Genomic DNA, 144,179 nt, shown 5'->3' on the forward strand with positions numbered 1-144,179 from the left:
GACACTCAGGCCCCACGTGGAGCGGCGAAACTGCCACAGGTGCATCTGTGTCCAGACCTTGAGCTGTGTTAGGGGCCCCACAATTCCTGCTTATGGGGACACCAGGGAACTGTCCCCAACATGCGGAGCACGAATACAGCATAAGACACGCTCATGCTATGTTTAGAGCACTAGGTCCCTTCAGGGAGCACTAAAAGAGTGCTTCCTTCATGGTCTGCCCTCAGTGGGTCGGTCTGAGTAATGGATGGATGCAATCACGCCATGCTGACCTGCTATTAAGTCAGGTGGATCTTCCCCCTTTCACGCTGGTTCACCACTTTGGGGGTCGAGCTAGTGACATGGTTGAGACTCTGGCCCACTGCCTTTACTACCCTCCCCCCTCCCCCCCAGAGAATGACCCTGTAATCATCACTAATTATATTGGCAACTTCTACAAACTGGGATGTAGATGGCTCACCAAATTCAATATTCACTAAGAATCTCTTTGAGGAACTGGGTCAGACTAGGGTTGACAGACAATTTCTCCAAGAAAAAGAGCAAACATGGTTCTCAGAGTTAAAATGTTCTCTATGATTTAAATATATTTTCTGAAGATACTTATAGATACATAGTACATAAAGATTTTCAGATTCAGCAAAGCTTTATGTAAGGTTATTGCATTCTAAGAATGTGAAGATTTAAAAATATCGATCTTGAAAAAGGCACAGATGGGGCAAAACATTAATTACGTTATATATATTGTCGGGACTTTCTGCTTCAAAGGCAGTATCTACAAAAATCATTTTCTGGCTTTCAAAGAGAGACATAAATCAATGACAGAGCAAGAAAATTTCTAAAAATCTGTATCTGTTGTATATCATGTCTTGATTAAGTTCTTGAGTTTGTACATTGTAAAATAGATAAGTTTGTTTTTTGGTATTTGTGTTACTGAGCACATCTATATTACATTGAAGCTTGAATTAAACCAGCTTTGAGGAAAACCACGTTTAGCAATTATTTGTATAACTAATGAGTGCTTAGTTACAATGCACCTGGAAGATTGGTTCCACATTGGAAAACATATTGACAAAACACTACTTTACACATGACGATTGCATCAACTCACTTTACAACAAGAAATTAATGCACTATAATGCTTGTGATGCCACTCAGAGATTGCACATTCTCTGTGTGTATGACAAGCTAGAGTTGTGTTATGTAGCCAGTAGGCAATGCCTACAAAAAGGATCAAGAAACCAGGAAGTTGAGCTCCAGAAGCAGGTAAGTGACCTCACCTCAGCCCAAACAACTCTCGCCCACCAACTTGTTGCCCTAGAGGACAAGCGGCGGTGGAAGCATATGAAAATTAGGAGTGACACAGCTGAACTGCCTGTCATGTATTCATCTGCACATAAAAATGTGGTTAATGGCATTTACCGTCCTGACAGGAAAAGTTGTGCCGAGCAGCAGTCATGCACATGGAAACCTGGTAATTGCTTTTGAGGTCAAAGGCCGGTTATGGCCAAGCAGATCCACAGGAGGGTTTGTGCTGAGCAGCAATCATGCACATGGAAACCTGGTAAAAAGGCCGGTTACAGCAAATCTGAGCCACAGGAGGGGTATTTAATCCCAATTCTCTTTTTGCTCATTGCCCTGTTGTGGTTTCCTCCTGATGGAAATCCTAGAGTGCGTTCCTGATCTTGATATTCTGGTATTTGACTTTGGCTTCATTTTGACTTCCCTGAATTCTGGTATCCTTGACTTTTGGCTTTCCCTCATCGTTGTGTCTGATTCTGTGTTCCTGACCTCGGCAAGTATTTTGACTATTCTTAGATATGTTAAGTCCGGCCATTCTAAGGTCCTGTTATACGTTATCCTTAGTCCTAGGTGTGACATAGTACTGTGTGCTGGATCAACTTGTAATCCTGACACTGCCTCACTTTTTCCGCCAGCTATTTGCAGTACTACTGCCACCAAAACAAGCTAAAGGGATACAACTTTATAGCATTTTTCGATTGCCCAAGTAATTACTCAACAACCACCAGCAAGCTTCTGGTCAAGTTCCAAAATGGGCGAGTCAAAACAGACTTCCTGAATGCCAATAAGGGGAAGACACCTTACCAGTTCGAGGACATGGACCTGTTCTTTTTCTCGAATCTCTCCTGTACTTCTCTCTTTCCGACACCTGACATCGTCCCTGACTGCTGAAGGGATGAAGAACCATAGGGGGGCACTGCAAGTACTCCTGATTCAGCACCAGGACACAGGGTGTCAGATTCTCCCGGACACCATAGCATCCTATCCTATAATCTCAACCCTTGCTTTTCATGTAAGGAACTGTAAATATTTACATGACGATCTACATCATTGCAGTCTATTCTATTTACCAATATAGCCTTTTACAGTCACAGCTGTGTTTAGCTCCAAAATTACATGCCGACCTATGGATTCTAACGCAGCCACATTCCTCTATACAAAAACAAACAAAAACCGAATAGTCACTTGGACAGTTTTATTTTTCTACTTTTTACATGTTATATACCACTCATATCTCGATTGATGCATAACTTGTCTTTCTATTAGAATGCGTTCTCCATGTCTATGGTATAAATAAATAATGTAAAAAAGAAACCAGGAATTTGTGTATAAATAAGACAAAGGGAGAAATTCAATAAAAAAAAAAATTCATTTTTTTCCCCCCCAATATTCGGGTTTTAAAATACATAATGCTTGCTGAGTACGTAGGGATAGTGAATGGGGCCAAGAAAATTCATAATTTTAGGACTCCGTCTTGCACCTGGCCCAAAGTGATGTACATTTTATTTTCAATGACTATCTACAATCTCTAATAAGACATCCTCACGTCTACATATATACTAATGTTGAGCAAGTTTGTTTTTAATTCTTACATGTCAATATCTACTTGTCAACTTGTGACTCCAGAATGCTCAGACACCAAACATCTGCTGTGGGAACATCTGTCTGACATCTTCTCAATCCTTTCCATTCCTTCAACATTTTTAGATTAAGCTTTTAAGTGAACAGTTCATCTGTAGGTCAGTGATGACCAAAAATAAGATCTGAATGTATCCTCTACCTCTCCTTATTCTTACATTTGCTGAGCTCATATCTATTATTAAAAACATGCTTAACAAGTCACATGCTCATCTCCAGGAAAAAGCGCATGTTGTGCAAATTTGGGATAAATATGAACAGCAGTGTTTCAGTAAATCCACTATTTGTTCCACAATTTGCTCATGTATTTGGTCATATATTTCCAGATCTATGAAATAAGCACTGTGTAAATATGTAAATAAATATGTAAGCCCTGCTGATACTTGATGTCAGTCAATGAACCATCTCCCATCTTACTCACAAGTCGGTTAAAGGGGCCCCCTAGAGAACTATACCAATACAGCTCACGCTGTCACCATCCCACAGGTTAAAGTTATATTCAGTTATGTAGGACACTTTCTGGCTCCCGTGGACAGCTGCCTCCCTGACTGCATCGATAATGCAGAACCACTATCTCAATATTATCAATGTTAATGCCCAACAAGGATAGTAATTAGAAGTCAATGCTCTCCATGATAATTGAAAATTGCAGTGATAATGCAGACATTTTTTAATGCAAACAATATGGGGGAAAGTGATCCCGTAATGACCCATAAAATGTATTATGTATGACTTAGATAATCCAGTAAAGAAAAATGAAACAGGATACTTGGCTATACAGTTTTGTGCTGATGCACTTTTTAGTGATTGTACCTGCAGTAAGATAGACCATTTTCTAACCACGAAGATACCTACAGCTACAAACTTCTCATTAATGACATCTATTCTTATGCCAAAACCCTCCTTTCCAGCACTGATTCTAGGGTTAAGTGGTTTGTTGATGAGTAAAAGTACTCTGTAAACCGGTAGCAGTCATACTGCAACTGTTATCATATTACACAGCCCAGGTCATTATTTATATATACAGTATATATAATCCAAATAGAGATACTTTATTATACATCATACGTTTGTCCTAATCAATGTTTCGACCCACACAAGGGTCTTTTTCAAGATCAACATAATAGTGTCAAAAACGTGAATATATAAGAAGTGTAAGGTAATTACTTACCAATAGTTTGTGAGAGACTATCCCACACCCGTCCCAATCCGGAAGTGCACAGGCGGGACACGTGACCAAACGTGATGACGCTCGCTAGGTGTCTACATTGCTAAACAACGCGTGTATACAAAAACTGGAAGTGATTCCTCCATGATGTATCTAGAGTGAAGTGCTGGAAATAGGTAGGAAAACACAAATAATAGAGCAAATTGTAACACAAATGGAGGATATCCAAAAAATATTGTTTGAAACCAATATTTTGGTTTATATAATGGAATATCATTAAAGTATGCGTTTGTTACTAATCAAAGAAGTACAGGATTTACCAAATGTGCAAAGAAAAACAAAACAAAATTGAAGTGATGAAAATGTGAAAAAGATGTGCAACACACACAATATTTACATAAACTATGGCAAACTCGTAACTAAATGAAAGAGTTCTATGCACATACCAAAATGAGTTATATACATTAGACTTACTCAGCATATATAAATATGCAACATTTTGTTATTAATCTTGATACGTACATACACATTATTAATAGTGATATCCCGAACGGTTCGCTGGTGAATAGTTCCTGGCGAACATAGCTTGTTCGCGTTCGCCAGGTATGGTGAACATATGCGATGTTCGGTCCGCCCCCTATTCGTCATCATTGAGTAAACTTTGGCCCTGTACCTCACAGACATATTCCAGCCAATCAGCAGCAGACCCTCCCTCCCAGACCTTCCCTCCCAGACCCTCCCACCTCCTAGACAGCATACAATTTAGATTAATTCTGAAGCTGCATTCTTTTTTCTTTTTTTTTTGTATTTTTTTTAGACAGAAGTGTGTTATGTTTGAGCATGCTAGGCTGAACGTGCGTATATCATGGCTAGTTGCACTGAGGGTATGAGTATATAGCAGCACATTGTTGTGAAAGATGGCTGTCAGGTTTAGGGTGTAGCTTGCACGTTATCAACTGTGTATTTATATCAGCAGCTCCACCACTAGTTATAAATCAAGTGTGAGTCGCCCCATGAGATGAGACTAGTGAATAACATAATACATGAACGGTAAGGGAAAGGCATGTAAGGAACTATGACAATAAACTCTTTAGGAGGTGAAATAATGACATGTTTAAACGCTTGCTACTTTACGATTAGTTAATGTGCAGAGAGCAGTTCATGTGATCAAAGGCATGGTGTGGAGGATCGGCTTTAGTGGGACATGCTTGGCAGGCTGCTGTTTACTGCTTGTGCTCATCCGATTCCTTCTGGGCGCCAGGTGCAGACCCTGGGAGTCCCTGATACCTGGAACAACAAAGGCAAGTCTCTGGCTGAGTGCCGGGTTCGCGGCTTGAGGTGGTGGAAGCTTGTTTTGTCGGGTGGTCGGATCTGTCCTGGTGGTGCTTCACGTCCGGTGCGGGATTGTGGTGGCTTAAGGTTGAGGCGAGTGCTTGACGTGGGGCAGGCTCTGCATTTCTGTTTGTGCCTCCGATCCCGTATTCGACGCCTTTTGCGTTGGTGGATTTTAATGGGGACTGCTTCGCGTAGCTGTGGTGGAGCTTGTTGGGGCTGTGGTGGAGCTTGTTGGGGCTTCCTGCTTATTATTTGCTTCCAAAATTGATTAAAGACACGCGGCTGCCGCCATATTGGGAGAGTCGCAGATGAGTATGTCAGCCTGGGCGGCTGTGCTCTGTGCGTCCATTAGCTCCAGACAGCCTCTCAGGGGTGGACCGGGATAACCCCCACCGGTCCGAGGGGGGGGTAACAGAGCTCCTGCCGGGAAGTAGCTGCTCCTGGGCATCCCAGGATCGGGAGACCGACCGCCTCTCCCGCCGGGTGAGCACCAGGCCACACTTGCCACGCGGAGGTAAGTAAGACTCTGTCGAGTTGCTGACCGCTATTAAGCATGTCGGGTCGGTCAGGTAGGAGCAACATTGCTGGGTCATCCCCTTCTGGGGTGAAATTCGCTTGTTGATAGCTGCTTAAAGTAAGATATTGAGGGAGCTCACACGAAGTGCATCTTTCCTCCATGACAGCTAGGCCCCGCCCCCCGGAAGCTGCATTCTTAGTGAGAGGAGGGACAGTGTAGCTGCTGCTGATCTAATAGGGAAATCGATAGCTAGGCTAGTGTATTCAGTGTCCACTACAGTCCTGAAGGACTCATCTGATCTCTGCTGTAAGGACAGCACCCCAAAAAGCCCTTTTTAGGGCTAGAACATCAGTCTGCTTTTTTTTTTCTGTGTAATCTAATTGCAGTTGCCTGCCTGCCAGCGTGTGTGTCAGGCTCACAGCGTATACTGTGCCCACTTGCCCAGTGCCACCACTCACATCTGGTGTCACAATAGCTTGCATTTAAAAAAACAACTTTTTTGACTGTAATATAATAGCAGTCAGTTTCCTTCACACGTCTGCGTTTCAGGGCCTGCCAGGGCACAGTGTCACACGACTAGCAACTCATATCTGGTGTAACAGTAGTGTACATTTAAAAAAAAAATACAGGGGGCTTGTTGTCACCTTTCGGGGACCCTTGGTGTTGTACGTGGCTGGGTGGAGGAAGAGACCTTCAATGAGATCAGTGAGGACAAGGAACGGGACATGGCTAGCTTGGTATCCAACCTTGTGCAAATGGGGAGTTTGCAGTTGTGCAAATGGACTGTTTGTGGTTGTTTGCAGTGCGTTAAGCGGGGAGTTTGGTCTGTCACTGTGAAGCGAGCGTAACCCTTACACTACCTGATCGATACAACATCATACCTGATGTTTTAAAGCACGTTATTCCAAACAATTTAGGAATGTTAGGTGATTTATGCCCTTTATGGATTAAAACCAGACTCTGCATCAACTGTGTAATTTTCCATGCGAGTTTTGCCATGGATCCCCCTCCGGCATGCCACAGTCCAGGTGTTAGTCCCCTTGAAACAACTTTTCCATCACTATTGTGGCCAGAAAGAGTCCCTGTGGGTTTTAAAATTCGCCTACCTATTGAAGTCTATGGCAGTTCGCCCGGTTCGCCTGTTCGCGAACATTTGCGGAAGTTCGCGTTCGCCATTCGCGAACGGAAAATTTTATGTTTGCGACATCACTAATTATTAATAAACAAAAAAAGTAGGGTGTCAAAAAGATACTACAAATTACATATTTAGTAGAGGGATCAGGTGGAAAAGACAAATTACAATGTCACTATATGGGACTATATAAACACACACCATGCGTCTAAAATATTACATGGTGTATTACATAAACTTGTAATTATACTTACTGGGAATCAAGACTATGGGCTATATTGAATATATTTCACAAAATATTCACATTAAACATGGAATATACAATTTGTTCATTGAGGCCTCTGGGTACCACTGTGTGTACACTCCCTCACATTTTTCTAAATATTTTATTATATCTTTTCATGTGTTAACACTGAAGAAAGGACACTTCGCTACTATATAAAGTAGTAAGTGTACAGCATGTATAACAGTGTAAATTTGCTGTCCCCTCAAAATAACTCAACACACAGCCATTAATGTCTAAACCAGGGATAGGCAACCTTTGGCATTCCAGATGTTGTGGACTACATACCCCATAATGCTCTTACAACCATAATGCTGGCAAAGCATCATGGGAGGTTTAGTCCATCTGGAGTGCCAAAGGTTGCCTATGCCTGGTCTAACCCGTTGGCAACAAAAGTGAGTACATCCCTAAATGGAAATGTCCAAATTGGCCTAAAGTGTCAATATTTTGTGTGACCACCATTATTTTCCAGCACTGCCTTAACCCTCATGGGCATAGAGTTCACCAGAGATTCACAGGTTGCCACTGGAGTCTTCTCCCACTCCTTCTTGAAGACATCACGGAGCTGGTGGATGTTAGAGACCTTGCGCTCCCCCACCTTCTGTTTGAGGATGCCCCACAGATGCTCAATAGGGTTTAGGTATGGAGACATGCTTGACCAGTCCACCACCTTTACCTTCAGCTTCTTTAGCAAGGCAGTTTAGCAACGTTTTGTGCTTGTGTCAGTCATGCAGTAGACCATTGATTTCTTGCTGCCAATATCAGCTCTGTCCTACATGTGCGAGCTTTGTTGATATTGACAGTCAGTATTCGGTATTCTGTCTGAATCGTGGGCAGCTCTGGAGAGCTAATAGTAATAATGCTGTTTCTTGAGTAAAACATGGGAGTTATATGCATTTATGGTTTCCATACTCTACCCACATGCGGAAAAATACATTTTTTATGATTGCTTTATTTTTCATGAATTATACAAAGTAGAGACATCATGATCCCATTTAATGTCTGTATATTATGTTTACATTATGTTATATATATATATATATATATATATTATGTTATATGTATTGCTATATTATGTTAAATTTATGGCAGTAGGAACCCTTTGATGCAGTTCCCTTGCATTTTATAGATACTGATTATTTATTATAAGTGTGCCTGCTCAATGTAAATGTAAGACATAACAGATTTCTAGCACAGATTAGAAATGCCTTTGAATTTATGTAAAATAAAATCTTAATTTCAATTTTAAAATATAACATTCCCAGGACTCAGCGATGATGCAATGCTCTGGGTTTGACCCCTTTCATAGCAATCATAAATCTGCAGATTTGTTTCAGCAATGTTTATTTGGAAATAGTTATGTCCTGAACAGTTCGCTGGCGAATAGTTCCAGGCGAACTTAGCTTGTTCGCGTTCGCCAGGGATGGCGAACATATGCGATGTTCGGTCCGCCCCCTATTCGTCATCATTGAGTAAACTTTGACCCTGTACCTCACAGTCAGCAGACACATTCCAGCCAATCAACAGCAGACCCTCCCTCCCAGATCCTCCCACCTCCTAGACAGCATACAATTTAGATTAATTCTGAAGCTGCATTCTTTTTTTTTTATTCTTTTTTTTTTTCACGGTGTGGGATTGTGGTGGCTTAAGGTGGCTTAAGGTGGAGGCGAGTGCTTGACGTGGGGTAGGCTCTGCATTTCTGTTTGTGCCTCCGGTCCCGTCTTCGACGCCTTTTGCGTTGGTGGATTTTAATGGATACTGCTTCGCTTAGCTGTGGTGGAGCTTGTTGGGGCTTCCTGCTTGTTATTTGCTTCCAAAATTGATTAAAGAGTCAGTCCAGCTCAGACTCAATATCCTGCCATGCTTTGCTGGTACCAGGAGGACACGGGGCTGCCGCCATATTGGGAGAGTCGCAGATGAGTATGTCAGCCTGGGCGGCTGTGCTCTGTGCGTCCATTAGCTCCAGACAGCCTCTCAGGGGTGGACCGGGATAACCCCCACTGGTCCGAGGGGGGGGGGTAACAGAGCTCCTGCCGGGAAGTAGCTGCTCCTGGGCATCCCAGGATCGGTAGATCGGCCGCCTCTCCCGCCGGGGGAGCACCAGGCCACACTTACCACGCGGAGGTAAGTAAGACTCTGTCGAGTTGCTGACCGCTATTAAGCATGTCGGGTCGGTCAGGTAGGAGCAACATTGCTGGGTCATCCCCTTCTGGGGTGAAATTCGCTTGTTGATAGCTGCTTAAAGTAAGATATTGAGGGAGCTCACACGAAGTGCATCTTTCCTCCATGACAGCTAGGCCCTGTCCCCCGGAAGCTGCATTCTTAGTGAGAGGAGGGACAGTGTAGCTGCTGCTGATTTAATAGGGAAATCGATAGCTAGGCTAGTGTATTCAGTGTCCACTACAGTCCTGAAGGACTCATCTGATCTCTGCTGTAAGGACAGCACCCCAAAAAGCCCTTTTTAGGGCTAGAACATCAGTCTGCTTTTTTTTTTCTGCCAGCGTGTGTGTCAGGCTCAAAGCGCATACTGTGCCCACTTGCCCAGTGCCACCACTCATATCTGGTGTCACAATAGCTTGCATTTAAAAAAACAAAAAACGTTTTTGACTGTAATATAATAGCAGTCAGTTTCCTTCACACGTGTGAGTTTCAGGGACTGCCAGGGCACAGTGTCACACCAGTGCAACTCATATCTGGTTAACAGTAGTGTACATAAAAAAAAAAAAAAACTAGAAATTTGACTGTGAAATAATAGCAGTCAGTTTCCTTCACACGTGTGCGTTTCAGGGCCTGCCAGGGCACAGTGTCACACCAGTGCAACTCATATCTGGTGTAACAGTAGTGTACATTTAAAAAAAAATACAGGGTGCTTGTTGTCACCTTTCGGGGACCCTTGGTGTTGTACGTGGCTGGGTGGAGGAAGAGACCTTCAATGACATCAGTGAGGGCAAGGAACGGGACATGGCTAGCTTGGTATCCAACCTTGTGCAAATGGGGAGTTTGCGGCTGTGCAAATGGACTGTTTGCGGTTGTTTGCGGTGCGTTAAACGGGGAGTTTGGTCTGTCACTGTGAAGCGGGCGTAACCCTTACACTACCTGATTGATACAACATCATACCTGATGTTTTAAAGCACGTTATTCCAAACAATTTAGGAATGTTAAGTGATTTATGCCCTTTATGGATTAAAACCAGACTCTGCATCAACTATGTAATTTTCCATGGGAGTATTGCCATGGATCCCCCTCCAGCATGCCACAGTCCAGGTGTTAGTCCCCTTGAAACAACTTTTCCATCACTATTGTGGCCAGAAAGAGTCCCTGTGGGTTTTAAAATTCGCCTGCCTATTGAAGTCTATGGCGGTTGCGCGGTTCGCCCGTTCGCGAACATTTGCGGAAGTTCGCCATTCGCGAACGGAAAATTTTATGTTCGCGACATCACTCCCCGTCATATTCAATACAATACAAGCAAAAAAGTGGGAAGCACAATAATCGACACCCAAACACTGTATAATACTTTCCTGTATCTTGTACGTAGTGTGAAAGTGTGAGTTTGTACTCGTACTTTGATAAATGCTGGAAGTTTTACAGCTGCACTGAGTTCTGAGTTCTGTACTTATACCTTTCCAGATAAACCGATATTTGTTCACACTACTTAAAAAGATAAGTACACAAACATTTTAAAACATGCAAACCGCATTGAGATTTGTGAGTTCCTTGTTACAAAATTCTTAGTTTTATTTGAATTACACAGTCTTTACTGCTGGTTCTCTTAGAGTTTATATATATATTAGTTTATACAGGATACATTATGATGGCTTCAAGATGGATTGCTGCTTTACGTCTATGAGAGAGCACTGCTAGTATTGTAGCAAATGTCTAATCTGGGATTATGTGACACAAACCTCTTTTTATCCCCAAGATTTATTGGAGCAAGATGTTTTCCTTCTCATTATATTTTCTTTACTTTGTTATAACTGCCTGTGTAATGCAAGTACTGACTTCAATGCACTGTAGTATATGTTAGCAGTATATAAATAATCCTAACATATAATACAAATTTATTTAGTAATCAAAGTATTACAAAATCCATAGACAAACAAGTATTGTTTAAATTTCAAGGTGCGTGTCATATTTAACTAAATATGACACTTGAATTGAATGATTCGAGTGTTTTAATGCATATTTTTTATATTTTATATTTTTATCCAAATTTGGTATTTTTGTTCTGTCTTCTGAAAGGAAACAGGGCAGAACCCATTTGTGTATTATTGAACTTTGTATAAATTTATTTTTCATGTCGCTATGTAGAGATATGAAGTGTCATATTTAGTTAAATATGACACGCACTTTGAAATTTAAACAATACTTGGTTGTCTATGGATTTTGTAATACTTTGATTACTAAATAAATTTGTGACAAGTGCCATTTTATACCTCAAATGAGCACTGTAAGCACTATAAAGCCCATCTCCGTAGTTTGGGTGAAACTGTTTTTCAGAAGTTTACCAAGAATTTAGGCTTCTCTCCTCACCTAAAATGTGGCCCATATGTGGTGACTATGATAGTGTGGAAGTGAACTTCTGACGTTTCTAGTACAACTTTGTGTGCCAATGGCACAGATTTAGTAGATGAATAGCCATAGTACATGGTATCATTGTAGCTTGCAAACAGCATTATTTGTTCCACCGTACCTGAGATATGGAGATATGAATGTCGGATATATTATTGTATCATAGACAGGCCTGGATTGGCCACAATAGTCCAGGACTGAGGGACAGCTGTAGAGATCACCGGCATGTTTGACCACATTGTTCTGTCCCCCGCAATGTGTGTGAATGTGGGCGAGGTATAGAGGCCCATGCTGCTGTATTCTGTATTGGCCTTAGTTCATTCAATGTGCAATGAAACTGATGTATAGGAAGCAGTTCACCAACTTTCTTCTTTGTTGCTTATTCAGTAAAGTGAGATTCGTTGGGAATTCAACATAAATTTCAAATTTAAGGCAAAAATAGCCAAACTGGAACAATTCCCCAAATCAGCTTTGCTTCCAGTTCAGCTACTCTGGCCTTACATCTGAAATGTATTATGAATTCCCTATAATTTTCTCTTTAGTGATTGGCTCTGTGAGCGTCTTAAAATCCTCTTTTTATAGTGTCTGCGTTTGGAGGGAATACCTCATTCTCTGATTGACTGAATCGTCCACCAATCAGGGGAAAGATCAGAAAAACAAAGCTGGATTAGTTTCACGTGTTCACACCTGTCGTGACCACATGGAGAACATCATTTTCCCAGCTGTATAAATCTAGACTTTTTGGCAGCGGCTCCTGGTTTGCAATCTTCATTGGACGATTCTGTCTGGAATCCAGTGTTATCGGAACTAGTCTGATAACTAGTCCAGGATTCCACATACATTTACCTTTCAGAACTCTATGGAATATGTGAGCACACAGTTAATTTATGCTGCTCATATTAACCATTTAAATACTGTGTAATGTTGCTACCATTTCCTATTTTCTGCACCTGTTCTTAAACATGTTTTAATCACTAGAAATAACAAAGTAGGTTGCATGCATGCTGGGAAAATGTGTATATAGCCAGGCTCAGCAGAAGTAATAAGGAATTATCTTTAATCAAATCTCCATGAAGTGGTCTGGGTATGGTGGTCCAATAATTTAAACCGTTCGTGGTAAAACAGGGTTAAACGCACCTCCATGGTTTGAAGGGTTACACACACCTTCTTCCGATGTCACATGACATTGGAGAACCCATATTAAATCCTCTAGAATGTAAGCCTGTTTGAGCAGGTTCCTCAACACCCTCTGTTCCTGTGCATCCAGCTCGTCTTATTGCAAATGGGTGTCTATTGTACAGCGCTACCAAATTTTTGGCACTTTATAAATAATAATAATTAATGCTTGATTGCACACATGGCGTTGTGTATTGTATTGGACCAACAATGGAGGAGGCCGCAGGAAAAGATAAAAACATTTATTGTATTGGGTTTTTTTGTGCACATTGGGAGGACCTATATAACTTGGATCAAGGCCTAACGCTTTAGTGTTGCTTTAACTATTGAAAAAAACAAACTATTAAATATATTAAAACACGTAGACAATTTGTTTAGAGCTGTCTAGCTGTCGGGGCTACGGCTAGGTTTTATTTTCCTTTTATAAGTAAGTAGTTCTAAGAATGCGGAGACTTGGCCAAGTCTACGGCAGGAAAATCCCTTTGTGAAGGAAAACTTTGATTAAGCATTACTGACCTTATACCCTTCCTCAGGACTTAAAAGGAAATCGAGTAAATGTGGAAAATGTGATTTGCTTCCTGAAATATCCCAGTGAGAATTCATTATTTCAAGCTCCTGTTTTCTAAAAACATGAATTGGTACGGAGAAATGCGGACAATGTGATGTTTATTGACAATCTTCAGAATTGTTTATTTTAAAGCAGGAATGTGTTTTGAGCCTGTTGGATTAGAAGCAAATAGATGGGACAGGACTTATGTAGAGCAAGGAGCATTGAGAAATTAGGCTGAAAACCACTTAAAATACAACAACTGATTGCTAACTGTGGCCTCCATGTAATATTTTTGAAAATGCTTTTTTTCAATGATTTTATATTTTTGGATAAACTTTTAAAACTTTTTAATCAAAATATTAAAATATCAAAGAAATAAATAAATACTTTTAAAATATCTAAATTTAAACTTTTTTTTTTTTAAAGAAAATGTTCAATCGTTTTAAAGAGTATCCGGAAATATCTTCGACCTGGTCTTCAACACACTCATAAACCTATAAAATCATCTGAATAATTGAGTAAAATGTTAATTAAATCCTTTCCCAGGCAACTGATTTACAGAATTCAGATGAGATAACCTACCACATTATTTCCTTAAATTTAAAATAAATGTTCAAAAAATTCCATACATAGATAATAAATTAGATAATTTACAAATGTAAAATTTTGAAAATATATATTTAAATAATCCCAACCGAAAAAAATATAATTTCAATTAGCTATTATTACCTATACTCACTTCCAAAAAACAAAACAAAAATAGAATATATGTTAGCCTGGGAGAAAGAGATACAATTGGATTTGATTTTTTGGAGTGGTATAGGATTGGGAATTTTCTGCAGGAAATGATCAAATGCTCAAATTATATTGAAAACCACCTTAAAGTTTTATGCTGATGGTATTGAGTACCTACAAAATTAAGGAAGGTATTCACAGATGCATCAGATTTATGTTGGAGAAGCTGTGGAGAAGTAAGAGATATGTATCACATCTCGTGGCAATGTGGTAAATTAAAACCAATTTGGGATTTTTTTTATCCCTTATTCAAATCATTGCCCCTACCATAACAGATCTTAATCCTAAATTGAGACTGTTCAAGTCGAGCCTCGGATTTCTAAATAAATTAGATAAAATAGTTATCTCTTATATATTAATAGTGGCAATAACTCTTATCCCGCGGTATTGGAAACATTTACATATACCCTATATTAGAGAAATGTCAGCTTTTATAAGAGAAGCTCAGGTTAACGGTTATGAAATGTCCATAAGACAACCATCTCAATTATTAACACAACTCGACATAACACGAGATTTGTGGGTGATACAGTTAAAAAGAGACGGATAAGATGATAAATCTTGGTTAAACGTTTGGTGAAGCTATAAATGCTAGTTTAGTTTATTGTGTACATATTGCATATGTTAGAGTTTCCTAATGTTTGCTGTTTAGTGATGTAATGACTAATCACGCTATGTATGTTTTGGTACGAGTGAGGGAAGTCAAACTCCTGGCTCTCATAACCAGACGACTTGGAGGCATGGCTTGAAGTTGGGCTTCAAAGCCTCCTGTTAAATGAAATAGAGGGTTTTAAGGGGCTATGACAGGGGGGCACTGCAGGAACTTTAACAACATTAATAAGATAAAGTTGTTAAAGTACCTACAGTATTACTTTAAGGATATCCAGAATACAGGATGGAACAGTGCTTAGTGAAAAATATATATATATATTTTTACTTTGAAGGGTAGTACTCCACTGGTGCAAGGGGCAGGGAGTGGTTAAAGTGGTTAAAGAAAGTAGAATGGTAAATCAGATATTTGTTACATATCAGATTCTTGATGATCTTCCATAATAGTAATAACAAGAGAATAACATTGAAAAACCGCATGTACAGAAAATTGCAATGATAAAGTACGTATAAAAGTAATCAACTAGATTAAAATAATTATAGAGCAACATAAAAGGTAAACAAAGAGCAGGAAAGATATAACGTAGTCAATTCCTGAATAAAAATGATTGTTTTCTGTAAGATGGATTGGTGGTTGGTAGGCCTCCTAAACATGAAAGAAAGTTCTATATACAGACATATTCTATGTACAGACTGAGATTCTGAAGTTATGCTACAGCATTAACTGTATTATTTTGTACTTGCATTAACCTGTAGTTATTAATCTGGCTGATAGTATTTTGTTTGGCAATTATTTTAATTGTACAAGACAAATGGCTAGTCTGCTCAATAATGCACCTATAACCCCTGCTAGGGTCAGGGACTCCAGCAGCAATACGCGTGGGCGCAAATTATTACCGCTAGTGGGGAAAAAAGTGGACAACTCAGCTCAGACTCAGACTCCCATCATGCTACTATTGCAGCCCTGTCAGGGGCCATGGAGATTAATCAGTGCCAGGCATGTCAACCCGGAGAGCAGAGTACCAGGGTGATTGGCCCTCAGCAGGAGGCCCTCATGGGCCACCAACAGGCAATAAATTCACATTTACCAGCTGGCGAGCAGAACGGCCACCCTGGACAAACATCCGATGACAGCATGTCACAGGGTGAGCAGGGACAAGGCAGAGGTGCAGGGTCCCCGGTAGTGTATCACAGCAAGGGCAGGCAAGTAGGCAATAGAAATAGCGGTGATAGGCGACTGGTCACTTCAGATAGGTGTAGCCGGTGTCGCTACAGTGTTTCCAGGTCAGCTAGTAGGAGCCCCAGTAAACAATCGCATACTAATGGCGTCCATTTAAATCATGGCAGCTTGCGCAGGGCAGAAAGCGGAGGAAGGACAAAGCCAACTAGGATTAAACGTGTAGGGGCCTCTGTGGACAGACTACCCACGCGTGCTTCTTCTTTCAGGGATCCTGATCCATTGAAGGCGGCGCTTGAAAGGTGCCAGGAAACGGAACAAGGAACATCACGGGATGCTCCAGACTCTCTGGGAGTTGACGGAAGGGCGGCTTCCCTGAGGTCTGATACGACCGGGGGTCACGGTGGTGAGTCACCATTTACACCAAACGCGGGAGGTTTATTGCATAGTTTAAACTTGGGATGAAGGGGAAATTCAGGGAACACCGTTTAGGAGAGTATGTGATCCTGAGGAGGGCGGGAGCAAGAGAGAGGCAGAGGAAGGAATCAAAAAAGAGTTAAGGGTTGCAGGGCACCCGGGTTTGAAATGCAAAAATGCAGGCACGCTCTGTGACTTTTTGGGGGAGGGGAAGAACGGAACGACTTGTTGGGGTGTTTACTGGATGCTGCACGGCAGAATGTACACGTGTTGTTCACCGAGCATTTAGGGTGCCCCCTTAAGCAGCAAATCAAAGACTAGGTTTGGCGGGGGAATATGCAGAAATTTCTTCATTGCTCCCGCTGGAGGAGTATATTGATTTAAAAGAAGAGGACCTTGAGGATAGTAAGAAGAAGGAAGAGAAGAGGTGCAGGTATTGTTCGTAAGATACCTAAATCTTTCGGAAACTGGTTACAGAACCAGGAGTTTGACTTCCCTCACTCGTACCAAAACATACATAGCGTGATTAGTCATTACATCACTAAACAGCAAACATTAGGAAACTATAACATATGCAATATGTACACAATAAACTAAACTAGCATTTATAGCTTCACCAAACGTTTAACCAAGATTTATCATCTTATCCGTCTCTTTTTAACTGTATCACCCACAAATCTCGTGTTAAGTCGAGTTGTGTTAATAACTGAGATGGTTGTCTTATGGACATTTCATAACCTTTAACCTGAGCTTCTCTCATAAAAGCAAACATTTCTCTAATATAGGGTATATGTAAATGTTTCCAATAAGAGTTATTGCCACTATTAATATATAAGAGATAACTATTTTATCTAATTTATTTAGAAATCCGAGGATCAACTTGAACAGTCTCAATTTAGGATTAAGATCTGATATGGTAGGGGCAATGATTTGAATAAGGGATAAAATAAAATCCCAAATTGGTTTTAATTTACCACATTGCCACGAGATGTGATACATATCTCTTACTTCTCCACAGCTTCTCCAACATAAATCTGATGCATCTGTGAATACCTTCCTTAATTTTGTAGGTACTCAATACCATCAGCATAAAACTTTAAGTTGGGACCAGATGGGCCTGTCGCTCTGGCTAAGATTGATGAGGGCGCAAAAGTCTACGCCCTTTACAGGGGAGGGAAGGGCGGCACAGGAGCTGCATCTTCCCCGTCGGCATCCAGAAGAAAGGATTCTGTTGGCTTTACAACGAGGGACATTGCAAGTGGGGGCCACGTGCAAGTTCAAACACGAGTGCTCTGGATGTGGGGCCACGGCTATCTCAAGTGCTTCAAATGAGGTAAGTCTACACAGGGAGGACAGACAGACACACACATACAGACAGACACACAAACACATACATACAGGCAGACACACACTTACATACATACAAACAGACAGGAACACATATAGACAGACACATACACAGACACACCACATACACACATACATACAGACACGAAGACACATACATACAGACAGACACACACACACACAAGACGCACATACATACAAATACACACATACATACAAAGACATACATACATACAAACAGACAGGCACACATTCACTACTTAGACGATTTTCTGCATTGGGCCTGCGGGATCGGGAACATGCAGTTACATACTGCGTTCCTTGGAGTGGGTGACGCAATTATTTGGGGTGCCTTTGGAAGCTGAAAAGACGGTTGGCCCAACGACTTGCCTCAGTTTCTTAGGTCTAGAAATTGATTCGGTGGCTGCCGAGTGTCGCTTACCGGTGGACAAGCTAGCCGCCCTTCGTCAAAAGTAGGGTCGGTTCGGAGCTCGTGCAAAGTAACGCTGCAGGAATTGCAGTCACTGTTAGGAAGCCTTAATTTTGCATGTCGCGTGATCCCAATGTGGAGGGTTTTAAATTGATTTTTGGCAGTTGTGCGCAGCACGGTGGCCCTTAGAATGGCTATGGAAAGTGGTGATGGGTAACATAGCTTTTCTCGAGTTGTTCCCGTTAGTGGTTGCCTTGTCATTATGGGGTGATGAAGTGAAAAATAAAAGGGTAGTATTTTTCATGGATAATATGGCCGTAGTTCATGCCGTTAACAATTTGTCGGGCTGCTCTGTTCCCGTGGTGCGATTGCTCAGGCATTTGGTGATGTTGTGCATGCCATGGAACATTGTTTTTAGGGCACTCAAGGGTTTTCGGAAGGGTAAGATTTCAGTAGATAAAAGATGTTCGGTAACTTTTGAGGTCCTGCATCGATTGGTGGGGGTGTTACTTACAGTTTGTTTTTCGCTTTTCAAAGTGGTGCTGTTCAGAGTTGCCTTCATGTGGGCCTTTTTCAGGGCATTTAGGGTTGGAGAGCTAGTTAGTAGGAGTCGTAAAATTGCAGGGGGGATTCAGCTAGTGGATGTATAGATGTCTCAGGATAGAGTCACGCTCGTCACGCTGTTTTCTCTGAAAGGGTCGTCTTTATGCCCGGTATCTTCTGCCACTGCAATTATGAGGGATCGCTCTGATGGGGCAGGTTAGTTTTTGGTTCACGAGAACGGATCTTCTCTATCGCATTTTCAGTTTATTCAAGTATTTAGATTGGGTTTACGGAGTTTTTGTTTGAATCCCTTAGAGTATGGGACCCAATCCTTCCGGACTGGGACTGCAACAAAAGCATCTCGCCTAGGGCTTGGGGACAAGTTAGTAATATGTGTGGGACGATGGGAATCAGATTTTGTTCGTACGTGCATTCTCAGCTGATTTGTTAAAGGGGGGGGGTTTGTATCATAATGGTCACATTTCTTGTTCTCTTTACAGATCGGATAGCATGGTTGATCAGCCACTCTGTCATCTATTGGGCAAGCAGGAGAACAGCTGTTCAGAAACAGAAGAGGGACATGGACCGGATTAGGGAAATGGTTCCTAAAGTGGTTGTGGTGTGGTCCGAGATGGTCCCTCGGCTACATTGAAGTCATACTTGAGACCTTGCTGTGGTGGCGTGTTGTAGGGGAAAGGTCAACAAGACAATGTCAGCTTTCATCTTGCGGATGGGAGGGATACTGGTGAAACATAGGTGTCACGATTCGCACCGTGCCATCCAGATGGCCAGGCGTGGCCATTTCACAAGTGCCAGACAGGGCCTTTGAACTGTGGTCCTTCTGTGCCGTAGTCCTGCTGTCTTGCCTTGGAGCCACACTCAGTTTTTGTTTCAGCCTAATGTTTATCCTCACCTTGTCTCCAGCACTGGGGGCTGGACTTTACCTGTGGCTGCTGCTGTCTATCTAAGCCCACAGATGTTTAAGTAACAGGTTGGTGGGGGCAATGACCTTATGTTTATAATATGTGTTTTTAATAAAGCTGTGGAAAAATATTTTCCAACTTTAAATTGTAGTCTGCGTTTTAATGGGTATGGGTAAGGTTAAGCTGGATATGCCGAAAAGGCAACAATGCACAAGTCATGTTTTTTAATAAGAAACCAGAACCCCCATACAGCAATTGTTTAATCTCCTCTTAACTATATTTATTTTCTGACTCTTTCTCATGATTCATGTAGATCACGTAGTGTCTTCTTCTATTCGTTTGTGATATTTCAGTAATTCTTTTTTTAAAACAAAATACGGCAAAAGCATGTCTGGGGCACAGTCCCAAAATAAACAAATCTAACAATTTCTAATCAAATGCACAAGATCTCATTACAAACACTAAATTAAATTTGACTACATTTTTCTTTCTAGCCGTAGAAGAACTGGAACCAGTCCTTACTGTTTAGTTTTAGTCAGTGTTTCTTAGGATCTTAACAAGAATCGTCTGTCTAGTAATGCTGAATCTGTTGCATGTCTCATGTGATGTATTATTTTCTATTAGGTACATGAAGAGCACTGCTACTTGTGCTATGCTAATCGTTTGTGTTGCCCTTCTTGTCCAAGAGAATGTTTTTCATAGACTTTACCAAATTCCTGCTGGTATCGTCCCCCTTTCCAAATAGAAGGCTTCCATGTCAGGTCTCCCAATTCTCTTACCTGGTGCTCCCTTGCTGCAACTCCCTCCTAGTCTGTGGCGGCATTGTCACGGTCTATTATCCCAACAAGCAGAGTTTAGGTTAGCAAGGGACAAGACTAGGATAAAACGTATTACCGGGCCTTAGAATGGCCAGACTAAACGTCAGACAGTGATAAAGTGTAATCAGAGACGTGCAAAAATAGGCACTAGCCAGAAACAGGTAACGTTATCAGTCAGACAGGCAAACAAGACAGGAAAGGGTTAAAGATAAATTCAGATACAGATACAAATTCAAGGTCAATACCAGAATAAACACAACAGATCTAGGAATGCACTAAAAGTGGATAGGGCTAGGGAAGTTTAAATATCCTTAACTAACATTTGATTGGCCCACGTCATGCCTATACCCCCAAAACATGCGTATGTGGGGGTGCCGGAATGATGTGGGCCAATGGGAGCCTGAATCTACTTTTGGCTCCCACTCCTAATGCCAGGCAGGTCTACTACTATCCTATGAGTATTTGCACAGGCATCACGTGAGCACTCGCTGGAATCCCTGGCGTGGCGAGCCAACTTATTGCTGTGGATAGATGGATGGTGTCTCATTCACAGTGGAAGTTTCGCCGTGGCTCTCTCCTCCTCACCGTGACCCTTGACCCACTCAGAAGGCAGAGACCCCACACACCAGGGGCAGGAGTTCAATAGGGGTGTGGCTATGGGTACCAATGATGTGGGAGAGGTGTGTCTCCTTTATATAAGTGCAACCTATTGTGTCTCCTGTCCTGAACTGTGCTCTCAATGTATACACATCTACCCAGCTTACTATTGTCTGACTTTTTTGCCTGTTTATCGTCTTTAAACCTGTCCTGCCTGACCTGAACTTTTGCTACTCCTGACTATGTCTACCTTATCCCTATTGTTATCTCGCTTTAGTTTTTGTTCAGTTTGTTTCTGTATTTGGGGCTCCTCCTGTCAAACTTGACATTCTAAAACTTCAGTTACTCCTCTTTGACAAGCAGATATTTAATTTTCATGGGTTTTTATCGAACATGAGTATTTCAGAGACCTCTAAACTACATTAATAACTGGCAAAATGAGTTAAAGCCTTTGAGATAGTTGAGTTGATTGTCGAGGCTGTAGTAACCAAACATCACAGTTGCAGTGTTTATTCCTGTTAGTATCAACTGTGCTATTATGGATTCTGAAGTTAAATAATAACACCCAGAATATTTGTAAAAGAAAGGAGATATTCTCAGTGTATCCATCCTGGTAATTGGTCACCAATGTTGACTATTGTATTTTCAATTAGTAAAGAAAAATAGGGAATTGGAGGCACACCAGAAACATGCATCTTATAGGAATGGTGCTGCCGTAGAGACCAAAATGTCTACAAATGTACGACATTAATTTTGTATTATATATATTCGCAATGCTCTTATATCAGATTGTTTTAATACTCTTTGGCTTATTCGGTACTAGCACTATTTAATTTGTATCCCATGTTGGAATTAGTGTAGGACCCACCAATATCGGAGTACTGTGAAGTAGTGGTGGACTTAACACAATATGGCCAAATGGTGGAACTGAATCCCCATATTTGTTTGCTGAGATAGGCGATTGTAAGTAGCCTTGTAAAATGTAAAGCTGTATTTGTATGTGTGTACTGTTACTTAGTCCATATATTGTATTGCATTTTTACTATTCATGTGCACCAGTGAAATTTTCGTTTTGTACGAATGAATTTGTACTAAATAAAAAATGTAATTCGTCCATTCCGAATTTCGGCCGTAAAACATTTGTTTTTCAGATGAAATTCTGTAAAAAATAATTTGTTTTTGCCCATTAGGACGAAAAGAACACTGAGCATGTGAAAAAAAGGAAGGAGGGAGCCAGCAGCGATACCAGCTCCCTACTTGTAATAAATATGAACAATTCCTACCCCCTCTGCATTAAAACCTATGGGGGTCACTGTGACCCCAATATTAATAAAAGGGAGGTTAAATTCTACCGCATGCTGTGAGTAGGGGCATGTCGCCTAAACAGGTTATTTGCACGGCTCAAGAATTACCTATCAGAGCACTCTTATTGGTTGGCTTAAACCAACCAATCAGAGCGCTCTGAGTTAAATTGCAGGGCGTGGGAATGCTTTATAGCCTTTCCCCGCCTCACGGAGCTCAGTCTGCGTCGTGCCCTCACTGGGTGAAGTTGGATTATTTTTTTTAAGCGTCTGGATTATTTTTTTGTGTCTTTTTTTTTGCGCTGTTTTTTTTAAAATTTATTTTACATGTTCAACGGGAATTATGTATTTTTATTTGGCCTTTTAGGGGGCTGAAAAAAAGGTTTTAGAAGAAAGAAGACATCTAATGGTAAGTATGACTTTTTTATATTCACAGGTTTTTAGCTTTTTATTCCCCCCCCTTGGGGACCCCTAATCATCTTGGGGGGGTTACTTTTACATTTAGCCCCCACCCGCTGCCCATGGGTGGGTGTCTGGGGGATGACAATAGGTCCCCCCCTATTGTTATTTAGGGCCCCCACCCACTGGTCATGGGTGGGGGTAGTGGGAGGACAATAGGGGGGGTTACTTTAACATTTAGCCCCCACCCGCTGCCCATGGGTGGGTGCCTGGGGGATGACAATAGGTCCCCCCCTATTGTCACTAGGGCCCTCACCCACTGCTCATGGGTGGGGGCTGGGGGGTGGGGGATGCAGTAGGTCCTCCATATGTCATTTTGGGCTCCCACCCACTGCTCAAGAGAGGGGGCCCAGGGGGAATAGGTTCTTCCCCCTCCTATTTTCACTAGGTCCCCCACCCACCGCTCATAGGTGGAGGCCGGGGGGCAATATCTCTCCCCCCCTATTGTCACTAGGGCCCCCACTGGCTGCTCACTGTTTTGTAGACATGCCCCTACAGTGCTGTGGGGGTTAATTCTCCTGCAGCACGGAGTCCATTAAACAAAAGAACTGAAACGAAAAGATAATGCATTCGGCATTTGCCCTTAAGTTTCGTATATAATTTGTATCTAGAACTTACGTTTATGTTATAGTAAACAAATACGAAAAAGTCAGAGAATTCGGCTGAAATCATATTCGTCCGATAACGACTGCACAAGACTAATTTTTACTAACTGCCAACCCATCAGAGCCACCTGGTCCATAATGCTATTTATGCCAGTGCTGTTTATTGTATTCCAGAGAGTCCTTGAACTGGTCCCACACTGTGTAAGCTCCTATGATTTCATCTCTGCAACAAGAAGCTGCTGCTTGACGTTTAGGTTTTCTGCATTGCTCTGCGCACGTCCCTCATGCAACCTAATGGTTTTTTGGATGATATTTTGGCATAGTTATGGGCTGTTACAGCTGACACGTTCCTCTGCTATTTGTCACAAACACTTCCCTCACTCCAGTCTATCAAACTTATTTTTTATCAGTCAGTTATTGAATTACTCTGGTTCCACTGGTGCCTTGCTAGTCAGTTGCTCATTAGTTGTTAAAGTTCCTTACCTTTACCCGTTGCTTTCAAGTGGCGGAGGAACATTTTTATCCATTTCATAGTTCTCCATCAGTTTTCCACTATCCAGGCTGCTAAAATGCAGCCCTTTACATTTTGAATCTCTTGAGCTCCTGTACAGGAAGGGGAAATTACAGTTCCTCTTCATCTTCAAAGGACTGAGGGGAGCCCAGGCCCCCTGGAGTGACGGGATCGGTCGCTGCTGCGACCCCCTGTATGTACGCACACACACAGACAGACACACAGACAGAGAAACATTCATACAGACACACAAACATACATACAACATAATTTAGTCTACTACCTTTTAGATAAAAGAGGGTGACTTCCCTGGGGTCCAGTGGTGGCTCAGCCTGATGGGAGTCAGATTTCCCACTGACTCCCTCCTCTCTTCCTTCCGCGTGGCTCTGTCTGGTAGCTGGGAGGAGTGACCGGGGCAGTCACATCCTCCCAGAGTCTGATGTCATCTCAGGGGGCCCGGTTGCGCTGTTAAAACGCCATAGCGCTGACCGGGCCCCCTGGAAATCCATAGTCATCAGGTGGCCCTAACAGCATGGGCCCCTTCACGTGTTGCCGGAGCCGCAACACATGGCAGCGGCACCCGGCCGCAGGGGTCCGCAGGGCGGCCGCCCCCCCCTGGAGTGACTGGCCCAGTCGTAGCTGCGGTCCCTGCATTTACGCCACTGCTTGTGCCTATAATTAACTACTTGTTCCATGTTTTCCCCACAATAATACTGGAAGAAAAAAAACCACACACTGGAAGCAGTGAACTGCACTATGATGTTAACCCATGAACCATGCTAACATAAGGAACAAAGGACGTTTTCTTATAATGCAGAACATTATTGACTTATTTTGACCCCCTCCTGTAGAACCAGTAACAAATAGGAGTCAAACAGGACTTTCTCTTTCTTTTGTACCAGTATGTCTAACTAGAGACTGCATTGCCAGTAACCGCTAATCTAAGATTAATAACTACATTTTGTGACAGGGATAAAAAAATGTGATATGTAGAATCTGTGAATGCATGATTTACTACTTAAAAGCTTGTTTGTTGCCTATTTAAAGCGCTCTAGGGTGCAGGAAGCAGATTTCATAAACATAGGAAAATAATACTTCCAAAAGGGAAACGCAAACATTTTTCGAAGGACAGAAACATTTTTGTTTTAGAGGTGATTGAATTATGTTAGTCTAAAAAAAACACTCCTAGCATTAAAACCACTACAGTCCTCCTCACTGGTTAAATCCATTGGCACTTCATTGTTTAAAAAAAAAAATAGTCCGAATCGCAGCATCGCACACCTAAGGGTATACATTTGTTGGCCTGCTGTGCATAGCTTGGATTTTTCTGCTTGTTCTCTCGTTGTACATTTCTTCAGTTTCTTTGTTTGCACGCCCATTTTACTTTGCTTAATTTTTTTGGGTTTGATCCCTTTGGTATTCTGTATTACATGACATCAACTCTGTACAGGAAATAATCTAAGAGGGAGGGACTAGGGAGGATTGAAACTTCATGGCCACCATTATGTTTTCAAACAGCACAAGTGAGATCATGGCGTACGTGATATGTGGCAACAAGAATGAGGGTTGATGGAATTAGTGGTATCAATAGTTGGGGATTGTGGGGGTATGTGGCATAAAGCTTGGATGTCTGTGGGGGCTGTGTGAAATGGGATATGGATAGCTGAGTTGGATGGGTGGCCTAATGGTTGTTTGGGTATGTGAAATTAATGAGTGGTTTGGGGGAATATAATATGGGGAATGAGGTGATAAATGACCATTTGTGGCACAGGGAATGAGGGCTCTGAGGAAAAATCTAGCATGGGGAATTGGTGGGCTGTGTGGTGGGAGGTGGCATAGAGATTGGTTAACTATTAGGTATATAGATTATGTAGCAACAAAAATTGGGGGACATTAGTGATATGTAGCATGCGTAATGAGGGGTGTGGGGATTTCTGGCATATTAAGTATTTGGCATGGATAATGGGCTGATGTTTGGCAATGAGGATAGAGGGTCACTTGGAATATATAGCATGGGGGATAGGGTGGCTGAGGAGGGATGTGTGGAATAAATATTTACAGAGTTGTAAGAAGATATCTTGCAAGGGGAATGTAAGCCTGTAGGGGATATGTGAGAAAATATATGTGGGCTATGGGGTAATATGTGGCATGAGGAATGGGTGTCTGTGTATTGTGTGTGGCATAGAGAATTGAAGAATGTCAAGGATGTGTGGTATCGGGGATGGAAGGCAACCACCAACCTCTCACACACCATATCCACTCTGAACGCTTCCAGCAAGCTCTGAGAGACCTCACACACCATATCCACTTCAAACACTTCCAGCAAGCTCTGAGACCTCACGTACCATATCCACTTCGAACACTTCCAGCAAGCTCTGAGACCTCACACACCATATCCACTGGGAACACTTCCAGCAAACTCTGAGAGACCTCACACACCATATCCACTGTGAACACTTCCAGCAAGCTCCGAGACCTCACACACCATATCCGCTGGGAACACTTCCAGCAAGCTCTGAGACCTCACACACCATATCCACTGGGAACACTTCCAGCAAGCTCTGAGAGACCTCACACACCATATCCACTTCAAACACTTTCAGCAAGCTCCGAGACCTCACACACCATATCCACTAGGAACACTTCCAGCAAGCTCTGAGACTTCACACACCATATCCACTTCAAACACTTCCAGCAAGCTCTGAGACTTCACACACCATATCCACTGGGAACACTTCCAGCAAGCTCTGAGACCTCACACACCATATCCACTGGGAACACTTCCAGCAAGCTCTGAGACTTCACACACCATATCCACTTCGAACACTTCCAGCAAGCTCTGAGACCTCACACACCATATCCACTGGGAACTCTTCCAGCAAACTCTGAGAGACCTCACACACCATATCCACTGTGAACACTTCCAGCAAGCTCCGAGACCTCACACACCATATCCACTGGGAACTCTTCCAGCAAGCTCCGAGACCTCACACACCATATCCACTTCGAACACTTCCAGCAAGCTCCGAGACCTCACACACCATATCCACTGGGAGCACTTCCAGCAAACTCTTAGGCCTCACACACCATATCCACTCCGGACACTTCCAGCAAGCTCCGAGACCTCACACACCATATCCACTGGGAACACTTCCAGCAAACTCTCAGGCCTCACACACCATATCCACTCCGGACACTTCCAACTAGCTCAGAGGAACTGAGGGCATCTCTGAAAACACTAAATTATTGCATCTTGATTAATCCATCTGTAGCTATATATTATTTCTCTTCTTCCAATGTTTCTTAAATTACTATTACTTTTTTAATGCAATTTTCTGTACATACAGTTTTATAACGCATTCTATATATGCAGGTTATTGATGTTTACTGTACATGTAATTCATTTTGAGACATCGAAACTGTTTGGCAAATATTTTAATTTTAGACAAGACTTCTGCTTTTTCCTCCCCTTTACTTTCACCTGTTATCTCTTCACTCTATCTCATCAAGATATAATAAATATGCAGTCAAACAATAAACTCCATTTTCAATAAACACAAACCCACCCGGCTCCCCACCTTTTTTATAGCACGCCTTTCTAGGTGATTTAATTTTTTTTCCAGTAACCTTCTCAATCACGTTAGCAGTTTTTGCAAATGCTTTGAAAAGCATCCTGGCTATGACCTTCAAATGTTCCCTGCTCCTCTTCAAGTCCCCATCATAATCTTTAGAGTGTAAGCTCATGAGTCAACTAGCTTAGCACTTTGCATAAAGAGGGCTGTAAATGCTAGACCTCATATGTTAGTGTATTATAAATGCAATAATAATAAGCTTGGGGCTGCAGAGAAGCAGTTATTGTCCCGACATAGCCTGGGTAAGTTGTGAAACCGATCTTAAATTGTTTGACTCCTTACCTTGGGCTATAGTGATTATTGGACTACACAGAAACATAGAAACATAGAATGTGACGGCAGATAAGAACCATTCGGCCCATCTAGTCTGCCCAATTTTCTAAATACTTTCATTAGTCCCTGCCTTTATCTTATAGTTAGGATAGCCATATGCTCCTTTAAGGATAGCCATCTTTCTTACACCAAGTGAAGGGTTAATTCCTTAACGTGCCTATCTAAATTTAGGTGAACTAGTCACAGACATATTTAAGCAGTTTTTGTTAGTCATTAATACTACCCCCATATTTTCCATTTAAACTTCCTCTTGTACTGAGAATAATTTACTTTGTAGCGCATGACTTTGTCAGACAGACAAGAACATCGCCAACTTTATATTTGCTTACAATATCCTTCGTTCTTTCTAAAATTAATACCACAAGCGTATCCAGTGTATTCGTAAACAAATGGAAGCACAGACGGGTGTTTCCTAAAATATCTCTGCTGTTCATGGGCATTGAGCAAAGGATTTAATTCAATAACATTTTAATAATGGGTAAGAAAAAACTCATGGGAAAACTGCAATATTTTCCTATGGTATTTCGTGTCCCACGTAACAAATTATTTTCATACAGTATCTCAGGGGTATTATATCCTATGTGCACTCGTAACAAAGTCCTCCACCTACCCACCTTGACTTCACTTTAATTTATTTAACATATACAATAGGTGTCAATTCAAAATAATAACCCTTACCTATAAAGCTCTAAAAAACTCTAGCCCCTGTTACATTTCTTCACTAATTCACAGATATGCCCCTTCTCAGTCTCTCCGCTCTGCTGGTGACCTTCTCCTGTCCGCTGCTCGCACCCTTACTGCTAAACCGTGCTTGCAGGACTTTTCACAGGTGGCTTTTTTTCCTTTGGAACAGCCAGCTTACCCCATCAAACTCTGCCCCAGTCTTCAATCGTTTAAGAAATCCCTCAAACCCCATCTGTTCTCTTAGAGGCCTTACACACCATATCCACTGTGACCACTTCCAGCAAGCTCTGAGAGGCCTCACACACCATCTCCACTGTGACCACTTCCAGCAAGCTCTGAGAGGCCTCACACACCATATGCACTGTGACCACTTCCAGCAAGCTCTGAGAGGCCTTACACACCATATCCACTGTGACCACTTCCAGCAAGCTCTGAGAGGCCTCACACACCATATCCACTGTGACCACTTCCAGCAAGCTCTGAGAGGCCTCACACACCATATCCACTGTGACCACTTCCAGCAAGCTCTGAGAGGCCTCACACACCATATCCACTGTGACCACTTCCAGCAAGCTCCGAGAGGCCTCACACACCATATCCACTGTGACCACTTCCAGCAAGCTCTGAGAGGCCTCACACACCATATCCACTGTGACCACTTCCAGCAAGCTCTGAAAGGCCTCACACACCATATCCACTGTGACCACTTCCAGCAAGCTCTGAGAGGCCTCACACACCATATCCACTGTGACCACTTCCAGCAAGCTCCGAGAGGCCTCACACACCATATCCACTGTGACCACTTCCAGCAAGCTCCGAGACGCCTCACACACCATATCCACTGTGACCACTTCCAGCAAGCTCTGAGAGGCCTCACACACCATATCCACTGTGACCACTTCCAGCAAGCTCTGAGAGGCCTCACACTGTCAGAGCTTGCTGGAGTTTGCTTATGGCCTCCCAGAGTAACATCTATGTCACAAATCTGTCTCTGGCTAAAGGGTTCTACTCACCTGCAGTTCTGCTACTTGACCATCTTGTTTGTTTGCTGTCCCCTTTGATACCCTTCCTACTGTGTCTTTACACTCCACTCCTCTAGACTGCAGGGTGCTCACCTATCTATTGTTCCTGTATCATTTTGTAATTGTCTCATTGATTGTTAAATTTACCCCTTTCATAATATTGTAAAGCATTGCGGAATAAGTTTAGCGCTATATAACTACCAATAATAATAATAACATGTTTTTTAGTCTGTGTGAAGTCACCAGTCACAATTCACTAAAACCAGTGATAGCGTTATGTATATTATGTCTTGTACATTTCCTTTTGTCGCTGTTACCTTTTGCCAAGATGATGTCATGGGTGATTTGCATTTCACTTTGTAAATAAGTGCAAAAAATGTTAACGTGAATGCACGTTAGATTGTCTAAATATAAATCCTTCTATCGGCCCAATAACTTAGGGTCACTTGTTCGAATGCTGTGGAACACTAGATTGCTGTATTAAAACTGTTAAATAAACGAATGAAATTATATAGGGATTCTGGCACAGCTTTTACTGGTCAGACAGGTATCTAATGTGAAAGCGGCCTCATTTGGTGATCTTGTTGGTGTGGCTGGTAGTATAGTATGAGTGCTGATATAACGGCTTACTCTGGATGCCACGAACTCTAAGATATAAGATGTCTATGTTATTTAACAGACATTGCATTGTAAGTAATAAACCGCTCCTAGCACGCCGTAAAAGAAAATAACTCAAAGAGCTGTCAAGAAAAGCACTAAGGATTACGGGTCAAGGGATAGTCGTATAGGTTTCATTTGGTTCCTGTACCGTTGGAGTGATGGGAGGGGCTATACCAATAAATTATACTGTGGCCGGGAAAGTGAGTTATTTCATTAGGGTAATAAGGTCTTGTTATATTGGTCGTTTTGGAGGAGAATGTGCATTTATCTTTCAAAACAGATGAAGTTTTAATCTTAGATGTCGCTCTTTGTGGGTTTAGGTATCAGACCAGACCAGTGACTTAAAGTGGTCATGGTGCTTTTAGCCTGTTTGTGCAGCATTTCAGCACAAGGAGATGCACATATGGAGTTTAACCCCTCTGATCAGGAGCTGTAACTCCACGTTGGACAGCGTGATCGGTGATTGGAAGTGATCGTCTGTAGTGACTGGAAGTCATTGGCCAGACTAATAATGCATAATTGGTGTCTGATCCCAGAACGCACAGCATGCTGACACCAGACAGTCAATAGCGGCATGGCCCAAACTCCATGCCGCCCCTGTCCTCCCTCTCTGACTTCCCTCCCCTTCCAGAAAAGGGGGAATTACATTGGGCAAGGAGGATCAGGAGAGAACTTGGCCTCAAAACTAGTACGTATAAGCTTTTTCAAATTATTTTTTTAGTTTTGGGGATAGGCCACGACCGAAAGGGTTACTCAAACTAAAACCAGTGTTTTATTAATCTACAGTTTTTTGGTTGAAGTAAACTTATCATCCCGTAAGTGTTCCATCCCGTAATTAGTTCCTCTCTCTGGAAGGTCATAAAATACTAAATTATGCTCAGATTAAACACCAGATAGTGATGGAATGAGGATAAGACTGGAAAAATAAATCAAAGGGAAATTAACTCAGAAATACTTGGGGAAGTTATGAGGGAAAATAAACAGGAATCCACAGGAAAATAAACTCGGGGAAAACAATGTATTAATAATAACAGGAGAACCCATGGAATGCAATTAGAGCATAAACTCAAGAGAACTCTGCTGATTACAGAAGAAAATAAACGCTAAAGCAGAATAAATCAGAGGAATAAATTCATGCAATACAACAGGGTAACAAATCAGACAAAGGGTAATAGAGAAAGCTCTGCTCCTGCTCTGTCCTAAGCTAATCTCTTTGGAATTTGAAGACCACTCCAGATGTACCCAGTTGTCTTTAAGGTTTAGAATTCTAACTCTGTACCCTAATCTCAGGTTTTAGTGAATAAACAAAAAAATATAAACACTGTAGGGTTTATTTACTATAATGAGAATTCAAAGGTGAAAATAGCCAATCTGGAAGAATTCTCTAAGCTGGCTATGTTTTGTGTTCAGCTACTTAAATTTAAACTTTACTTTGAATTCTCAATTTAGTAATTAACTCTGTTTGATTAACAATCACACTTAAGTGATTGGCAAGAAATATGCTTTGGAAACGTCATTTTTATACGAAACCTTCTAAAAATATACATAAAGTTGTGTGGCTGTTTGTTTTTCATCTCTTGCTCTATTTCTTATTCAATCAATACAGGGATTAAGTCATGTAAGTCTTGTAAAACATTTGTGATGGTCTACTGAAAGATGTAACCAATGGTAAATTTATTGAGTTATGTTAAATCTAAATAAATATCTACCGGTAAGTAATTTACCCATTGGCAGCATCATCACATTTATGAAAGGACCACAGTTTTCAGAATACATTCTTTTCCCAGAATTCATTCTTTTTTTCCAATTAGGACTTTTTAGATCTCTGAAGAATGAAGTCTTTTTGCCTTGATTTTGAAACAAATCTACGAGGTACCATCTGGAAAACATTTCTTTACCATACCATGAAGACGCCTTAAAAATAGGCTGATACAAGAGAAACCACTTTTCCCTTATAAAATGAGGACATGCCTTTACCTTCCCTTTACTTTTCCACTCTTCCACTAACCACTCCAACCATCTTATTTTGACACAGGCATCTTATCTTCTTGCTGGTATTCCTCTTGTGTGTCTATACCCCTTCCCCATAGATTGGAAGCTTGTATGAGCACAGCTTTGTTCACCTTGTCTCTGTTACTATTTCGTATGTCATTTACCTGTTGTCAATATCAATGATCCCCATTCTGCTACGGAATTTGTTGGCACTATAAATAAATTAATAGAATAATAATAATAATAAGACATTTAAAACATTTTTAAATTCATTCATTATTTGCAGAAAATCTTTGCTGATTAACTAAAAGCGATAGTAAGTAAAAACCACTTACATCAGTTTTTAACAATTTGCGCAGCAAGTTAAAAATAACATTTTCTGTAATAGTTCTTTAAAATAAACATTTATTTTCTAACATTCGATGCTCTTTGATTATGAGATATATTTTGTTCCCATTAGAATGCCAAAGTTATTTGAATGATTTCAGTGACATTTGAAAGTAAACATAAAAATCAGTGTTTATGTCAACCAATTAATTGACATCTAGTTAGTCTGCGTCTTTTATTCCTTTAAGACCCTAGGGTTTAAATACATGTCAGGATCAACGTAATTAGAATGTATTTGCTTAACCACTAGTCTTGAAGGCGTTAATAGACTTAGTTTGAGAATTTTGGTGTCTATAGAATTAAAACAAAATTAACCAAAGATATAGAATTTACAGAGTGCGTTGCAATATGTTGGTTCCTTATGTATGGATAATAAAAATTACATTGGTGGAACTACCATCGGTGCAACAGGCCTACATGCTGAGTTGGCCCATCAGGAACTCCATGGACTTAGGGCCTCTCGATGGGTATGTGTCATTAGCGGCCGGGTCATTCACTGCTGCCCCTTTATTATTGCATCGCTGGGAGAAAGTGAGTGATGTCCCTTCCTCCCAGCTAGCAGACTCAGCCGCAAGGGAGGAGAAGTCAGAAAGGAGAGGGACATGCAGTGGGAGTCCCTAACTCTCTGCAGCTTCAGACAGTAGACTGGACCCTAGAGAAGTCACCATCCTTTACCCAAAAGGTAGGAAACTGGATGGTGGCTACAATTTTGTACATTATGACTAATATATGTGTCTGTGTATGTGTGTCAGTGTATGTATCTGTGTGTCTGTATATCTGCATGTGTGTCAGTGTGTGTATCTGTGTGTCTGTATATATATGTAAATCTGTGTTTCTGTATATCTGTATGTGTGTCAGTGTGTATCTGTGCATCTGTATGTATATGTAAATCTATGTGTGTCAGTGTGTGTGTCAGTGTGTTTGTATATCTGTATGTGTGTCAGTGTGTATCTGTGCATCTGTATGTATATGTAAATCTATGTGTGTCAGTGTGTCTGTATATCTGCATGTGTGTCAGTGTATGTATCTGTGTGTCTGTATATCTGCATGTGTGTCAGTGTGTGTGTCAGTGTGTCTGTATATCTGTATGTGTGTCAGTGTTTCTATCTGTATGCCTGTGTATCTGCATTTGTGTTAGTGACTGTATCTTTGTGTCTGTTATGTCTGATGATAGTACAGAATACAGTCTCTTAATCAGCAAGTATTTATTGTTCACGACTGATAATGTTCAATTCCTTTTGCTTATGTACATATCCCTCCGGTAGCCTCCATCTAACAAGCAGCTATTACCCCACTAATTAGAAATTGTATCCCTGTATGTTATGGTTTTGCAAGTATTTATCCAATTGCAGTTTAAACATCTGTATGGACTCTGATAAAACCACCTCTTCAGACAGAGAATTCCATATCCTTATTGCTCTTACTGTACAAAAAAAATTTTCTTTGCCTTAGATGAAATCTCCTTTCTTCCAGCCTAAATGCGTGACCTCGTGTCCTATGTATAGCCCTGTTTATGAATAGATTTCCAGATAAAGGTTTGTACTGGCCCCGAATATATTTGTATAATGTTATCATATCTCCTCTGACGAGCTGTTTTTCCAAACTAAAGAGATTTAAATTTTTTAACCTTTCTTCATAACTAAAATGCTCCATTCCTTTTATCAATTTTGTAGCTCATCTCTGCACTTTTTCTAGTGCCATGATATCTTTCTTTAGAACAGGTGCCCAAAATTGCACAGCATATTCAAGGTGTTGTCTTGCCAGCGATTTATAAAGAGGTGAAATTATATTTTTTTCCTGAGAATTTATGCCCCTATTTATACATGAAAAAAACCTTACTGGCCTTAGCAACTGCAGATTGACATTGCATAGTGCTGCCTAATTTGTTGTCTATAACAATTCCCAAATCCTTCTCATGTGTTGTTATCCCTAATTCACTACCATTTAGGGTGTAATAGATAGTGTATCAGTGTGTGCGTGTGTGTGGCAATGTGTGTGTGTACTGGGCATACACCTTAGCATTCAAATTCCAGCACTACACACAGATACACTCTCACATTCAAATGCTAACACTACATACAAACACCCATGCATTCAAAACTCATCACTACATGCAAATACACCTCTGTATGAAAACTTCAACATTGTACATAAACACAACCCTGCATTCGAAAACCAACACTATACACAAAGGCACGCCTGCATTCAGACACCAACACTACATACAACACACAAATTCAAAGCAAACACTACACAGAAGTAGACTACTGCTTACAAATGGCAACAGTACACACAAACTCACAACTGCATTCAAATTATTGTTGTTATTAATATTACTATTGGTATTTATATATTTATATAACTTATTCCACAGGGCTATACAATATTACATGAGACACTTGCAAAAATAATACAGGGACAATAGATAGATGAGGGTCCTTATCAAACGAGCTTACAGTCTATGCCAAGACACACCCCTACATTTACACACACATACTTCATTCAAAAACATGCTTACATTCAAGCACACAAACACTGCTCAATGCTAAATACAACCCTGCAAGGATTGGAAAATGGTAGATCCCCAGCTGCCAACGCATTGTGGGAGTGGCCACCTTTGCGATGGGTGGGGGGGGAGAGAATTCTTGCACCAGGAGGCTGTCTACGTTAGTTCTACCAAATTACCAAATTCTCCCTACTGCATGAAAATACACAGGATTAACATAAAATTATATTCTGCTTTATGCATAACCTCTTCATACAACATTAAAAAACTGCACCGAAAGACGAACACTTAAAAAAAAAAAGTAACAAAAAGCATTTCAATAATAAAAATTAAACATTTATTTAAAATTTATGTTACAAAGTTACAAAGGATAACAAAGTTTAAAATAACTTAGTGTTGACACATTCCAGCCAAGCTATCGGTAATTTCCCTTACTAGGAAATTAAATAATACTGCTTTACCGTATTCACAGAATAAGTATGTTTACATTGTTACAATACATTGCATGTAACCGCTGTCGTGTGATTTAGCAACATAGACAAACATATTTTACTGCTGTTTCTCTTCTTAATCCCTTGTGGTTTATTTGCTACATTGCCCCAAAGGATTCTAATGTGTGTATTCCATTCATTTAAAGGGAGCTCTGACCATTGAAAACAGTTTTATAAACCCACTTCCCACCGACAAACTAGTACGGATGGGTTAAGGTTCATTAAAATATTTATACATTAAATTCCTGCCAAATTTGGATTTACACCATATTTGGATTAACACCATACACCAAGCAGAGCCTTTGGGAACAGTTGTGCCTATTTGCCAGCAAAACCAGACTTTTTAACTAAAGGGTTACAACACTGCAGCCTGTGGGATTACTAAGGGGTTAAACACTGCAGCCTGTGGGGTTACTAAGGGGTTAAACACTGCAGCCTGTGGGGTTACTAAGGGGTTAAACACTGCAGCCTGTGGGGTTACTAAGGGGTTAAACCCTGCAGCCTGTCCTGATCATCTCATCCTGAAGCGCTCACTGACACTTCTAAGATACTTTAATATATAATGAAGACAGATAATGTAAAGTATATGTTATGACCTTATGAGGCGATACTTTCCACATACAGTTAATACAGCTACCTTGCCAAAAACAAATGGAATTGCTTAATGCAAAGAACAATGCCCGCTGTACATGGAACTGGAAATTCGTTTCTCCTACGGGTGAGGGACAACACAGGAGCAGAGGAAATAGTAAGGGTAGTTTTATGTCAAACATACTTGTTTTCCTGGCACTATAGTGCCCTGAGGGTGCCCCCACCCTCAGGGTCCCATTCCCATGGCGCTGAAGGTGGAGGAAGGGGTTAATCACTTACCCTTTTTTCCAGCGCCGGGCTCCCTCGGCGCTGGGACTCTCCTCCCTCTTCTCTTCTATACCTTCCCTGCCAATATCAGTTGGCAGGGGAGACCTAATGCGCATGCGCGGCCATGCCCGTGCTCGCATTAGGATTAACCCATAGGAAAGCATTATACAATGCTTTCCTACGGGGAAAAATCTGCCGCTAGAAGTCATCATGCAGAGCGTGAGAACGTCAAGCGGCAGATATCAGACCAAAGATTTGTTTCAAACCAGTAAGTCCCTCTAGTGGCTGTCTGGTAGACAGCCCCTAGAGGTGGAGTTAACCTTGGATAGTAGTAATTATTGCAGTTTCTCAATAACTGCAATAACTTCTATAGTAGGGTAATCGGACATTGGACATTGCACCCAGACCACTTCAATGAGCTGTAGTGGCCTGGGTGCCTACAGTGTCCCTTTAAGGAGGTAATATATCCTAACAACAAACAGCACAGAAAGTGTCAGTCTCCAGCAACTGATCTGAGCTTTCTTTATGATGTGTTTTTGAGCAGTGTTTATCCAATTATCACAAATGAGATGTAGTGTAAATTAGCTGTTATTAATCAAGTGTGTCTGGCTGCAATGCCAGCGATGGGCTTCATATAAAAATAGTCGCTATAAGAAAAAACATTGATGTATAAAAGATAATATGGCAACACAAATATATGTGTAAACATTTCCATTTGTTGACAGAACGTGGAATATTGAAACTCACAAGGCAGGAAGTAGTGTAGTGCAACATGAAATTCCTTCACCAAAAAAATAGCACATCAAACATTTTAAGTTTGTTCACTAAATGTAAACATTAACACACGCAGTGGTGAATACAACAGAATGAAAATAATGTATTAAACAGTTAACGCTGAGTACTGACAAAAAAAAAAATGCTCATTTTATGCCAAACAGCCAAACTAAACAAATTCTTCACCATTTTTTCCAGTTTGGCTATAATGGGCTCCAAGTTATAATTTCCCTTGTCAGATCTCCACAATTTCTTATTTAATGAACAAACCCAAATCTTATTTTATTTAGTGAAAAACAGGTTAATCATAATGTCATTTTAACCCGAATATCCCCGATTTTGAAAGTATGTGAGGTGCGTAAGAACTAACATTTGCATTTTTGAACAGACATTGACCAGTCAACTGGTGTTAAAGACTTCCTATTTCGATTTTTGTAAAGGATCATTGGAGTAAATCACGATTTGCTTAACTGCACAACTTCGTACCTTCCAGGGATGGAAGGTTTAAAAGTGGGGTATATGGGTAATGATTGATAAAAGGCGAGTTCAGGAGCTTACAAGAAACAGGCCAGGTTTGTGCTTAGCAAAGGGGATCTAGCAGCCTGGTGCATGTGTGCAGTTCTCTCTCATTAGAGAAGTAATCTAGGACCCAGACAGAGACTTTGGTTCCATGACAATAGAAGATGAAAAATGTAAGTTATTGGCCAATATAATACTAACCTTTATATTGTGAATTAATATATTCAATTTATGAGAAAACCCGATCCTATGGAAGTACGGTAGGTTTGTTTGCATACAGTCTTCAACAGAATGAGTGTATAAACACCTGGTACATTTCTACAGCTTGGAAACCATACATCACACAATCCATGCAAACCTAACAGACAGGCTAACGAGATGACATCAGAGAAAGAAGAGGAGCCTATGTATGCTTAGTTAAATGATTTCAGCTTTTGTTTCAAAGCCATAAAAACATGGCCCACCTAAAGGCAGGAACAGAGTGAGCAGTGTCTGTGACAGTTACTATGCTTTAAATTGCTGTTTCCTCCTCCGTCTGCAAAAACGACAGACTATACCACAACCAATTGCAATAACTAGTACAATCGCTATTACTGATAATATAATCACTATTAGGTTAATTTTAGTCAGTTCCTCTTTTTCACAGATTTCAGGAATCAGTTGTTCTATAAGTATTTCTTCCTTGTTGCTATTAGAACTGTAGCAAGTTGTAGAATTTAGGGAGAGAACTGTTAATGTAGTCCTCCTCACCATGTGGGCAATCCAAGAATTCGCACAACAGCTCAATGGATTTCCATATAAACACAGGGTTTTTAACGTGTTTTCAAGTCCTTGGATATTGCTGTGTTGCAAATCGCTAAAACTATTGTTGCTTAGATCAAGAGTTTCCAATTTGCAATATTTATTCCAACTTGGCAACCATGTCAATTGGTTCCCAGACAAGTTTAAATCTTTAAGGTACATAAAAAGTGGGAGATCAACATTAAGCAGTTGCAGACCATTGCCCTCAACGTATAACACTTCCAGGGATCTTTCTAAACCTTCTAGTGCGTTTGGTGTTATTGTAAGTCCAAAGTTCAGTGATAGATCTAGATAAGTCAATGGGGTTCCATTGAAGGCAGACTGAGGTATCTTTTGCATCATGTTCTCTCTAAGGTTTAAATGCTGTAATGTAGGAATGTTGAAAAATGCTACACATCGATATTCCTCTGTCCTTCGTGTCATTACTCCCGAATTTGTAGGGCACAAATTGATATTATTATTTTGTAGGTTAAGCAGGACAATACTTGGCAGACCTTGAAATATTTTGGATTCAATTACATGAAGTCGATTATTTTGTAGATAAAGTTCTTGCAACCCTCGGAGAGACTTTTTAGCTAGAGATATATTCTGCAAACTATTTCCACTTAAATCGAGAACAACTAATGAGTTTTGTGGCACAAAGTATCCAAAGGAGACATCTTCCAGGCAATTTTTGCTTAGGTTTAAAAACCTAAGTAAGGGCATACTTACAAAAAAGTCATTGGGGATAGATTCTATATTATTGTAACTTAGATCTAAGTAAGTGAGCTTCGGTAAAAAAATGGTGGTTGTATTTCTAAGTTCACTTTCATCTTCGCTCCGAAGTTGGACTGTATCATCCATCCAACTTGTTTCATCGTCAGACATTTCACCTGAAAGACTTATTAGATTCATAGACAAGTTTAGAGTAGCTATATTGTTAATCCTTGGAAGAATAGGAACATGTAATAATTTATTGTCACTCAAGTCAACATGTTCAAGCATGTATTCTTCATCCGAATCGGAGGTATGAAACATTTCAATGCTGTTTTTACTCAGGTTTAGACTTTTAAGTTGTTGAAGTTTAAAATCAGAAATGCATGAGATGGAATTCATAGCAAGATTAATTTTGGTAAGGTGCTTTAGATGGTCAAAAGTACCTTCTTCAATGTGCATGATAATATTGTTCTGAAGATCCACCTCTTTTAGCTTAGGGGCACCTTCAAATGTCTTTGAAGAGAGCATAGTAATACTATTTCCTGACAATAAAAGATGTTGAAGATGTGGAGAGTTTTGTAGAAAAGGTCTCGTCATATCATTATACAAGCTATTTATTGATAGGTCCAACGTTTGAACATGGGGTAATATTCCAATTCCTTGTCCATTGTAATGGGCAAATCCATCTAAATAGTTTCCAGACATATTAATTTCCTTCAAATTAACCATGTTCTTGAAAGAATCGTGCTGAATAAAGCTAATTTTGTTGGCGCTCAAATCCAGATATTCTATTAACGAATAAAGAAACAGAGGACTCTCTGTGATGTTCTGCAGTTCATTCTTCGACATGTCAAGGATTTTGATGTTTGGGTGGAGACCCATGGGAATTTGATGGAAGGATTTGTTCTGACAAAGTGCTGCCATGTTTTCCTGCAGGCCAAGAAGAATAATGTTAATAATTGAGCAAAATATCACATAATTATATACAAAAGAAAATAAAAACAAAGCAAAACAAACAATTTGTATTAAAAAAATAACTAAATGGAGATCACTTTAGCTGATATTTAGCTGAACATTTCTATCTAAAAAAATGAAACAATGAATAAGAAAATCAATCTATCAATGGAACCTAATGTGTCAGATCCATTTCTCCTCCAGATTTTAGAATGGTAGCTGTTGTCTCACAATATACATATTTGTTTATTACATGAATACTGCGGAGCAGAGCATTTTCCTTTACAAAACAAAACATCTGAGCACCCAGTTTAATGCTTCACAGATTGGTCTTCAATGTAATTTAAAATTGGCAACACCTCAAAAGGATGAAAATCCCTGTGACCATAGATTAGTATGTCTATGATAATCACTCTATGTGAAAGACATCTGTATGACAAGAAGAGTCTGGAAAAACAATAACAACAGATGTTATTGCCCAACCCCAAGGATGCCCTCTCACGTGCTGTTTAGCTGATTTCTTATTTAACACCGTTTATGGAAACAAAAAATCCCTGTTTTTTATGGTCCGTATGTTGCTATGTACCATGTTTTTTTTTCCTGTGGAGGAAATAGTAAAAGGTTACTGGGGAGTAATGCAGCCATATTGTATGCATATATTATTATTATTATTATTATTATTATTATTATTATTATTATTACCATTTATATAGCGCCAACAGATTCCGTGGCACTTTACAATATTATAAGAGGGGGGATTTAACTATAAATAGGACAATTACAAGAAAACTTACAGGAACGATAGGTTGAAGAGGACCCTGCTCAAAGTAGCCTACAGTCTATAGGAGGTGGGGTATAAAACACATTAGGACAGGAAATAGCAATCAAAATAGGTGGGTGTGAAGCAGATCTGGAGGAGAGAGTAGAGTGCTGCCCTTTAGGAGAGAGCAAGAGACAGGTATGTAAGGCAGAGGTTACTCTGGGAGGCCATACGCTTTTCTAAAGAGATGGGTTTTAAGGCACTTCTTAAACGATTGAAGATTAGAGGAGAGTATGATGGTGGTAGGCAGGCTATTCCATAGGAATGGAGCCACCTGCGAGAAGTCTTGCAAGCGTGAGTTGGCCGTACGGGTGCGAGAAGTGGACAGGAGAAGTTCACGGGCAGAGCGGAGAGACCGAGAAGGGGCATACCTATGGATCTGACGGGCTAGAATTTGTCAATGCTTTATAGGTATGCTTAGCACTTTGAATTGACTTCTATAGGATACAGGAAGCCAATGTAAGGACTGACAGAGGGGTAAGGTGTGAGACGACCGACTAAAGAGTAAAATCAGTCTGGCGGCAGCATTCATTACAGACTGTGGCGGGGCATTACGGCTTTTGGGAAGACCAATTAGGAGAGGGTTACAATAATCCATGCGGGAAATTGCTAGAGCATGAACAAGCTCCTTGGTAGCAGCTTGCATAAGAAAGGGGCGGGTGCGGGCTATGTTTTTAAGATGGAATCTACAGTATTTGGTAACATTCTGGATGTGAGGCTCAAAGGTGAGGTCAGAATCAAGTATGATGCCAAAACAGCACGTTTGCAAGGGTGGACTTATGTGGATACCACTAACTTGTAGGGAGAGCGAAAGAGGAGGATCAGTATTAGGAGAAGGAAAGACAAGGAGCTCAGTTTTAGAGAGATTTAGTTTTAGAAAGCGAGAGGACATCCAGTCAGAGATGGAAGAAAGGCAAGCAGTGACATATTTCAGGGCGGCAGGGTAGAGGTCCGGGGAGGAGAGATGTATATGGGTGTCATCAGCGTACAGGTGGTAGTGGAATCCAAAAGAGGTAATACGTTTGCCAAGAGAGGCAGTATAAAGAGAAAATAGAAGGGGACCAAGGACAGAGCCTTGGGGGACTCCAGCCGAGACAGGACGAGACGAGGAGGTATCATTAGAAAAGGAGACACTGAATGAGCATTGGGAGAAATAAGAGAAAAACCACGAGAGGACAGAGTCACAGAGACCGACTGATTGAAGAGTTTGGAGAAGGAGAGCATGATCAACTGTGTCAAAGGCAGCAGAGATGTCAAGAAGAATTAGTATGGAGTAGTGTCCTTTGGATTTAGCTGTGATTAGGTAGTTAGTAACTTTGATAAGAGCAGTCTCAGTAGAGTGGAGAGGGTGGAAGCCAGATTGAAGAGGGTCAAGGAGAGAGTTGGAATTGAGGAAGTGAGACATACGGGTAAAGACAAGTCTTTCCAGAAGCTTTGAGGAAAAAAGGAGCGGGGATATGGGACGATAGTTAGAGGGGGAGGATGGGTCAAGAGATGTTTTTTTCAGGATAGGTATTACAGTGGCATGTTTAAGGCCAGCAGGGACAATGCCAGAAGAGAGAGAGAAGTTGAAGATGTGTGTTAAGGAAGGCACAAGACAAGGGGAGAGAAATCTGATATGGTGAGATGGGACAGGATTGAGCGGGCAAGTGGTGGGGCGAGAGGAAAGGAGAAGCGCAGCCACCTCTTGTTCAGTAGCTGAAGAGAAAGTCTGAAGGGTAGGAAAGGCATGATGTACGTGTGGTTGAGAAAGAGAACGACAAGGTGGGGAGAGTTCTTTCCTTAGCTGTTCAATCTTGTTGGTAAAGTAGCATGCAAAGCTGTAAGGTTAGTTTGGGGGGTGGGCACAGCAGAGTGAAGAAGAGGGTTAAAGGTGTCAAAGAGACCCCTGGGATTGCTGAAGCATGAACTAATGAAAGAGGAAAAGTATGACTGTTTGGCGAGGGCAAGGGCTGCGCTGTATGAACACAATATGAATCTATAATGGAGAAAGTCTGACTGGGTGCGAGACTTCCTCCAGGAGCCTTCAGCACAATGGGAGCATTTTTGCAGGTAGCTTGTTGATTTAGTATGCCATGGTTGAGGGCGTGTCCTCCTTGAGGTGCTTGTTTGGAGCGGGCTGCAGGGGTGAGGGTAGTGTTATATGTGAAGATGGCTAGTAAGGGACAGGAGAGAGATAGCAGTTGTGAATTAATATCAGTTGACGGCTGCTGGAGGTCAATAGAATTAAGGTTCCTCCTGAGTTGAGAGGGGTTAGGCTGAGTTTGTTGGGTGAGGGGGTACTCAAGAGATCAGAAAGAGGTAATTGAGTCTTGCAGATATTAGATACTGTACATGCATAAGAGAAAATTAGGTCCCAGCCAGCTACATGGCTGGGAGAATTAGCCCACTGTGATAGCCCAAGGGAGGAAGTGATTGAAAGTAGTTTAGAGGCTACTGAGGTTAAAGGTGGGTTAATGGGGATATTGAAGTCTCCGAGAATTAAGGAGAGAAAAAGAAGGGTAGCCAGGAAGCAAGGTGGTCAAGGAAGAGGAGAGGAGAACCAGGGGGGCGATAAATAACAGCAATGTTAGCAGAGAAGGGTTTGAAAAGATGAATCGAATGAATTTCAAATGATGGGAAAGAGAGGGAAGGGGGGGTGGGTAAAGGTTTGAAGGAGCAGTGAGGTGAGAGGAGAAACCCTACACCACCACCTTTACATTCAGAGTGTCTTGGGTTGTGGGTATAGACATGTTTCTGTTAAGGCTAGTAAATCTAGGGAACGAGAGATGGAGGTCGTGAACAGCAATGGATTTTGTAATATTGCAAACAGAGCGTGCATTCCAGAGGGCAGTATTGAAGGAGGATTTAGAGGAAGAGTAACATGAGATGGGAATGAGATTGGTGTGGTTCCTTGAGTTAATACGTGGTGGGTTTGCCGAGATGACACCGGGGTTTGGAGAGACATCACCAGCAGCTAGGAGCAGAAGGGTAGAAAGGAAGTGAAGGTGGGAGTAGGATTTGAACGTTTTGTAGGAGGGTATGTATTTATAGAGTATTGGGAGGAGTTGGTGGAGATAGGCTGGAAAGGTATGTGTAGAGTGCATGGGATGAATAGAGAGGGAAGCGGAGTAAAGAGGAAGTAATAAAGGTGGTGTTTCCAGGGGCTGGAGAGCAGAAGAATAGGGATATTTTTGTAATGAGAGAAGTTAGTGTGAAAGTGAAAAATAGAAGGGAGAACATTATTTAGAAAAATGTGTTTTGTTATATAGATATGAAGATTATACATATGCACATATAATCATAGACATATATATATATACACACACATATACCAATGAGTGTTTAAACCATGGTTTATGGATGCAGTTTGTTAACAGAAGGATTTCAGGTGAGGAGAGGTTTAGTGACTTGATTGGTGTGTTTTGAAAACCAGCTGATCTGCACTATCTATAAGTATGGTAATGACCATGGGGTGGCATGGGGTGGGGAAGGGATGGTGGGCAGCCTTCCAGAGATTATACCTCTGCTTAGGCGATTCTGTAGAGCTTGGTTGGTTGTGAGTACTGGGTGTTGCTATTCAATGCTGTTATATTGGGGCCCAGTTTGAAATATGTGTGCACGTGTCCCTATTTTTGGTGGGCCCACATCCCACTGCCTATCTATTTTATCCTGCAGTGCTTGAAATAATCCCTAAAAACACACTTCTTTAGGGTAGCCTATCAGCCCTCCCCTTAGCTCCTCACCCCCTACAACCTGTCTCTGCCGTCTCCTCGCATCTTCTCTGCACCTAGGAAGAGCAGAGCCAATTTATGTTTTTCATTATCAGGGAGCTAGACAGGTAAATTACCTGAGAGAAATGAAATATTTTTTTAAAAGAAAAGCTGTAGGGACGGGGTCTTTGCAGTATAACCACTTCAGTAAGAGGAAGTGGTTAAAGAGCTTAGTGTGATCCTTGACGTTTATTTAATGTAGTAGAACCAACTCTATATTTGATACATATTTTGTGTATATATATATATATATATATTTAATATTATATATGTTTAGACTTAAAGGGACACTATAGTCACCAGAACTACTACAGCTTAATGTATAGCATACATCTTAATGTATAGCATACAGCTTAATGTAGTGGTTCGGGTGTCTATAGCCTGTCCCTGCAGTCCTAGCATTGTATACTGTGTTTACATTGCTGGCTAGTAGCACCTCTAGTGGCAGTTACTATCACTTCCGCTAGAGGTGCTTCCTAGTCCAGTGCTGCACAGTGTGCAGCTACGCTCTGCATGGAGACACTGCAAACTCTCCGTAGAGATGTATTGATTTATTGTATCTTTATAAGGAGATGTTGATTGATGCTGTGTGTCACTTTGCAGCTCATTTGCAACAGCCTCCCAATGCTTTCCTATGGGACCAGCAGCAGTGTGGCTGGTGCAATGTCAGATAATAGGTTTGTAAAATCACATGTAATCTCCGGAGAGAGGGGGCCCGGGGATCTAACGGTGTATTCCAGCATTACAGTGTACAGAATACACTATAGTGTTCCTTTAAGAAGTAAAAACAATGTACTTTTAATATCTGAGAGATAAAGGATTGTGATATTTTTTTACATTTTTCACACACTAAGAGCTGATCAAATCACTTTTTTTTTCCTTTCACATACTTATTAAGAAGTTATTGGAGATTTTAGCACATTAAACACATTCTTGCGATCTCTGCTGTCTCAATGTCTTTGATCTTCTTGGACAAGTTTGGTAGTTTAGAAACAGATGCTGCGAGGGAAACAGCAGTGGCCGTGGAATGGTAAACATTGCCATCTATTAAGAAATTTACATCCCAAGAACAACAAATCCCAAAATACTCTCGGGGGGAAGAGATGACTGGGTATTTTTCACAGGAAATCAGGGCTCATGGGCTATGTCACATCATAGAATATCATTGGATTTATGGCTCTGTTACAGACAGACTTACATCCCAGGGGACCCCGGACCATGGGTGTCGGAATGTAAACCACATATCTGCTGATACAGTACAGCGCCTGCTGGAGAATTGTAGGGGGTTATAGTCAAGTAACATCTGGCATACCTCCCACGAGTTTCAGATATTGGGATTTGTGATAATTGTCAGGCAGTCCCAGATTTGGGATTTTATATTATATTTTATATTTATGTAAATATACACTGCGAAGCACTGTGTTTGCCCTATTTATGCGCTTTTTAAATAGATAGACATACACATAAAAAGTCCTGGATCCAGGGACCATCCTGATTTCAGGCTCCTGTCCAGCCATTCCAGGTTAGTTTCCTGGTGTCCCCAGCTTACTGATCTAACTTAGATCCATTTGACATTTTAAAAATGGCATCTATCATACATCTGCCTGGACGTTCTTTTAACATGAGCAGTGCTTGTGGGAAAAAGTCTGAAACATCGTTTAATTATGCATTTTTATGTTGAGGGCATATGTAAAAACACTTTGCAAAAGCTGTAGAGCTCTTGTCTGCAGCTTTTGCAAGCCCTCCTCTTCCAACCCCGCCCAGACTTTCTGTGGCTGTCCAATCACAAAGCTCAATGAGAAGTCTTTGCAAGGCAGGTGCTCTGAGCAATTGCTGCATCTTAAGTTAAACAAACCAGGAAGTAACATGTATAAATGCACGGTTTGTAAACTGGAAATAAATTTAAAAAAAATATACTGTGCTATAGGGTGTTTGGAGTGTCCCTTTAACATGCAAACACTATAGTTACCCTAACACTAAAGAGGTACCCACACAAAACACCCCTATTTTTTAAAAGCATTCATTTAAAATGCCATCATTTTTTTCTGAACAAGGTCAATATTTACAACTGTCAGTCAGGACGTATCTAGTGGTTGCCAAACTGACAAATGAATCAATCAGAAAGCCACTAGAGGCATTTCTTTTTGAAGACTTTCAATAGCCCGAATGCTGAATGTTTGGAATGCTTCTTATACAAAATCATTGTATTGATGTCTATGGGACACATCCAATTGGATGAGCACAGTGACTGCCGTGCATGCACAGTAGAACCCCACTGCTTCTCTGTAAGAAATATTGCATTGGTCAAGAGATCACATGGACAGATGTTCTCAGAAGTGGAGGAGAAGCTACCATAGGGTAAATGGTACGCGTGAGGGCCCATCATGTAAAGTTGAAGTTTATAAATAACATTAAATAACTTTAACATTAACAACAAGGTCAAGGTTCTGAACAAGGTCAATATTTACAACTGTCAGTCAGGACGTATCTAGTGGTTGCCAAACTGACAAATGAATCAATCAGAAAGCCACTAGAGGCATTTCTTTTTGAAGACTTTCAATAGCCCGAATGCTGAATGTTTGGAATGCTTCTTATACAAAATCATTGTATTGATGTCTATGGGACACATCCAATTGGATGAGCACAGTGACTGCCGTGCATGCGCAGTAGAACCCCACTGCTTCTCTGTAAGAAATATTGCATTGGTCAAGAGATCACATGGACAGATGTTCTCAGAAGTGGAGGAGAAGCTACCATAGGGTAAATGGTACGCATAGGGCCCATCATGTAAAGTTGAAGTTTATAAATAACATTAAATAACTTTAACATTAAAATAAAAAAAATATATTGCTAATGTTTGAGTGTCCCTTTCTTTATAAATCTATCAATAGCAAGTACATTCTGTAAACCAGAGAGATTTTTTAATTTTACAAGTAGACCTCTTTCCTGGAACCCTGCCAAGGTTAGACTGACAATATACAGTCTGGGCTGTTCTCGTCAGTCTCTGGCAAAATTAATGAATTCATTGAATTATATTTAAACAATATGTAACCCTCAGACCCAATACCAAATGTGCCAAAACAAATGGGTAAAACCCTAATTCAGATTGACTGCTATTTAACACAAGCACTTTATTTATATTTGATTTATCACTTTAAATAACAAAGCAAAACAGTGGTAATATTTATACATTTTAATTAAATATAAGGAGATGGATGATGCATTCTCTGTTTTGATAATCCTTCAACATTCACCTTGAGGTTAGCTCAAAGCTCATATGTAGCCGAGCATGTTACAACTACAATATATAACTGTCACATTTTCAACTATCGCAAATTCCTTCTTCTCCCCTATAAAATACAATGCTTGTTTCTGAACCTCAATGATTTATTAGCTCAATCTCTGGGGATAACATTGCAAGTAAAAAAAAGAACTCCACGTTTAAAAAAAACGAAAACAGTTTAGTTATTAAATAGGGTTGCTGGATACAATGGCATTGTCCATTTTGGCATTGAGACAGGGCCAGATTATCCACAAGCTGGTGACTGGAACTGCTGGAGGTGCAACTAAATTTAAGCTTCAACCTTTTTCCCACCCGTTATGTCTACATTTTGTCCATGTCCCATTTGCGGCCAAACTTGGCTTTGGATGTAAATCTAAACTAGTGATTGGTTGGAGATTAACACAGTTGGATTCCAGGCAGAAGTTGCAGAATTTATACTTCTTAATGGCAATAATCTAATAAATAATTCAATAAATATTTTTTAACTACTTTATATCTTGGGGAAAAAAACAGTAGAACCATCATGGACATGTTTCTATAGCAATGCCTTACAAACTGGCATCCAAAATATGAATTTTATTGTTATATTATTCTAAAATTCTTGCCAGAACGACTAGCCTGCACCGAATGTCTACTGCACGATTTAAGTTAATGTGATAAGCATAGAATAAAGTGGTCATAGGTTGCCATGCCAAATGCTATGAAGCTAAGTTATCTTCACCCTGACATAGTTTTCCTTTACATTATATGGTTTGCATTAAAAGTAAATGCCATGTGCAGGGTTATTCACAAAATCGGAAATTGCCGAGAGAACCGATGGGAGAATTGCAGCAGTCAAACATGACTATTTTATCGCCCTAGCTTGGCTATTTTAGACCAAAAGTTTCTGTCCCATGGAGAGCTCCCAACAATTTGCAGTTTAGTGTGAATATCCCTGCCAGAACTTCTTGGATGTTTACAGGAAACTCCGCATGAAGTATGAATAAGACAAATTGTTCGTACCATAACACAGGGTGACTCCAACGATGGCCGATACGTAGAAATCCCTTCTTTAACCATTGCCAAGAGAAGTAGGGAGTACAGGAGCATGGCTCTGTGTACAAAGAATAAATGAACGTCATAAATAAATCAGAACCGTGACTTTCCAATAAATACCCGACCTCCCAACAAAAAGATTAACAACATTGCCAACATGGCCAAAACACAAATTGTCTATGCAAAATGTTGTGTACGGGACAGAAGATGTATGAAGGAAACATGATCCTTTTTTTTTTTACTCTAGAGCCTGTTAGCAACAGATTTATTCTCAAGGCGACTAAAACAGCTGACATTTCTCAACCTGGCTCATTTTCCAACTCAATTTTCAGCTAGATTTTGCAACTCTTTATCTTCTCAAATGTTTTATTAGATTATGACTTGGCTAGTTAAATATAAATCGAATTGAACCATGCCTATTGAGTTATGTGCTTGTTCTAGATCAGGGGTAGGATGTTGTGGACTACACCTCCCATGATGCTTTGCTAGCATTATGGCTGTGAGAGCCTTATGGGAGATGTAGTCCACAACATATGGGGTGCCAAATATACCCCTGTATCTAAATCAATGGTTCTTATACTTTCTTTGACAGGGACCTGCATCACATAACATTTAGCAAGAAAACTCTGGGAATAACCTTCACTAAGAAATCCCCAGTGTCCGAGGTTCCTGGGGAAGCAGGGTTGCTGCAGTAACCAGTTTATTAGAATTATTATGTGTATTTATAAAGCTCCGGGCCTATTATGCAGAACTGAGAAGAAAGTAGGAGGAAACGTTGTCCAATGCACTCACACTAGTCTTTGCTCTATAGCACAATTCCTTTAGTCTAGATTAGAAGAAGGTCTGTTACAGGGGTAGACAGCATTCGTCACTCTAGATGTTGTGGACTACATCTCCCATGATGCTTTTAAAGCCATAATTCTGGCACAGCATCAGGGGAGATGTAGTCATCAACATCTAAAGTGCCTCAGGTTGCCTACCGCTGGTCTATTATGTGTCTTAATAATTATGTTGTCTCTGTGGTGTGGTTGCCACAATCAAGGTTTTAATGAACACAACAGCAAAATCACTCGCTCCCTGATACCTGTTCAGATGGTTAACAAACAAACAAAAACACACAGACACAGACACTATATGTTACAGAATATATCTTCCAAGTAAAATGATAACATGTTATTGTTTTTAATTATTTAATGTAACATATCACATTTACAATGTAAAGAAAAGACATCAATAAACAATGTACCATCATTTTCAACTTTAATACTTTATCAGTAGATTGGGGGAAAATCAGGGGAAAAGGGGGAAAAAAAGACAATTCCAAGAAAACAAGAATATGAATTATTAGAAACTGCTGAACTGTTTAAATGTTATCAGAGCCTGTGGTTTTATTCTTCTACTCAAAAGATTTAATGTGACATTTACTTTAAGACGACAGGGCGGCTTTAAGATAAAGAGATGCAGAACCCAATAAATGAAAAGACGAGATATTTAAGGCACGTAATGAAACAGAGCCAAACTTTGTACTTTTATTATAGCATTTTGCATGGAAGAGGCGATAAAAGGAAGACTGGATAATATTGCTGATCTCCTTGCAGTAGAACCATGGGATGTATCAGATAGGATGGATAACAAGAAAACCCATCAGGAGATAGGGGTGGAGATATACTGTGGGACAATAAAAAGAGTCACAATTTGGACATCTGGCTGTTAGCAAACTTCAACTCTCATAAACTAGTGATAAACACAGCATGCGGCTGGCCAAGGTTCATGGGAGTAGGAACACAGCTGGAAGTCTGTTTTTGATAGCTTTTGCTGATTCTACCTCTTTCCTTAGAAGGAATGTTTTAACTCTAATGGTGCCAAGCTGATGTGATGGGAATTAAAGTACAATTGTCCAATCTTTCAGAGCGCAGGCAATGCACGCGTATGTGTCAATAAACCCTATGTGAACTGAGAATAATTAAATGTGCTCCTGTCATGCAAACATTTTCATGTTATATATGCAACCGGTAGTGGCTGTGAAGTTTTAAGATTATGAAATGCCATACTTCTCCCCCATCATGTTACTCCCCCAAACACCATACAATACAGAGAGATGAGCTTAATACAGAGATGATCAAACAATAAAACAAGCTAGGTGTGGCAGATACCACCAAACTTACTGTTTAAGGCTTAATAGAGACTATAACACTCTCCAGGCTCCCTTGGTCCCCCTCCATGGTTCCCAGCAAGCACCTCTCACTAACACATTCACAGCTTATCCACAGAGCTGGAGTATCACAGACTTGTCAGCGGGACATGTCCATAGATCGCATGGAACTCCGGCTCAGTCACGGATGTCCCTCTGGCCCCCTTACTTTCCCTCATGGTTTTCACCACCTTCCCAAGGTCCAATGAGAGCACTATTTGGAGGGAAGCTACAGTTCATCAAGGGGAACAATCGCTACAAATGAGCCAATGGGAGCTCATAGGTACACCAGAGACCCCGTTAAAACAAAGGCATATGACTGTAAATGCCTGGAACTGTTTTCCGGCTAGGAGTGTTCTAGCAGCCGGTTCAAACTTTAATGGGATGGCGTTTTCCCAAATCTCCATGGATCAGGGTGCTTTTTGGCAAGATTGGACACTCCAGCAAGAGCTATCTGGGAATGTAGAATATGTTGGGGTTTTCAAATGTTATCACTCTGTTTTTAGGGTTTTTGTGCGTTCAGCTCTCTGTACCTGGGAGATAATTAATTTAGCGGACGTTGACACAATTATCTCCCAGACACAGAGACACCTGGGCGGGTTCTGCTGTATAGTGAAGGGAGACCCCGTGCTGGTGGTCTGTACATAAAAGGATGCATTGTGTGTAATAAGTCCCAGCATCGTGTCGTCTGATGTCTGGGTTAAAATCACTAAGGGTTTTTGTTCCAGCTGAGAGCTGAGAGCAGAATCTAGCGGAGGTATACCAGGGTTCCACTACCCTAGGCACAATATAAAAATTTATTTAAAATACATAGGGCTGAGTACAATACAGATAAAACCATACCCAGTGGTGTGTTTTGGATTGGTGCTGCCCTAGGCATGACGTAACTCGGGCACCCCCAAATTTAAATGTACCTGCCCCTTCCTGCCAAGGCCACACCTTTTCATATTAACTAACACACATTTGACACACTGACACACACACTCATGGACAAGCACACACACTCACTGATTTGACACAATCTGACTCACATATACACTCATTCAGACACACTGACAAATGCATACACACACTGACAGACACACATAAGCACTGACAGATGCACACACTCACTGACAGACACGTACACGCACTGGCAGACACGCACAATCACTCAGACACACACATTTACTGACAGATACACACACATTCACTGAACGACACACTCACTCACTCACTCACAGACACACTGACAGATAAACACACAAACTCACTGACATTTCATATTGCTGCCTAATTTTTTGTCTATAACAATTCCCAAATCCTTCTTGTGTGTGGTTATCCCTAATTCACTACCATTTAGTGTGTGAGTTGCTTGTGCATTCTTTACATAAAATCACATTTTATCACTTTTACAGAGTTTTGTGTCATCTGCAAACACTAAAACACGGCTTTCAATGCCTATTTCAAGATCATTTATAAATATGTTAAATAGAAGCGGTCCCAGAACAGAACTGTGAGGGACACACTTTACCACTTTTGTTCAGCTTAAAAATGAACCATTTATGATGACTCTCTGTACGCCTCTAGATAAGTCATTGGTAGTTAGAATCTTTGTTTCTTTTTTTTTTATTTCCCCTTCCTTTAGTACACAATTCGAAAGATTAAGGCATTATTTGCTGTTGTTATTTTCATGAGATACAATGTCTATGCTCTCCCAAGAACAAATTGTCCTATACACAACTGACAATATTGGAACCCCGGCCTATATCAATGTCTTGTTTATATCTGAGAAATCTGTAAATGAGAAAGTTATCTATATCCAGGATTGTACACAGGTCTTCACACATTTTGACATTAGCATAGAAAAACATTCTGCACGCACTTTCACTAGCGTAGTATAACTTTAAATCCTGACGTGATTTATTATCTATTTTCCTATTGATATCTGCTAATTTGTCATACATTTTCCAGGTTTGCCATTAAAGGGCTACTCCAACCAACATGGATTTTAGAAGTGGTCATGGTAGCAGGAATCCCTCTAAGGGAAGAATTTTATTGGACCTCGAGCGGGGAGCGGTGACATAAACGGCACTGGATCCAAGTTTGTTTTTTATTTACAGGTACATGACTGGGGAATACATTGAATAATGCCCAGTAGGACATTGTAAACTAAATTAAACAATTTAATACAAATGGTTAGAGTAAGATATTGCATGGCGCTATCTGATGGGCGAATGAGATATACAGTGTATTGGTGTAGGGCATGTTTGACATACAGGAGAGGGTGGTGAGTGCCATGCTCAAACCGGGCTCAATTGAAGTGTAATAAAATTACAAAAGAGAAACAATAAAGTACATTTTATTCACCTTAAAAATGGAATGATTAAATCATTTTAAAACTTACATGTAGCTGGTGAGCAAACTGGCCGGGGGCGTATGTGTAGCATGAGCAGGGGGTCAGGAAGAGGGGCTTGGCAGCGGCATTCATTATTAAAGGAACATTATAGAGTCAAGAACACAACCATGTTTTCCTGACCCTATAGTGCAAAACCCACCATTTAGGATGAATGAGCTATACATCAAGGGAGCACTTTTCATGCGTTGCCCACACCATGCAATTATATGTAATCGTAAAAACCTGCTTACTGGTCGATGCTATTAAAACGTTAACACTCTCGCCTACCTTACTGTGCTCAGGTAGATTTGGAGCCATTAAATGTTAGCATATCTCCCAAGTGTCCCTATTTAGGAAGGGCAGTCCCTATTTCGGGCCCAAATACACACAGCGTATGGCAGAAATACGGGTTTCTGATCTACAACTTGCAGCCACACTGTCATCTAGCATTTTTTTTTAAGTTCAACAGTGTAAATATAAATTATTCATGAGCTTTAAAAGCAATTCAAACTCACCCTATTTCCAGTGCAGCGCAGGTCCGCTGACGCTAGCTCCGCCCCCTTGGTGACATCAGAATTGACGGTTTTTAGCCAATCCAATGCTTTCCCATGGGTGAAAATTGGCAAGGGATCTCTATGAGGAAAATTCTGCATCCCCATGCAGAGCGTCAAGACGCTGAACGGCAGGGCTGCTTACTGTGCGGCCCTGAGCCAGGAAGCCCCTCCAGTGACCATCTGAGGAGTGGCCACTTGGAGGTGTCCCTAGGGGCAATGTAAACACTGCCTTTTCTCTTAAAAGGCAGTGTTTACATGAAAATGCCTGAAGGCAATGATTATACTCACCAGAACAAATACATTAAGCTGTAGTTGTTCTGGTAACTATAGTGTCCTTTTAATTGTAATGGGGCAATATGGGCATAACTCAAACTAATATGGAGGGGGTAGGCAGCAGCATTCATTATTAATTGTAACAGGGCGATATGGGCATACCTTATACCAATACAGAGTGGGTTGCAGTAGTTAAAGTGGGAGATTATCAGAGCAAGCATTTAGGTGGTGTTAGACATTAGGAAGAAAGATGTTTTAATAAATTGGGGACGTAATAGACGTGAGGAGAGATGAAGAGCTTGTAATTGCTACATTGGGCCACGACAAACAAATTGCCCAATTTGGGACCAACCTAGCACACTCTACTCCTTTAATTATCTTAATTTTATACTAAAAGGTTTCATATCAAACATGCACAAACTAAAATACAGTAATAATACAATAATACAATTACATAATATAATTAATATTGTGCTGTGAGGGAGTACTAGTAGTCTTGGGGCACCTTTGCTCCCTTTCCCCCCATGTCAGCCCTGCCCTGGGGTACTGTTGATGGTAGCACCAGCGGCACTGCGGAGACTGACATTTGATACATCATATCCAAGGGAGAAAAGAAAAGGACTTTAGTTTATTCAGTTTTTTCCAAATTTGAGCAGAAGGGTAGTTATAGCAGAGAGTGGAGGAAAGCGACCAGCAGAATAGGTATTGCATTATACGGCATTGTGCTGCTTAGTGAATAGACCCCATTGCCTATATATGGCAAATTACACTCTCCCTGCGCTAGCCATGATAATGGACAAAACTCAGTAACAGCGTGCTGCAGCTAGAAGGATTTCTTGTGTGATTTTGCCGGTAAGCTGGGTCAGATATCTTCGTAACGGAGGAAAAAATAAAGAAAACAAACAGAAAAAAATAAAATACAAAAACACACGTTTGGAATAAAACATTTGCTTCTGATGAGTAAACCCTCTAAAAAGCATGTCTTCTTTAAATTAACATTTAGTAAAACAACATGTCGTTTAATGTTTGCTTTGTGTTTTAGGAAATTCTATCTCTGCTGTGACCCCCCCCCCCCCCCCCCCCCCCCCCCCCGGACCGTCCTGTCCTCCCCGGGGAAGAATCAGCTCATCCTGTTATGCCATCTCCCTTTGTAGATGTTTTTATTGGTGGACAGTGAAGGAGACTCTCTCTGGGGCCTGTTTTACAAATGCTGTTAAGATATTTCCCTCTTCCCTTTGAAGTCGATACTTTGCTCATGTTTTCCTGCACAGTTATATTGTCCACATGGTTTTGTGAGATCTGTGATAGAGTTTCGTAGCCTGACAGGAGACACACAAACCTATATAATGCCTTCATTAATCAATTAATTAACTGACAGTGTATGGGATCCACATACTGCTGGGCAGCACTAGTCATGTGCCCTAACAGGATGCGGCTCTTATGGCCAACGTCTATATATCTGCTCCCTGGGGTCTCCAGACTCACCATGTTTCCTGGTTACATGCTGACGGTTAGTACATGAAGAGTGCTGCCGTGTGGTGTACATACAGCACATTCATATGTTTTAGGAAGGAAATAACTTACCAAGGTAATACGTTTGGGCTCCGCCTGATTAATGATTATATTTCCTTACTGCCTCATATGAATGATCAATACACCAGGGGAGCACTTTTCAGGCGTTGCCCACACCTGTTTACTGGTCGATGCTATTAAAACGTTAACACTCTCGCCTACCCTACTGTGCTCAGGTAGATTTGGAGCCATTAAATGTTAGCATATCTCCCAAGTGTCCCTATTTAGGAAGGGCAGTCCCTATTTTGGGCCCAAATACACACAGCGTATGACAGAAATACGAGTTTCTGATCTACAACTTGCAGCCACACTGTCATCTAGCATTTTCTTTAAGAACAACAGTGTAAATATAATGGTCCGAGTGCCCGTTCACAGTACAAGCGTGCCTTGTGATGCACTTACACTCCTGCCTGTGGAATGTCTCACCTCTGGGGGCAACAGGGAACAAGATAAAGATGGTGGAACAGGGACTGTGCCACTGAAATCGGGACTGTTGGCAGGTCTACCAGGGAAAAAGTGGGATTTGCACAGTTGAGCTGATTAGTTTGCAGCTTGTCTGCAGAACAGAGAACATTAAATACCAAATTAGATGTGTGCATTTGCAAATCTTTTATTCAAGGTTTGTAAAACTGCTGAAAAGGATCGATATGTACAGATAGTTTTAACATGTTTTACGAGGAAAGCATCAAAATGCTCGATGGCAGACACTTTAAATGAGTGGCGATTTATCATTAGACTCAGGAATGGCTTGTGTCTTGATGCCAAGAAAGTATTGAGCCCCATAAAGTCTTTTATACCGTATCAGAATAAAACAACAACATGTTTCTAAAAGCTTCATTAAAGCTCAGGAACACATCTGCTAACATCTGTCCCGTAGCCTGTGATATCCATCTCTCCGAAGCCAGTAGACCTCCTAGTGCCCGAAATTGAAACACTATTTGCCGAGTCAGGCTGACCCGTATGTACGCCAACCCCATGACGATATTCAGAAACTGGAAATGTTGAATAATTGGGTACAGAGCAAATAAAGGGGTACACTAAACAGGGAGTTTTATTGCCTTGACAACCAACTTAGGCCACCAGAACCAAAGAATCAAATGTGTCACGCTCTGACAATCCGATATTATTTTTCCATCTTGACAACTTTAGCATGCTTTTAAATTTATTTATTTTTAACATTAGAATGTTTGTTTTTTACTATAGATAACCGGGTCACCACAAAAAAAAAAAGCTAACAAAACCTATTAAACTGTGACCCCCCCATTAAAAAATTACTTTGTTACCCCTACTTATACCCTTTGTGTCACTATACCCCACCCCCTCTACCATGTAAGCTCATTTAGCAGGGCCCTCAACCCCTCTGTTCCTGTGCGTCCAACTTGTCTGATTACAATTACGTGTCTGTTAGTCCGCCCATTCTACAGCGCTACATTGCTGGCGCTATATAAATAATAATAATATTAATTTGTGAATGTTATAATTCATGTTTGTACAGTTTGGTGTTTAATTGCAAATTCACATAGTTGTATTTTTTGAAACAGGTGAAAGTGTGGAGAATTGATAAAATAATTGTAAATTCTCAGAGCTGGGAAAATAACTGGTGGAAATGTGTACAATTCAGTTATCTTGACCTACATTTTACAATTCTTGCTAATTCTTAGCAGTTTAGTGAATATCGTCTATTTGACAACAATTTGTTGAATTCTGACCCAGTTTTACAGACTACTTGTCTTCCTGGACACTTTTACAGTAATATTGGGAATTATTTCATCCAACAGTTGAAAAAGGAACGGTAAAAAAGTAGACCAAAATATTGGAAAATAAAATAGATGTAAATTTCCTCCAACATGTCCCAAATGTGTTTCTGATTACACAGCAGCCCACTGTTTAGTAAATAGGCCCCATGATCTGTCCCACACATAGGATCAGTGTGCGTTCAGATAAGAATGGCCCGGAGCGAGTAGGGATGATGTTGTCGATGTCATGGGTTTGGAATGTCACTGTGACTTGAGTTCATTGTTCGCTGCCAATAACAAAATGAAGTTTCGTTACATGTTTGAGTTTCACTGGATATTCCCACTGTTAATTAGCAGCAGGTAATTTCCAGATGAAAGAAAAGACAGGTACATTTAATAAAGGATTCTACATACATCAGCGTTTTATGTTTCACGACAAAATTCCGTCTGCGATAGCTGCATAGAGTGGAGAGACTTTTTCAACTTCCACGATGCTACAGAGATTACTTTTATAATAAGGAATAGCAGGTGCTTTTATTCATTGTGAATTGATGTGAAAGGTCAATTCCATAGCAAAATGTAGGCAGAAAAAAATCAAGTAAAAAATGATATGTGTGTAAAAGGGAGTGAGAGAGAATTATAAAAAAAAAAAAAAAAAATGTGATTACACTCACTCTTCAATTTAGAATTGTTTGTGTCTTAATGCGCTGGTTGTATCCAAAATTAACGCAACATACAATTCAATAAATCACAGGAATAGGGTACTCGCAGGTTTATTATTGCAAAAAATATTAACGTGTTTATGCCATGTTATACAGCAAGTCTGTATGTAGAATTATATTTTACCTTGTGATTTTTATTCTGAAATTTGACTATCAGATTATCACAATTCGCCTTTTTACATTGCTGTGAGTTTATCCACTAAATAATAAATTGAAGTGAATTGAGAACTGACTTAGAAATGAAAGGCTAAGCTAGCCAAACTGAGAGTACAGGTAAGTAAGAGAATTCTTTCAAATCAACAATTTTGCCTAAATTTAGTTTTTTTTAGTGAATAAACCGCATTGTGTTAAGGAATATTTTACTTAGTCGGAGTTCACCCCCTCTTATTTCATCAAGTGTTTTACTTTTGATTTTTTTTTATTAACTTTTACTTTTAAAACTAAATTAATGTAATTCAAAACTAATTTTAGAATTTATGGGGGGATTCAAATTCCAAGCCACTCTGCAGCTATCCTGTCCCATCTCAAATCTGTGTTGGGGTGTTTTCGGACTCTGTCATGTATGACGTGCTCCAATTTAAGGATAATTGGAAGTGCTTCTGAAAAGGTGCTGTGTCATTTTTATAGTAGTATATTTTTAACTGATAAACATATGCTTTTTAAATGGGATGATTGAATTAACTGCCTTATAATTTGCACCTGAACATCCATTGAATGTTCTTGCATTTCCGGAGTGATTGTAGTGTCGCCATTCTGGTATGTGTGCGCACCGTTTGTACTGGGTTTTCAGATGGCTGTTTGTCAAATATTTTATTCATTTGCAGGCAGATTAAAAGGTATTTGATTTGTTTGTCCCAGCTGAAATGCATTTGTGAGCAAGCCTAGTGTAATTAGGAGACCACAGATTATACATTATACATAGTTACATAGTTACATAGCTGAAAAGAGACTTGCGTCCATCAAGTTCAGCTTTCCTCACATTTGTTTTTTGCTGTTGATCCAAAAGAAGGCAAAAAAACCCAGTTCGAAGCACTTCCAATTTTGCAACAAGCTAGGAAAAAAATTCCTTCGTGACCCCAGAATGGCAGTCAGATTTATCCTTGGATCAAGCAGTTATTACCCTACATTGAAAGATTATATCCTTGAATATTCTGTTTTTGCAAGTATGCATCTAGTAGCTGTTTTAACATCTGTATGGACTCTGATAAAACCACTTCTTCAGGCAGAGAATTCCACATCCTGATTGTTCTTACAGTAAAAAAAACCTTTCCTTTGCCTTAGACGAAATCTTCTTTCTTCTAGTCTAAACGCATGACCTCGTGTCCTATGTAAAGTCCGGTTTGTGAATAGATTTCCACACAATGGTTTGTATTGGCCTCGAATATATTTGTGTAATACTGAAGATTTAGTCGCAAACTGGCATTTGGGAGTGATTTAACAATCGATTTGCAAGTTTTGGGCCAAACTAACTGAAACTGGAAAAAAAAATCTCCATCCAAGCTGTAACAAACGCTGGTGACCGGCGTTCCGGAAGTTGAGTGTCCGATTTTGGTTCCAGACACTCGACGACCAAGTACCGCTGCCTCCTTTCGTGCGAACAAGATGGCCACACAGAGAGAGCACTTAATTGGCAGTTTTCTTTGAAGTGAATGAGCCAGTGGGTGGTCGATGTTCGGTAGTTGTATCTACTGAACAGAAAAAAAACGAAAGTACCAAAATAACTGGCGATTTTTCCCTATCCAAGCTCTTTTACCATTGCAGATATTTCAGCCTAAACAATGTAATTTTGTTATAAAATCTCCACAATTCTAAGTGTGTCATCTCTGGGGACGGTCTGTGGATGGCAAGGACCTCTTATTAATTGTTAAACTGCTTGAAAAAATGGCTTAACACTAAATGGAGGGACAGCACTAGAGGACCCTAGACACTATAACCACTTTAAGAAGATCATTAAGTCACAAAAAAGGAATGTGAATTCTACACAGTGCTGGGGTGAACTTTCAATGTGCTATCTGTCAACTTGAAAAAAGAAACGTGTTTAAGAAGACACGGTGGACCTGGCAACCATCATGTACAGTACATACCCACAAAGGTTTGGTTGTAAAACACAGACACTTAGAACTTTTCCGAATAAAACCACAGTGTTCTTAAAACTTGTTTTTCTGTAACAATCTGCATAACAATCACTGGGAGTTTTTACAGCTCATTAATTGTCCCATTAAAACAGACAACAACGTGATTATTACCTGCTAATCGTTCCCTGTTTCCTGGTTTGCCCCCACTCACATCAGTTAAGGTTATAATTTCCCTGCCAATAAAACGAAACACGATTTTCCTGAACTTGCATGGTGGGAGATAAAACAGGAACGCGATATAGTGTGTGGGCATACACTGTTTTAAATAGCTACCTTTGTTTAACCCGGTTCTACGAGTGATTGAAATAACACGTTTCTAAACACTGTTGCTCCCATTAATATTTTCTTAATAAACATTAACATAAAACATTAACATTTGTTTATGCTGTTGTACTCCTAACCATTTTAATTCCAGGGTGAATGTATGTTAGCCTGGCTTGTGTTAGTGTGTGAGTGTGTGTGCATGTGACACAGTGTGCGTGTACAATTCAGGAACAGACAAGGTCAATAACTACTAACTAGGTGTATAAAACAATCACTCTGATTTATATAGCACCAACATATTCTGCAGTGGTGTGCAAAAGGTAAACATGATAAATGTTAAATTCTAGCCTGAGACTGGCCATATACACAGTCAGGAACTGACCATGGCAGTAACTAATAATATAGCCTGAGACTGACTATATACACAGTCAGGAACTGACCATGGCAGTAACTAAGAATATAGCCTGAGACTGACCATATACACAGTCAGGAACAGACCATGGCAGTAACTAGGAGTATAGCCTGAGACTGACCATATACACAGTCAGGAACTGACCATGGCAGTAACTAGGAGTATAGCCTGAGACTGACCATATACACAGTCAGGAACTGACCATGGCAGTAACTAGGAGTATAGCCTGAGACTGACCATATACACAGTCAGGAACTGACCATGGCAGTAACTAAGAATATAGCGTGAGACTGACCATATACACAGTCAGGAACTGACCATGGCAGTAACTAAGAATATAGCCTGAGACTGACTATATACACAGTCAGGAACTGACCATGGCAGTAACTAAGAATATAGCCTGAGACTGGCCATATACACAGTCAGGAACTGACCATGGCAGTAACTAATAATATAGCCTGAGACTGACTATATACACAGTCAGGAACTGACCATGGCAGTAACTAAGAATATAGCCTGAGACTGACTATATACACAGTCAGGAACAGACCATGGCAGTAACTAAGAATATAGCCTGAGACTGACCATATACACAGTCAGGAACTGACCATGGCAGTAACTAGGAGTATAGCCTGAGACTGACCATATACACAGTCAGGAACTGACCATGGCAGTAACTAGGAGTATAGCCTGAGACTGACCATATACACAGTCAGGAACTGACCATGGCAGTAACTAGGAGTATAGCCTGAGACTGACCATATACACAGTCAGGAACTGACCATGGCAGTAACTAAGAATATAGCGTGAGACTGACCATATACACAGTCAGGAACTGACCATGGCAGTAACTAAGAATATAGCCTGAGACTGACTATATACACAGTCAGGAACTGACCATGGCAGTAACTAAGAATATAGCCTGAGACTGACTATATACACAGTCAGGAACTGACCATGGCAGTAACTAGGAGTATAGCCTGAGACTGACCATATACACAGTCAGGAACAGACCATGGCAGTAACTAAGAATATAGCCTGAGACTGACCATATACACAGTCAGGAACAGACCATGGCAGTAACTAAGAATATAGCCTGAGACTGACTATATACACAGTCAGGAACTGACCATGGCAGTAACTAAGAATATAGCCTTAGACTGACCATATACACAGTCAGGAACTGACCATGGCAGTAACTAGGAGTATAGCCTGAGACTGACCATATACACAGTCAGGAACAGACCATGGCAGTAACTAAGAATATAGCCTGAGACTGACTATATACACAGTCAGGAACTTACCATGGCAGTAACTAAGAATATAGCCTGAGACTGACCATATACACAGTCAGGAACTGACCATGGCAGTAACTAAGAATATAGCCTGAGACTGACCATATACACAGTCAGGAACAGACCATGGCAGTAACTAAGAATATAGCCTGAGACTGACCATATACACAGTCAGGAACTTACCATGGCAGTAACTAAGAATATAGCCTGAGACTGACCATATACACAGTCAGGAACAGACCATGGCAGTAACTAAGAATAGAGCCTGAGACTGACCATATACACAGTCAGGAACTTACCATGGCAGTAACTAAGAATAGAGCCTGAGACTGACCATATACACAGTCAGGAACTTACCATACCAGTAAATAAGAATAGAGCCTGAGACTGACCATATACACAGTCAGGAACTGACCATGGCAGTAACTAGGAGTATAGCCTGAGACTGACCATATACACAGTCAGGAACTGACCATGACAGTAACTAAGAATAGAGCCTGAGACTGACCATATACACAGTCAGGAACTGACCATGGCAGTAACTAGGAGTATAGCCTGAGACTGACCATATACACAGTCAGGAACTGACCATGACAGTAACTAAGAATAGAGCCTGAGACTGACCATATACACAGTCAGGAACTGACCATGGCAGTAACTAGGAGTATAGCCTGAGACTGACCATATACACAGTCAGGAACAGACCATGGCAGTAACTAAGAATAGAGCCTGAGACTGACCATATACACAGTCAGGAACAGACCATGGCAGTAACTAAGAATAGAGCCTGAGACTGACCATATACACAGTCAGGAACTTACCATACCAGTAAATAAGAATAGAGCCTGAGACTGACCATATACACAGTCAGGAACTGACCATGGCAGTAACTAGGAGTATAGCCTGAGACTGACCATATACACAGTCAGGAACTGACCATGACAGTAACTAAGAATAGAGCCTGAGACTGACCATATACACAGTCAGGAACTGACCATGGCAGTAACTAGGAGTATAGCCTGAGACTGACCATATACACAGTCAGGAACTGACCATGACAGTAACTAAGAATAGAGCCTGAGACTGACCATATACACAGTCAGGAACTGACCATGACAGTAACTAAGAATATAGCCTGAGACTGACCATATACACAGTCAGGAACTGACCATGACAGTAACTAAGAAAATAGCGTGAGACTGACCATATACACAGTCAGGAACTGACCATGGCAGTAACTAGGAGTATAGCGTGAGACTGACTATATACACAGTCAGGAACTGACCATGGCAGTAACTAAGAATATAGCCTGAGACTGACCATATACACAGTCAGGAAGTGACCATGGCAGTAACTAAGAATATAGCCTGAGACTGACCATATACACAGTCAGGAACTGACCATGGCAGTAACTAAGAATATAGCCTAAGACTGACCATATACACAGTCAGGAACTGACCACTACAGTAACTAACAATATAGCCTGAGACTGACCATATCCACAGTCAGGAACTGACCATGACAGTAACTAAGAATATAGCCTAAGACTGACCATATACACAGTCAGGAACTGACCATTACAGTAACTAACAATATAGCGTGAGACTGACCATATACACAGTCAGGAACTGACCATGGCAGTAACTAGGAGTATAGCCTGAGACTGACCATATACACAGTCAGGAACTGACCATGGCAGTAACTAAGAATATAGCCTGAGACTGACTATATACACAGTCAGGAACTGACCATGGCAGTAACTAAGAATATAGCCTGAGACTGACCATATACACAGTCAGGAACTGACCATGGCAGTAACTAAGAATATAGCCTGAGACTGACCATATACACAGTCAGGAACAGACCATGGCAGTAACTAAGAATATAGCCTGAGACTGACTATATACACAGTCAGGAACTGACCATGGCAGTAACTAAGAATATAGCCTGAGACTGACCATATACACAGTCAGAAACTGACCATGGCAGTAACTAGGAGTATAGCCTGAGACTGACCATATACACAGTCAGGAACAGACCATGGCAGTAACTAAGAATATAGCCTGAGACTGACTATATACACAGTCAGGAACTTACCATGGCAGTAACTAAGAATATAGCCTGAGACTGACCATATACACAGTCAGGAACTGACCATGGCAGTAACTAAGAATATAGCCTGAGACTGACCATATACACAGTCAGGAACAGACCATGGCAGTAACTAAGAATATAGCCTGAGACTGACCATATACACAGTCAGGAACTTACCATGGCAGTAACTAAGAATATAGCCTGAGACTGACCATATACACAGTCAGGAACAGACCATGGCAGTAACTAAGAATAGAGCCTGAGACTGACCATATACACAGTCAGGAACTTACCATGGCAGTAACTAAGAATAGAGCCTGAGACTGACCATATACACAGTCAGGAACTTACCATGGCAGTAACTAAGAATAGAGCCTGAGACTGACCATATACACAGTCAGGAACTTACCATACCAGTAAATAAGAATAGAGCCTGAGACTGACCATATACACAGTCAGGAACTGACCATGGCAGTAACTAGGAGTATAGCCTGAGACTGACCATATACACAGTCAGGAACTGACCATGACAGTAACTAAGAATAGAGCCTGAGACTGACCATATACACAGTCAGGAACTGACCATGGCAGTAACTAGGAGTATAGCCTGAGACTGACCATATACACAGTCAGGAACTGACCATGACAGTAACTAAGAATAGAGCCTGAGACTGACCATATACACAGTCAGGAACTGACCATGGCAGTAACTAGGAGTATAGCCTGAGACTGACCATATACACAGTCAGGAACAGACCATGGCAGTAACTAAGAATAGAGCCTGAGACTGACCATATACACAGTCAGGAACAGACCATGGCAGTAACTAAGAATAGAGCCTGAGACTGACCATATACACAGTCAGGAACTTACCATACCAGTAAATAAGAATAGAGCCTGAGACTGACCATATACACAGTCAGGAACTGACCATGGCAGTAACTAGGAGTATAGCCTGAGACTGACCATATACACAGTCAGGAACTGACCATGACAGTAACTAAGAATAGAGCCTGAGACTGACCATATACACAGTCAGGAACTGACCATGGCAGTAACTAGGAGTATAGCCTGAGACTGACCATATACACAGTCAGGAACTGACCATGACAGTAACTAAGAATAGAGCCTGAGACTGACCATATACACAGTCAGGAACTGACCATGACAGTAACTAAGAATATAGCCTGAGACTGACCATATACACAGTCAGGAACTGACCATGACAGTAACTAAGAAAATAGCCTGAGACTGACCATATACACAGTCAGGAACTGACCATGGCAGTAACTAGGAGTATAGCGTGAGACTGACTATATACACAGTCAGGAACTGACCATGGCAGTAACTAAGAATATAGCCTGAGACTGACCATATACACAGTCAGGAAGTGACCATGGCAGTAACTAAGAATATAGCCTGAGACTGACCATATACACAGTCAGGAACTGACCATGGCAGTAACTAAGAATATAGCCTAAGACTGACCATATACACAGTCAGGAACTGACCACTACAGTAACTAACAATATAGCCTGAGACTGACCATATCCACAGTCAGGAACTGACCATGGCAGTAACTAGGAGTATAGCGTGAGACTGACTATATACACAGTCAGGAACTGACCATGGCAGTAACTAAGAATATAGCCTGAGACTGACCATATACACAGTCAGGAACTGACCATGGCAGTAACTAAGAATATAGCCTGAGACTGACCATATACACAGTCAGGAACAGACCATGACAGTAACTAAGAATATAGCCTGAGACTGACCATATACACAGTCAGGATCTGACCATGGCAGTAACTAGGAGTATAGCGTGAGACTGACCATATACACAGTCAGGAACTGACCATGACAGTAACTAAGAATATAGCCTGAGACTGACCATATACACAGTCAGGAACTGACCATGACAGTAACTAAGAATATAGCCTGAGACTGACCATATACACAGTCAGGAACTGACCATGGCAGTAACTAGGAGTATAGCGTGAGACTGACCATATACACAGTCAGGAACTGACCATACCAGTAACTAAGAATATAGCCTGAGACTGACCATATACACAGTCAGGAACTGACCATGACAGTAACTTAGAATATAGCCTGAGACTGACCATATACACAGTCAGGAACTTATCATGGCAGTAACTAAGAATATAGGCTGAGACTGACCATATACACAGTCAGGAACTGACCATGGCAGTAACTAAGAATATAGCCCTAGACTGACCATATACACAGTCAGGAACTGACCATGACAGTAACTAAGAATATAGCCTAAGACTGACCATATACACAGTCAGGAACTGACCATTACAGTAACTAACAATATAGCGTGAGACTGACCATATACACAGTCAGGAACTGACCATGACAGTAACTAAGAATAAAGCCTGAGACTGACCATATACACAGTCAGGAACTGACCATGGCAGTAACTAATAATATAGCCTGAGACTGACCATATACACAGTCAGGAACTGACCATGGCAGTAACTAAGAATATAGCCTGAAACTGACCATATACACAGTCAGGAACTGACCATGGCAGTAACTAAGAATATAGCCTGAGACTGACCATATACACAGTCAGGAACTGACCATGGCAGTAACTAAGAATATAGCCTGAGACTGACCATATACAAAGTCAGGAACAGACCATGGCAGTAACTAAGAATAGAGCCTGAGACTGACCATATACACAGTCAGGAACTTACCATACCAGTAAATAAGAATATAGCCTGAGACTGACCATATACACAGTCAGGAACTTACCATGGCAGTAACTAAGAATAGAGCCTGAGACTGACCATATACACAGTCAGGAACTGACCATGACAGTAACTAAGAATAGAGCCTGAGACTGACCATATACACAGTCAGGAACTGACCATGGCAGTAACTAAGAATAGAGCCTGAGACTGACCATATACACAGTCAGGAACTGACCATGACAGTAACTAAGAATATAGCCTGAGACTGACCATATACACAGTCAGGAACTGACCATGGCAGTAACTAGGAGTATAGCCTGAGACTGACCATATACACAGTCAGGAACTGACCATGACAGTAACTAAGAATAGAGCCTGAGACTGACCATATACACAGTCAGGAACTGACCATGACAGTAACTAAGAATATAGCCTGAGACTGACCATATACACAGTCAGGAACTGACCATGGCAGTAACTAGGAGTATAGCGTGAGACTGACTATATACACAGTCAGGAACTGACCATGGCAGTAACTAAGAATATAGCCTGAGACTGACCATATACACAGTCAGGAACTGACCATGGCAGTAACTAAGAATATAGCCTAAGACTGACCATATACACAGTCAGGAACTGACCACTACAGTAACTAACAATATAGCCTGAGACTGACCATATCCACAGTCAGGAACTGACCATGACAGTAATTAAGAATATAGCCTAAGACTGACCATATACACAGTCAGGAACTGACCATTACAGTAACTAACAATATAGCGTGAGACTGACCATATACACAGTCAGGAACTGACCATGACAGTAACTAAGAATAAAGCCTGAGACTGACCATATACACAGTCAGGAACTGACCATGGCAGTAACTAATAATATAGCCTGAGACTGACCATATACACAGTCAGGAACTGACCATGGCAGTAACTAAGAATATAGCCTGAGACTGACCATATACACAGTCAGGAACTGACCATGGCAGTAACTAATAATATAGCCTGAGACTGACCATATACACAGTCAGGAACTGACCATGGCAGTAACTAATAATATAGCCTGAGACTGACCATATACACAGTCAGGAACATACCATACCAGTAACTAAGAATATAGCCTGAGACTGACCATATACACAGTCAGGAACATACCATGACAGTAACTAGGAGTATAGCCTGAGACTGACCATATACACAGTCAGGAACTGACCATTACAGTAACTAAGAATATAGCCTGAGACTGACCATATACACAGTCAGGAACTGACCATGACAGTAACTAAGAATATAGCCTGAGACTGACCATATACACAGTCAGGAACTGACCATGGCAGTAACTAGGAGTATAGCGTGAGACTGACCATATACACAGTCAGGAACTGACCATACCAGTAACTAAGAATATAGCCTGAGACTGACCATATACACAGTCAGGAACTGACCATGACAGTAACTTAGAATATAGCCTGAGACTGACCATATACACAGTCAGGAACTTATCATGGCAGTAACTAAGAATATAGGCTGAGACTGACCATATACACAGTCAGGAACTGACCATGGCAGTAACTAAGAATATAGCCCTAGACTGACCATATACACAGTCAGGAACTGACCATGGCAGTAACTAAGAATATAGCCCTAGACTGACCATATACACAGTCAGGAACTGACCATGGCAGTAACTAATAATATAGCGTGAGACTGACCATATACACAGTCAGGAACTGACCATGACAGTAACTAAGAATATAGCCTGAGACTGACCATATACACAGTCAGGAACTGACCATGACAGTAACTAAGAATATAGCCTGAGACTGACCATATACACAGTCAGGAACTGACCATGACAGTAACTAAGAATATAGCCTGAGACTGACCATATACACAGTCAGGAACTGACCATGGCAGTAACTAGGAGTATAGCCTGAGACTGACCATATACACAGTCAGGAACTTACCATGGCAGTAACTAATAATATAGCGTGAGACTGACCATATACACAGTCAGGAACTGACCATGACAGTAACTAAGAATATAGCCTGAGACTGACCATATACACAGTCAGGAACTGACCATGACAGTAACTAAGAATATAGCCTGAGACTGACCATATACACAGTCAGGAACTGACCATGGCAGTAACTAAGAATATAGCCCTAGACTGACCATATACATAGTCAAGAACTGACCATGGCAGTAACTAATAATATAGCCTGAGACTGACCATATACACAGTCAGGAACTGACCATGACAGTAACTAAGAATATAGCCTGAGACTGACTATATACACAGTCAGCAACATACCATGACAGTAACTAAGAATATAGCCTGAGACTGACCATATACACAGTCAGGAACTAACCATGGCAGTAACTAGGAGTATAGCCTGAGACTGACCATATACACAGTCAGGAACTTACCATGGCAGTAACTAATAATATAGCGTGAGACTGACCATATACACAGTCAGGCACTGACCATGACAGTAACTAAGAATATAGCCTGAGACTGACCATATACACAGTCAGGCATTGACCATGTCAGTAACTAAGAATATAGCCTGAGACTGACCATATACACAGTCAGGAACTGACCATGGCAGTAACTAAGAATATAGCCCTAGACTGACCATATACATAGTCAAGAACTGACCATGGCAGTAACTAATAATATAGCCTGAGACTGACCATATACACAGTCAGGAACTGACCATGACAGTAACTAAGAATATAGCCTGAGACTGACTATATACACAGTCAGGAACTGACCATGACAGTAACTAAGAATATAGCCTGAGACTGACCATATACACAGTCAGGAACTGACCATGGCAGTAACTAATAATATAGCATGAGACTGACTATATACACAGTCAGGAACATACCATGACAGTAACTAAGAATATAGCCTGAGACTGACCATATACACAGTCAGGAACTAACCATGGCAGTAACTAGGAGTATAGCGTGAGACTGACTATATACACAGTCAGTAACTGACCATGACAGTAACTAAGAATATAGCCTGCGACTGACCATATACACAGTGAGGAACTGACCATGGCAGTAACTAGGAGTATAGTGTGAGACTTACCATATACACCGTCAGGAACTGACCATGACAGTAACTAAGAATATAGCCTTAGACTGACCATATACACAGTCAGGAACTGACCATGGCAGTAACTAGGAGTATAGCGTGAGACTGACTATATACACAGTCAGGAACTGACCATGGCAGTAACTAGGAGTATAGCGTGAGACTGACTATATACACAGTCAGGAACTGACCATGGCAGTAACTAAGAATATAGCCTGAGACTGACCATATACACAGTCAGGAACTGACCATGGCAGTAACTAGGAGTATAGCGTGAGACTGACTATATACACAGTCAGGAACTGACAATGACAGTAACTAAGAATATAGCCTGAGACTGACCATATACACAGTCAGGAACTTACCATGGCAGTAACTAGGAGTATAGTGTGAGACTTACCATATACACCGTCAGGAACTGACCATGACAGTAACTAAGAATATAGCCTTAGACTGACTATATACACAGTCAGGAACTGACCATGGCAGTAACTAAGAATATAGCCTGAGACTGACCATATACACAGTCAGGAACTGACCATGGCAGTAACTAGGAGTATAGCGTGAGACTGACTATATACACAGTCAGGAACTGACAATGACAGTAACTAAGAATATAGCCTGAGACTGACCATATGCACAATAAGGAACTGACCGTGGCGGTAGTTAGGAGTATAGCTGCGTTTTGGTTGATTTTGGGCAGATCAGGTGATTCTTTAAATTCCCGAACGCCAAGCTAAATGTAGCCGCATCATAAACAAAATGCACAATAGACGAACATGTTCGCTTTAATTTGCAATTCTGAAATTGATGGGAAAAAAAGATTGATGGCTGGGGGACAGTCACAATGATTTCATTTACGGATCATGTGAGAAGTGACCAGTAGAGCAGAAAAAGGAGAGGCAGTGAAACAATCTATATTTGTATAATATGAATTTAATAAATATTAATTTATATAAGTAGATTTCTTACTCATGAAACAATACCAAACACACTGGAAAACAAACCCACAGAGAGTCATAGTGTATTGACCACCAGCATACACACCAGATGCTTGTAAAATGCATTCACAGGAAAACAGAATAAAAAGGTATATCAACTCCTTTTCGCATGCGCAATGTAGCATCCAGATAGAAGATCACCACAAACGCTGATCGCAGCACGTTTCATGTACTAAAGGTAGTGTAAATATCGACTTACGATTTGACGAAAATGTTCTGCAATAGCATCGATGATGAAAAATAACTACACTCAAATCAGCTTTTGTGCTTGTAAAAAAAAAAGCTATTATCCAATTAGAAGCCGGCACAAAATGTGTCGAATGATTTTATAAAAAATAAAAATTTGACAAAAGAATATACACTAGCGATCAAAGAGAAAGATTTCTGAACCGTAAGAGGATGACATTTCAATTATTTATATAGCGGCAACATATCCCATAATGCTGTACAATAGGTGAAACAAGACAAACAATTCAAACAAAACAGTTCTGACATGCAGGAACAACAGACGATGGGCCCTGCCCAAATGAGCTTGCAATCTAAAACATTTTGTTTAGGTGTTTTCCGTGATCAATGTCACATGTTCTTTAGTGTTTTTTAAATTCAATGCATTGTTCTTTAAACCCTATATTATCTTTAGAAGGAGGGAAATGAAAGTCATTATAATTTTTCAGGTCACATTATTCGTTGATTGAGGACAGTCACCTAACAAGAAGAAACTTGTCCCTTTCAAAACTTCCTTCATTTATTTTTATATGCAATAAGCAGTGATATATTGCTTGCCAGTGATTTGCAGTTTTTTTAGCTTTATATTAAAATCAACATCATGAGTTCACATGTACAGTCTTTGTGAAAGGGATGTTAAACAGACCTGCTGTCATTGAAAATATTGTCATATGGACTCGTACCATCAGAAACTAAAAGATTAAATGCTATGTGATATATCTGTGTATATTTTTTTTTTATTTAAGCTATATCGAAACATAGGAACTCATATATGTAAAACCATATATTTAATTTATTTATTTTTATTTTGAATACCAGTTAAAAATCACAGTTAAAGGTATAACACCACCTCTGACAGCGTCATTTGCTAGCCAAGAATAAGAGTTCCATGCTGGCTAATGTCGATTCTTTACAAATTTCGATCCACAGATGCTCTCAGCCAATCAATGAGCAGCAGGATCGGCAGACGCTGGATGCAGTGAATTGGCCTCTAAAGAAGAGCTAAAGCCCGGGGACCCATGTAAGAGGGCAAAGCGTTATAATTTGGTGGTCCCCTTTAGCGGGGTAGTGAGCCAGGGTACTCCTTCCATCATAACCACTACAGTGGGCTGCAGTAACCCTTTCATATCCGTATGAAATAGAGTCACAATGTCATTATCATAGCGAAATATAAAACATAGAAAATAAAACAATCCATAGTTTTTCCCAATAGACAAGAAAGACTACTTGCCCAAATATTGGAGGATGTTTTATACACGCTGGATATCTGCTCCCATTTCTGCTATAGGTGGTGGTTGTCATTGCTTTTGAGTATGTAAATCTCACTAAATGATTCATATTCCTTGCTTGGCTTTTTTTTTGTTGATAGATTTCTTGTTTTTTGTATCACAATAAGGTATTATGACATATCTCTATGTATGATTTTCTGTGCTCGGATTTTGCTATTTATTATGATAATGACATTGTTACTTGTGGTATCCTATGGATAGTAAGTGTGATTTTTAATATGTATTGGTTTTGGTTCCATCAAAATACTTTACACATTTATAAGCCATCTTAATTAATATAACAAGTCCTAGTATCATAGTGACTCCATTTAGGGGGGCAGTCAGAAAAGCTGCTCTCTGTAGATTCCTTCCCACAAGAACCCAGAGTAAAACGCCCCCATATTGTAACTATGTGTCCACATTCTGTATTCCTCAGCATGCAGAACGGTCATGTGACGGGAGGTACCTGTCACATGGTTTTCATATAACCTAATACAAGATGGCCGCATACCATGCCAACATCATGTGAGACTAAAGACGAACAATAGATCAACATGTCTGCTTTAGGACAACTGGTGGACAAGGTGTCCGGAATAATGGAGACCCAAACTTACGACGCATAAGCCCAAATCTGACAAATTAATATATAAAATGAAATACCATTACGTATTCGATGATGGCTGTGCTTAATGAAATACATCAGAGGAAACAAAAAGGATATCTGACTGGGTAATCATGGTCTATACTTCTAAATAAGATTTGGGGCTTCAAAAAAGCTCAGAGTGAAAATAAGCTTCAAGGCTTGTGAATCGGAGAACAGAATAATGAAATATATAAACAAGTTCTTGAAAAGTCAATGGGGTCCTGGTTCAGAAGGTATTTAAAGGGATAGGGAGAGATGCCATCAATTTCCAAATAGTGCAGCCAAACTCGCAATTAAGCATGGGTGCCAATAAAGCATCACTTAGAGTGATACTCAGATAATACATAACGGGACTGGAATCCATGCAAGATAATGGCAGTTTACTGCATCAGCATTAATAATAGACAATGTCTGTGGATGCATACAGAAACACGTTCATGGCCACAAGAGAGTCTTCCAATTGGTAATATTGGTTATTGGCTGGCTGAGAATATTGAGAGTTGTAGCATTACTGGTTAATGGAATGAAAATAACTAGTATGGAATAAATAGCACGGACTATGATCCAGAAGGACCAGTGACCACAAACCAGCCACGGACTGCAGGTTTGACATTTTCAGACCAGAACTGGCTCCATGCTGGTGGGACCGAAAAGTCGAAACTGCAGTCATCGGCCGGTTTCTGGTCACTGGTCCTTCTGGATCACAACCCATGCTATGACTTAAAAAAAGCTGTGTTTAAAACGGCATCCATTGCTAAGGGTACTTGCAGGAATACAGTATCCAAAACACGATACCTGAGTGGACTCATTTACATGTCAAGCTGGGAACTCTGGGATAGCAGTGAAAACATGATTCCTTGAGTTTCTGGGCGCAAGGAGAACCCCCTCAAAGTGCAGGTGATGCATAACAGTTATTCATAATATATATAACAGCTGATGATTTTGTGAGTTAAGGAATGGCTCAAATAGCTGTATATGTAACTGAATTATGGATTGTTTAACTAATTTTATGATCAAAGTATGGGTTACTTAGGTAATCTCACAATCCAAACATGTGTCACTTAGCTAATTCTATGATTGAAGAATGGGTCGGTGAGCTATTTTTTCTCCAAATTAAGATTAAGCTACCAAACGAGTGCACTATATATCAGTTGGACCCCTGTCAAAAAAGAAGAAAGGTTACTGTAATAAAAAATGCTTAAATGATCAATTACTTTATTGGTCTTGAGACAAAGATGGGGATCAGCTGCTTATCTTTGAGTAATGAGGTTTTAATTATTAGAGATGATGCAGTATCACCTTTTAATATCTAACAGTATGCTTAAAATATGTAAAAATAATTAAAATATAAAAACACAAATGGTCACATACTCGGGTTACGGATATTTGGAAGGAATCTGTTGGCATGTTTGGAAATTCATATTATCGAAATGCCAGCAGGATGGAACATTTATCCATGCTGTGCTGTGTGCGGGAGGTGGAAAGGGGGCACGCCATTTACAGGGCCTCTGTCCAAAATTAGTATCTCATACAGGCCAGAATCAGGGCTGGAGCAGAGTTCAATTTGTCTAGATTCATTGTGCTGTGTGCCCTTTGATCCTGCAGTGCAATGCTCAGTGAAACAAATAACATGAACAGAATATACTTTGTAGGTAGTGAAGGGGTTAATGTTCAGTTTTTTTTTTTTTTTAAATGATCTACAAACTCTAAACTATAGTCAGACAGCCTCCACCAGGCGCGACAAGCACTCATGGAAGAGCCGAAACATTGCTATTGCATTTTGTTCCTGAATGAGAGGCTGCCTTTTTGAAGACACCACTAGGTGTGCCTGGATTCTTGTTAAACATGCCGTGGTATTTTGGGGATCTGCCCCCCCCTAGCTGGGGCACCCTGGTGGTGATACCGGAGAAACTGACGGAAGCCAAGCACAGAGAGATGGACACAGGTTTCTTCAGGAAGGAAGAGATTCTTTATTGGATCACCGATCGGGACTCAGAGGGACTAGCGTCACCAAAATACAGCAAAGTCTGAGTACTGAATACATAGAGTACATTCCTTATATAGCACTGTAGCTCCTCCCACAATTAACTACACCCACACATACCCTTAACCTATTTAATAAATAGAGTCTAAACTCATCCATCCGGTCTAACCACGTGGCTCATCTGATACAAAGGAGAGGGACGCGTAATTCCAGTTCTTACATTCCTGCACCTGGTCAGTACAGTGATAACAGTATCTTAGCTACGTGTAATTAACTAACTGATACTACAAACACATATACATACATATGCCTTGTGGCAATCTTAGCCTGCTAAACTTGTATTTTACTGGAATTACATCACATTCCCCCCTTTGATGCCTCTGATATTTCACAATTACTTGAGGCATCACTTAACCTTGGTTTGCATATACCTCAGGTTACCATGAACCAGACCAGACTTATCTTATGATGTGAATCTTTTAACACTCATCTTCCTGCATTGGTTCTCCTTGATCTAGAGCCTTATACTTATATATCGCCATTATCTGTGCAGCAGCCTTCCTCTCTGCTATACTTCCTATCAGGCTTTGCACAGACCTAACTACTAAGGGTATAAGACACGGTAGGAGTAGACACAACAGTAAAATCAGTAGGACTCCACCTACCACTGCCTTAAGCCCTCCAAACCACTCATACCAGCTACCAAACCAACTACTTGGATTGTACCCTTTCCATACCTGAGTAGGCACATGCACTAGTTTAACCATATGGCTAGTAAGCTCAGCTATTGCTTGCCCTTCGTCATCTATTTGAAGACAGCAATTGCTCAGGTTAAACTTCCCACATACACCTCCCTCTACTGCCAAAAGGTAATCCAAGGCTAATCTATTTTGGTACACTGCTGTCCTCATCCTGGTATTATGCTTCGCTAGAAGATTGAGTGCTTGTGAGGTCTCATTAGTAATAATCTCAACCACCGCCTGTAATCTTATAATACGGTTGAGCATATAAATTGGGGTTCTATAACCAAAGGTACCATCTTCTGCCCACGTGGCTGGCCCATAATAATCTATGATACGCTGGGGAGGCCATTCATTATCTTCCCAGGTACCTATCTCTAGGGGTCCCCTTTTCTTCCTATGATTCACATCATACACTTTAACACCTAAAGTCTCACCTGTTTCAATCGGTAACAAGAAGAAGGATGGTTTGAACATACCCAACACACATGCCCCTTCCCAGTCCTGTGGCAACTCCGAATAGGCTTTCTTACCACAGATCCAGTACAAATTTGCTGGGGCTCTCCAGGTAGATGTGATGGATAAATCAAACCACACATCCTTTAAACTGGCATATCTAGCAAACGGGTTAGATGGTTCTGAGACATTTGAAGCCGACCACCAAGTTGTATTTTTAGTATCATCATCATAAGCTTTTTGCCCTAGACAAGTTAATTCTCCTACAGAAGTATTATACATTATTCCTTTCCTTGCTATGCAAACATAACCTATGATGGAGGTCTTTAATCTCCACTCAGATTTACCTCTAACACTCAAATGATAATCGGCTTGTGTAGATATTAGTTGGTCAACTGCCTCAGAACCGGACATTACCTCCTTTGCTTCCCAAGGCCATTGGTCTCCCATGTTAGTACCTCCACACACATAGCAGTTGGTAACATTAAGACTACCGGCAATACTTTCAGCTAGGTCAATGAACAGGTTTTTAGCGTTATGGGGGATCTTATTATCTATACTCATCTCTTCATAAAAGGAATGGTATACTTGATGAGTCTGGGAGGATACCGTATCAGTCTCTATTCCTATAAACAATAATGTCCCAGGATCTAAACCCGTCCCGTATATCTGAAACCCAAATAAATTTCCATACTTATCTAGGAACTTGTCGGGGTTATTAATAAGTATATGGACTGGGTTGCATTCCATAGACTTACAATAAGGGCTAGTCGGCAACTTAGTCACTATCATGTCTTTATCTACTGTCTGTCCCCAAGTCGCCCACCCCACACAAGACCAATATGGACAAAAGTTATAGTCTTTATTTGGGCATCTAGGACTCACATATTTATTTTTACTACTGGGACAAATATATTTATCATTAGACCCATACGTCCTCTCCCATCTAAGATCCCCACATACATTCCACGGTTTTCTACCACTTGATATCGCCTTACATGCATCAAATAGCAGAACACCCGAAGAATGTACGGATTCTAACACCGTCTTATTAATTAGGGTCCCCTGAGGATCTCCATTCCTGAGAGTCAACCAAATTGTACGAGGTTGATACTCTGGACTGAAGCACTTAGGTTCTCCTACTCCTAAATGGCACACACTATAGTCTATATTTAGGTATCTACATCTTGATACCTCTCCTTTACATTCGTATTGTGAATGCCAAATTAGGGTTTGGGAAATATGGTTACCTGTTCTCGTAGTCTTAATGCATACCTCACAGCTAGGAGTGTCGGTACCTCTACCTTCCTGAATATAAAAACACATATAAATAAACACAATCAAAAGCACATCTTTCGCCGTCATCCTCAGTCTTCGTCCGTGCGATGGAACCTCAGCTTCCAGGATGTGAGGGCTGCAGGGAATGGAGTTCTGCTCGTCTTCACAGGTGTCCCTTCGAGACTTTCCTGGCTTATACACTATGTGTTGGTAAGCGGACAGGCTTTATTATGGCCTTCTCACTCACACCTGTAACAATAAAATTTGTAATCCACAATAATTCCTCGTTACTCCGACTGAGTAGTGCGTTTCAACCGGATCTTGCAGGGATTCTCTGGATCTGCTGTAATTTGCCAAGAATCGACTGCTGCTGGTTTAACCCTGGAGTGATGTATCCACGGAGTTACTTCGGCTACTTTTATCGCTGTAGGGGTAGACAAAAGAACAACATAAGGACCTCTCCACTTGGGCCCTAACGGTACATTATTCCACTCTTTAATCCACACTTGGTCTCCTGGATGATAACTATGAACAGGGGGATAAATATTCACAGGTAATCTATCTTGTACCCATTTCTGTACCTCCTCCATAGTCTTACCCAACTCTACAACCTGCTGCCGGGTAATTCCTTCTCCCAACTGACTCAAGTCCCCCCTTAAGTTACCAAGTACGGGAGGTGGTCGCCCATACATGATTTCAAAAGGAGAGAGGCCCATCCTTCTGGTAGGGGTACTGCGGATTCGCAATAAAGCTATGGGTAAGAGAACGTTCCACTTAAGTTGGGTTTCCTGACACATTTTAGCCAACTGGTTCTTTATAGTTCTATTCATTCTCTCTACCTTACCAGAACTCTGGGGTCTATATGCAGTATGAAGCCTCCACTTTATACCAAGCATATGAGTCAGTTGTTGTAGGCACTGGTGAACAAAAGCTGGACCATTGTCCGATCCTATAGAACAGGGTAGTCCATATCGGGGTATTATTTCTCGTAGCAGGAATCTTACAACTTCTCCTGCTTTCTCTGTACGAGTAGGACATGCTTCTACCCAGCCTGAATAGGTGCACACAATTACCAACAGGTAACGATGTCCACCCGATTTAGGCATTACTGTAAAGTCTATTTGTAGATCGGACATGGGGAGTCCCCCCATAAACTGGACTCCTGGTGGCTTTACTGGTCCTTGTCTTGCATTATTCTTAGCACACGTTACACATCTGCGTACAATGGCCTGAGTCAAGTTGGACAATCTTGGTATGTAGAAATGTTTCCTGAGAGATTCTTCAGTACTGTCTCTCCCAGAATGTGTCCCGTTGTGATAATTTTGGACAATTTCTACCGCTAGTGATGCTGGTATGACTATTCTTCCATCTTCTAGCTGATACCACTTGTTCTCCAAATACTTTCCCGGTTCAGTCTTTAACCACTCCTCTTCTTGAGCTGTATAAACTGGAGTCCATTGGGACAGTGGAGTTGGTATAAGAGCAGCTATATGCCCCACATACTCCTGTCTTCCTGATTCAGCAGCACGCTTAGCTGCACTATCTGCCATCCGATTTCCCTTGGTTACATCACCATCTCCTCTCAGATGCGCTCGACAATGTATGATACCGACTTCTTTCGGCTCCCACACTGCTTCCAATAGTTGTAGGATTTCAGCTGCGTACTTGATTTCTTTGCCTTCTGAATTCAGTAGTCCTCTTTCTTTATACAAAGCTCCGTGGGCATGAGTGGTTAAAAACGCATACTTAGAGTCCGTATAGATATTTACTCTTAAACCTTCAGCCAATTGTAACGCTCGTGTTAGTGCTATTAATTCTGCCTTTTGTGCTGATGTTCCTTTCGCCAGTGGCCGAGCTTCTATCACCTTGTCTATTGTTGTCACTGCATATCCTGCATAGCGGATCCCTTCTTTCACATAACTACTGCCGTCGGTGTAATATTGAACATCGGGGTTCTGGATGGGAAAATCACGAAGATCTGGTCTACTTGAAAATACTTCATCCATTACTTCCAAACAATCATGTTGACTTTCAGTAGGTTGCGGCAAAAGGGTAGCTGGATTTAAGGTGTTTACAGTCTCTAAATGCACTCTTGGGTTTTCACACAACATTGCTTGATACTTGGTCATACGGCTGTTACTAAACCAATGATTTCCTTTGTAATCCAACAACGTCTGTACTGCATGTGGGACTCGTACATAAAGTTCTTGACCCAGAGTGAGTTTATCGGCTTCAGCTACTAGCAGGGCGGCTGCAGCTACGGCTCTTAGACAAGGTGGAAGTCCGCTGGCCACTGCATCCAGTTGCTTAGACATGTAGGCAACAGGTCTTTGCCATGATCCCAAGTACTGTGTCAATACTCCCACAGCCATTCTTCTTTGCTCGTGTACATATAAGTAGAATGGTCGTGTGTGATCAGGTAGACCTAATGCTGGGGCACTCATCAAAGCCTTCTTCACATCTTCAAATGCCGTTTGCTGTTCTTGGGTCCATAAGAAGGGGTCGTGCTCTGTACCTTTGATGGCTGCGTACAGAGGTTTTGCCAGTATCGCATAGCTGGGAATCCATATCCTACAGAAGCCTGCTGCCCCCAAGAATTCTCGCACTTGTCTTCTATTCTTGGGTATTGGTATTTGGCAGACAGCTTCTTTTCTCTCTGGCCCCATAATCCTTTGACCTTCAGAGATATGGAATCCCAGATACTTGACAGTTGGCAAACACAACTGAGCCTTCTTCCTGGACACCTTGTATCCTGCCTTCCAGAGAATATGTAGTAGATCGTGCGTTGCTTGCTGACATTTTTCTTTTGTAACTGCTGCTATCAACAAGTCATCTACATATTGTAACAATACACATTCTCCTGGGATAGACTCGAAATCCAGTAGATCTTGACTTAGAGCTGAACCAAATAGGGTAGGTGAATTTTTAAACCCTTGGGGCAGTCTTGTCCAAGTCATTTGGCGTTTTGAGCCCGTTACAGCGTTCTCCCATTGGAAAGCGAAAATACATTGGCTTTCTGCGGCAATTCGGAGGCAAAAGAAGGCATCTTTGAGATCTAAGACTGTGAAGTAAGTAGCCCCGCCCGGAATTAAAGCAAGCAGGTTATATGGATTGGGTACAACTGGATGTATGCTAACAACCGCATCATTGACTGCTCTTAAGTCCTGTACAGGTCGATACTCATCTGTACCGGGCTTTTGAACAGGCAGCAATGGGGTGTTCCAGGGGGAAGTACAGAATTTTAGGATACCATACCGTATGAACTTATCCAGATAGGATTGGATGTTCTTCTTAGCCTTCTGCGGAATGTGATATTGTCTTAGGCTCACTGGATAAACCCCATGTTTCAGTTCAATTTTTATTGGTGGAATATTGCGGGCCAGTCCTGGTGGGTTGTTCTCTGCCCAAACTCCTGGTATGTTAAACAATGTCTCATCACTCCTAGGGTTTTGGCTAGTCAACACTGTATAAAGTCGCCACTCTTCTTCCTTTGGTACGGATAAAGTCATAATACCTGAAGGTCCATTAAACTTTAAGGATGTTGTTCCATTTGGTAGGAACGTAATCTGCGCTTGTAATTTTGATAGCATATCACGTCCCAGCAATTGGACTGGACATTCAGGCATATAAAGGAATTGGTGTTTTACTACGTGGCCTCCCAATGTACAGAGTCGACTTTTAAGAACCGGTTTTTCAGCACTTCTTCCAGTTGCTCCTATCACAGTAATAGTCCTTCCAGATGGAGGAGCAACTAGATTAGTCACCACTGAATGTTCAGCACCAGTGTCGATCATGAACGCACTCCTTTTCCCCCCTATTGATACATCGACCATAGGCTCCGCTCGACCAAGGGGGATGGAGCCCGGTCGGTATCAATAGTCCTCCATGACAGTGTCAGCCAATCCTACAAAGTCCCTACCTTCTCTATCGCGGGACCTTTGCGCTGCTGGAATATACCTGTCTTCCCTAACACTTCCTCTGTTCCCATTACTCCCTCTATAACCATTACTCCCTCCGGGGCCTCCTCTACCTCTCGCTCTACCTCTAAAGTTTCCGTAGCCTGCCCTGGGTTGGTCTCTCTCGTACTGCTCTCTTTGCGGACATTCGTTCCTCCAATGCCCTTCTTCCTTGCAATACGCGCATTGATCCCTACTCAAAGGCTCCCTACTCCATCTATTATTGCCTCTATCTGGGCCCCGTTTATCTACGCCTGCGATCGCTACCGCTAGCATATCAGCCTTTTTACGCATCTTGCGCTCTTCCTCTTTCTTACTTTCTGTATCCCTGTTCATATAGACCTTATTTGCTACCTCCATTAGTTGGGTGATGGACATACCTGCAAACCCTTCTAACTTTTGTAGCTTGCGCTTAATATCTCCGTATGCTTGGCTGACAAAGGCGGAGTTAACCATTCGGGAATTGTCTGCGTCTTCCGGATTAAAGGGGGTATACAAGCGGTACGCCTCCAATAATCGGTCATAAAAGACACTGGGCGCTTCATCGCTTTTCTGGATCACCTCAACTGTCTTCGACATGTTAATGGCTTTCTTTCCTCCGGCTTTCATGCCAGCAATTATAGCGTCTCTATAGGCTCTGAGTTGAACCATATCAGCACCATTTACGTTCCAATCGGGATCGGTGTTGGGATAGTGTGTCGCGGCCCATGCTGCTGGATTGGCTTGGTTCAAAGCACGGGCTCTATCCTCTAATGCTTTAATGGCTGCTTGATTTATTCTTGTCCTTTCCTCATTGTTAAATAAAGTCATTAGTAACTGCTGGCAATCAGCCCATGTCGGATTATGCGTCTGTACTATTGAGGTGAACAGATCAGTCATAGCTTGTGGTTTCTCAGTATACGAGGAATTATGGGTCTTCCAGTTTAAAAGATCGGTTGTGGTAAATGGGACATATACGAAGACTGGGTCAGCGTGTGCCATTTGACCTGCGGCATCGATATAAGCTGACCCGGGATTCAGACGAAGAGGCATCTGATAGTGCTTTAATTGTTGGGCACCAGTCAACTGTCGGGTTTGGATGGGGCTACGTAGAGAGGCGTCAGTCATGGGTTCCGGTCGGGGAGAGATAGGGTATGGGGATGTGGGAGGTCGGTTTTGGGAAAAGGTCGTAAATAAAACACTTCGAGCCGAGCTAGATGAAGCTTGACCGGAAGTCTGAAGTGGCGCCAAATCAGGATATTCGTTTCTAATGGGGGTGGATTCTGGTTCCGGAAGGGGAGATTTAGTACGAGGGGGGGTGGATCCTGTACTGGAGGAGGAAGCGGAAGTGGATGAGGGTAATGAGGGGAGGGGTGCAGGACTTCCTGCGTTTGCGTCACTTCTTCTTAACGGAAAGTAAGGGGGCGGCAAAGGGATCTCGGACTCAGGGGGCGTGTCCAAAATGGGCCTAACACCAGTCCTAGTGGACGAGCAAGTCCTAGCTACCATGAGGCGACACTGCTCCTCGTGGCATGTCTGGAGCCATTTTGGCGAGTCATTTACGGCCTGTCTCCAACAGTCAATATAAGGAAACCGGCCGTAAAGTTCAGGCCTACCCGATACAGCCACGTGTAAGCGCTGTACCAGAGTTGGATCCAAACTGCCACGTGGCGGCCATGCCGCAACCAAAGTAGGCCACTCCCTAGTACACAAAGTGACCAAACGTACAGGAGACATCTTTACCCCAAAATCACAAACTTTGAATCCCTTTTTAAAATTCTTAACCATACATCCTAAGGGATCCGGAATCGTTGACTGCGACGCACCCATACTTAACAATGGAACGTCGTCGACAACGAATACTATACACGCGTACTATTCAACAGTCACACCCGTTTCCTCTGGCAACAGCACCACGTGGTACGGTTACCAAGTGAAACGTACACAATAACAATAAACACTCAGGGAATTCCCGTACACACACAGCTGTTACACCAGTCACTATATAATCAATATTATGCCCTTTGGCGTAACTATACAGTCACCCACGCTATAATTCTCTATATACGAATTACCCGTCTATAACACACCCCAGTAACATCGTCTTTTACAAATAGCGGTTACAGTACGGTTAGCATAGGTCAAAGCACAAGTTAAGGTCACAATACAATTATTAGTGGTTATGGTGTTAAACATGCAATGGACGACAATGATTAGTACTTATTATATAATGTCAGTAAATATACAGGGTTATGGTACCGTGCACTATAATACAGCAACACACTATTAACACTCTCGCTAGACGGCTGAGCTCGCGCTATCTAACAAGATATACACTTTACTAAAACAATCGTTAACACATTTACAATTCCCAACTAAACTATTGGCCAGTACCTTGAATGGACTACCTAAAACTATATACACCCGTTTTGGTTAGCCACACTGCCCAATCACCACATATATAGCGAGCTAGAGAACCGAATTTACACAGGCGCCTCTTAGTCGCACTATCAAAAGTCTAGTGGGTTCCAAATTTACACGCCTTCCCACTTAGCCCAGATAGGATGAGAACTAGCGAACCGAATTTACACAGGCGCCGCTTAGTCTCCCGGTCCCTCCGACCTAGCGAACGTAATATACACCCTAGAACGCTAGTCTAGACAAGACACCGGTGTCCGGCTAGGGCTATTTACACCAGGACCCCGCCTGACTAACCAAATCAAACGGTCTGACTAAAGAGCGTTCGATCGAGCGGTGCGCCTTCGCTCCTTCCCTCCGACAGAGGGGGCAGATACACAGATTCAAAACCCCTTTGGGCCTACCGCACAATCGGTATACCCCTAGTGGGTCCTGCCGTCTAAAACAGCAGTTGTCTTACCTCCTCGTTCCTGAACCTGAGTTCACACTCATCGACGGGGACACCCCAGCACTTCTCACGTAGAGGCCGATGATCTCCTGGACAACAGACCAGTGGCGCCGAGACGAAGGGAGGTCCACGCAGAAGTTCAGGGGTGCAGCCGTAGAGAACGTGGGCAAAGATAGACCGTCTCACGCCTCTGCCTCTCAGCTACCGTTGAACGATGAGCTTCCCGGCCAATGCACCAAATGATACCGGAGAAACTGACGGAAGCCAAGCACAGAGAGATGGACACAGGTTTCTTCAGGAAGGAAGAGATTCTTTATTGGATCACCGATCGGGACTCAGAGGGACTAGCGTCACCAAAATACAGCAAAGTCTGAGTACTGAATACATAGAGTACATTCCTTATATAGCACTGTAGCTCCTCCCACAATTAACTACACCCACACATACCCTTAACCTATTTAATAAATAGAGTCTAAACTCATCCATCCGGTCTAACCACGTGGCTCATCTGATACAAAGGAGAGGGACGCGTAATTCCAGTTCTTACATTCCTGCACCTGGTCAGTACAGTGATAACAGTATCTTAGCTACGTGTAATTAACTAACTGATACTACAAACACATATACATACATATGCCTTGTGGCAATCTTAGCCTGCTAAACTTGTATTTTACTGGAATTACATCACAGTGGGATTGCTCTCTTGTAGCGTATGCATTATACTCTTTCTGTTAGAAGCCATTTGTCACCAATTCCCATCTGGATCACCATGTATAGTAAACCAAGTAAAGAAACGCCATTTCAATAAAGTACTAAATATATAAAATGATCAATAGGGGCCTAAAGGGACATTGTAAACGCAGCGTCATGTACTTTTAGATTAATGATTGTTTGGGCAGGGCCCTAGTTACCTACTGTTCCTCTTTGTCAGATGTGTTTTGCGCGAATTGTCTTGTTTTACCTATTGTACAGTGCTGTAGAATATGTTAGCGCTATATAAATAATTGTAATAGTTATTATAAAAAAAAGAATGTGTTGGTTTTGGTGCAACAAGCTTGTCCCTACATCCCCGGCATTGTAAATAATATCTCTTCTGTGCAATTTACCCCTAAGAACACTTTTAGACAGCCAATAGAGGAAGTTTACAGAATTGGCGTTAGTCGTCCTCCCAGGCCGGGCATGAAGACGTACAACGTTTCCTATTGAGATGTATTGGTATACATACACCACTAGGAGAAGCACTGATTGACAGAGTGAGGTACATGCGCAGAAGCCCCCCATTGCTACTCTGCGCAATCTTCTCCATCATAAGTATGATCTCAGCGAGGGGCGGATAGGTGGCCACAGCAAGGGAATAAAGGTAATTAAAATGTCTGTATTTTCATCTCAGAGGGGGCCCATAAATCTAAACCACTAGGTAGAAATTCCAATGCTAGAAACACATGTTTGTATTTATACTGTTAGAATTCCCCCTTAATAACTGATTGAGTGTCAGTCATAGTTTTAGAACTCGGGCTGGGGGAGTAATAATTACAGTTTATCATCAGCTGAACATTTACACTTTATCAATCCTTGTCTTAACCCTTTCAGTCACAAGGAAATGGAATACATTCCCCTCTCGTGTTCTAAATGGAATACTTCATGGATTACTAGAGATTAAAAACTAAAATGATTAGATTAAATGCCCCTTAAGGACACAGCTTCTAAAATAAAAGGGAATCATGACGGAATATATCCGTCATGTGTCCTTAAGGGGTTTTAATGGTTCTCTTTGCACAAACTCTTTAAAGGGACACTATAGGCATCCAAACCTATAGACTTTATTTTATGAAAGTGGTCTAGGTGCAATGTCCCTGTCTCCTTAGTCCTGCAATGTAAAACATTGCAGTTTTTGAGAAACTACTAGGTTTACATTGCAGTACTAAGACCAGGCAGCCACTTATGGGAGTTTACCGGACCTTAGGTTGCCTAAACTGTGCTGGAGGTCCTCAATGCTCTGCATGGGGACTTACAGCATCAGTAAAATCCACATAGGAAAGCATTGAGGCAATAATTCCCTATGGGGTGGGCCTAATGCTCTTGCGGGAGACATTGGAAGAGGCAGAGTGCCGACCCAGCACTGAGTAAATAACGTTTTTTTGCAATGCTGGAGGGGGGAAGGGGAGGGCGAGGGAGGAGGGCCCAGAGGGCACTATAGTGAAAGTAATACAACTTCATATTCCTTACACTGTATAATCCCTTTAACTAGTGGCAGTGAAAGGGTTACAAATATGTCAAACAATCTCGAAAACTGGACATTTTCAGAGAAAACATAATGCTCATCATGGGAATTAAATCACAAATGTTTCTAGCTCTCCCCCAGGGAACTAGAAGCAACACAGAATAACTCAAATAGAAGTCTTGCTTTCCAGTGGAAGAATTTTCTGAAAGCATTTGATTAATCTATAAAGCACCAACATAGTCCACATCGCTGAACAACAGCTAAACAAATAACTCAGCGCACAGTAAAAGCTGCTACTCAATTTGAACAACAATTATGCAATTTTAACAAAAGTCCCGTATTTTGCTTGATCTAATTAATGTCAAATCACTGTGTATTCAGTGATTTGATTTAGTAGACCATTTTTAATTTTTATTTAACATAATTCTAAATATTATCGGAAACTATAGATAAAACGACCTGCAGAGGTCACGCAAACGAATCAGCTCCTTGCATTTATTTTGCTTCAAGCAGGAATAACATATAACATTCAGCAATACCATATGTACAATCTGAGCCCCTGCCTTAGGATATATGCCCTGCGGATGGTGGTCTGTAAATGGTACCCAGGCACAATAATTGCATAATGTAAGGGTACCATAACAACAAAACTATTACTCAGTTTGTGTAAAATCCATTCCTCCCATTATGCCTTTAAGTGACTCCTTTTAAAGCCTGTCTTAGGATGTATAGCCCCCTCTGCCTGGGTATCTGCTTACATAGAGACTCCAGCATGTTCTAAGCAGTGACTGGATTTGCAGATAAACTGACGGAATTCTGGATAAAGTGGAGCAATCAGCAACAACATTCCGTAGGTTTCCATGGAGACTGCTGCAGGCTAATAATGTTGTCCCAGAATCTCTCTCCATATATATCCCAATTATTCCTGGGCTGTCTGTACGCACAGTCACTTCCCACAGCTCACTCCGTTTTAAGCTCTAGTTTACAAACTGTGAATTATCTCTTTCTTAACACGTTATCACCTTCCTTGTAACTTTCCCAGTGTTAGGGAAGAGGTGAACTATTTTAACCCCTTAAGGACCAATGTCGGTCTGTGCAGTCAACAAATGGATCGTATCGAAAAGAATCATGTTGCAAAATAAATTGTGATGTTGGCATAAAGATTACATTGGCCTTTAAGGAGTTAAATCAGAGTATAACTGTTGAAAGGTCTGATGGTGTCCTGGTACTTCAGGAGTTCAGGTCATTCACTAACAATATCCTACAAGAGTCCTGGTGACAGATACAAAGTACATATGCTCTGCTTACGTTAACGCTATATCTATAATGCAGTTTAACAATTCAAGTTAACTATGTAACTGCCAGAGTACGTCATAACAAACCTGTAGCTTTGACTTAAACATTTATGAAACATTAAATCGTACCGCACAACGCATCATTAAATAGGTGGCGTGCGCTATGAATGGAAGACGGGGTGATGATCTCTTTACCTTATCTGCAGTAGAAGATGAGTTGACTCTTGATTTGTTTAAGAAATAATTTTGAAAGATTCTTGAATTCATTCATCACTATTCCTTGCTGATCCTATGCAGGGAGCGTCTCTGGAAACTTTGCTTCTTTGAACAGGAACTAAGACATTTTAAAGGAAATATCCTGACATCCTTATATGGGACTCTGCCTGTTTTAATTTATGTTAACCGCAGGATGTGAGCCCGCCGCCAGGTCTTAGTGCTAGTGGTGTTAGAGGGAAGGTATTATTAGTGCATTAGGAATGCACCATGTTCATGTCAATCTCAGTCTGTGAGCGATTATAATATAGTGTGCATCTGGGATTCTTTTTATATAACAGACATTTAAGTTATTGCTGTAACTTGCATGCAGTTTAGATTATTATTGTCTTATGCAGCGTGTTTCGGGCACAATGTCTGTGCTGTCACAGTGAAAAGTCCATTGTGGCCGAGCACTCATTTTTGCTCAAAACGTCCATGTCTTTTCCATGAAAACTGCTCCACGTGAGTAAATATTAATACTGGGATGAGTACCTCCTTATTGCCATTCATGATGTGAATGATAGTTCCTGCCTCCCTGCTGTCTAGCAGATGTGCACTGATGGGAAAACATCATGAAACCACACAGAGATCACATTTTACAAGAGCTTGCAGGACGATCGTGCGTCTGTGATATACACAACTTTTATGTCCTTTTTGCTACTGTGAAAAGTGCTTTGAGGCACCCTTTAGCCTTGTGTACGGCGTAAAAAACTTGTTTTAGTTAGTCAGAATTGTATCCACCGTAAAAGATTCAGGAAAACACAAACCAAAATGGTGTGAAAATGGACCAGTTCACGGCAAAATATAGATAATGTAAATATTATGTATGTATTTAACAGAACACCGATAGGAGCCTATTACACACCATTTGCATCACAGATCAAGTGAGACGAGAAAGAAGAGGAGCAGTATCACATCTGTCTATATTTTAATATACTTGAATTAAATATATTTTATATAAGTACGCATTTTTTCACTGCTCCTTTTTTCTCTCTTTTGGTCCCTTCTCACGTGATCTGTGCGTAAAAGTAACATTTAGCGACTGTCCGCTAGACATCAGTCATCTTTTTTTCCCATCAATCATCAATTTTTTGGTGTATCATGGGCAGAACTCTGAATCACAAATCAAATGAACGTGCTTGTCCATTGCGTCCAAGTCGTTTGTTTCGTAATTAGTCTACACGGCGGTTTGTAAATCAGACATGCGGAGGATTATCCGACTGGTCCAAACTCCAACAAATTGAAATTTCTGTAATATTTCTGCATGAGAAGCTAAAAAATAGAAAGTGGTTTTAAAGGGACCAGGGCTAGCACAGGGGGCCCAGGAGGTGGCCGGCTGGCCACCTTAGAGCTCCCCCAAGGCAGTGGAGTTGCTGGGGGGCAAGAAGGAGCCACAGCCACCCCCCCCCCCCCCAATGAGATGCCATCCTGAGCCACCAGTTCCTGTGCACTAGGTGAGTGGCTCCTCAGTCTTTCCCTAGCACAGCTTTGTGTTTTCTTTTTCTTGGTGCCAAACAGCTACTTGAAATATGCTGCCCGGCACCGAGTGTCAGCCTGCTACATGCTTTGAACATAGAAACATAGAAACATAGAATGTGACGGCAGACAAGAACCATTCGGCCCATCTAGTCTGCCCAATTTTCTAAATACTTTCATTAGTCCCTGGCCTTATCTTATAGTTGGGATAGCCTTATGCCTATCCCACGCATGCTTAAAGTCCACTCGCTGGGGTTGTATGGCTGGTCATTCCAGTGAGCTGCTGCGGCACTCCTCTGAGGGAGCTCTTATCCATAACAGCTTTGCCTGTACAGCTCCCTTGCACGCCCTGTAGAGGTGCCGGGAGCGGAATGTGATGTAATTCCAACCCAGGCACCATCTCAGGCATCTCAGGCACCATCTCAAAGAGCAAGAGGGGGCTGTACTCAGAGGAGTGCAACTGCAGCCCAGGTTGTGGATCGCTCCAGTTCTCCTATAAGCAAGGAGTGGGTGGCTCAAAAAATATCTGTGGGTGTGTGAGATTGTGTCTGTGGTTTGTCTCAGTGTTTTTGAGTGTGTTTTATTATGTATGTCTGTGCTCACAATACTTCCCCCAATCCCCCAACTAAAGCCCTAATCCCCCACAATACTTCCTCTAACCCCTAAAATTGCCCCTTTCCCCCACACCAATGCACTAATCTCTTACAAAGCTGCCCCTATCCCACCACACTAAAGCCCCAATGCCCACAATAGTGTTCCTATCCCCCTTTCCCTACTAAAGCTCCAGTCCCCCACAATACTGCCTTTGTCACCCACACTAAAGAATCAATACCCCACAATATGACCCCTGTCCCAATCACAATAAAGCCCCATACCCCACAGTATTACCCCTCACTAAATCCCCTATCCCACACAATACCTCTCCTATTCCACACATTAAAGCACCTTTTAACGTGCCCTACAATGCAGCCATTATCCCCACACACTACAGCCACTATCGCACCCACAATACATACCATATATCCCCCCTCCAATATATTTATCCTGCTTGGTCAGTGAGTGTGTTTCAAATCAGTGAGATTGTGTGTCTGTCATTGTGAGTGTGTGCCAGTGTGTCTGTCAGTAAGTGTGTATATGTGCGTCTGGCATTGACTTTTTTCAAATCAATGAGAGTGTGTGTCTGTCATTGAGAGTGTGTCTGTCATTTAGAGTGTGTCTGTCAGTGAGTAAGTGTGTGTCAGTAAGAGTGTCTGTAAGTGTGTATGTGTGTGTCTGTCAGTGCGTGTTTTAAATCAGTGACATTGTGTGTCTGTCACTGATTGTGTCTGTCAGTGAGTGTGTCTGTCAATAAGTCTACTGAGACTGCTCTTATTAAAGTCACTAACAACCTAATCACAGCTAAATCCAAAGGGCACTACTTCATACTAATTCTTCTTGACCTCTCTGCTGCCTTTGACACTGTTGACCATGTTCTCCTTCTCCAAACTCTTCAATCACTCAGTCTCTGTGACACTGTCCTCTCTTGGTTTTCCTCCTATCTCTCCCAATTCTCATTCAGTGTCTTCTTTTCTAATGATACCTCCTCCCTTTGTCCTGTCTCTGTTGGAGTCCCCTGAAGACTCTGTACTTGAACCCCTTCTATTTTCTCTTTATACTGCCTCTCTTGGCAAACGTATTACCTCATTTGGATTCCACTACCACCTGTACGCTGATGACACTCGGATATACCTCTCCTGGTGTTAAAATAGTTGCATGAAAACAGTCAAAATACCCCAAATTTAATACCTTAGGTTCTCTTCTTTTAAAAAATATATACATGTGAAGGGTTATTCAGGGATTCCTGACAGATATCAGAGTTACAATGTTCATAAAAAAAAATGGTTTGGAAATAGCAAAGTGCTACTTGTACATATTGTCCTGCAACTTCCCCCCCCCCCCCCCCCCCAAAAAAAAAGCGAAGAACATGTTAACATTGTGTATTTCTAAACTCAGGACAAAATTTAGAAACTATTTAGCATGGGTGTTTTTGGCAGTTGTAGATGCATAACAGATTTTGGGGGTCAAAGTTAAAAAAAGTGTGTTCTTTTATTTTTTTTCATCATATTTTATATATTTTTTATTGTAAATTATATGATATGATGAAAATAATGATATCTTTAGAAAGACCATTTAATGGCGAAAAAAACAGTATATTATATGTGTGGGTACAGTAAATGAGTAAGAGGAAAATTACAGCTAAACACAAACATCGCAGAAATGTAAAAACAGCCCTGGTCCTTAACGGTAGGAAAATTGAAAAATGGTCTGGTCAGTATGGGGTTAATGAAGAATTCTCACTGCTCAATACTCTGCCATTTAGGAGTTAAATTACTTTTTTTCTGTTTATGCAGAATTAGCCATACCTGGGACTGACACAGTGTACAAGAATAAAAATGACTTCATGTTCAATCCAATCTTAACTTACTTTAATCTTAACTATGTCAATTTAACTTTAATCGCACACACAAGGCTATTGCAGTATCTAGCAAGCTATTAACAAAACGCAAGATAATATATTATACATTAAACAGAATTTGCTATATAGAACGTTTAAACATTAGATCTCACTTTACAGGAAGTGTATAGGAAGGATGTGTAAGTCACATGCATGGAGGTGTGCCTAGGGCTATATAAACAAAGTGATTTAACTCCTAAATGGCATAGAATTGAGCAGTGAGGTTGCAGGGGCATGATCTATACAACAAAACTGCTTCATTAAGCTAAAGATGTTATGGTTTGATAAAAGGCCTATACTAAATCATCCTCAGTAATGCAGGGCTTTTTGCGCCGTCTAACATTTGTACAGCACTACAAAATATGTTGATTCTCTATAAAAATAAAAAAAAAACATTATCAAAACATACAGCACTCAGGGTGATATAATGTTTATCCATTAACATTTGAGCTGTGCAACTTTGATAACTGACTTGAAAAAATTACTATAAATCCAAAAAAGCAGATCTGATCGATTTGTGCAATTCTATACTGGCCCAATTTTGTTAGTTAGTTATCAACTCCTCACAATTTGCTCTTTAGAGTATTAGTCCTTTGCTTACTGATATTAAACTCAGCATAGAGAGTACCTTAAACAATAGATTATCGCAGCGGTTCCCAAACTGTGTGCCGTGGTGCAGTGACGGGCACACAGCAGCACCGTGAAATGTTTCCATGGTGCAATGATTAAGGCACCGCAAAACATTTCTGCTGAACAGGGGCCCAGTCGGGTGGCTCTTTAAGACCGCAACCGGGCCACTGTAGTGGTGGCAGGCTGGGAAAAAGTGACAGCCTGCCACTTTCTCCCAGCATCATGCATGGAGACAACACAGGGGAGAGAGGAGACAGCTACAGAGGCAGCATGAGGGGAGCGGAGCATGAAGAGCTGCTCCAGACACCTCACTCCCACCAGCCAACAGCAGGACCAGGCCTCCAATCAAGCCACCCTCCTGGACACACAAGGTAAGCTAACAGGATGGTGGATGCATATATAAAAATTATCACTTGTATGTGTTTGTCAGATTGTGTGTGTGTGTGTAAGTGTGTATCAGGGTCTGCATGTGTGTGTGTGTATATGTCAGTGTGCTTCTGTGTGTGTGCATGTGTGTGCACGCACACATCTCAGTGTCAGACTGTGCATCTGTGCATCAGGTGTGTGTTTTTGTGTCAGTGTGTGTATCTTTGCCATGGTGTGTACATGCGTCAGTGTTTGTGTGTGTCAGGGTGTGTTTTTTATGTCAGTGTGCATATCTGTGTCATGGTTTGTGCATGTGTCAGTGTTTGTGTGTAACATGGTGCGTGTATCTGTGTGTCAGAGTGTGCGTTTGGTGTGTATGTGTCAGTGTATGTGTGTGTTAAAGTGTGTGTATTAGTCAGTGTGTGAATGTTGGTGTATGCATGTGTTAAGATGTGTGTATGTGTCAGTGTGTGTGTATGTGTGTGAATCTATGTGTGTGTGTACCTCTCAGAGTCTATATGAATTTGTGTGTATGTGGCAGTGTATTTGTATATGTGTGTTAATGTGCATGTGTATCTGTGTAAGTATGTATGCATGTATGTGGTAGTGTATGTGCATACATCCAAGCAAACATCAGCACGACATACAAACACACTCCTGCATTCTAACACAAATATTACATACAAACACACTCTTGCATTCTAACACAAATATTACATACAAACACACCGCTGAATTCAAACTCCAAAATGATATACAAACCCTTCACTCAAATAAAAAAAAATGCACATTCACATTTAAAAGTGAACAACACATTCAAACACACCGCTGCAATCAGACGCAAACATTACAAACAAACATACCTCTGTATTAAAACACTAAAGCTGTGTACAAGCACGCCTTCAAAACCCAACACTATACATTATACTATATAAACAGTATATGCCACAGCACTGTACAAATATACAACTTAAACATTTTGACTTAGGCTGCCTTGGAAAAATATTGAAATATTAACGGCGCCTTAAACCTGAAAAATTTGTGATCCACTTGATTATAGCAAGGGTTATAACCACTTGTATTGTAACTAGCCTCGGTAAATCGGTGGATCCATGTTTCAGTTTGTAACCATTTGTGACTGGTAGGGGATATTAGGAATTGAATAGGTGATTGGTACATGTTAATGGGATTTACAGTTCACAGTGAGAGATCACCTGATTTCTGTTGCCAACCTTGTTATGAGCCTTTGCGGATAATATGGAATAATTTACTTGACTGCTGATACCTCTGTGATAATATATATACATAATACCATTGACCTTATCCCCAATAAACAACGCAACACAATAGTAGTGGGTAAGGGCAACGGCCACGGCCACAGCTTTATTTCCATTACAACCAGCAACCTTACTGTCAGCTGCTGGTTTTACCCAGCAGACAGATAACCTAACTTTAACCAGAGCCTCTTCAGTCTGTATCGTGATCCACCAACTCAGACTGCGACTCCCCAAGCCCATCCGGGCAATGTCTTTATCCTTGCTGACGCAGGAAAACCCGCCACCGCAGCCTGGCCCCTAGACTGGGGAAAGGGTGCGTCCCCCCGAAGCCAGCGCTGTATCAATTACGGTTTGCAAAATGACATTAAACACATCTAAACCAATAGGGTTAAGATGAACCCCATCGGACCTCATCATGCTCCGGTTCTCTCCCTCCAGCTCAACATGACGAACAACCAAGCCACCGAGACCACGGACGAATCTGGAAATCGTCATGTTGAGCCGGCGTCGAGACCTTTCCAGCGCCTTAGCATTGGGCAATGCGTTCCAACAGGGACGGGGAATTATCTCAGACCAGATTAAGACCAAATGAGGAAATACGGCAAAGCATGCTTCATGGCGTGGATTAAGTCCACTGTTCTACCACATCCCACATCATTGCCACCTGCATGGATGAGTAAAGTCACTGGGCCTGACACAAAACACCTAAGAGCAATGCATTCCGGGTAAACCTGATGCCATCTGAGACCCCTTATCCCTCTCCATTTTACCCTGACCTGATCGTATGAACATCCCAGATTCCTGCCGTATGGTCTCTCTTCAGCCCGCTGGGCTGCTCAGTAAACAAATGAGTGCCCTAGTATCCAAAGAAAACAAACCGGTCCTGGAAAACAGAAAAGGAAATTAACAGACCCCCTCTTAGTGCCTTACAATAGATGCGGGCGCACATATAATTAAAACCTCTGAGAGTCCCACTGGCCCAAACGCTGTATAGCAGCATCCGTAAAACCTAGTCTGCTAGCCTGAGTCGCTGCACTTATGCGGAGCGAATGGGGGAAATAACCATTATCCTGGATGCCCAGAGCGCGAAGCGCTAACTTGAAGACACTAGCAAACTGCGCGCGCGTGAGTACTGATCCATTCTCATGAACTAAAAAGGTACCCCCTTGTGATGGGCGAACCCGAAGGTAGGAGCCAACTAGAGAAATAGGGCACCATAAACCGTTTGTAGCCTCTATTCGAACATTGCGACCAGACCCCAGCGGGTCGGTTTTTGATTTTCTAATCCACAATTCCACTGAGGATCGGTAACAGGAAACATCCGAAATGGACATAGCAGACGCAGAACTTGCTCGAGGAGCCACTAACTCACCAATACGCAGGGCCGCATAAAAACACAGGGAAAAGGCTACCTGAAACAGAAGAACCTCAAAAGGGGAGAAACAGACTGAGGGTAGAATACCACATAAGTCCTCCAGCAGGTGAACAGAAAGTGGATGACGAGAATCAGCCAACCTTTCTCTCCTCCAACCCTGAAGAATCCTCTGAACTATGAAGGGCTTAGAAACATCCTCCCAACCCATAAACCTCATGAGAAATGAAAGGGCAGCCATATTCCGTTCTACCGAAGCCACGGAAGCTCCCGCAGAACGCAAGGTGGACAGAAAAGCTTGAGTAGCGCACAACCTACCAGTTGATGACTCCAAGTCAAACTCCCCAGACGAAGAAGAAAACCAGCGCTCCCATACCCATCCATACGCCTGCGAAGAGGACGAAGCCAAAGATCCCTGCATCAGTTCCCCTAGATTCCGAAATCGAGGTTCCATAAGCAGGTTGGACACGGCAGACCCGTCCCGTCGGCTCCCGGAGCTTACTCCCGAAAACGATCCCACTGCAGACGAGATAAGGAATCCACAATTGCATTATTAACTCCAGGGACATGAACAGCGCGAAACCATATATTGAATTCTAAACATCGCAAAACTAAGTGCTGCAAGAGAGCTAAGACTGGAGGAACCCTGACGATAAGCGATTTACCACATGAACTACACTCATGTTATCCGTCCAGAACAGGACCTGAGTATTAGCGAAAACCGGACCCCACAGTTCCACAGCTATAACGATAGGGAATAACTCCAAGAAGGTTAGGTTACGGAGCAAAGTCCCCTCACACCAATCCGCGGGCCATCGACCCGCACACCAGTGACCCTGGAAATATGCACCAAAACCAATAGACCCAGAAGCATCCGTAAAGAGGGACAAGTTAGAGACAGATTCGCTACGCCAATATGTGTGACCATTGTACCCTGCTAGAAATTCACTCCACACGCTCAAATCAGCTTTTAAACTACGCGTTATGCGTATGAAGTGGAAAGGAAGCCGAATACCCACCGTTGCCAAAGAGAGACGACGACTAAAGACCCGGTCCATCAGCATGACCCGACATGCAAAATTTAAATGTCCCAGAAGAGATTGAAGCTGTTTAAGCTGGACTTTACGAGAACCCTTAACCAAGTTCACCATGGATGACAATATCCTTACCTTGCTTACTGGAAGACGAAATTCACGTAGCACAGAGTCGATCTCAATACCCAAAAAGGAAATAACTGTGCTAGGGCCCTCCGTTTTATCTTCTGGAACCGGAACTCCCAAATCCCTTATGACATACCGAAAGTGACCTAACCGTGAGAGGCAGGCTGTAGAGTCCGCAGGACCAACAGACAAGAAATCGTCTAGGTAATGAAGAAGAGAGATACTATCCGCCACCCGGGACACCACCCATTCCAGAAAAGAACTAAACAACTCAAAATAATAACAGGAAATAGCACAACCCATGGGCAGACCCTTGCCGAGCTAGACGAACCAATTCTAATGCTTTATCAAAGGAGGCATATCGAACTCGACAATCAGCCTTGGATATGCCATCATTGACTGAGGACCCCATTGGGAAGGAGAGGTGATCAATCAACCTGTAAGAACCCAGATCTTTTTTAGGAACTAGCCCCAAAGGCGACACCCTTAAATTATGAAAAGGAGGAACAGAAAACGGGCCGGCCATCCGACCTAAACTAACTTCTTTATATAATTTTTCTGCTAAAATATCCTCCAATCCTCTAACCGACACTAAATTAGGCGCAAACGTAGCCTCCGAAGATTCGGTAAATGGAATAATGAAACCTACTGTGAAACCCTCCCAAAGAACCTCTGCTTCTCTACGTTTATGATACCGCACGAGCCATGGACGGAGTCTTTCCACCTTCAGCGGGGTCCTCACGCCTAGGAACGTCATCCTTGGGCGCCCCTCTAGGCAACGGTTTTCCCCGCCTGAAACAGCGCACTGCTGGATGTGCTCCTCCACACTGGGAGCCCTCGTGCCTAAAACGGCAGCTACTGTACCATCTGCAGTGGCTCTCGTTGAAGAGCAAGCAAATGCCTTTCTTCTGTCCCACCGACCCTCCAGCAGGAGCGCCGGCGGGTGAGGGGAAATGTTGCAGGTCTGCATGGCGTCATCAACAAAAGCCATAGGTTGCCATCCTGTACACTAAAATCCATTGCAGGCCTACTTGCCATTTTTTGCCTGAATTGTTGGTCATATTTGAACCAACATTGACCCCCGTATATCTTATAGTCCCCCCAGATTAAGTCCAAATAAGCAAATAAAGAAGGGGCCTTTTTTGGGAATTTACTGGATAAAATGCTAGCGAAAAAATGCTAGCGAAGGTAGCAAAGCCCTGAAGCCAATTACCAAAAGAACGGGGGAGCCCTCTACTAAATTGCCGCGACGCGGTCTGTCCACTGTTTCCTTATCCAAAGGAACCAGGGATAGAAGGTCAACAAATTCACCCTTAATTATTTTCTCCTTAACCTCTGCTGAAACATGAAGGCCTAACGGAGACACCTCGCAAACTGGACCGAGCGAAGGGGGATTAACAGGTGCCTCCGAGCCTAAAGAACACAAAGTAGCTTGAGTCAGTGATGATCCGCTGCTAACTGCCTGCGCTGAGCCAGAGGACAATCTATCTAGTACAGCTTTAAGCAAATCTAAGACTTCGCTTTGCGACCCTGACTGTAGCTGCGCTGATTGCCATGCGCGAGCGCAATCATACTCACGCGCCTGAAGCAGCGAGTGCGGCCCATCCATCCTCTGAATCACCGAACTGAGTGTAGTATTCCTTTCCTCCAGCCGACCTGCACTTGTCGCAGACATTTGGCGGGTTTCCTCGTCCGAAACCTTGGGTCTAAGTTGATCTGGATGTGAATCTGTTGGGGAATCCTGTTGTTGAGGAGTAGCCAGCCAGTGCACTCCTGTAGATCTTCCCCGTTCGGCCCCCGAATGGGCCCCATCAAGCGAATCTCTATCTGATTCACCGAAGTTCGTCAAACGAACAGAATCCAGTTCACGAATGCCATCCATTCGTCTGCGTTCGGCATTAACCAACTCACGAACACCTTCTGTTCGGCTCCGTTCGCCACTGGCACTCTCCTGAACCTCCTGACGACCAGCTCGTTCGGGACTTTGCAACTCCCGAACACGTTCCGACCTTACCCGTTTGGGAACATCCGTTCGGTCTACTTGCATCTACAACCAGGGCCTGTGACGTACGTGAAGACTCCGGAACGGACGTCACGTACGCGCCCCGTTGACTTTGCCAAACAGCCATTCGCCAATTAGAGTGTGCGGCCGCACACCCCTCCGTCACTTCCTGTGAAGAGAAGAGCACGGGCTGCGAGACCTCTCCGATTGGGACAGCCATTTTGGGAAGGAATCACCTGCCTGGAACCCCTACGCCTGGAACCTCTCCCGGCTTTTCTTCTGCCACCGGAATTAATGGAATTAATGGAATCATGCCGCAAACCAGCATCACTCGGTTCCGGACTTCTGGGAGCCACAGGTGCAGCCCTAGGACGCCTCACAGGACTTGGAGACAGTCTGGAAGGAGGCCTGGAACGACGTGTACGCCTACCAGCACGAGGGGAATCCACTTCAGGCACCGGTACCATGGGTTCAGAATCGGGAAGGACCCCCTCCAGCAAAGAGGCATAGGAATCAGCTCCATGGGTCCTATGGAAGGACTGCAGCAGGGTAAGTAAAGTCTCCCTAGACATATTAGCTTCGACAGCCATTGCAGAGTGGTACAATAACTAGGAATATTGTAAAATGAGAATTAACTAATAACTCTTTTTGACAGGGAAACTGCACACAGAAAAAAGCACCACCAGGATCCCTCGGCTGTGCTATAGCAGAATGGTGAGTACTCCCAGAGTTCCTTGCACTTAGCTCCTGCAACATAACTTATAACAATCACACTTGATAAAGCCTGTTTTGGCGAAACGCGTTGTGTTTTTATAAGAATCCAATAAAAGTATTTTGCACACTTACTTTTATTTGTTGCTGTTTTATGCTGGCTGATTTTTTATCATTTTAAAGATCCAGTACTACAAAAGAAATCCCTGGTGGGGATTATTCCACCTACGCCTGGTTCATAGAGCAGTGTGGCTGCTCTGAACACTGTAAGTACGTTTCATTTTACCTTTTACTGCTATTTTTTTATACGGTAGACACTATGGGCCCTCTCTTGTGATTTTATTTTCATAAAACCGGCACTGCAAGCATCGCTAGAAGGATATCCTACATGTGGGGAGTTTAAAAACCACTGTATGCTGTTTTACTCAGAGCTGGTTATAGCTCTACCAATTGTAAGTTGGCACTCTTAGGACCTCAGTGTTGTCTGTTGTTGCAGTTAAGCTACGTTATTGCACCATTGGGTTTTTCCCCCTTTTATGTATTTTATATGCTGACGCTTATCTGGAATGCTGTAAGAAGTATTGAGGATACACCTCCAAGTGTCCAGTTATATCCTCCATGTGGGGAGTATTAAATACCACTGTATGCTGTTTTACCTAGAGCTGGGCATAGCTCTTTAAATTGTGAGTTGGCACTTCTCTACTTCTATGATGTTCGTGATCCAGCTTTCCTATAACGGTTTTGCACTATTGGTCTCTTTTTTTGCTTTTGTATTTCATATTTACCACTAAGGATTCAAAGCAAGAACTGAAGAATATACACTCCAGGTCTTCGCTGTACTTTAAGAGACTCTTCATATTATTTTTGTTTATTATCTCTCATTGTCCTACTTAGCGCACCCTGTATTTGTTGTAACCGGTACCATGGGTTCAGAATCGGGAAGGACCCCCTCCAGCAAAGAGGCATAGGAATCAGCTCCATGGGTCCTATGGAAGGACTGCAGCAGGGTAAGTAAAGTCTCCCTAGACATATTAGCTTCACCAGCCATTGCAGAGTGGTACAATAACTAGGAATATTGTAAAATGAGAATTAACCAGAGTTCCTTGCACTTAGCTCCTGCAACATAACTTGTAACAATTTTTGTTACCATGACAACTACTCCGGCCAGCAGTCATGTTCCCCCCTCCTTATTCAGTCCGTGGGTTGGCCTTTGTAGTATATAACAGTAACTGTAGCACTTCTATCACCATTTTTCCAGAGCTTAGTGAATCAGACTAGACACAAACAGAGGGAGAGGTGTCCCTGCCCTAAACAGTTTAGATTTTATTAAAGACACGGAGGCTCCTATTATGCTTCTCTTTCTTTAATTCTCCCTCAGCAGCGAAGAGAGATATATGCAAAAGAGATAAAAAAGAACAAATAACATTAGCATATTGACAGTGCTATCATGGGTATCCACCCCCTTAGTATATAAGGTGTAGCACTTCCTGCTTCTTCCTCTTTCTTCGCTGCTCCCTCAGATAAGTACACTCTATTTTTATTTATGGTGTGGTGGGTTTAGCTTGTGACATATTGTATTGATTTACTTTACTGTTGGGATAGTCTCTTCTATTATCCCTTTATCCCACCTTTACATACTCTACTTGTTTATTTACTTAATTATTATTTACTTAGGTATTTTACCTTTATTGCTGTGTTTCTACCTATCCACTGTGTGACCGGTCTGCCCTCAGTTCACCCTCTGGGCTCTGCTGTTTTCTTTTCCCCTCGCCCCCCTCCGGGTGGGGCTCTCCCCCCGGTCACACACTACCGGGTTTCGCCGGCGGGGCTCGTCTAACACCCCGCGGCGCTTCCCGGCACTATTTGCTTTGCCGCCGGCCGGATCTACTTTATCCGCGCGGCGGTTTCGTTTCCCGCCGCTCGCGAGTGGCGCGCATGCGCAGTTTGCTCGCGGCGGCCATTTTTTTCGGTTTCTGTCGCCGATTAAGGCGACGGCCATTTTCTGAACCGTGTTTCACGGATTTTGTTCCTCTCACACGCTGGTTATCGTTGCTCTCTCCTCTCCAGACGAGTAAAGTCTTTTCCTACCCTCTCTGACTTGGAATTACCCTCCATCTCACTGTCCTTTCCCATCCTGTATCTGGGTTAATCAATCCTGATACTGCCTGTCAATTATATTTTCATTTATTATTTTCTCACTTGCACTCATTATCCACCATGCAATCTGGTGATAAGCTCCCTGGCAAACTTAGCCCACCATATCTCCTCTACCATATCTGACTCCATTGCACTCGCACTCAAGCAAGTACAGCCTCACACTACCCCGGCCTTGGCCCAGGCCCCACCTGTAGGGACACTACCGGGGCGCAAGTCATTGGGCAAGCGCAAACACTCACAGGACCCCCCCCCACGCAGGTTGATCCTGCTCTGATTGACATGCCTCAGGCTGTCCAAGATGGCGCGCAACAACCGTGCAGTAGAGCTTCTGGGAGAGCTACGGCTACCAGAGACTGGAAACGGGCAAGAGCCCAAGATATAATGTCTGACTCAGACGAGGAGGGGGATGAGGGGTCTGACGTCCCGTACTCAGATCCGTACGAGGACGAGCTCTCAGAGGGCGAAAGCCTCCAGGGAAAACAATTCCCCTTAGCACCAACACGTGCCTTGGCACATTCAGGGGCGACCGGGGCAGATACTGAACGCGACCCTAAAGAGGTTCCGCTTTTCGATCCAGACAACCTGAGACAACCACGCTCTGCTGAGTGGGAACCCTCCGAACATATCGCCCGATACCTGGCCCTCAGGGTGCGTAAGTCCCTCTCTCAAGAGGGCCGTAATAAATTAAGAGCAGAATGCCCCCGACCCATAATTCCTGATGCTGTGGCAAAAACCCCAGAAGTGGACCCCCAGATAGCCCAGTTTCTGGCCAAGACAGGCTGGAAACCTAAGAGGGGACTGGACTATTCCCTCTGTAACTGTCAGGACAAATTCCTCGACACCCTGGGTCCCGTTACAAAACTTTATGAGATGTTGGAGGCAGCAACATTCGGGTGAGGCAACATTAGACTTTGAGGTGGCATTTGGCTGGCTCCAACGCCTGGTCTGCATGATAGGCAACGCCAATACGGCCATGTCTACGGAGCGCAGGAAGGCTATCCTGCTAAAAATTTAGCCTAAACTGGCTAGCATGGCCTCCTCTGAACCAGGGGCCGCAGCTAAGGGTCTGTTATTTGGCGACTCCTTCGTCAAAGATCTGGGCTCCTATGTAAAAACCTTCACAGCCCTTGACAAAGCCCAATCATCTATAAAGAGGGTCTTCCACCAAAAGGTTTTCGGTGGAGCCGGGAGAGGTAGGAGCCGTCTACCCGGCCGCAACCCCCGAGGTTTCTCTAGACCGGGCAGAGGCTCCTTCAACACACAGAGGCAAAGCCAGGAACGTTCCTATACACCATTCTTCCCCTCTCGAGGAAGAGCTTGGAATGCCCGCGGCGGCAGAGGAACAACCCCAGGAAAACGCCCTTATGGTGAGTACGATTTTCCCCCATTATTCCCATATAAATGTGGGGGGCAGATTGGCTTTGTTCTCACAGACTTGGGCCACAATCACATCCGACAGCTGGGTGTTACAGACTGTAGAGGGTTACCACCTAGAACTGACGGGTCTTCCCTTTCAGGATTCCCCTCCACGGGTACCACACATGCCACAGTCACACCGCGACCTCATCTCCGCAGAGATAGAGGTCCTTCACAACAAAAATGCCATAGAGGAAATCCCTCAAAATGGAGGGCATACACTGCCTCCGAGACCTCCTTCTCCCAGGAGACTGGATGGTGAAACTCGATCTGCAAGATGCGTATCTCACAATCCCGATAACTCCAACACACAGGAATCTACTACAATTCCAATGGGACACAAGGAAGTGGCGCTTCCGCTGCCTTCCCTTTGGTCTATCCTCCGCCCCCTGGTGCTTTACGAAAGTATTGAAACCAGTGGTTACATTCCTCAGATTACACGGAATTCGTCTCATTATCTACCTAGACGATATCCTCATACTGTCAGGGACGAGATCTCTTCTACTATCACATCTGTCGTGGACTCTGCACCTCCTACAGAACCTAGGCTTCCTAGTGAATTGGGAGAAATCGGTGCTACAACCATCTCAACAGATGGAATTCCTGGGATTCCGAGTCGATTCGGTACAACAAATTCTATGTCTCCCTGCGGACAAGATGTCCAGCATCAAGAAGGAGATCAGGAAGATAATGCACCGTCCAAATATCTCCCTGAGACAACTGGCCCGAGTAATCGGATTACTAGCGGCCTCCATACAGGCGATCTTCCCGGGACCACTCCACTATCGGGCGTTACAACGCCTGAAAGCTTCTTGCCTACGGAACGGGCAGTCATACGAGTCCAACATCACTCTAGACGAGGAATCCAAGGAGGAGCTGGACTGGTGGTTAACCCACATGGAAGCATGGAACGGACGAGCGATCTTCGGTTCCACTCCGGATATAATAATAGAGTCGGATGCGAGCTTACATGGCTGGGGCGCGCGCTGCGGCTCCATCTCCACAGGAGGCAGATGGTCAGTAAATGAATCGTTCCTCCACATAAACTCACTGGAACTACTGGCAGCCTCATTTGCCATACGCAGCCTCACTCCCAGGGGCGTCTCTTGCTCAATCCTCCTCAAGTTAGACAATATCTCGGCGGTCAGATACATAAACCATCTAGGAGGTACCAAATCACGCATCCTGGCGGTTTTGGCTCGAGACTTCTGGCATTACTGCTTGCAAAACAATGTGTCGGTGACCGCGGAACACATACCAGGCCTAGACAATTACGCCGCGGACTGGAACTCCAGATACCTGAGGGATCTGGGGGATTGGAGACTCCAACCGAAGGTCTTTTCCAAGATCGCGCGGCTATGGGGTCCATTGAGTGTGGATCTCTTTGCATCCAGACTGAACACACAACTTTCTTCAAGACTGGACCGGGGGACTAGCATACGCCTTTCCCCCGTTCAACCTGATTGCTCAGACTCTGGCGTACATTCGACGGTTCAAAGCAACAGTAGTTTTGATAACACCATGCTGGAGATCTCAACCCTGGTTCCCTCACCTTCTGGAAATGGCAATCGATTTCCCACATCTACTGCCGGATCACACGTCCCTGTTAACCAATCCGGATGGGGAGAACCACGACCTGATAGAACGGGGAATCCTCCGTCTCATGGCATGGCTCCTTTCAGGGGACCCTGGGAAATCACGGAAGTTTTGAGAACAACTACCCAACTCTTGGCGAACGCATGGGCACCAGGAACACGGCGCACATATGCTGCGGCATGGATAGTTTGGTCCGATTGGTGCCTGGAAAAATCAGTGGATCCCATATCAGCTCCTGTGAAGACGGTACTAGACTTCCTCACTCAATTATTCGAATCGGGCAAGGCGTTCCGTACAGTCAACATCTACAGATCGGCTATCTCGGCAGGTCACGATAATGTAGACGGAAGTCCTCTCGGACAGAACCCCCTGATCTGTCGTCTACTCAAAGGCATACGTTTCGCACGCCCTCCTAAATCCAGATACGGGTCCTTTTGGGATGTCAACATTGTGTTCAAATTCTTAGAAGAGTGGCCCGACAACTCGGCACTCTCACTTAAACATTTGTCTGCTAAATTGCTCATGATTTTATGCTTACTATCCTGTAAACGAGTATCAGATGTACGAGCCTTAGACTGGCAAGCCCGCACATTCACTCCGGAGGGAGTGTCATTTGATATTTCACGAAGAACTAAATCAGCGACTAAGCATGTTTTCTATCCACGCCTCCCGAACCAACCGAAGCTGTGCCCAGTACTGTGCTTGAAAGAATACGAATCCCGTACTTCTTCCCTCCGACCACCAAACGAAGGCCCATTGTTTATTTCACTAAAGAAACCGCACCTCCCGGTATCTACACCTACGCTTGCCCGTTGGGCCAAGTGGTTATTAGCTTCAGCCGGGATAGACGTAACAGTTTTCTCGGCCCACTCTGTGAGGGGCGCTATGGCTTCTAAAGCATCGACGATAGGATGTCGATTAGAGGATATCCTGAAGGCCACAGATTGGTCTACGGAATCCACATTCCGGAATTTCTACTTTAAACCAATCCAACATTTTTCGGAAAGAGTTATTGCTCAGCTTTGAAAGAGCATAATAGGAGCCTCCGTGTCTTTAATAAAATTCCTAGATTTTACTATTAACATGACGTAAAGTCATGATTTTATTAAAGACACGGAGGCGAGTATTATTCCCTTCCCGCCCTCCCTGGGTGGAGGGATTGGATTTGGCACGGATATCGACCTCAGAGCGGAGGTAACCTTAAGTTCAAACTACCTTTTTGCAGGTTTTCATACATCCCTCAGGTAAGTGGCTCTACGTGCTACTGTGGACATAATCTGATAGATATCTTAAGTTTGACGACATGACTAATGCTGTACACATTAAGTTATAACCTTTGTGGGGATATATGATACAACCAGTCACCAACCGAATATTACCATATTTTCTCCTTTCATTTTAGCCTGAATTATACTGTCAAGGTGTCGAAGTACCGATACAAAGTTCTACAGTCCATCATCAAAGAATGGAATTTTGACTACTGCCCACTGTTCCTGTTCGGGCCAAGTTTATCGTTCAGTTATGGATCTGGTCTTCGGATCGAAGAAGAAAGAGGAAGAAGCAGGAAGTGCTACACCTTATATACTAAGGGGGTGGATACCCATGATAGCACTGTCAATATGCTAATGTTATTTGTTCTTTTTTTTATCTCTTTTGCATATATCTCTCTTCGCTGCTGAGGGAGAATTAAAGAAAGAGAAGCATAATACTCGCCTCCGTGTCTTTAATAAAATCATGACTTTACGTCATGTTAATAGTAAAATCTAGGAATTATCATTACATTATAATTGCAAAGCCTACAATGTTTAACTCATCGGTATCACGATGTTGCAGTGAGCCCTAGAGACATGCAATATAAAATGTTGTAAACGGTAATAATTTGGGAGGTTTCATCCCATGTAAGGGTGGTTGGTCTACTCAGCAAACCAAGACAATGACGGGGCAAATAAATAATAACGCACTTTACTGCAAGCCCATACAACCTGTAACCTAACACATACTTAAAAGCACAAAAGTAAACATTTTAAAGAATAGCTGAACTGATATGTAGCAGTGTTTAAAGGAACACTTCAAGCACCATAACCACTGCAGCACACTGCAGTGGTTATGGTGTAACAAGTGGCGCCTCAAACATTATGCATTTTGAGCGGTTTGTCCTATTACCTGGGGCTCACGGGGCACTGATCCCCGCTTCCACTACTAACACTGAAGAGTCAATAGTCCAGAAGCAGGAACTTCCGCTAGCTCTCCCTTGGCTATGGAGAGGTGAATTTGAAGGAATACTTTGGCATTGTCATTAGATGGAAACATGTCATTTAACAAGTAAGGTCCCTTCTAAACGAAAGAGCTTGCTCTCCATGCATGTTACTTACAAATATATGAAGGGGTTTTACAAAGAAGGGTTATCTCCTTTTACAGAGCAGAGCTAATTAGTGCAGAAGGACATACCTGGAAAGTAATTAATTAGTGGAATTTAAGGCCTATATCATGACACAATTTTACTATAAGTTGGTGCATGGGGTAGACTTTCAGCAGAAATAGTAATTATTTATACAACATGGAATATGCCATTTTGCGTTGGTCAGACTGGATGATCTGAGCTTCCATCACAATATATCTCTGAAAAACTCAAGACGTATATTTCTGATAAATAGTGAATAAATACTGACAAAAATGACTAATGGTTCACTGAGATGCAGTATATCAAACTGTCAATATATGCAAAGTTTATACAAAGATTGTAGGAGAACATGACGCTTCCAGTCCAGAGTAGAAATTCATTAAGTTCATTAAGAATTAAAGGACTGGGACCCACAAATTCTATGGACATCGTTTAGAAGAAAATCCCTACATTATTACTTCTTTTTTTTTTGCATTTTGTGAAAGTCCTAGCTGATACAAAGTTCTTTAGAAGAAGGGAACTAGCTGGCAAATTAATATGCGTGCCTTGAGGACTCGGTCAGAACTCACTGTCCTGTTCCATCAAGGGTGCGAATATCTTGATCCCTCTGTAGCCTTCGCTAAAGGGACATTGTAAGTACTGTATCTGCTTCATCTCATTAAGCTGGTTATAGTATCTGGAGTCCCCCGTTGCTGTAATTTTATTCAGTGTTAAATAGTTTTAATTGTTTTAATGTTAACGAGAACCACCAGCAGCCCATCCCATCTGAGCTGCTAGGGTTCATGAGGAATTGTTAGCCAGGCCCTGGGGAGATAGCGCAGCTAAGCGGACAAGGGCACATGTTGGAGTGTGGGGTTATATGCGTGGGAGTGTCTTTGGAAGTGTGTATGTGGGTGGGTGGGGTTAGGGCTATGTGAGCTAGTATGTTTGCAGGTCTCAACCTCCCCTGCTTCAAAGGTTTAACATTAGGTTTCCTGAGGTCTCGTGCCCATCAAGCGTGGATAAGGTCGGCTGATGGCGGGCATTGGAATTATATGTTTTTATGACGAGGGGGGAGGTGAGAGGAAGTGGTGTTTAGGAACCACTGTATGTTTATTGACAAGGACGGTCGGGTCTCTGTATAACACTGTATGTTGAGTTATATATGTATATATGTTATTTTATGATTATTTATTTCTAACAATTTTGTTACAGAAAAGAAGAGTTTAATATATGAAGTTATGGATGTGTTATACAGTAATTTATTTATGTTATAATAAATGCTGTGGCCTGTTCATCCATTCTGCGTTGTCTGTCGTTACTGGGGGGATGAATGGGGTTAGTTATGTTTATGTGGCATCGTAATTCCCCACTACGTACATACATGAGCAGCAGTGGGTGGCTGTGATTGGCTTAGATTATCACAGCTCTCATTGCTAGTGTGAACTGGTATGGCTGCAAGGAAATGTGCCTTAGCAACATCTCTATAGACCCTCATTTAGTTTTAAACTACTCAAATTTTTTTTTAACAATAAATGTAGGGCCAGTGCCAGGCGACTCAAGGTACTATAACCACTTCAATGAGATGGAATGGTTGTAGTATCTAAAGGCACAATAAACTGGTTTATTTGTTTATTTGACTGGAATATGACTATCACGAAGGCATTCCCCCGGGGCGGAGGTATTAGAAAGGACACCATCCCTGGAAGGTGGAGAGGTGTGATCGCCTACAGTCTGTCAGGTTAGCTTGCTATCACTTAGTCCTCTGAGCTTTCATAAATACCGTGCATACTTTTCAGGAATGGAAAGAGAGGAGTGGATAGAAAAATATATCTGTATCCTCGAGAATGTAAGTCTGGTCCAATAAAGCAAAGCCTATCTTGTCAGAATTCCTCTGCCACGCACTGAAATTATAACCTAAAATTCACCTTTTCTTACACCGTTTTTTTTTCCCTTAATGTTCTTTATCTTTCACATAAAACAGCTCTGCACAGTTTCAAAAGCATCAGCTGGTGTAAAATAAAGCTTGCTCATAAAACAACCTGCCAACTATAGATCTATGCTACACGTCAACCATTGGATTCATGGATTCTCAAGGAATAAGAAAGGTCTGTAAATCAAGAGGCTCTCAATGTGGGGGTCACGTCTTTTCTCACTGGGGACCTGTTTATTTATAAATAATTAAAGTGTCCTGGGAATTGAAGGTACGTGTCTTAAAATCCTTTAATGTTATTGTATCTATACTGTCGGCTGTCCTAGGACTTTACAGTGATCCCCAATACTTGCTGTACCCTCCTGGGCAGAAACCAAAAGCACTTTACAATAGAACACTTTGGTTTCCTAGAATTAAAGGCAACTAAAAAGGATTTTTTTTACACAGCTTCAGATATCTGTGATGTGGAAATCATGATAAATCGCATCAAGAGGAGATAACCCAATTCAATAAGGAGGTGTAGGACGTCAGTCAGAGGCCAGAATAGGGAAGACATGGTGGTTGAAAACATTACGAAATACCATTGCTACTGTTATCTGTGTAAATATTTCTAAACTTAGACCAAAGATATTTCATTACCATCTAATACGTTGTCTGATCAGTATTCTGTAGATATAGGTAGAGATAGACAAATTGTTTTTCACCTTCAACTGGATTTAGTCGTTTTTAAAACACTGTCTTTTCATTTTGGAGACAGAGAACTTAATGTAAGTTATATTACGGATTGCACTCATTGGGAAAGTATCAAAAATACATTTAATGGAATGTCCGCTCACCATTTTGCTTCACACTCCCTCATAAATACAAGTTTTCCTGTAAACAATGACATTACTATAATGCCGATAAGACCAATGACTTCCAACTCCCGCAGATTGTTCTAGAAATGTTTCAGCAGTTTTCCATAACATTTTTAAGTTTCTTGGTCAGTGCGTGGCTGTAGATCTTCTCCTATGTTTGTTTGACCTTACCAGCTAAGATGGAGAAGACCTGGATCTATGTTTAAGGAAATATGTACAGACAAAGTAAAATCCACTGAACATTTCATACAAATGTCATGATTTTCAAATGTCGATAAAGTGGCGAGCATCTGATTTGTACATTTGCAGTACCTGAATCAGACTTATCTTTCTGAATATCCAATACCACTTCAATAACCCATGGATTAATAAACATGATTCTTAATCCAATCACAATATCAATCTCAGTCCAGTTAGCCAATTCTAGTAGGGCAACACCTATTAGGTTGATGTAGGTGCTTACATTCACTTGTAGTCTGCAAAATATGATAATTATTGATATAAATTTTGTTGTTTAAGCTCAGTAAGAGCCAAAAAGGTTCTAGCGTGACTGCACAAGCCAGTTTGACAAGTCTTTCTCAAAAACAAAATGAACTCCGTCAAGTGTGTGTCCCCTGCAAACTGTCTCCACCATTTTGCACACACAAAATAGATGTTCTCAAGTCCAGGAGCCTGGCAAAAAAGCTAATCATGTGATACACTTTTTATTTAATAATTAAAATATGAGAACAAAACTCGCACTGACATAGAAACTCATAAGGAATTAATTAGTAAACTATTTGTTCATGCTAACACCTTAACTAAATAGATTTTTGTCTTCTTAACCCGTAAATAAGTGGAAACCAGACTGCTAAGATTTCTTGGAAAATGTAAAAGAAGAATCCAGAGGCATGGCCTAAATCAATGTATTGAATATCCAAGTTTGAATGTGTTAGATGGTTATTTCAGCTCTGCTTGGAGTAGTCATAGTCACACATTACTCACGTTCTCATTTTCGCTAGGGCACACATAGTTAAAATTAACAGGTAAGACAGTTAACAAAGTACCAATTCATCTAAAATAAACTCCGAATAAGGAGAAGCCACAATTACAATAAAGATTGGAAAGATTATTTTCAACTGCTTCTTAGATCTACCAAATAAAACATGTGTAATTATTTCCCTGTGGGTAGAAGTGACCCGTGCTAATTTCAGTTGACTTGACTTGCTCATTATTTTACCACATTCCAGATGTTGCTCGGCTCCAAAAGATGAAGGTTTTGGTTGAATACATAATGCTTTCTCTCTCTCTCACTCCGTATTACAGCAGTTTGTTAGATAAATGAAATTCCTGTATGGCAATAGTTAGAATATATCTTTACCAAAGTATTAAGAAGGGAATGTGCGCCATAAAAAAATATTGACTTTCTTAGTGAGTACTTAGTGTGAATGTTCCATTATGAGAAGGGAATGTGATGTGTTTGTTTCATTTTATAACACATCGTAGTCTGTTGGCTAAACAGCTAATTGCGGTGAGTATTGGCCTGCACTTGTAAGGATAAGAGTGTAGAACATGAAAAATCTCTAGTTTAATTAAAATTAGAGAATGTATTTTTTGCTAAAATGATGAAGAACACCCAGGAGTAACCAAACCAAACGATGAAGCAATGAGATGTTAGTCATGGGTCTTCATATAGAGCGGTGCATCATTTTGAGGTGACAAAGAAGTACTCATGCTATACGTGAGGCTTCTATAAACCACGATTACACACTATGGAGAAAGTGTACTAAGATCATAGCTATACAGCACACACAGATTGAGAATCCTCTGACACTGCTGTGATTCATGAAAGAATATATATGGGTTATCGATGTATTGAAGAATGTTTCTTAACTGCATGAAACTCGGCGGTGAGCTAAACCTCAGGGCCAACGTGGTATTTGGCAATTGAAAAGTCATGGTTTGCCGAGCTTGTTCAAGCTGGTTTCATAAACAACCACTTCTCTAATATTACCTAATCAACATGCTGAGTCCCGGTCTCTACAGCCCCTATACTCTACGCACACTCCTAGCATCGAACAATTCCTGATACAAGGAAGTAGTTCGTAAAAGCTCCTACTGAGTCCCGTAACTGGCCAATGACCTACCAGACAACCTCAAATCCTCCATGAGCCTGCAATCTCTGAAGAGGACTCTCAGTATCTCCAAGCAAATCAAATGTGCAGCAAGGGATCATCTATATTTAAATTTTGTGTAAAGTAATAAACCTGTGACGAGACTGTACTGTTGTGCATTTCAGAACATTCTTGCAAATCAAAGAGATTTCAATGTACTCTTCTTTGTAAAATACTTCTAAACTAAGAAACAAACAAGCAAATAAATAAAAAATACACCCAGGGGAGATGATAACATGGAATGTTCCTACCATGATACTCTCCCCTAGTGTTTAAGGATTTAAGAAGTCCCTCAAGCCCACCAGAATAGCCTCTGGCCTCCCAGAATAACTGTTATTTTACAAACCTATCTCTATTGCAAATATTGTTGGTTCTGCAGGTGAGTTGGGACAAAGCTGCACCAGAATTTATCTTTCTGAATCTCTAAGATGACAATTGTTGCTAATGGTCTAACTCAGACCCCTTTAGTGAACCCTAACTTGCATTCTAACACCTCATAACGTGGTTATATCATTTAACGCTATAACCAAACGCTTGTATTTACTGTCTGCAATAATCTTTGTGCTCTAAAATCCCTCCGGTGCTGTCAATTGTGTCACCTTTAACACTAAAGTCTTTTAAAAACAATACAAAAGATGTAAATCGAAGTAGAAATCTATGGTAAAGCGAAACAGCATAAAGAACAGATAGTTCTTCGCTTGCCAAAAGTTAATTAGCCATCTGTTTTGGCTATTACGACATGGCAATAATAATACAAAAACATTCAAACAGAATAATATTTAGTGAGGGATCACACAGAAGGAATGTTTGTCTGTTTTGTGGTATGCAAGCCACAGAATTTATAAACCACTACAAAACTGGCAACAAGCTTGATATAACAATGAAGCCATGTCATTTATTCAATCTGACGTTACAACATATTTCTCGTTTGACATATTGGTGCTAAGGTCGGACTTTCTTATTAAAATATCTACCATTTAATAAGGTTTAAAGAAAGGGCAGAACAACATCTCCCAAATACTGAGGATCTTTCCCAACACAGATTTTAACATCACTGTGAAAACGACTTTTACTTTTATATTGGACTGAAATGTGAGAAGTATTTTACTTTAACTGAATTGATTTCAGGAGTAGCTGGAGTGAACAATGTTTAAAGCGCCACTCCACTGCCCAAATACAAAATAAATAAAAATCACGGTTTAGCTAGTTGATATACCCCAAATGAAACCGTGCATGCATTTGATTATGTATTTTTTTTATTGGGGATATACCTAAAATCAGGTTACAAAACCAACAGTTATCTTGTCTGCTGCCTTTGCAAGTTGTCCTCTTCTAATCCTGCCCAGACTTTCTGTGGCTGTCCAATCACAGACTTCCCAATGCAGCTCGATGAGAAGTGTTTGTCAGTCAGCTGCTCTGGGCCATTGCTGCCTCTTGAATTCAGCTGCATTGCGCTAACAAAACCAGGAAGTAATATTACCTGCCGTCTGCTTGAAAGCCAAGGGGGTGTAACCAGGTACATTTATGAAAGTGTAAATTCTTACTGGAATCTGGAAATTGCAAAATGAAAAAAGAGCACACACACTTCACACATAGAGCTTTTCTTAATGCTAAAGTTGTTTAGTGGTCTGGAGTGACCCTCATTTACTTAGCAGAACCAATAGACTACCACTCAAAGGGAGAAGGGACAAGTCATTAAGATGGCAGCTCCCACTAGTAAGCAGAATGTGGATTCTTAATATGCGCATGTTGTAATTCTAAGTACGAGAAGCATTATATTTATATTATTTATTTTTGCAGTGCTTAGTGAGACATTCAAGCGTATACATACATTTTGATATGAATAGATGAGTTTTGAAGCAAGATTGTCATAACATTTCAGAGATACAGCACTCTTTTATATATATATATATATATAACAAAAAATAATGAGTGTGAGTCATGGAGAACAAGATAGATTAAGTAAGTTTTAGGCTAAGTCAATTGACAACACAAGGAAAAAGCAAGGGAGTGTGGAACCACCAAGAACATTTAGACTGAATTCACATTATTTGCTCAGGCTGGTAGAGTAGAAAAGGTAAAGATGCTTGACTGAACAGAGATAGATAGATAGATAGATAGATAGATAGATAAAGATAAGGAACTCTGATGCAATAACATAGAAATTCAGGGCAGCAGGCCATTCATCCTCAGCTTACAGATAGAGTCCATGCAGTTGTAAAGGGTGAACAAGGCCTCCCTGATATCTCGCCACAGCCTTCCATCTCTTATGGACACAGGCTCCCTTTCCTACAGCCAGGCCAAGTCCCTGTGATGCAGGGACCTTGTGTGGTCCACCGAGTCTGCTTAGGTCTCCGTATGGAAGGGCGTCTTCGAAATCCAGCTGTGCTACTGGAGCTGACAATGTAGATTGCCTCCTCTGTCTCCGTAGGTTACCCCAGAACTGCGTACATATATCGTCAAATGTGCGAAAGAAGCCATCCACACAGCTCTGCATGCCTCTACATCATGCTTTGCAGCAATGCCACTGTCAGCCATTTTTGCCAGTTACAAAAGGTTAATGAAGAGGATATTAATATCCTCAGAAGAACATAGATATCAAGATGTATCGGGAGCTCATGCTGTGTCCTCTCGGCATGGCGTTCAAGCCCCGTCTCGGAGAACCATTATATTTACATTTTAAGTAAGATGTGATGTAAAACTTACAATCCAAGTGATTACCTGGTCATCTTTAAACTCTATAGATTCTTATATCTCCTGGTAGAGCAGCAGATATGTTGTTGCATTTTAAATATAGATGAACATTGCTTGTGTTTCTCAAGAGAAATGTCATAGGGCCATCTATATCTTCTAAAATGACCTAAACATCTAAATCATGGGTGTCCAACCTTTTGGCTTCCCTGGGCCACATTGAGTGAAGAGGAATTTTCTTGTGCCGCACAGAGAATATATAATATAACTAAGTTATAAAATATATAATTAATAGAATTACCGCAGTTCATTCTTTCAAATACTTGGGTATGTTGTTAGACCCCAATCTATCTTTTGGCCTCCACATAGCAAAAATTTCATCAAAACTTTATCCAAAACTAGGTGCCCTGTACAGAAACAAATCCTGTCTAATCCCTACAGTAAAGGAGAAGATTGTACAGCAAATGCTGATGCCAATAATTGATTATAGGGATGTAATCGCATCGCAAACCCACCTTAATAAACTCAATACATTGTAAAACTTGTTCTGCCGATATATGCTACAATGTAATTACAGGACTCACCATTGTGACATGTTCTAAGAGTTAAACTGGTTATTGCAGGAATCCCGACGCACCCTTCATCTTTCCAGCATTGTGTTTAAGAGCTTTTCTGGGAAGCTCCCACCCTACCTGAGCAAATGCTCTCCCTAGCTGTTCCAACCTCCTATAACATCCGATACAGAACCAGCACTTTATTTAGTCTACCTCAATACAAAACGAAAGCAGCCCGATCCTCCTATTCCTACAGAGCGCCGCAATTTTGAAACAACCTCCCTCATAGTTTCAAATCTTCCCTAAGCCAAAAGTCCTTTAAGAGATCCCTCTCTGTATATGACAAAACAGAGTGCACCTGTCATGGTTGATTATATATTCCCTACCTGTTCTATGTTAAATTTTGTATTTATTGTGTATTAATATTGTTGTTGTATTTCATTGTACACTAATGTAACAATGCAGTGTTTGTGGACACAGGACATACTTGTAAATGAGATAAATCTCAATGTATCTTTCCTGGTAAAATATTTTATAAATAAATACATTTCTATAATACAGCTTCAAAAGCCTTTACTTTCATTTTAATATTTAATTTATTTTTGTAGATAACTCCCTTATTTGTTATCCTTATTTGGGATTGTCATATACCAAATTAGGGAGCTATCTACTAAACATATACACATTCCGACAGATATACACATACACACACAATCATAGATATATATATATATATATATATGCACACACACATATAACTTATAAACACACACAATCACAGACATACACACACTGTAGGGTGCAGGCAGGAGGGTTGGACACGCCTGATTTAAATGATATCCACACTAGGAAAGCAAAAAAGAACAGAGGAATGGAGGAAATATATGTGATGAGATGGGTAGGGAGGTTACTGGGAGAAGTTAATCCGGAAGTTAATCCTGTAGACAGGGCCAGGAACACAAATCCAATGTCCGAGCACAATGCGTTTCCTTCTATTCGGTCTTCTTCCAGGTTAATGCAGAATGCTGAATCCATCCTTGCTTCACTTTAACCCCTTAAGGACCAAACTTCTGGAATAAAAGGGAATCATGACATGTCACACATGTCATGTGTCCTTAAGGGGTTAAATTATGTATAAACCGGAAATGAATTTCTATGCCTTTCTGCCACTTTCATGTTGCGTCAGGTTACCCCTATGTGCAGCGTTACTCCGTGGCGCATGCTGACGTCGGTGACGTGGTCACTCCATGCCACTTTATGAAATCAGTGACGTGGTGACGTCAGCACCGTAATCCCGTCATTCTGTCTCTCACACTCACTATTGCCCAGAATTTCCTAATCCGTAGTCACAAGCAGGGCAGACATAGTAATCGCCATTTTAGAATGGGGCAGCAGTCCATAATAGGAGCGATAATAAGTCCAATGTTTTCCAAATCTCATTTGTTATAGGATAAAGATTTTATTAACATTTATTTGGCTATTTCCGGTCCTAATGTGTTTTATATCCCACCTCCTATAGACTGTAAGCTTGTTTAAACATGGTCCTCTTATAGTTAAATCCCCCCTCTCATAATATTGTAAAGCGCTACGGAATCTGCTGGCGCTATATAAATGGCAATATAATAATAATTATTATTATTATTATAATAATATAGAAGCTAAGCATTCCTAGGATTTTATAATATCTAAACCTGACGCCACACGGAAGTAATTGTGGAGCGCAGAAAAGTGTGAAAATGTATTGCTGATTTATACATAAGAGAACCGTATAGGTTGAAACGCATTGTGCTCGGAATTTTGTTCCAATACTCTGCTGCTATTTTTCCTGCTCTGTTTATTTTATTTATTTTCAGTTTGTTTGTGAATTTACATTAGGGAAAACGTTTTACCTACTCACAACTGAAATACAGACTAATCAGGAGGTGTACCATGTAGGATTTCAATCTAACTCACTGTGTGCTGGTGATCTGGGACTGTTACATGCTCAGTCCTGGATGACATCACACAATTCCTAATGCTATAGAGTCCTTTTAATAAATAACATTCCTTAAAGGAAATGTTATTCAACTACAGACTGTTCTAGCATGGTTTGACAACTTACCTGGATCCTCCTGGGTACCTGCGCTGCATCCACCTCATTTGGCCATCCGAGCAGGACCATCAGCTAAATGCCAATGATTGCGGTGACATCCAGCTTCTGCTGATGCAGTGCGGCCGCCCGAGAGATCTGGTATTAAGCCAAAGTGTACTATAAAGGTTGTACATCTTTCTATGGGATGTACCTGGACACTCCTGGTATCATAACCACTACAACACAGATATCTGCTTTGAAAATGCAACAAAATTCCAACAAAAGACATTCCTTCTATACTTTTGTACAAGAACACGTGTTGCCATGGAGCCTACATGCACTGTACACAGGGAGTAAAACAAACTTAGATCTCACATAGGATGTTAACAAAAAAATTACATTTTTAAATAAAAATAAAACATAAGGCTCAGCTAGCTATCAGTTAGCTAATTAGTGACCGCGCCGTTTCACGTTTACATTACCGGATCCCAGACTCCCCTTCTAGAATAATGAGCTGTTTCTAATTAAATATCTCATGCCATATTTTACATCTAGTTTTTCAGGAATGATTTCATTCCATTCCCAATTACCGCCGGTATTCACCTTCTAATTCTGTTTGCTGAGCTCTAATCGTCTCCATCCGCTGTTTGCTCGTGTTTGTGTATTGTTAAACGGTGCCAAACAGATTCAGTGAGTAACTGGACTCCCGGGATGGCTGTGTTTAGCTGCATACAGAACATATTTCCAAAATTATGTCAAGGTACCTGGGGACTCCTGGATGAAAAAAATGTGCTGTGGGAACGCAGCATTTATTCATTTTTCTCTCTTTTTTTTTACTTTAGGAATGTGATTAATTTTTTTCCTGTCTTGTTGTTTCTCTGTAATTGATACATTGGAGTCATTGCTGTTAAACGTTAACCCTATTGGCAATGATTTCCGATCTTCGTGTAGGTGGGCTTCAGAAAAATAGCTCTCTTTTGTCTCGTTAAAGATTTTGCCTCTGGGCAGAATACAAACCAGAGTTAGTGTAGATGGTTTTAAATACACATTAGCATAGGGCTCACTTTAGATCATTGACATTGGCAGGTGAGCTATAGCCATATAATGGTGCGAAAAACCTCGGTAACCTAAGTTGTTTTGTTGCTTTGTACACTGGGGCTGAATACTCTAGACCAGGAGTAGGCAACCTTTGGCACTCCTGATGTTTTGGACTACATCTCCCATAATGCTGTTACAAATATTGATGGCAAAGCAGCAAGGAGGATGTAGTCCACAATATCTGGAGTGCTGAAGGTTGCCTACCCCTGCTCTAGATTATGTAGGCATCTGAGATTGATGAGTGTTTGAGTGATGGGTTAATATTGGCATCTTTAGTTGCGTTCAGAATTTATAGGAACCGTGTAATAAATTTAAATAAAAAAGAACCAATACAATATGATAAATATCAGAAAAGAAAAAAAATTAAGAGGAGAAGTCTAATAAAACACAGATGAAAATATGTTTTGTTAACACACATTAATAAAAAAAATGTCAGAAAAACACATGGCAGACATGTTTAGTAATTTTGCTAATAAAAAAAAACTGCTTTATTCTGCAAGTTTAATAGAACACTTACCAGACTTTAAATATCTTGAAAAGGGTTAAGCTGCAGTTGTCCTCTAATTCACCCCCTTCCTCCCCAAATAGCATGAGAGCATCAAGCCTTACCTGCTGGTTCAATCAGTAGAATGATCTCTCTGCTCTATAAATTCTCTCTTTAGAACCGGAGGAGAATAATTTTTGCTTGGAACAAGGAACAAAATGCTGGCAAAGAAAAGTGAAAGATACACCGATGAGGTCACGGGACTCCCCTGAGCTCAGTCTTCCTTTTGCTACAGTCATCCCATCATCACTGCACAAAGTGACCCTTTGCAACGTACATGAGTCTATCCTCGTCTACTAAGTTATGCAACATTAGCTTTGCCCTTATCTGTAGTTTATGTCGAGAACTAATGGTGGGGATTTCATAGCATTACCTTAGTCAGACAATGCTGTACTTTACCCTTTGATTGCCAGAGGAGTGAACGTAAGCAATGCATTTATCTATGAGATTATTTTGGAAAACCTTTGCTAACACGGCAGGTGATCTGTTTTTTTGAGTTTCACTAAAAGGGTTAATACACGTGAACAGTAAAATGAATCAAATAACAATAGCTGGCAGTTTGTAATAAGATGACGAAAGTGATTTTATTTTTAATCTAAAGGGCAGACCCTTTGAGATTCATTTTGAGTCTTCGTTTTGCTTGAGATAAAGAAAACAGGATATAATTCTCTCAGATTAGTCACAGCTTTTTAAAAATAGACAATACTTTTCTATTGCCGTTTATTATAAATAGGTTTTTGTAAAGGTCAAACAATAGAATACACGCTTTACATCTTTCTGATTTGATTAAGTAAGCATTACTTTTATTTGATATTTTATTATACTTTTGTTATCCTGTCAACCTCTCTGGAAACACCCAACTTGTCCAAAGTATGTGTATGTACAGGTGGTGTTTAAATTCTGTCAACCATAAAAACCAAAACATTACTTTTGTATTGGATATGAAAAATCGCAATGGCGCAAGATTCCAGGTTATTGCAGGGAAACCCCTAAATTCTAAAATCCAGGAAATACAAATAGTCTTTAGGCAGGTTAATTTGTTTTATATTGTTAGACTTTTTGTATACTTAGATCGTTATTATTCAAACTTTTCCATACGTCTTATCTCCACCTCAAGGTGAACTACCCAACCAATTTCCCAAAACATTGAACACGGTTTAGCCATTGAGGCCTTGTCTCCATGAACTGACAGAAGCAGGGAAAAAAACAACAACATGAATTACATAAAGAACAGACCAATGAGAACATTGATTATTCAAAATGGATGGCCCCTATGGCTAGAGTCACCTGACAGGTTGCTTATAGTATTTACTGAAAAGATAAACGTTAACATATCTTTTTATGTTTTAGTGTTCCTCTTTAATATGTGTTAAATGCTTTAGTGTAAACTGATTTTGGATGACATGTTACAGTTTGTCATCTGGGGTTAAGAAGGATTTTTTTTCCTAGTTTGTTGCAAAATTGGAAGTGCTTCAGACTGGGTTTTTTGCCTTCTTTTGGATCAACAGCAAAAAACAAATGTGAGGAAGGCTGAACTTTATGGACGCAAGTCTCTTTTCAGCTATGTAACCATGTAACTATGTAATAAATCTATATATGGACCAGACTGTCCCATATATACCCAAACACATCTAACCTATGCTGGAGATACTTGACTGACACTGGTACTATGTAGCACACATGGTGGTTATGTGGTAAGATGCAACCTTACAGTGCATGGTAGGGGAAGAAATTTCACACCTGATCTCACCAAACAGAGAAACAGAGAAACAGAGAATGTGACGGCAGATAAGAACCATTCGGCCCATCTAGTCTGCCCAATTTTCTAAATACTTTCATTAGTCCCTGGCCTTATCTTATAGTTAGGATAGCCTTATGCCTATCCCACTCATGCTTAAACTCCTTTACTGTGTTAACCTCTACCACTTCAGCTGGAAGGCTATTCCATGCATCCACTGCCCTGACAGTAAAGTAATAATGTACAAATAACACCAGAAATGGTCTTGAGAGTGAGAAGAAAAAAAAGGAAAGTTGTGATGTGTACCAAGTGGATGTCTGGCTTCAGAAAAAGTCCACCTTGGGCCTTGATTTAATAATTTGAATAAACATTTTAAATTATTTTATATAAAAATATATCAAATTCTATATATATATATATATAATTATGTAGGAAAAAGATGCACTCTTTGGTCTTTTTGAAGAAAAATAACAGTCTTTAATCCATAAAAGGTTTACAAGTTGCTGATCAACGTTTCAACCCGTTCGGGTCTTCCTCAGGATCAACATGTAAACATAAAATCAGAATAAATATAGGAAAAGATAAAGTGTACTCACCAATTGTGATTAAATCCCTCATCCCTTCAATCCGAACCCGGAAGTGAGAACATAAGCAGAGACACCACATAAGTAACATACCATTCACTGAGAGAGTCTCCCACTGTCAATATTACTAAAATTAAAGATTGATTACATAGCATGTATCAATAGCTGTCAGGCCGCAGTATCTGAAGCCAAGCAGCAAAAGGTTCACAAGAGCAATATCACTAAACGATACCAGGAATACAGAAGGAACCAGGCCAAAGGAGTATACTCCCAGATAAGCAGTGCATCATATCATATGTGAAAATAATTTTACCACCAAATGAGAAATGTAATGTGAACATAAAATAAAGTGCAATATGGGTTACCTTACCCAACTGTAATTACATTATACATTATTAGCTAATGTGTTCAATGCTGATTACATACTGTTTAGATATGTGTGTGTTTGTGTGTGTGTATATATATATATATATACATTCATAAAAAAAATCTAAATATTACAAAGAATTAGAAATATTCAAATATTTGAAAAACGTATAAAAAAAAAGTATAGGCCATAATTGGAAGAATTAGAGGGGAACAATGACAACTTAGATTTGGGGCAAGTACAAATGGATGGCTTTTTTTGTGTGTGTAAAAACCCACATATCTCTGTTTTATGGTCCTATGTACACGGAGCATTCGATATACAGATTTCACAGATAGAGGCTGCTAGAGATGGAAGGTATGGCATCATGTATCTCTGCAACAGCCATTATCATGGTCTGTACAGCATGATACAGCATTTAGACATGTGAAATTTGTTTAGTTCCAAATGTACATTTGGACGAATTTCGTGAAATTTGGACATTCAGGTACTTACGAATGTCTGAAGTTCGAATTGCCGAATTTCCGAAGTGCCAAACCGAATTTCCGAAATTCAGAAGTGCTTAGGGTTAGGGGTTAGGGTTAGGTTGTAGGGTTAGGGGCATAACAAGTGGTTAGGGGTTAGAGTTTAGTTTAGGGTTTACGGTTAGGGGCAAAACAAGTGGTTAGGGTTGGGGGTTAGGGTTTAGGGTTAGGGTTTAGGGTTAGGGTTAGGGTCCAAATTACCAAAGTGCCGAATTTCCGAAGTTTAAAATTGTCGAAATGAACCAAATGCCATTGGTCTGAATTGCCGAAGCACACATTTTTTACTTACTTACTTACTTTTTCTCTTTTTTCTAGAATTTTTTTAATTACCCGATTTTCCGAACCAAGCCAAATTTTTTGCCCATGAACATCCCTAGCAGCATTTATCAACCCTCACGCTCATCATACAGTGACAGCCTTGGTGGGCCTGTCCAGACCTGGAGAACATTGAGTTGTAGACCACCAGCCCAAGAACAAACCCACACAGTACCGAGAGACTCTGCATAATTCCTACATACTACCTCATTACTCCAGTATGGTACCACCAGATAACCAACGCACCTTTCATTGTTTTAATCAGAAATATAGTAACATGAGACTGCAATCCATATCTCCTAATGCTTGTGATCCAGGGTGGAAAAATAATCAGTGATAAAACAATAATACTTATTTTTAATCTTTATATTTGAAGGTGATTCAGCATAAGTAAAATGCATTAAATAGAAGGCCAATAGGAACCACACATTTTTGGGAAATGGCTGCGAACACATCAGACGTATGATACATTAAATTCTACCACAAAAACAATAACAGCATAACAAGCCTAAAGTGATGCTAGACTATAAAAGAAAGTATGATCGAGCAAGGAAGTATGAATGTGAAAGAGTTAAAATAGTAAAATGGCAGCAAAAGGTATGTACTAAAAAAGTGGTGAAGGGATTAATTTACTGAAATAACGCAGAGCAAGAACCTTCAAAGCCAGGCTAGCTAGATATTAAGTTTGGTAATTTGTGGTTGAACAGCTTCTGGACATTCCACTGATAGAACTCCTGTGATGGCAAAGGAGTCAGCCGTAAGTCACAAGGTATGGAGGAAGGTAGATCTGCTACAGAAGTAAGCAAAGATGCCTTTATTCATATCACAGACGATAGAGAAAATTACAACTAAATTATTTAGAATTATATCAGTATAGTCACACTACAAAAATATATGCATATTATTTTTATATATTTTTATCATGCCATTGCAAAATGTCTAGTTCTTCCCCTGTATTGATGTTTTGACGGTGACTGACCGATCTAAATTAATTCATTTTGACAGAAGCACAGCGTAGTCAAAACCTTTCAATTACAGTTTTATTTCCTCTTTCTAATCACAGATAGCTGTCAAGAAACTGACAATTCCCCATTCCACCTACAAGTCGCTCACTTGAGGAAAACCGACTGTATTTGTTTTCTTCCATAAATTCTCATCTCCAGAAGATTGAACAGGATATTCCCAAAATATCTATAAGTGCCGTCCTCCTAATAATTTTATACATGTTCTAATTGATAAAATACCTTCACGGATATAGTGGTATCACCTTATTATAGGCAGTTTTACAACAGTCTCTATTTATCAGAAAATGTTTCTCCTCTATTCTTTATACTGAACGGGGGAGATTTTGCCGACATTTTATCATCTAGATCTTGGCAAAGTTTTCAAGCAATGTATAAAATCTATCGGGTTCCCTAATGTAATAGTGTAACGGAACCGCTTGCACTCTGCCCGGGTACCTTCCGTTGATGGATGCTCCTAGTGCTTCCCGAGGACTCCAAGCACTCTACCAGACACCATAACCCCTGCAGACCCCACGAACCGCCGCAGCTTGGTTGGGGTCTCGCCGTCTCCACCCACTCTGGACCTAAGACCAGGGTCCAGCTTCCAGTAGGTCGACCTCTCCGAATTCCAGAGAGCAGGAACAGGAACAAGCTCTTAGCAGAGCTTAGTGATTATACCCTGGGGAGTATAGTGATTATAGCAATTCCCAGAGTGTAGTTCTCCAATCCCCCAAACATGAGCCGAAAATTCATGAAGGTACAAGATGATCTGACTCCAATGAGCGTTTATTACTCCTTATACAGGTTTTCAGGCCAGAGGCACATCCCCTGGACCTGGTGGTAAACTGTGACAAAAGGGACACAAACCAATGGGAACACTAATTAACATAATAACACAATAAAATCCCTCCTCTCCATCCTGGAGATAATTGGCTTAAGGCACTGCAGTAAACTCAATTATCTCCAGGTACAGAAAATATCTACAGTTTACACTAACAGCAACAATACGTAAAAGTACATAAAAATACATAATTCTTATTATATTACACAGAACCCCCACATTTAACCTATCCCCAGATAGCTCGGATCTGAGCGCCCAATATAGGTGAGCAGCGCTCAGATCCTACGAACAAAGTAAATTTGCCATGGGGGTTAGAGTTTTGGGGAAGCCTCTTTTGACCGACTGCACGCAGGATTTCCTGCCCAAAACAGTCCCACAGAGGTTGGCTGTGCGGCCAGTCTATTTCCAATGTTAAAGTCAGTTCACATAGAAAAAACGACTAAGTCCCATTTGAATGCACGAACGGGCCCCGTTCGTGCAAATAGCACAGTGTAACATGGCGTTCGAATTGTCGAACGCACTTCGACTTTAGCCGAAGCGTTGAAAGTGGAGGAGAAGGTCAGGGTCAGCGGTGTTCATGTAAATGTGTAGCCGATTTTAGTTGCATGGATTCAGGGGCACACACCACTGACCGCGTTCGACTAAATTAAAATGGCCGCCGCCACGTGTTCGTTTGTCGAATGGCGGCCACTTGGACTACTTCGGCACTTCGGCTGCATCCGAAGTGCAATATAAAAAGTACCAATCCTTCCCTACAGTTCTTAAAGGGCCAGAAGTAGTGAAATAAAATCCGATATGGCCAAATAATGTTTTTAAAGGGCAACATCTCCCCGGGGTCATGGTCATGTGGAAGGAGGCTGGCAATCAGGCTCCTCCAACAGCCAGGGGTAAAGGGCATCTTGTCACCTAAAACTCCAGTGACAAAAGGCATTTCGTCACAAATAGATTTATGAATTTCTCTGCCATTTTTTTTCTGACAGAAAGGTGTTCTGTTTCACTTCTCATTCTCCTACCACGGCGTACATGTATCAGTCTTCTTAAATGTAAATTTCTGCAAAACAAACGGCAGAATTTACTACAAATAAAACTGTCACTTTGTAGATCACTTTAATAAACGCAATCAAAATAATATTGGACATTAACCATCAGTTTTCAGAATATTTTGATAAATATCACATAGGGTACATGGTGATGCTTGTGCAGTTACAACACACAAGATCAAGCGCACTTACTCATTCACTAAACAGAAGGTCTCCCAGATTGTAATAGTTTTATTTAAAAACACCTAATCTAGGCAAAAATAATAGGGGTTTAGTTACATTATATGATAATACATTGCATACGCCTTCCACAACCTAAATATACCCCATTCTTGTCAGGTCCTACTCAGGACCTACTCATCTGCTCTTATGAGATGAATCCACTTACTTGGGAAATGCTTCCTCCTGGGACTCTCTTTAGGACAAGGTTAAATAGGGTCCTTGAATGAGGCACCTGCATTTACAGTCTTAACAATGAATTGTGGTGCACTGATGGCATTTTGGTCTACCCGTGCTCAATGTGCCTATAGGGATATCAGCTTCACCTCACTGACGAGGCCCAAAAGAAGCATGAAACGATCGTCTGGGGTTGCTGTATCTCTTGTGCAGAGGGAACCTTCTGGCATTTTGGATCTGGACTGCCCTTCTTGGTGGGGCCAGTATGATATGCATCAGACATGTTCTCTCTGTAATGGCACAAGTGAGCAAAAGTTATTTTGAGACCTGTGCGTGGATGTACCGAAGGGCAAGCTACTGAGTTTCTCTCAGCTTTTGTCCGTTTTCAGAGTTCTCATATTCTTTGTTTATTTAAAATCACCTCACCTAGGCAAAAATAATGGGGTTTAGTTACAGCATTTGATTACACATTGCATAAGCCTGCCACAATGTCAACGTACCCCATTCTTGGCAGGTCCTACTCTAGCACCTAATGTCTGCTCTTATGAGATTAACCCACTTACTTGCTCCTGGGACTCTCTTTAAGACAAGGTTAAATAGACACTTAGAATGGGGCACCTTCAATTACAGTCTTAACAATGTATTGTGGTGAACTGGTGGCAGTTTGGTCTACCAGGGTTATGTACTTACGCAATCATTTCAAATTTAAGTTTAAAATAGCTGAACTGAAAACATAATTGAAAGTCGTCGATGCTTTCAATTTGACTACTTTGGCCCTAAATTTACAATTACATTTGAATTCATTTTGAATTTAATAAATCTGTATATTTTGCTATTAGCTTTTTATTTAACCAAAACCTATACCGAGAGAACCCCCTTTTTAGACACAGCTTATTCAGCCCAGCTCTCTGTCTATTGAATAGAAAAGGGGGATTTTACAGGAAATGTCCTCCTATCTTTATAGTAACTGATACATTATATTTACAATAAGAAGTAGCGAACATGAAACCATTGTTTCTGTTAAACTGAGCTAAAAATACCTTACCTTTTAATACGGTTCAGTTACAGAATTTCTCTTTCGTTCTGTGGCTGTGACTCATTCGGGCACGTGAAATGACATTGTCTTTTTTGATAGTTGGTGGAAATGTGACCTTTTACCTACAGTTTTTATGTTTTCATGTGAATGGCACAAGTAAGATAATGAATTGTAATACACAGACGATATAAAACATAAAATTTATGTGTGATTGGATCACAGAAAAGTAATTAAATAGAAATAAAAGCAGCAAATCTCAGGGCCCAATAGTTTGAATCCAATTATATCTAGTGTAATAATATGCAGATTTAATTCTATTCTGTGTTTATTTGTTTTTATTTAAAGTCTGGATATTTATTTCCTTAAAGGGACACTGTAGGCACGAAGACCACTTCAGCTCATTGAAGTGGTATGGGTGCTGTGGCAAACCCAGCCACTTCTGACTTATATGTATCGTATGTTGTCCATAGGCTGAATGTATACTGCAAGTCGTTACCTGTGATAATGCTATGTACAGCCGTTCGCCGTACGAATGTGGGCTCCCCAGGTAGACCACACCTTCACCAGTCGTGTGGCACCAAGTAACCGAGTGCATCCCGGTTGCAATCGGTATTTCAAAGCTCTCCTAGGTGGCCGCCGATCGGCTACCGACCATACGGCGGTCGGCCATCTTGGATCCTTTGTCTCTGCAGCGGTGTTCGGTCGTCGAGAGCCTGGAACGGAAAACGGCTACTCGATGAGTGAACACCGCTGGACTTTCAGAGCGTTCGGGAGTCCCGCGTTCGGTGCATCCTATGCCCTGTACTTATTCGGTGCTTTTAAAACCACTTGAGTGTTTTATCGTATTATGTGCGGCGTTCGGTCAGTTCAGCTGGGATCGGAGCGGTATTCTCCCAAGGTGTGCGCCCCGACCCCAGCTATCTACCGAACGTTCAATTATTATAAAGTACCGAGTATTGTGTGAATTGTGTATTTTAAGGTCAATTGTCGGTTTTGCTGCACGAGGAGATAATCCACTTAAGCGTCCATTTTGGTAGGAGTATCCTTCTCGTGCAGCAATGCCTGTTGGGAAAGTCGCAGTGTATGTTGGGAGAAATCCCCTGGAATTACTGTCTGGAAACCCCTTGCATGGGGAACTGTATAAATATGCTACCTGCGAATAAACCGAGTTAGTTGACTCCCAAACTGTGTTTCGTCCGGTTATTGGGAGGATGGGGAATATTGCCGTGCTTTCTGTCTTGACTGTGGATTTCCTGAAGATACCAACGGATATCGTGGACTAATATACTGCGTTCCGTAACAATTGGTGGCAGCGGTGGGATCCGAACCTTACAGCCGAAAAACGGAGTTCGTGTAACTGAAACTACCGAACGAGGAAAGCAAAGGCAATTCGTATGGAGATTGAATATACCATACTGAAGCGACAGACGTTAAAGGAACTACTGGAAGCCAGAGGGAAAGTAGCCAGCAGCAAAAACAAGGCGACAATCATTGCCGAGCTGATGGAGGGAGACCAAGCCCGCAGCGCTACCCCCCCGGTAGTTATGGAGGAAACGCTCTATGAAAGAGAGATGAGGACCAGGCTAGCGTTTTTGCCGCAACCGATATCAGATGCCATGTTAAATATGGTAATGGCAAATGTGCAGGAATATGTTATGGCACACAGCCCGCAACACACCCTGGCTCGAACCGAGTCAAACCCAGGGTCCCTCTACAACCCAGTAAAGCCCAAGATCCCGTACCAGGCCTTCAGGGCTTTTTGCGAGGAAAAGGACGAGATAGACGGGTACTTGCAGGACTTTGAAAGACTGTGTGATCTGCATGAGCTAGAACGGTCCGTATGGGTGCAACTGCTAGCAAGCAAACTAGCAGGTCGGGCAGCCGAAGCGTACCGTGCTGTACCCAGTGAGGACAGCAAAGATTATGCCAAAGTAAAGCGTGCAATCTTGGAGAGGTATGCCATTACCCCGGAGGCATACCGGCGCAAGTTCCGACACTTACGAAAACCGGAGCGAGATTCGCACGCAGAATGGGCACACAAATTGGACCAAGCCTCCCAAGGGTGGATCCAGGCCAGCAACGCCACCACCATGGAGGAATTGCGCCAGCTGATGTTGTTGGAACAATTTTTTAATGGACTATCCCCGGAGACGCAAGAATGGGTACGGGATAGGAAACCCCTTACCCTAACGGAAGCGGCTAGATTGGCCGATCAACATTTTGATGCCCAGAGACCCCAGGGACCCGTAGCCAAAAGCTACTCCCGACCCCCAGGACTACCTAGCGCTACAACACCCCTAGCGCCCACCGCTGCCCCGTTTCGTCCCTCACAAGGACAGATACCGCCACCGTCCAGATACAACGGGCGGGCCAACATCCAATGCCATTCCTGCAAACAATGGGGGCATATGGCCCGAGAGTGCACCCAGAATCGCAGCAGGCCCACCTGGAATCAGGGCCGTCCAAACCCCGCGCCCAGGGCGGCTGCTCACCATTACCAGAGGGACCCCGCCACTCAGGATTTATGGAGTGTACAGGCGGAGGAACCTCTGGGCATATTGCACGAAGTCATGTCGGTTCGAGCCACTGATAACCGGCAACATCACCGACAACTGGTAACTCTTGAGGGAACCGAAGTGCAGGGTCTGCGAGATTCGGGAGCTACCTTAACCCTGGTAGCCCCCCATTTGGTTTCGGAGGGCACGCATACCGGCGGATCTGTGGCCGTTCGGGTAGCCGGGGGAGCTGTATACCGACTACCCACGGCGAAAGTACATTTGAACTGGGGTGCGGGAGAGGGGACAGTAGAAGTGGGACTAATGCAGAACTTACCAGCAGATGTTGTGTTAGGGAATGATTTGGGTCAGATGACCTCTGCCTTTGTTCCACAGGCACCCTACCAGGAAGCCCATCCAGTAACCACACGGCAACAGGCACGCACCACGGCTACACCGATACACTCTGAGGCTCAGGTAAGAAACCACGACCCTTCCCCGACTTCCATATCCTGGGATACCCCGACTACCTTTATCACCGAAGTACAGACCGATCCCACTCTACAAGTCTATAGGGACCGGGCACAAGCTGTCCAGGCCGGGCTAGAGGGAGAGCATTACACGTGGGAAAAAGAGTTACTGTACCGTATCACGGCCAAAGACGTAGGGGGGTCCGTCACTTTGACGAACAAACAACTAGTGGTACCCCGGAAGTATAGGCAGGAGCTGCTCAGAATTGCTCACGATATCCCCTTATCAGGACACCTAGGGATGACCCGTACCCGGTACCGCCTAACGCACGCGTTTTTCTGGCCCGGAATCTCACAGGATGTGCGACAATATTGCACGTCCTGCGACGTCTGCCAGAGAGTAGGAAAACGAGGGGATCGCCACAAGGCCAAGTTATGCCCCCTTCCCATTATCGCCGAACCCTTCAGCCGGGTCGCAGTAGATATAGTAGGGCCCCTACAAAAACCCAGTCCTTCTGGGAAGAAATACATTTTAACTGTGGTGGACTACGCCACCCGATATCCCGAAGCGGTAGCCCTCTCTAACATTCACGCTGAAACCGTGGCGGAAGCTCTAATAAAAATATTTTCCCGAGTAGGGTTCCCCCAGGAGATAATATCTGACCGGGGCACCCAATTTACTGCTGAGGTTACCCAACAGATGTGGAAAGTGTGTGGCATTAAGCCCATAGTCAATTCAGCCTACCACCCCCAGTCCAATGGACTATGTGAACGCTTCAATGGGACGCTGAAGCAGATGCTTCGGACGTTCGGGGAAACCCACAAAGACTGGGAGAGATTTCTACCTCACCTGCTCTTTGCGTATAGAGAGGTTCCCCAAGAATCGACCGGGTTCTCCCCATTCGAACTACTGTTCGGGAGAAGAGTACGGGGACCTTTAAACTTAATTAGGGAGCACTGGGAGGGGGAGAGTATCGCTAGCGAAACCCCTATAATATCATATGTACTGGAGTTCCGAGACCGACTGGAGGCGCTAACCCAGGCCGTACACACCAACCTCCAGGCGGCCCAGCAACGTCAGCGGCGATGGTACGATAGGGGAGCCAGAGACCGCAGCTTTCAAGTGGGGCAGAAGGTTTTAATTTTAAAACCTGTCCGCACAGATAAGCTGCAGGCCATCTGGCAAGGCCCATACCAGGTAGTGGAGCAGCGATGCGACACTACCTATGTGATTGGCCCCTGCTCCGGGGTAGGGAAGAGACGCATGCTTCACGTCAACCTGCTCAAACCCTACCACGAGCGGATAGAGGATGTGACGGCAATCTGTGCCTCAGCCATGGAAGATCAGGAGAACTTACCACTACCTGATCTGCTAGAACAGGAAGAGCCGGTAGAGCCCTCCCGGGGGGTTCAACTGGGGGAGCGGCTAAGCCCTCGCGAGCGTGCCCAGATACAGGCGCTGATCGTAGCTAAAGGGGCTACGTTCTCTAATTTACCTGGGTACACTCCGCTGGCCACCCACCGAGTTGAAACCCCGGGACAGCTGCCTATGCGGCAGGCACCATATAGGGTCCCGGAATCAGTCCGGACTCATATGAAGGCCGAGCTGGATGAAATGCTGCAGTTAGGGGTTATCGAACCCTCAGATAGCCCCTGGGCATCACCGGTAGTCCTGGTGCCTAAAAAGGACGGCACGACCCGATTCTGCGTTGACTACCGGAGGCTGAATGACAAGACCCGATGCCCCGTATAGACGAACTGCTAGATAAAATGGCACGGGGCCAGTATCTCACTACAATTGACTTATGTAAGGGATATTGGCAGATTCCTTTAGCCGATGATGCCATCCCCAAGTCGGCGTTTGTCACCCCGTTTGGCCTGTACCAGTTCAAGGTCATGCCCTTCGGGATGAAAAACGCTCCGGCTACTTTTCAGCGGATGGTAGATCGACTACTGGACGGCTTCCAGGACTATGCCTGTGCCTACCTGGACGACATAGCCATCTTCAGCCAGACTTGGGAAGATCACCTCCAACATATAGGGGCGATCCTAGATCGTATTGGGGGAGCGGGGTTAACGCTGAAACCGAGTAAGTGCCACGTAGGGATGGCCGAGGTGCAGTATCTAGGACACCGAGTAGGGTGTGGGCAGCAGAGACCCGAGCCAGCCAAAATTGAGGCCGTGGCCAAGTGGCCTACCCCCAGGACCAAGACCCAGGTGCTAGCGTTTCTAGGGACTGCAGGGTATTATAGAAAATTTGTACCCGACTACAGTACCCTGGCCAAACCCCTGACGGACCTGACCAAAAAGAACCTTCCCCGACTGGTTGTCTGGGCCCCAGAGTGTGAGCAGGCATTCCAACGGCTCAAGACCGCACTAACTAATGCTCCTGTGTTAATGGCTCCTGATCCAACTAAAAGATTTCTTGTCCACACAGACGCTTCAATGTTTGGATTGGGGGCAGTGCTGAGCCAAGTGGGAGCCGATGGCGGAGAACATCCCGTAGCCTACTTAAGCCGCAAGTTATTACCCCGCGAAGTAAGCTACGCCGCCATTGAGAAAGAATGCCTGGCCGTGGTGTGGGCCCTTAAAAAGTTACAGCCGTATTTGTATGGACAACCCTTTTCCTTACTCACAGATCATAACCCGTTGGTGTGGCTAAACCGTGTATCTGGAGACAATGCCCGGCTGTTGCGCTGGAGTTTGGCGCTGCAGCCCTTTGACTTTACCATCCACTACCGACCAGGAAAACAAAACGGTAACGCCGACGGGTTATCCAGACAAACAGAATTAGAAAAATGATCTGTGAGTACTCCCCCGGACATCCCCAAGCCGATCCGTTGGGATCAGACTGTGTATGCCGGCTTGGTTCTGGGGGAGCATTGTGGCAAACCCAGCCACTTCTGACTTATATGTATCGTATGTTGTCCATAGGCTGAATGTATACTGCAAGTCGTTACCTGTGATAATGCTATGTACAGCCGTTCGCCGTACGAATGTGGGCTCCCCAGGTAGACCACACCTTCACCAGTCGTGTGGCACCAAGTAACCGAGTGCATCCCGGTTGCAATCGGTATTTCAAAGCTCTCCTAGGTGGCCGCCGATCGGCTACCGACCATACGGCGGTCGGCCATCTTGGATCCTTTGTCTCTGCAGCGGTGTTCGGTCGTCGAGAGCCTGGAACGGAAAACGGCTACTCGATGAGTGAACACCGCTGGACTTTCAGAGCGTTCGGGAGTCCCGCGTTCGGTGCATCCTATGCCCTGTACTTATTCGGTGCTTTTAAAACCACTTGAGTGTTTTATCGTATTATGTGCGGCGTTCGGTCAGTTCAGCTGGGATCGGAGCGGTATTCTCCCAAGGTGTGCGCCCCGACCCCAGCTATCTACCGAACGTTCAATTATTATAAAGTACCGAGTATTGTGTGAATTGTGTATTTTAAGGTCAATTGTCGGTTTTGCTGCACGAGGAGATAATCCACTTAAGCGTCCATTTTGGTAGGAGTATCCTTCTCGTGCAGCAATGCCTGTTGGGAAAGTCGCAGTGTATGTTGGGAGAAATCCCCTGGAATTACTGTCTGGAAACCCCTTGCATGGGGAACTGTATAAATATGCTACCTGCGAATAAACCGAGTTAGTTGACTCCCAAACTGTGTTTCGTCCGGTTATTGGGAGGATGGGGAATATTGCCGTGCTTTCTGTCTTGACTGTGGATTTCCTGAAGATACCAACGGATATCGTGGACTAATATACTGCGTTCCGTAACAGGTGCTGTGTCCCTTTTGCACTTAGTGTTGCAATGTGAAACACTGCAGTTCCGGAAAAACTCTAATGTTTACATTGCAGCTCTAAGTCTGCCCTCAGTAGCTGTCTACCAGATAGCCACTGGGGGCGCTTCCAGAATCTGATGGTGGACATCCTCACACACCTCGTGAGATTTTCCCCATAGCAAAGCATTGAATAATGCTTTCCTATGGGGAGGTTTAATGCGCACGCGGCCACTGCCGCACATGCGTATTAGGTCTCCCCCGCCAGCTGATGTCGGCAGGGAAGGAGCGTTGGCGAAGCCTGACCCAGCACAGAGGGACATCGTCTTTGGATTCAGGTAAGTGGCAGAAGGGGTTTAAACTCCTTCAGCCCAGTGGGATTGTGGACACGAGGGAGGGGTGGACCTATTAAACCTATAGTGCCAGGAAAAAGTCTTTGGATCTTTTTAAACTCCAATTTATGGTAATTCTTTAAAACACAAGTTCAGAATTACTTAGATATTTTACTTGACGTTTCTTACAAGTTATTGTCTTTAATTGACATTTATTGCCTTCCAGAAGCTGACTGTAAAAAGACAATACTGTAATTTGTTGATGAGGTTTATTGTAGGTTAGTGATTTATAGACATTGAAGACTCTTCAGAGACCACTGAAATCTGCTCGTTTGTTTCTCTATTTCAACCAATCAGAAAGCTGGAAAAAAGCCTGGTCACATAACATGAGAAACACTTTTTGTTTCTAAATCGGGAAAATGGAGCATATTTTTTTTTTTTTTTTGGGGGGTCTGTATCTTTTTTGTTTTATAATTACACATGCGTTTGGAGTTTACAGAGGAGTATTTGGCAAAGCCTTAAATGTCCTTTCACTTTTACTTAAATTACGAGGGTGAACTCCAAAATGTAGAAAAGGTAGAAGTATTAAAGAGATGTTTTACCAATCCTAAGAGAATTAAAGACATTACCTCCAGGCGAACAACTGAAACAGGTAAACTTCATAAAAGCCATGATCAAAACTTGCAGAAATCAGGCAGAGTCAATACACATGGAAGTCAAACCAGACCACTGGGATTGTACGGAGCATTCAGAGAGTAACGAACCACCCACCTATAATGGACCGGGACACGTAAAGGCTCCACTATAGATGCCTTTACCCATTTAATTTAAGTTCATTGTTTGATGATACTGCACCATTGGGTTTTGTCTCCTTTCTGTATTCCATGTTCAAATAAACCCAAGGAGAATTACAGATGGACAAAGAGGTTGGGAACCATTTTAGCAACACTACGCACATTAACAACTTGATCATGGTCCTTTAAGGCTCCTTTAAAAGTGAGTGTAATATAATTTGCATATGAGTTCTTCGTTATAAAACTGTGTTACACTTTATTCTACTGTTTCATCTTTTTTTGCAGTTTTTGTGTTTTCAAGCTAGTCTACCAAATAGTTTGCATGAAGGTGGTTATGTTTTCTGCCATCACTGGATTTCACTTCCCTGAGTACTCCACTTTTTTTGGTGCCTTCCCAAGTATCTGAACTTTTCAAATCCTGTAGTGTACTCTAGGACTTACTGTTTGTTAAAGGGACACTCTACTGCTGAAACAAAAAAATAAATAAATACAATCTCTTTTTAGTAGCTTTACCCAAAATGAAAATGTGCATGCATTTATTTTTGTATTTTTGATGATAGGTATATATAAAAAACAGGAGATCTCTTGTATGTAGCCTTTGCAATCCCTCCCCTTCTAACCCCTCCCAGTCTTTCTGTGTCTGTCCAATCACAGACTTTCCAATAAAGTTCAATGAAGAGGCTTTGCAAGGCAGGTGCTCTGTGTAACTGTTGCCTCTTGAGTTTAACTTCACTGAGCTACACAAACCAGGAAGTTACAGGACCGGCTGTCTGCTTGAAAATGAACAAGGTTCATTTATAAAAGTACAGATTTCTATTGAGATGTTCACTTTTTGTAAAATTAAAAAGGAGGACGCACTCTGCACACACAAAGCATGTTAGCAAGTTAAAGTGCTTTAAGGGTCTGGTAAAAATCACAGCTGTCTGATTTATTAATAAATCTTATGCATTTCCACAAATCATTCACATTTCTAAGTGTCACATTTTTTTACAATATGGTGTTATCATCAGTTTTTAGTTCACCGCAGCTCACTGTTTAGTAGATAAACCCTAGAGTTACCGCCTTCACATGGATAAAGAGTTATTGCTGGCTGGATATCTGGCAAATAATTCCCCCAGGTACAGGCTGCAGTATTATTGGACATATGGACAGGATTATGCAAATTGTGAAAAAGCCAGTTGAAACATATCAGCACGCAATTAACAGCAATGATACTCCTGGAAACACAATACAAAAAAAATAAAGATAAGGGAAGTGTTCACGATTTGGCTCATAAAGCGTTGAAGCACCAAATTTGCACACATTTACATTCACCAAATGCATAGAGAGAAGGTTCCGGGATTTTAGATGACGAAACTAATTAAAACAAACTATGCATGCTAATGAGTCGCCATACCTGACTATACCTCCCAAAAAAAACCTTGTCCTTGGTTGAAGACAGCTTTATTAACAACACGTAGCTATAGAACTCAGTAGTCATTAGTGACCAGATTGCTTCAGACCTCTTGTGAGACCCTGTATCCTCTAAAATGAGATATGTGTAAACATTTTACGCTCAGGCCCTGGGGAGATAGCGCAGCTAAGCGGACAAGGGCACATGTAGGAGTGTGGGGATAGATGCATGGGATTGGTTGGGAAGAGTCTGTGGGTGTGATTATGTTCTGTGTAAGACAGTGTGGGGGAGGTCTTACCTCAGTGCCACTTGGGTTTCGGGCCAGCAAACAGCTTCCTGTCATCCTGCTCATGTTTGCCTGGGCCTGCAGATTTACACAGCTTGATGGTTGAGGCTTCTGGCTTCCCTCAGGGCTGCTGCAGCGTGGATTGTGGCCGGCACCTGTGGGTACAATGGGCAAGCATTAATGAGGTATGCTACCGGTGTGGGCCCCCCCGTGGCCTACCTCCCCCTGCTGCCTTCCCCTGGAGCACCCCCTGCGGTCTCCCCTGCTGCCTCCCCTGCGGCCCCTGCCCCTGGGGGCCGCAACAGCACTGGCAGGCGTTCCCACCCACCTGCCAGGCTCTCCCCTGATTCCACTCCTCGGGCCCGGTTGATGAGGTGGAGCCCGGGCCCGAGGCATCAACGGGACCGCGTGTCTGGGGCTCCAGACACGCGGCCTACCTCCAGTTGCTGTGCTTTGCGGCCTTCCGCGGCTGCGCGCGTGGCACGGCCTTTTGCCACGAGGCCTGCCACTGCCGCGCGGCCAGCCGCTTCCATTGGATGCAAGTACTTAGGTGCAAGAAATAGAATGCAAGTACTTAGGTGCATGGACGCCGCTTCCCCCTCCCCCTTAAATTTCAGTATGCATCGTATGTTTCGGCTTGCTTTCCTGCAGTGGCCCGAGTTCGCGTGACTCTGGGTGTTGCTGGGCTTATATGGCCCGCTTGGCTTGCGCGCAATGCTGGGGAGCAGATGGTGGGGAGGGGCTTTTATTGCAGGGACGTTCCCTCCTGCCACGGGGGGTCCCTTGACTAAGAGGGACATTGGGGGCTCCAGGAGGGTCGTGGGGAGCATGCTCTGGTCGGTTACACCCCATGGCACATGTTCGAATGCACCCTGTGTTCTGGTTAGCATGGTCGGGGAGAGGGCTCCCCGGGGATGCGCTGCGTGGTTCTGCGGTCAGGACACTTTCGGGACGCGTATCGTCCCTGGGAGGAGCTGGGTTGGTGGAGGTCCGTTTTGCACTTTAGTTGGCGGTGCAACCCTTCTTGGCCTGGGGCCGGATGGGCTCCGGCCTCTGGTTTTACTTAGGTCTCGCCTGGTGCCTCAGCACGGTGCATTTTTCGTCCTCCCTGCGATCTGTCGGGATGGGGACGTGGGTGCTCTCGGTGCTGGACCCTCAGTCCATGTGAGAGCTCCTTCGGGTGGTGTGGGTCCAGTTTCCCAAGTACGCTCGATTAGCTTACTTCCCAATCGTTACAGGTGCCCCTGGAGTTCGCTCTGTGGGTCCCCCCCTTTGGGATGTGGTACCCATGGTGGAGCGGGGTTGATATTGCCTGATTCCTTATTTACTCGTCTGTCGTTTTCCTTCCGGGGGCTGGGTTTGTGTTGGTGGCGCGGCGCAGCGGTCTGCGTGAGTGGTGCTGCGGGGCCCTGGGGCCTTGCCGATGTAGGCGGCGGTGGAATCGGTCTTCCGGCTGCTGCCGGTACGCCCGTCGAGTTGTTGTTTCTGGGCTGTGTTCTGACGGTCAGGACTAGGTGGCTATGTGCCTCCACATAAGTTGCTCCCGATGTCGCTTATGTGTGGGGCCGTCAGTGTCGCATGTACGCGCTCTGCTGTTGCAGTGTTTTTTCTTGGGATAGTGTTTTGGAGTTTCTGAGTTCCGTGGCCAAGGCCTTATTCGTGGGTCGGGATGTGTGCTCTTGTCTCCTGGATAGTGGGATCAATTCCTGTAAGGGAAACGCCGGTGCCCCTGGCTGCGGTTTGGGGCATCAGGCAGGAGGCGTCGGGGGCTTGGAGGGGCGTTGTGGGTTTCGGCTGCGCTACCCTTGGGCTCTCCGGGGTACGCTGGGCTTTGCCTGTTGGGGTTGCCCTTGGGACTGTATGGGGTTCCTGCTGGGCCTCCTCTAATGCTGGCTTGTGCACTCTGGCCCCCTGTGTCCTTTTCTGCTGGCTTCCAACTGTTTCGCCGGCGCAGCAGGTTTTGGGTTTTGGGCCATTTGGCTCTCGGGGGGTGCTGCCTCTTGCCAATACGCTGGCTCTGGCGGACTCTGGTGTTCTTGGAGGTCCCCCTTTCTGGTGGCATGGTAGGCATGTGGTACCCAGCTCACGTACAAGTGGGTGGGTTTTCCTTGGGGACCATCATGGAGTGATGCTGGCTGTCTGTCACATGTTACAGTACCCTATACCCCGGTGGTACTCTGGTACTCTGGCTCGGTGCTGTTTGAGTCTAGGGGCGGCTAGTCAGGGTTTGTCCGGTGGTTACCGATATGATGGCCGATGCTCTGTCTTGTTCATTGTAGAGTGTACTTCGGGTGGAGGTGTCACGGGGTCGATTTGTATGGCAGTGGAGGTGTGGTCACTTGGTCCAGCGGTCTGCTGAAGCTGGTCTGTAGGCAATTTCTGGGGCGGCGTGGGGCCCGCTCCAGTAAGGTTGGAGGGTTCGGGGCGGATAGGTACGTTTCCTTTTGGGTTCCGGGATTGGACTGCTCATCTACATGTTTGGCTCCGTCTATTGCGGGCGTTGGGGGCGATTTCTGCGATTAGCGGGGCTCGGCTTCCCGTTCATGTTACGGTCGTCGGCGAGTGGGAGGGTGTTTTGGTGGAGTTGAGTAAGCGTTGGAATGGACTTCCTTCAGGTTTCGCAGCTCGATGGCTGTTTTCATTGGGAAGGGTAAGTTGGTTGAGGTTGGCTGTTTCATCGATAGGATCTGTGCAATTCTTGGATGTTGCGGGGTTGACCTTCCGCATCCTCCTGGGGTAGGTGGGATGCACGGGGTAATGGTTGGGCTCCTACCGAGCTGTAATGGGTTTCCAGGATGGTCTGTAATGTACCGTTCCGATCGGGGGGGTGCAGGGTTCCGTCATTTGCCTGTTTTCGTTGGGAGTACTGTTCCGTCCCTGGGATTGTTCGGCCTCTTCCCCGGTTTGTTTCTCGGAGATGGGTTTTTCACCCCCGCGTCCATCTAGTTGGGGTGTTCCTCTTGGGGGCTCAACTTCCTGGATAAGGATGGTGGGGAATTCAAAGGGCATTTATTTTGGTTGGGGGGCGGCTATGGACACCGCCAGGCTGGGCGTGCCTGCGCCGATGGTTCGGAGGGCTCGAATGGTGGGAGTCAGGGTGGTGGATCCTTGGGTTCGCCTTGTTGGTCTCTCTTGGATTTATCGCCGCGTTACGGTCCCCCCCCCTCACCCCCGGACTGGGGAGGGCGGGGTTTTTTTCGTGGGTAATTTGGGAAAGGAGGCGGGGGCGAGTGGTTGGATCTTCCACCTTCTGGGGGCGGAGGTTCGGTGGTCTGGCTCCGGTTACGTGAAGGGGGTTTGGCTCCTCCTCATACGGGGTCAGCTGCCCCGCCTCATGGGGTACCAGGGGTTTTGTCATCCCTGGGCGGAATGACATGGGTCGGTGGTGTTTTAGGACTTGGGTGCTCTTCGACCTGGACATGTTTCGCATTATGTTTCTTCCCAGAGGTTCTCAGGGGCTGGGCTGGGCCTATCACACTTTCCTGTTGGCAGGGCACTCCGCACTGTGAGTGCCCTGGTGCGCTGCCGTCTGTCATAGGACTGGATGGGTTTCTAGGTTTGTCGTGGATAACTAAATGACTAAACACATAACTGACGAAATGAATATATAAAACATAAACGCTTCCAGTTCGCCCATTGGGTTTGGCTAAATGTGGTTTAGTTATCTCGAGGGAAGGGTGCGCTTGCTGGAGGTCGGACTTGACCTCTGTTACTCTAGCGCTGCGAGGAGTGGTGGAACAGGCCATGGCTGGTTGTGGTGGGGTCCCCCGCTGATTTTAGGCGTAAAACAGCGGGGTTGTGGCGGGGGTATGTCCTTGCCAATTGAGTTGGAGGTTACGTTTAAGTAGATGGAATGAGATGAACAAGTTTTTTAAGGTCTCAAACCTCCCCTGCTCTAAAGGTTTAACTTTAGGTTGCCTGAGGTCTCGTGCCCATCGAGCGTGGATAAGGTCGGCTGATGGCAGGCATTGGAAGGATTTTTTATGACGAGGGGGGAGGTGAGAGGGAGTGGTGATTAGGAACCACTCCATGTTTTTATTGGCAAGGACGGTTGGGTCACTGTATAACACTATGTGTGGAGTTATATATGTATATATGTTAATTTATGCTTGTTTATGTCTAATTTTTTGGTTACAGAAAAGAAGAGATTTAATAAATAAAGTTATGGATGTGTTATGCAGTAATTTAGTTTGTCATAATAAATGCTGTGGCCTGTTTCATCCATACTAAGTGGTCTGTCGTTATTGGGGGGTTTAATGGGGTTAGATTTTGTTCTAGGCTGCATCGCGATTCCCCACTACGTACATACATGTTACGCACTGATAATGCTGAACCTGGGGAAAGTCTTGGAGGATGAATCAAGAAGCATCAACGAGGGACTTCAAGGAACTTCAAGGGACACTATAGTCACCAGAACAACTATAGCTTAACCCCTTAAGGACACATGACATGTGGGACATGTCATGATTCCCTTTTATTCCAGACGTTTGGTCCTTAAGGGGTTAATGTAGATTTTCTGGTGTCTGCTGAGTGTCCCCGAAGGCTTTTTATTGTATCCACTGCCTTTATAGAGTTTACATTAATCCAAGGAATGTCACCAGGGGAGGGCTGGCAGCCTTAGGCCTGGGGGGCAAAACCAGTCAAGTGGCCCATTGCGCCACCAAATCAGTTCACCATCCATGCCCACCTTTCCTGGTTTTATAACGGATATTGATGTTATGCTAATCAGTAGCTCTTTGCCATACCCGCTCCTTCACGGCTCTGACTTTCAATGTTGTCAGAGCACAGGCTGAGAATCTCTGAGCCTGTGCTCTGACTCACTAACTGAGCGCCGGAACCACGAGGGAGAGGATATGATCTGACTGCACCTACTGCTGGTGCGCACCAGTGGACCACCAGCGAATCGTTTAAATTAAATATGCTGGTGTACCCAACTTGTGAGCTGTGTTGGCCGCCGGGTGCCTCTGTTGTCATGGCACCCTGCGTGACCGCACAGCTTGCCCACCCCAACGGCTGGCCCTGCTGACACACACTGACGTTACTACTTAGACATCCCTAAATATTAATACCGACATCAGAGTAAACACCAATAAACTGTGGAAACAGAGCTGATCCCCCCCAAATTTATAAAGGTTTGTTTAGAGGATTTATTGTAAGATTAAATCATGCCTCCTCCTCTCTCCCCCATGCGCTGCTCTGTAGGCTGGGAGGAAGTGAAGAGTAATCACAGTCTCCCAGCACAACGCCACCTGTGGCTGCATGGGGAACAGCTGTTTAATGTAATGCTTGCAGGACGGCCAGCTGCCGCAGAACCTCTTTGTTTCCGTCTCTGCAAAGGGCTCCAGGCACTGCTTGTTGTGAGTGTGAGCCACTGTAAATTAGGGGCAGAGGGCAGAGGGCACTTGCACTGCGGTCAAGACGGGTCTGGGCAGGAGGAGAGTGCAGTGCAATCAGTGAACTCCCCTCCTGTGGGTCACCAGTAGACTGGTGCACCTGCCCAGGATCAGAGCCGGTGCAAGGATTTTTTCCGCCCTAGACAAAATATAAATTTGCCGCCCCCCCCCACGTGACATCACAATGCCCCACCCATATGATCTGCCATATGAACTAACGCCAGTGCTGCACACAGTGTGTGTTTACATTAAAAAGCCTGCAGGGACCAGCTATAGACACCACAACCACTTCATTAAGCTATAGTGTCCCTTTAATGTGAGGTAAATTATAGATTAGTGTCACTAATAATATACTAGATTGCCTACTTACAATTAGATGAGGATGATGATGAGCTGCAGTTTGTCTCCACTGGTTTGGTGTAGAACAGGATCTCTGGAGGCTGTTTGCAACTGTGGTCACAAAATTCAATGTTCTGGGAGAATTAGAATCAGCTCCATTTTTTGGGGGCCTCTTACACAGCTCAAGGTCTGGGCCCCAGGGCCTGACGGTGAGTATGCCCATAAGGCCCACTCATAAGTCCACTTATATGTTCCACCCACCCATGAGTTCGCTCACAGGGAGTGGAGTGTGTAGGGGATGTGTTATGAGTTATTGTAGAGGATCTAATATGTGTGCTTATGGTATGTAGTTTATAGGGATACCAGTTTGTGCAGGTGATGCAGTGTGTTTGTGTGTAGTGGAAGCAGTGTGTATTTGTGTATAAGGGATGTATTATGTGTTTCTGGTTGTGTGTAAGGGATGCATTGTGTGAATCTGTGTTTGTATGCATAAGGGATGCAATGTGTGTATGTGTGTGCATTGAGTGTAAGAGATGCATTGTGTTTCTGTGTGTATGTAAGAAAAGCAGTGTGTGTGTGTGTGTTTGCATTGTCTGTTTCTGTGTATGTGTGCAAAGGATGCATCTTTGTGTGGGGGTTGCATTGTGTGTGTGTGTAATGGATGCATTGTGTGTTTCTCTGTGTGTAAGGGAAGCATGTTGTGTTTATGTGTATATATAGGGATGCATTGTGTGTTTCTGTGTATGTATAGGGATGCATTGTGTGTGTGTGTGTGCGCATAGTGTGAAAGAGCTCCCTGTCTTGCCCCCTGTCCTATAGAGCTGTCCCTTCTGTCCCTTAGAGCTTCTTAACCCTCCTACTTCTTCTTACTCCCTCTTCTTCTTCTTACCCCCTCTTCTTCTTCTTCTTACACCCCCTTCTTCTTACCCCCTTCTTCTTCTTACTCCCCCTTCTTCTTCTTATCTCCCCTCCTTCTTATTCCCCCTATCCCTCTTCTTACTCCCCCCTCTTCTTATTCCCCCCCTCCCCTCTTCTTATTCCCCCCCCTCTCCCCTCTTCTTACTCCCCCCCTTCTCCCCTCTTCCTCTCCCCTCTCT

The 144,179-nt window shown here is 42.4% G+C and overlaps 1 protein-coding gene across 2 annotated transcripts; it reads right to left on the minus strand.

The window, feature by feature from the left end:
* Window positions 1-36,965: 36,965 nt before the first annotated feature.
* Window positions 36,966-120,029, minus strand: LRRC32 (leucine rich repeat containing 32). 2 transcript variants are annotated; one of them, XM_063444994.1, is made up of 3 exons: window positions 119,943-120,029; window positions 49,363-49,453; window positions 36,966-40,481 (listed from the first exon to the last, which is right to left on the minus strand). In XM_063444994.1, exons 2-3 carry the CDS (start codon window positions 49,447-49,449, stop codon window positions 38,559-38,561), a joined length of 2,010 nt encoding a protein of 669 aa, XP_063301064.1. In that variant the 5' UTR covers window positions 49,450-49,453; window positions 119,943-120,029; the 3' UTR covers window positions 36,966-38,558. The 2 variants fall into 2 exon arrangements, with proteins under 2 accessions (XP_063301064.1, XP_063301063.1); XM_063444993.1 differs by lacking the exon at window positions 119,943-120,029 and adding an exon at window positions 88,972-89,175.
* Window positions 120,030-144,179: the final 24,150 nt, after the last annotated feature.

This window comes from Pelobates fuscus, chromosome 1 (genome assembly GCF_036172605.1).
Source record: "Pelobates fuscus isolate aPelFus1 chromosome 1, aPelFus1.pri, whole genome shotgun sequence".
Lineage (NCBI taxonomy): Eukaryota > Metazoa > Chordata > Amphibia > Anura > Pelobatidae > Pelobates > Pelobates fuscus.

Bases quoted from the DNA above. Each gene is read 5' to 3' on its own strand.
- LRRC32 (XM_063444994.1), bottom strand. From the start codon at position 49,449: ATGCTCCTGTACTCCCTACTTCTCTTGGCAATGGTTAAAGAAGGGATT. The intron at 40,482-49,362 runs GTACGAACAATT...CTTGGCCTGCAG, and splicing joins TGGAGTCACCCTGTGTTATG to GAAAACATGGCAGCACTTTG.